This window comes from Stegostoma tigrinum, chromosome 21 (genome assembly GCF_030684315.1).
Source record: "Stegostoma tigrinum isolate sSteTig4 chromosome 21, sSteTig4.hap1, whole genome shotgun sequence".
NCBI classification, from domain to species: Eukaryota; Metazoa; Chordata; class Chondrichthyes; order Orectolobiformes; family Stegostomatidae; genus Stegostoma; species Stegostoma tigrinum.
Genome location: NC_081374.1, coordinates 56446984 through 56591162, shown reverse-complemented (window position 1 = coordinate 56591162; position 144179 = coordinate 56446984). Strand labels below are relative to the sequence as shown.

At 46.1% G+C, this 144179-nt stretch overlaps 1 protein-coding gene and 1 long non-coding RNA gene across 2 annotated transcripts; both read right to left on the bottom strand.

Annotated features, from left to right (window-relative positions):
* Positions 1–40389: 40389 nt before the first annotated feature.
* LOC132210836 (utrophin-like) lies at positions 40390–79933 on the bottom strand. Its single transcript, XM_059653287.1, has 6 exons — positions 79715–79933; positions 78256–78392; positions 57258–57458; positions 55145–55327; positions 41987–42098; positions 40390–40401 (listed from the first exon to the last, which is right to left on the bottom strand). The coding sequence occupies exons 1-6, from the start codon at positions 79727–79729 to the stop codon at positions 40390–40392; spliced, it is 660 nt and encodes a 219-aa protein (XP_059509270.1). The 5' UTR covers positions 79730–79933.
* Positions 79934–92554: 12621 nt separating this feature from the next.
* On the bottom strand, positions 92555–131707 carry LOC132210821 (uncharacterized). The gene is made up of 3 exons (XR_009446997.1): positions 131551–131707; positions 96183–96252; positions 92555–93727 (listed from the first exon to the last, which is right to left on the bottom strand). It is a non-coding gene; the product is annotated as an uncharacterized LOC132210821 (long non-coding RNA).
* Between the last annotated feature and the right edge of the window lie 12472 nt (positions 131708–144179).

Below are 144179 nucleotides of genomic sequence, written 5' to 3'. Positions count from 1 at the left end.
GGAAAAATGTTTTTACCAAGAGGGTGCAGGGATCACTGCCAGTAAGGGTGGCTGAGGCAGAAACCCTCGTAAGATTTACGAAATAAAGGTGGATACTTGCTACGCCAAGGCATACAAGGCAAATGGTACAAATGCCGTAAAATGGGATTAGAATAGTTCGGTGGCTGTTTTTCACAGGCACAGTGCCAAAGGTTCCTTTCCTGAGCTAGAGGCCTCTATGAGACAATAACCAATTCATGAGCATAATAGGTAGTTCATAACATCAATAACTTTGGTTAAAGATATTGGCTGAGAAATTCAAATTCGATTGCCTAACATGGCCATTTCTGGGAAATAGCTCAGAATGACTCCCGAAGTGAGCAGTGAATAAAGAAAAGGATTTAATCTAATTACCATTAGATACTGTTTCAACAAATCTCCTGTGCTGTGTTAAAAACCTGCCTGCCCTGCCCAAAATCCACAAGCCTGCCTGCCTGGGTCGACCCATTGTCTCAGCCCGTTGTTGCCCCACCAAACTCATCTACACCTATCTGGACTCCATTTTCTCCCCCTTGGTCCAGGAACTCCCCACCTACGTCTATGACACCACCCACGCCCTCCACCTCCTCCAGGACTTCCAATCCCCTGGCCCCCAACACCTCATTTTCACCATGGACGTCCAGTCCCTATACACCTGTATTCCGCATGCAGATGGCCTCAAAGCCCTCCGCTTCTTCCTGTCCCGCAGGCCCGACCAGTCCCCCTCCACCGACAGCCTCATCCGCCTAGCCAAACTTGTCCTCACCCTCAACAACTTCTCTTTCGATTCCTCCCACTTCCTACAGACAAAGGAGGTGGCCATGGGTACCTGCCTGGGCCCAAGCTATGGCTGCCTCTTTGTAGGTGACATGGAACAGTCCCTCGTCCGCACCTACACAGACCCCAAACCCCACCTCTTCCTCTGTTACATTGATGACTGTATCGGCACCGCCACTTGCTCCTCAGGGCAGCTCGAACAGTTCATCCACTTCACCAACACCTTCCACCCCAACCTTAAGTTCACCTGGGCCATCTCCAACACATCCCTCACCTTCCTGGACCTCTCAGTCTCCATCTCAGGTAACCAGCTAGAAATTGATGTCCATTTCAAGCCCACCGACTCCCACAGCTACCTAGAATACACCTCCTCCCACCCACCCTCCTGCAAAAATTCCATCCCCTATTCCCAATTCCTCCGCCTCCGCCGCATCTGCTCCCACAATAAGACATTCCACTCCCGCACATCCCAGATGTCCAAGTTCTTCAAGGAGCGCAACTTTCCCCCCACAGTGATCGAGAACGCCCGTGACCGCGTCTCCCGTATTTCCCGCAACACATCCCTCACACCCCGCCCCCGCCACAACCGCCCAAAGAGGATACCCCTCGTTCTCACACACCACCCCACCAACCTCCGGATACAACGCATCATCCTCCAACACTTCCGCCATCTACAATCCGACCCCGCCACCCAAGACATTTTTCCATCCCCACCCCTGTCTGCCTTCCGGAGAGACCACTCTCTCCATGACTCCCTTGTTCGCTCCACACTGCCCTCCAACCCCACCACACCCGGCACCTTCCCCTGCAACCGCAGGAAATGCTACACTTGCCCCCACACCACCTCCCTCACCCCTATCCCAGGCCCCAAGATGACATTCCACATTAAGCAGAGGTTCACCTGCACATCTGCCAATGTGGTATACTGCATCCACTGTACCCGGTGTGGCTTCCTCTACATTGGGGAAACCAAGCGGAGGCTTGGGGACCGCTTTGCAGAACACCTCCGCTCAGTTCGCAACAAACAACTGCACCTCCCAGTCGCAAACCATTTCCACTCCCCCTCCCATTCTTTAGATGACATGTCCATCATGGGCCTCCTGCAGTGCCACAATGATGCCACCTGAAGGTTGCAAGAACAGCAACTCATATTCTGCTTGGGAACCCTGCAGCCCAATGGTATCAATGTGGACTTCACAAGCTTCAAAATCTCCCCTTCTCCCAATGCATCCCAAAACCAGCACAGTTCTTCCCCTCTCCACAGTGCATCCCAAAACCAGCCCAACTTGTCTCCGCTTCCCTAACCCGTTCTTCCTCTCACCTATCCCTTCCTCCCAGGTCAAGCAGCACCTCCATTTCCTACCTACTACCTCATCCCGCCTTCTCGACCTCTCCGTCTTCTCTGGACTGACCTACCCACCTACTACCTCCCCACCTATACTCTCCTCTCCACCTATCATCTTTTCTCTCCATCTTCGATCCGCCTCCCCTTCTCTCCCTATTTATTTCAGAACCCTCTCCCCATCCCCCTCTCTGATGAAGGGTCTAGGCCCGAAACGTCAGCTTTTGTGCTCCTGAGATGCTGCTTGGCCTGCTGTGCTCATCCAGCTTCACACTTTGTTATCTTGAATTATCCATGTAATGGATTATAAAGTAATTTGAATGAAAGATAGAGCATAACCCAGGAATATGGGTATAAATTACATAGTTGAGATTATGTTACGAATACTGAGATTCGTAAAGCTTTCCCTGGACAAAGAATTCACTAAGCATGTTGGTCACAAATCTGTAAATAGTTTTTTAAGCCACTCAACTCAGAATCACACTGTGTGCTGAACTAAATCTTGTCACATTTTTGACACACGCAATACAATTAATCAAAAGATATTGCTTTCAGCAGAAACACACACGGCTGTAAAAATTGCACAGCTCTTAATAAAAGTCAGTCAACTCACTGTATCTCCTTGAACATAATGAAAACTTGACTGAAATCAACTGCATAGAGCTAATTATAAGCCGAACTCTGGCAGCTCCCGTTCATATGACAGCACCACACAATTAATAAAACAGCTCCACAAAGTGTTCACAATCAAAAGACTGAGATAAGTACTGAATGACCTGGGTAACTGGAGGTCGAGTCTAGAATTTTAACTCATTGTACGAGTCAAGGTTGCGCTTGGTTATATAAATTAATGTTATGATTGGAATAGCGTAGTTTCTCTAACTGTGTGTGACTGAAATTAATCAGAGCTAACATTTCGGGTCCAGTGACTGTTCCTCAGAACTGGACCCGAAACTGGACAATAACCGGCTTGCTGTTGCTCATTTTGGGTTCCATCAGGGCCAACGTAGCTTCTAACTTTAATACAATCTCGGTCCAAACAGAGACAAAAGAATAGTTTTCCAAAGGTGACAGAAAAGTAACTCACCTTGACATCAAAAAGCCTTCCGAAAACTGAAGTCAATTGGGAATCAGGTGGGAAATGGCCGACTAGTTGGAGATATAGACAGCAAAAGGCAGGATTGGTTGTGGTTGCCGGAGATCCATCAGCTCAGTACCAGGTCATCGCTGCAAAGTTCCTCAGTCTGACCAGCTTCAGCTGCTTTATCAATGAACGTAACTCCTTCACAAAGTCAGAAGTGGGTATAGGCACTGATTACTGCAGTCCATGTCCATATGCAGCAAGGCCTGGGCAAAGTTTAGGCTAGGGCTGACAAGTGGTACGAATTATGCATTACAAAAAAGTGTCAGGCAATGACAATCTCCAGTAAGGGAGAATCTAAATCTCTTTACTTGACAAAAACAGAAGTTGCTGGAAAAGATCAACAGGCCTGACAGCATCTGTGAAGAGAAATTGGAATTAACATCTAAGGTCCGGTGACCCTTCCTGAGATATATATTTGAAAGTGCTGAATTTAGAGGCCTACAGAGACACAGCTGGGTAGCTCTTTCAGGAGCCAGTACAGACAGAGTGGGCCAAATGGCCACCTTCTATCCTGTAAAATTCTATGATTCTTCAGTTCAGAAATATTAGAATTTGATTGTGATGCAGGATAATGGAGTCGAAGTTGATCACCAAAAAAAAATCGCTGAGCTCACATTTTTCCGCACTTCAGTTAAAGAATAATTTACCAAAAAATCTCACTCAAATTTTACTAGTTACTTGCGCAATTTTCCTGAAAGGCTGTTACCTTGCTGGAGATGTACCCAACAGTTCCTCCATACTCATCTGTTTTTCAGCTATACTCTACAACAGTGGGTGGCAGTCGCTACATTAATTCAACACAGCACATAACTCTCAACCAAAATGTCTTTGCTGAGGACTTTCTGGCCCAAAATCTTTTCAGCATACACAAATCAAACTTGTGTTAGAATGCCTACAGTGTGGAATCAGGCCTTTTTCTGATCCAAGCCCAGACATAGGTTCAATTGATCAACTGTCAAATTGAGGATCAATGTGGTGATCGGTGACACGACACCATTGTCAAAAAGCAGAGGAACTGTGAGAAAGTCACCTCATTTACCCCGCTTTTGGCTGAGAGTCTTGTTCTGCAGGGTTTGTTCTTTTTACTGATATCTCCCACCCACGATACTGCAGAATAACTGTTCATCTTGACTATCCTGCCACCTTATTGGTGACAAGTGTATGCATGTCTGCACCTGAATGTAGAATGGTTTAAGTTTACATGTTCATCATTAATAATCCACTTTGTCACTTGTTAAAGAATACATTTAAAATAATAAATGTACTTTTTCCCCCATTAATTGATGAAGCCTGGAGAAAATTTCTTTTATCCTCAATAACGGTAACAGTCAGACATTAACAATCCTTGAGGTTACACTCGTCATATTTACAATTATTTATGGAATAGTGGGGTTCAATCTCTAGTAGGCTCTTCCAATATAGATTGTGACAAATCCAAAAAAAATTTACGTCCCACGAAAATGCTGCTCAAAACAGGCTCATAATGATAAAATCAAATATATATCAAGTGTTTTCACTGAATGTACTTAAGAACAAAATTTACCTTCATTCTCTCAGGGAATCGAGGGACTCAGGGAGCAAGCAGGAAAGCAAATTTGAAGCCCAAGATGAGCCACAATTGTAGTGAATGAGGAAGCAGGCACAGTGGGCTGCACAGTCTTCTCCTGCCCTTGGTTCTTATATTCCTTTACAGTATTATTAGATTGGATCCAAAGCCAAATTGAAACTAAGCACAGCTGGATCCTAGCTGAACCTGTTAAAACGAGTGGAAGGGATGCACTGTCTTTAAGTTTTTCACAAAGCCTTTCTTTATTGTTCACAGGAGTGCATCAAAATATTCTGGACAGCTTTTAGTGAAAGAGCATTCCAACTAATATCAAATAGGCAATCAGTATCAAACACCAACAAATCTTAAAAGAAAGGCAGTCAACCTTTAGCAGAATATTGCTGGCCTACTTTATAAAGTACATTGTTGCATACAACATGGATACAAAGTTCCAAAGTTCTTGTCTTGACTAAATCAAGCTTTGCACAGCTTCATTTACTGTTCAGGTTTCATACAAAGTTCCGCTAAATCCTTTCACCATGTATATTTCGTAATCAAACAACAAACTAAAAGGAATTTGTGATTAGTTGCAAATAATTAGTAGCGTGTTATGAAAGTAAAGAGTCAAAATTCATAGTTTCAATGTGCAAGAGTCCACAACACAAATAACCCACAACTCTACAATCTGTGAAATATCAATTGGAATGCAAGCTGATTAAAAAAGCTCAAAGGCAACAGAAATGAGAATTAATGCTATTGGTGAAACTCCAAAGGTTAACATATCACACTGCATGCACCTTTGTATACATGGGAAGGTAATAAATGAGATTTGATTTGACATATTACCGTCACATGTAGACAGACACAGTGAAAAGTATTGTTTTACATGCTAACCAAACTAGGTTGATACGGCATCAGGAAAGCCAGTGCCAGACATGAGACTGCTGAGTGAGAGAGTTTATTTCAGGGGATAATGTTTGGTGTAGGAACCAGAGGAATGTACCTGCATGAGTAACGGGCATGGTCAATGTGAGGTCAGGTCGAATGACATATAAAGATCAAGTAGATGCAACAGCCCTGAACGAGAATGTCACCAAGACTGCTGCAAACTCGCAAACAGTGCAGGGGCACAACGTGCCCAGCTCCTCGACAGCCTTTCCAATAGTTTGGGAACATGTGTGTTCGACTTCTCCGTCAAGATTCTCGGAATCTGAGATGGTCACTGCCTCGACGCCTTTTCCGCTTGCAGAATAAAACTGATTTCTTGCGAAATACTCTCGGTGCAAGAGGCAGGCTACTGCACATTACACTCTGCCCGTATCCGAGACAGGATTAGAGGAACCTGACCCGACGCTAGAACATCCAGAAACCACAAAAGAAAAAGAACCAGCCTGTGTCCTTGAACTCAGAAGGGGAGGAATATATTGAATGTAATGAGGTCAGCCAGATGGACAGCACAGAATGAGTTTCCTGAATGGGGCTTAATCTGGTCCAGTCAGGAAGCCCTGGCTGATTGATAAGAACTGGAGTGTCGGACATCCTGCTCACTCTGAAAGAGTCGGTTGAGTGTCAAGGACTCTCAGTTTGTAAATAAAAGGTGACTTGGTGACAGGATACCAGCTCTGCGGAATTATTTCAGGTCCCTCTTAAAAACAAAATTTTTGATCCCTTCCACTGCGACAAATTAAAAATTCTGAGTGAAAACCCAAGAGGACAGCGGATGCTGTAAATCAGAAATAAAAGCAGAAGTTGCTGGAAAAGCTCAGCAGGCCTGGCAGCATCTGTGAAGGAAAATCAGAGTTACCATTTCAGTGACCTTTCCTCAGTTCTGAACAAGTACATTCATCATATGAATGCTGCAAACTCGCAAACAGTGCGGAAGCATGACATGCCCAGCTTCTCGACAGACTTCCGATAATTTTGAGCATCTTGCTAAATCTCCTCTACACCCTCTCTAAAGCTTCCACATCTCTCCTATAATGAGGCGACAAAAGCTGAACATAAAAATACAAGTGTGGAGTAACCAGAGTTTCAGAGAGCTGCAGCATAACCTAATGGCTCTTAAAATCAATTCTCCTGTCAATGAAAGCCAACACACCATATGCCTTCTTAAAAACCCTCTCAACTTGGGTAGCAACTTGGTGGGAGCTTTGGATATGGACCCCAAGATCCCTCTGTTTCTCCATACTTCCATTAACCCTGTAATCTACATTGAATTTGAACTTACAAAATAAATCAGTTCACACTTTTCTGGTTTGAATTCCATCTGCCAGTTCTTTGCCCAGCTCTGCATCCTGTTGCAACCTGCAACAGCCCTCCACACTATCCACAACTCCAACAACCTTTGTGTCATTGGCAAACTTAGTAACCCACCCTCCCACTTCCTCTTCCAAATCGTTTATAAAGATCACAATCAGCAGGCGTCCCAGAACAGATCCCTGCGGAACACCACGAGTCACCGAGTTCCAAGCTGAATACTTTCCATCTACTACCAACCTGTCTTCTATTGGGCAGCCAGCTATGTATGCAGACAGGCAAATTTCCCTGAATCTCATGCCTCCTTACTTTCTGATTGAGCCTACCATGTTGAAGCTTATCAAATGTCTTGCTAAAATCCATAGACACCACATCCATGGTCTACCTTCATCGATGTATTTTGTCACATCCTCAAAGAATTCAATAAGGCTTGTGAGGCCTGACCTACCCCTCTGAAAGCCATGCTATTTCGAATCAAACTGTGCTTTTCCAAATAATCATAAATACTATACTATTCATATTGGGATATACCCATATCACATGGACTGCAGTGACTTATTCTCACCTTCTCAAAGGCAATTAGAATTGGACAATGGACACACTCCATGAATGATTTAAGGAAAAAAAAACTCCGTGTCTGTCATTTTTGTTCCACTGACACAGTCATCCTCTTCTTTCCACCCTCTACCCAGTTAGAAATTTTAGGTTGAAGCTCCAAACCAGGACTTGAGCACAAAATGATGGCAATGTTGAGGGAATGCTGCAATGCTGACGTACCTACTCTTGGCATTCTTTCCGAAGCCTGAATTCAATGGAAGTCAGCAATAAAAAAGTTAGCCAGAACGTGTCCATTAAACCATTCTCAATTGCCATTTGGTTCACTAATGCCCGACACAGAAGGAAACCTGGCCTAGGATACACGTGATTCCAGTCTTCGCATTCATAAAATCACAGAATCATATGGTACAGAACAAACCCTTCAGTCTCGGCCATGCATCATAGTTTACGCTTAACTGCCTTCTAAGCAATTTGGCATGAGCAATAAACAGTCACCTAGCCAGCAACACAAGGCCCATTTAGAAAAAGTACTGATAATATTGGCTTCCAAGAGTTACTGACGTCGACACCATCAAGAAGCTGAAATAACATAAATATAGTGATGCAAAAATTGACTCAGCGGCACCTAACTAAGCTCCTTGATAATGAGCAGAGACTCAGAACCTCCAAGCTGGTAAGCTCAATGTCATTACTAATCAAAGCAAAGGATGCAGAGGTACATGCTGTTAATCTTAGTTGTGTGTCACTGGTCAAGTTCAAAAAGGGGGCCACAATGATGATTAAGAGCGTCTAAGTTGGCGGTTGGTTGGCTGACTGTCATAAGCCAAGCTCATTATGTGCTGAGGATACAGAATGACTTGTATGAAAATAAATTAATTTTAAAAATTATATTTCCTCATTAGAAGTACAGGATAGTTTTAATAGCCCTGAAGGGAACATTATAAAGAGTCACTTTAGGCTTCATGTTTGTTTTGCTTCTGTCCTACAGGGGTTATGCGTGTAATTTTCATCAAAAATGATTAGCTGCTCTAGGCCGGCCCAGATTAAAATTCTAGCAGTTTGGTAGTGGCTTGACCACTCGACCATAAATATAGCATAAAGACCCAGTCATTCCTTGGCAGTTTTATTAACTCCAATACCGTTTGTTATTCGAAAGGCTGTCAAAACATATCAGAAAGAATCCTTCAAAGGAATCAGCTGAGAATACAATACTGCAAAGATAATTTTCTCTTCAAGTTGTCAAATCATTTTATTTTTAAGGGTGGACAACTATCGTGGACAAACAAGAGACACAAAATTCTACAGGTGGGGGTGGAGTAGTGATATCATCGGACTATTAATCCAGACCCACAAGCTAATGTCCTTGGGACTTGGCTTCAAATCTCACTATGACAGACGATATAACATATTTACTCTCTCCTAATGTCCCCTTAACTCCTCAATACCTTGTACCTAAACATTGGAAATTAATTCCCTTTATACAATTACAGGAATAAAAATAATTTACATTTTCGATAGTCAAATATCAAACTTCTAGTTAGATATATGTCACAACCAACTCATACCTGACCTGATCAGAATTATAAAACTTTCAATGAATGTTTAAAACAAAACCAGTGTTATGACAGTGGATCAGAGCTTCAAAATACAAACAGGCCTCTTTTCACTTCGCATTTCAAAATTACTCACTTTTGAAAGAAAAACAGGACTGCTACAGAAAGTATAAACTGTAAATGTGAACTCACTGAAAAGATCCTACAAGAAGCCCACGTAATGCTGTAAAGAATCACAGAAATTTCAAACAGGGACAGACCTCCTAAAAAGACAGACCGAGGGGCTGACTGCACCCCTGTCAGCAAACAGCCACCTTTTTCAGGCATATCTGTGTTAGCCTCCAGAAATGTATGAAAAAGAGGTTAAAAAGTGAATGCAACAATGAGCCTGTCACTATTAGCAGAAAATGTCCTGGTATATGGCCCAGAGTGCTGAGGGACACAGCTTTGAGAATAGCGATTTTTAACAGCCCTATCCTACCAGAAAAAACATAGAATCACCCCTTCTTCCTCCACATGCTGTCAGTGAGTTCAAAAGTAATCACAAAGGAATTTTGATTACAAAATCAACATCAAAACTGTCAGCTCAACTATCAAGGTCAACGCTACTGGCCCAATCCAATCACAGCTGCTACATCTTTGCACTTGCTCCTCACAAATAATTCAGAGGCTCATCTGCATTTTGCTTTTACTTTTATCCAGTTGCACTCATCGCTTACTTTTATAAGTTTAGTAGTTTAATTATGTATTTTTTTATTTTGAAGAAACTGAAAAATGTTTGGGAGGAAACAAATGCTAGGAAAGTCAAGGAAAACTGTCTCAACTCCCCTAGTCAATTTTCATCATGGGATATCACATCCCTGGAATTATTGTAAATTGCTTCTGCTCTGCATCCAACATATTCACAACATTCCCATAGTATTGGAGGTTTTCATCTGCCATGGTGGCATAAACCTATTTAGAAGTAACCTTGCCAGAATCTTCCTGGAAAAGGTAAATCTGACGAGCAGCAATTCTAACATGTGAAGCTGTAAAGGCAACAATACACATTTTCAGCTCAGACAGCAGAAGGGAAGTTCTCCAGGGAAAGAGAAAAAAATAGCAAAGAAATAAACTGTAATAATGGCTGAGAGACAGTGGGCAAGTGGCAAATACAGTGAACTAAAAATCCAGAGACCCAGGCTGATGCTCTGGAGAATGTAGGTTCATGTTCAAACACTGCAGCTGGTCAAATTTACAATTCATTAAAAAAATACCCAGAACTAAAAGTTATTTCCAGTAACGCTATCATGAAACTATCAACAATTGTTGGTAAAAATCCATCTGATCCACTCATGTCTTTTTGGGGAGAATTTGATCATCCTTACCCCATCTGATCTACATGTGGCTGCAGAGCCACAGCAATGTAGGTAGCTCTGAACCACCCTCCCAGCCATCCACTCAGTTCAACAGCAATTAGTGAAGGACAACAAATGATACCTTCACCGGTGATAGCCACATCCCTTGCAAGAATGGAACATGTTATAATGAAATGGAAGGACTTGATCAATGTAGTGTGAAATTATCAACAGATGAATGGATAGAATTGGATACAGAATGCAGTTCATCAATATGATGAGATGGTGCAAAACAGAGGATATTGCTTTCAGGATTCCTGTCATTAAGGCAAACTCGAAGACTCAGCAAGCAGTTAGGGCACTCATTAATGTATGAGCAGAAACTAAATAGCCATGAAAACCAACATAAAAGTACAAACAGCAGGCTCTTAAAATTTTTTGGAGATGTGCAAGGCAATATTAAATTATGCCCTGAAGTGGTTAAGTTCAGTTAATCCTATTATAAATAGCACTGAAACTCACTGTCAATTACACATTAGTCCAGAATTTTCGAGGCAATAGATAAAGTGAAGCAGAATACCAGTTTCCATGAGGAACAAACATAATTTGGAAGTTAAAGGGATGAAAGGAATTACTTTTCTGAACAACGTTCTGAACAAAGACAGGCAGAGGGCAGATTGAGAATATGAAACATTGAGGAGATGGTAAGTAAAGAAACAGGTTTGGAAGCAACAGTGTGGTAGAATTGTAGAAGTTCTCTGGCCTCATGCAACATCAGGAATGAATACATTTGATCTTTATAGAACAGAATGTCAGAGAAGGGGGGGCTCTCTTCCAAAATGGTCAAGCTTACAAAATGTAGGAAAAAGGCTGCCTTCCTCTTGGTGCTTCTCACTGGATGAACACTCGAGGAAAGTTGTGCTCATTGGTTGCGGACCTGTTGGTGGTTGCTTCGTTCATATCAGGCAGATTCTCCCACAGCGGGTGAAGGTGTGGTCACAGTCTTCACTGGGGGCAACTGAATCTATTCCTCTTCTTTGTTCTTTCATGCAAGTTCTGTGTTTGGATTCCTGATTGTGGCTACAAACTCATCTATCTGTCCCTCGAACGATCAAGTCTCCGATCACTCACGTCCTGTTTACCTTACCCTTTTCCGCCGTGCCCCAGAGCCAATTACACTTTACTTTAAACAAATTTTCAGTCCAAATCACGGTAAAAGGAAGCCATTTGGTCCATCATGTTTGAACTAGCTCTCCAAATACATATCACAAATTTGTGCCTTTTCCTTACCCTGCACATTATTTTTCTTTCATTAATCAACTAATGCTCTCTTGCATCTTTTGCTGAAACTGCCTCCTCCAGGTAATGCATTCTATAGACTGTGATAAAGCTATTTCTTACAGGGCAGTTACTTCTTTTGTCAATCACTGCAAACCTCTGCATCCAATTCTCAATTCTGTCACAAGGTAGGAAAGTCTTCCCGTCGTCTGCTCTGACCAGACCTCAAATGATTTTGCAAGATTCAACATAATCTCTTCTAAGTCTTAGCATCTTCGAGGAAAGCTGTCCCAATTCCTCTAATCAATTTTCATGAGATATCACATCACTGCAATCATTATTGTAATTTGGCCCTGCTCTGTCTCCAACATTTTCACAAAGTTCCCTCAGCATGGAAGGTTTCTGCACCCATTCAGAATGGTTCCTTCCATTTTATGTACTGTTTTTCCGACCGAACTTAACCACTTCACAATTTTCTGTATTACATTTAATGTACTACATCAACTGATGCCTCTCCTCACCTTGACCTCTAACTTGCAGCCTCTCTCCACTCCCAAACCTTTGGGTTGTGCCCTCTCCTGCTTCTCAATCTCTAAGTAACAGCCTCTTTTCCTTCCCTCCGTGACCTCAGGGATGCAGTCTCTGCCTCCTCACCTCCTGCTGCTATTCAACAATAAATAGAACACAGAACAGAGAACATTACAGCACAGTACAGGCCCTTTGGCCCTCGATGTTGTGTCGACCTATCATACCGATCTCAAGCCCATCTAACCAACACTATTCCATGTACGTCCATATGCTTATCCAATGACGACTTCAATGTACCTGAAGTTGGCAAATCTACTACCGTTGCAGACAAAGCGTTCCATTCCCTTACTACTCTCTGAGTAGAGGAACTACCTCTGACATCTGGCCTGTATCTTTCACCCCTCAATTTAAAACTATGCCCCATCGTGCTTGCCGTCACCACCCTATCTAACCCTCTGATTATTTTGTATGCTTCAATTAAGTCACCTCTCAGCCTTCTTCTATCTAATGAAAACAGCCTCAAGTCCCTCAGCCTTTCCTAAGATCTTCCCTCCATACCAGGCAACATCCTAGTAAATCTCCTCTGCACACTTTCCAAAGCTTCCACGTCCTTCTGATAATGCAGTGACCAGAACTGGACACAATTCTCCAAGTGCAGCCGCACCAGAGCTTTGTACCGCTTCACCATAACCTCTTGGTTCCGGAACTCGATCCCTCTATTATTAAAAGCTAAAACACTGTATGCCTTCTTAACAGCCCTCTCAACCTGGTTGGCAACTTTCAAGGATCTGTGTACATGGTACAATTTTATTCATTTCGTTAATCTAATATTTGATATTATAGCAGCACGAAGTAGAGCTGAAGACTAAAAATGGCAGGAGATCCCAGACCTGTGTTATGCTGCTCTTGCTCAATGTGGGAGCTCAAGGACGTGGCTGATGTCCGTGACTCCTTCACGGGCAGGAAGTGTGTCTAGCTGCAGCTCTCGTTAGGCCACATGATGGCTCTGGAGCTGTGGATGGACTCACTTTGGAGCATCCACGATAGAACATTCAGCAAATTGGTCATATCGCTAATGAGGATAGCTGAGGGAGAAAGGGAATGGGTGACCAAAAGGCAGAAAAAAAAGCAGGAAGGCAGTGGTGTCCCCTGTGGTCATCTCCCTCCAAAACAGGAAGGACAGGAAAAAGAGTGGAAGGGCTATAGCCACAGGGGATTCTATTGTAAGGGGAGGAGATAGGCGGTTCTATGGTCAAAAACATGCTATGTTGCCTCCCAGGTCCACCGGTCAGAGATGTGTCAGATCGACTGCAGGACATTCCAAAGGGGGAGGGTGAACAACCAGCTGTAATGGTGCATATAGGCATCAATGACATGGGTTAAAAAAAACACACAATGAGGTTCTACATGCAGAATTTAGGGAGTTAGGAGCCAAGTTAAAAGGTAGGACCTCAGGAGGTAGTAATCTCAGGATTGCTACCAGTGCCACATGCTAGTCAGAGTAGAAATGAAGAAATAGGCAGGACAAGTGAGTGGCTTGAGAGATGGTGCAGGAGGGAGGGGTTCAGATTTTTGGGACATTGGGACCGGTTCTGGGGGAGGCGGGACTATTACAAATTGGACCGTCTACACCGGGAGCCAATGTCCTCGGGGCTGCTTTTGCTAATGCTGTTGGGGAGGATTTAAACTAATGTGGCAGGGGGATGGGAGCCAAATGCACAGGTTAGTGGGCAGTAACAAGATAATAACTGCAGCCTGTAAGGAACTAGATAACGAAGTCAGTGTGACTAAGAGGAAGAGTAGACACAGAGCAGATGATGAATGCAGACGGACAGGTGGTCTGAGGTGCATTTGTTTCAATGCAAGAAGTGTGTAGTGCGCTATCAACGCAAGGTCGCTCAACTGTGGGGTCCTTACAAAAGTTATCTCAAAACTGAACAAGTTGAACTGCTGGGACCGGACAGATTTAGCAAATATCATGTGTGGCACAGCACAATTTTTGACAAAACAAATCTGAATTCTCAGAGATAATGGGAACTGCAGATGCTGGAGGGTTCCAAGATAATAAAATGTGAGGCTGGATGAACACAGCAGGCCAAGCAGCATCTCAGGAGCACAAAAGCTGACGTTTCGGGCCGAGACCCTTCAACAGAGAGGGGGATGGGGAGAGGGAACTGGGATAAATAGGGAGAGAGGGGGAGGCGGACCGAAGATGGAGAGTAAAGAAGATAGGTGGAGAGAGTATAGGTGGGGAGGTAGGGAGGGGATAGGTCAGTCCAGGGAAGACGGACAGGTCAAGGAGGTGGGATGAGGTTAGTAGGTAGATGGGGGTGCGGCTTGGCGTGGGAGGAAGGGATGGGTGAGAGGAAGAACAGGTTAGGGAGGCAGAGACAGGTTGGACTGGTTTTGGGATGCAGTGGGTGGGGGGGAAGAGCTGGGCTGGTTGTGTGGTGCAGTGGGGGGAGGGGACGAACTGGGCTGGTTTAGGGATGCAGTAGGGGAAGGGGAGATTTTGAAACTGGTGAAGTCCACATTGATACCATTAGGCTGCAGGGTTCCCAGGCGGAATATGAGTTGCTGTTCCTGCAACCTTCGGGTGGCATCAATGTGGCACTGCAGGAGGCCCATGATGGACATGTCATCTAGAGAATGGGAGGGGGAGTGGAAATGGTTTGCGACTGGGAGGTGCAGTTGTTTGTTGCGAACTGAGCGGAGGTGTTCTGCTGAATTCTCAGATAAAGATGCATGAAAACTGATGCTATCATAAATCATGAACTATATTCAGAATTTTCATAAAGCTCAATGATAAACTGAATTCATCAAGAACTACTGTAATATTTATATTTTATTATATACAATCTGATTTAAGTATTTCACAAACAATGAAAGTGCATATTTTTCACATTTTTCATTTCAGTGGTTCAGCCAGTTATTTTCTAACCATCTTTATCAGGCCGGAAAGCCATAACTAGTGGAGTGCTACAGGGATCAGTCCCAAGACGACAATTATTTACTATCTACGTTCATAACTTAGAGGAGGGGACAAGGCATAAATCCATCCAAATTTGCTGATGCTACAAAAATAGAGTAAGGGAATGTTGTCATGAGGACATAAAGAATCTGCAAGGGGATAGACAGGTCAAGCAAGTCGGAAAAAAGTTGGCAGAGAGAGTTTTCTGTAGGAAAGTACACTTTGGTAGGAAGAATCAAAAGATAGACTCTTACTTAAATAGAGGGGGACTCTAAAAAAATGCAGGGTAGGGGACTTGGATGCTCTCGTCCATGAAACACATAACAGCATGCAGGTGACTGATTGCTTTATCGCTGTCACATGTACTGAGATACTGTGAAAAGTGTTGATTTGCATGCTGGAGAGGCAAATCATACCGTACAAAGTGCAGAATACAGTGTTTACAGCCACAGAGAAGATGCTGAGAGAGAGAGATCAGAATTAACATTTGAGAGGTCCGTTCAATAGTCACAACAGGAAAGAGGCTGTTCTTAAATCTATTTGTACGCTTATTCAAACTAATATCCTCTGCCCGACAGAAGAGGATGGAAGAAAGTATAACCAGAGTGAGGGGGTATTTTGATTATGTTGGTTGCTTTCCCAAGGCAGTGGGAAGTGTAGATGGAGTCAATGGATGGAAGGCTAGTTTGCGTGATGGATTGGGCTGTGCTCATGATTCTCTTTAGCTTCTTGCAGTCTTGGGAACAGCAACTGCCATACCACACAGAGATGCATCCAGATAGGATGCATCTACAAAATTAGGTAGGGTCCTCATGGACATGCTGAATTTCCTTAGCCTCCTTGACCATCATGTTGACATGGGTAGACCAGGACACATTGTTGGTGAGCAACATTCCCAGGAGCTTCACACTATCAACCATCTCCACCTCAGCACCATTGCTGCAGACAGAAGCTTCCTGAAATCAATATCCAGCTCCTTCATTCTGCAATGTTGATGGACAGATTGTTATCTTTCCATCATGCCAGCAAGCACTCAATTGTTTTTCCTGTAATCTCACTTATTGTTGTTTGAGGTCCGACCTACAATGGAAGCATCATCAGCAAACTTGTAAACGGAGTTGGGGCCACACAGTCATGATTCCATAAGGAGTATAGAGTAGGGGCAGCTCTGCTGGGCACCGGTGTTGAGGCTTACGGTGGAGGAAGTGTTGTCATCTATCCTTACTGATTGTGGTCTCTGGGTCAGGAAGTCGAGAATCCTGTTACAGAGAGGGATGCTGAGGCGTAGGTCTCAGAGTTTAGAGAGGAGATTGTTTGGAATTACAGTGTGGAAGGTGGTGCTCTGATCAATAAGTAACAGCCTGATGTAGGTATCCTTGTTATCCAGACATTCCAGGGATGACTGTCAGGCCAGGGAGACGGTATCAGCTGGAGACCTGTTGCAGTGGTAGGTGAATTGCAAAGGATCAAAGCACTTTGGTAGGTTGGAGTTGATGTGAGCCATGACGATGGTGATGCAAGTAATTAAGAAGGCAAATGGAATTTTGGCCTTTATTGGAAGGAGGTTTTAGTTCAAAAATGGGCAAGTTTTTTTGCAACTGATCAGGCTATCGAGGAGGTCACACTTGGAGAAATACAAGAAAGGATACACAGCCATGGGAAGCAGTTCAAAAGAGATTCACTGGGCTGATTCGTCGGATCATGATTTATCAAGAATGGTTACACAGGAGGTCTTTATTCATTCAAGTTTAGAAGAATGAGGGGTGATCTTACTGAAACACAAAATTTTGAGGGGGCTTGACAGGCTAGATGTGAAGACAATGTTTCCATTAGTGTGGAAATCTCAAACTCAGCAACATAGTTACAGAAGAAGGGAACATTTATTGAAACCGGAGATGCAAAGGAATTTCTTCTCTCAGCAGGTAGCGATTGTTTAGAATACAAGAGAATTGTGAAAGGGACATCACTGAAAGTATTTAAACAAGGTGGTCGATAAGATTTTTGAAATAGAGAAGTTGAGGGCTCTGAGAAGCTGGTATGGAGGAGGAGTTGAGTCCTGGGCAGGTCAGCCATGTTCTTATAGGATGGTGAGGCAGGGTCGAGAGGTAGAACATCCAGATCCTGGTGCTATTTCTTATGTTTTTGTCTGCTTTCTAGAACTGATAAGGAGTTTTATTGTGCTAAATGGCCAAGCAAGCTACTGACACAGAACAAGACTGAAATAATTTGCTCAATAAAACATTTCATGAGGCTTTATGGGATAAAGAATATTTTCATGTACTACTTTGCTGACATCAATCAAAATCTGCTCAGTTGAAAGAAATACATTCAGTTCACACAATTTTATGTCATTCTTTCCTTCAATGTATCAAGTATATCTTTGTTGTAATTCATTAAAGTTTGTCTTTCTCAGGGACTTAAAATATGAAACAATACATAATACTGAAGTGTACAGCAGTGAGCACAATGGTCCAATTCCAAATTCTTTTAGATGGATCGGGAAAAATATCTGCGACCTGCAGCTTCATCATGAATATATTCAAATTGTTCCAGTCCTGAACCATTTCAGACTGTAGTTCGGATGCTCACATCTCTCACTATTTGGATTTTGTTTTGCGATTACATTCTAAAGTGCAGACTACAGACCAGAACATTGTATTTTTGGAAAAGAAATATTATAAAACTAAATAACTTCATGAACCATGATAATAAAATATTAATTGCTTGCTTAAATTGAAAGGGTTCTTTATCTTGCTCATATATTTGAAGCCAAATTATTTGTACATGCTTTCTACAACAGATTGGCGAGTTTAGAAAATGTTTTCACTGTTACTTGTATAAATTTCAACCTCATATTTAAGTCATCAAGCTGGTGAGAAATCTTTGGAGAGAAAGAGACATCAAGTGGAGATAACTGACTGGCCAGATCATTTAATATTTTGACTTCTTGTTTGACTGGGGCAATTTCTTCTTTAAAAACCTAATGGAGAGGAAGCGTATAAAATCTGAGAAATATCCTGAAATTAATGATTAAATGTAAAGAAGAAATTAAATTAAAACTAACATCCTAATATTAAATACAAAATACAAAAGCATCTGCTGAAAATGACATTCAATTAATAAAGATCTCGAGTTAAAAGTAACAGTGATGATGAAACTATCATAAATTGTTGTAACAGAAAACTGAATTCACTAAACTATTCTTCAGGGAAGGGAATCTGCCTTCCTCAGCAATTCTGGTATATGACTTCAAATTCACTGGGATATGGCTGACTCTCTACTGACTTCCAAAATGGCCCACCAAGCCATTCCTGGATGGGAAATGAATGTTAGCCTTGCCAGCAGTGCTCTCATCCTGTGAAAGAATGCTTTAAAAAAAAGTGGATTTAATAAATGTAGAAGTAAGTAACAAAACAGGACAAAACAACTCAAAAAGGCTTTGAAGGATAATACTACTAAGTCCTGTTCTTCTTCCTTACTTTATGCTATCTGTATGCAGAACTGCATTTGAAATTACAATTTGACACCTGCCTGATGCACATCACACATAAAGACATCCTGAGGCATCCCAAAACTCAATCTGTTAACCAGTTCCAATTCAAGCCATTAGGAAATCAACCTCTGGATGTCGGGTATGCGTTGCCTGAACAAGCATAAACTCTTCCCTTTTTATATATACCACCAAGCAAATAGCAGACAATTAGGTTTAATGCAGAGATAATGGGAACTGCAGATGCTGGAGATTCCAAGATAATAAAATGTGAGGCTGGATGAACACAGCAGGCCAAGCAGCATCTCAGGAGCACAAAAGCTGACGTTTCGGGCCTAGACCCTTCATCAGATGCAGAAATGGTTTTAGGTTTTGGTTGGGAAAATCAGGGCAGAACTTATACACTTAATGGTGAGGTCCTCAGCAGTGTCGCCAAACAAACTTGGGGAGCAGGTTCAGAGTTCCTTGAAAGTGGAGTTGCAGGTAGAGAAGAAGGTGTTTAATATGCTTGCTTTTCTTGGTCACAGCACTAAATATAGAAGTTGGGAAGTCATGTTGCAGCTACAAAGGACATTGGTTAGGCCATTTTTGGAATACTGCATTCAATTCAGGTTTCCTTGCTATAGGAAAGTTGTCGTGAAATTTGAAAGGGTTCAGAAAAGATTTACAAGAACATTGCCAGGGTTGAAGGGTTTGACTGTAGGGAGAGGCTGCTTTCTCTCAAGTACCTGCTTCAAAATCTTCCCACCCCCAGCCTCATCTCATATCCAGCCCGACTGATCCAGACTGATCACAAGGTAACAATGTGACCACCTCTGAATGGCACTTCTCACAAGACATTCAAAAAAAGTCGCTCAGCCACATCATTTCTTTTTCTGGCAACAGAAGTTTTAATTGCAAGAAATTACAAAGAATTAACGAAAAGAAAAGCATGCTGCTGTTCGACTCTTCAGAAATATGACAAATCCCAAATTTCCAGTTAAATCTTGGTAAAAATGGAGTGACGAAAATCATCTGCACACAGAGTGCGAGCAGCAGCGGAGGCAAGACGGACCCGGAAGACTGCAGCTAAGGTAAAGCAGTTTATTTTTAAAATTACTTACCGGTAGCGGGCAGCGGTGTTTTTCCTCTTTCAGAGAAGGAGCGGGAGCAGCAGAGGAAGTGACGAGGACCAGAGGGGCAGCCGGGAAGGAAAGCAGTGACCATATATATCAGCAAGGCGTGTTAGGGAAATGGAGCTGGAGCTGGATGAACTACGGATCATTCGGGAGGCAGAGGGGGTAATTGAGAGGAGTTACCGGGAGTTGGTCACTCCTAAGGCTCAGGACGAGGATAGATGGGTTACAGTTAGGGGGAGGAAAGGGGACAGACAGACAGTGCAGAGATCCCCTGTGGGCATTCCCCTCAGCAATAAGTATACCATTTTGGATACTGCTGGGGGGGATGACCTACCAGAGGAAAGCCATAGTAGTCAGTTCTCTGGCACTGAGCCTGACACTGTGGCAAAGAAGGGAAGGGGGCAGAATAGAAAAGTACTCGTGGTAGGGGACTCGATAGTTAGGGGAATCGACAGGAGATTTTGTGGGCAAGATCGGGATTCCCGGAAGGTATGTTGCCTCCCTGGTGCCAGGGTCCGGGACGTCTCCGATCGGGTGTATAAGGTTCTAAAACGGGAGGGTGAACAGCCAGAAATCGTGTTACATATTGGCACAAATGATATAGCCAGAAATAGGTTTGAGGATATAAAAAGTGATTTCAGGGAGTTAGGATGGAAGCTGCAGAGCAGGACGAACAGAGTAGCGTTCTCTGGTTTACTACCGGTGCCACGAGATAGCGAGGTGAGGAACAGGGAGCGGGCGCAGCTGAACACGTGGCTACGCAGCTGGTGTAGGAGGGAGGGCTTCAGATATGTTGATAATTGGGATGCCTTCTGGGGAAGGTGGGACCTGTACAAGAAGGACGGGTTGCATCTGAACTGGAAGGGGACCAATGTCCTGGGTGGAAGGTTTGCTCGAGTAGTTCGAGAGGGTTTAAACCTGAGCTGTATACCAGAGGTGAGCGTTGATGCAGGTGAGGCAGTAACAGGAGGTAGACCAGCTAGTGGGAAGGATTTTCCTGGGAAGGAACCAAGGGATCGGTTAAAGTGTGTTTGCTTTAATGCAAGGAGTATCAGGAATAAAAGTGATGAACTTAGAGCATGGATCAGTACCTGGTGCTATGATGTTGTGGCCATAACAGAGACATGGGTTTCTCATGGGCAGGAATGGTTGCTGGATCTTCCAGGGTTCAGAACATTTAAAAAGAATAGGGAGGGGGGAAAAAGAGGAGGGGGTGTAGCACTACTAATCAGAGAGGGTATCACAGCTACAGAAGCTTCCTTTGTCGAGGAAGATCTGCCTACTGAGTCAGTATGGGTGGAAATTAGGAACAGCAAGGGAGTAGTCACCTCGTTAGGGGTTTACTACAGGCCCCCCAATAGCAGCAGGGAGATTGAAGAAAGCATAGGTCGACAGATTTTGGAAAAGTGCGCACGCAGTAGGGTTGTTGTAATGGGTGACTTTAACTTTCCTAATATTGATTGGAACCTCCTTCGAGCAGAAGATTTGAATGGAGTTGTTTTTGTAAGGTGTGTTCAGGAGGGTTTCCTACCGCAGTACGTTGACAGGCCGACGAGGGGAGAGGCCATTCTAGACTTGGTGCTCGGAAACGAGCCGGGGCAGGTATCAGATCTTGTGGTGGGAGAGCATTTTGGTGATAGTGACCATAACTGCCTCACGTTCTACATAGCTATGGAGAAGGAGAGGATTAGGCAAAATGGGAGGATATTTAATTGGGGAAGAGGAAACTATGATGTGATTAGACATGAGTTAGGAAGCATGGACTGGGAGCAGTTGTTCCATGGTAAGGGAACTATAGACATGTGGAGATGGTTTAAGGAACAGTTGTTGGGAGTGATGAGTAAATATGTCCCTCTGAGACAGGCAAGAAGGGGTAAGATTAAGGAACCTTGGATGACGAGAGCGGTGGAGCTTCTAGTGAAAAGGAAGAAGGTAGCTTACATAAGGTGGAGGTCAAGTTCAGCTAGAGAGGATTACATGCAGGCAAGGAAGGAGCTCAAAAATGGTCTGAGGAGAGCCAGGAGGAGGCACGAGAAAGGCTTGGCAGAAGGAATCCGGGAAAACACAAAGGCATTTTACACTTACGTGAGGAATAAGAGAATGATCAAAGAAAGAGTAGGGCCGATCAGGGATAGCATAGGGAACTTGTGTGTGGAGCCTGAGGAGGTAGGGGAAGCCCTAAATGAGTTTTTTGCTTCTGTCTTTACGAAAGAAACGAACTTTGTAGTGAATGAAACCTTTGAAGAGCAGGTGTGCATGCTGGAATGGATAGAGATAGACGAAGCTGATGTGCTGAAAATTTTGTCAAACATTAAGATTGACAAGTCGCCAGGCCCGGATCAGATTTGTCCTCGGCTGCTTTGGGAAGCGAGAAATGCAATTGCTTCGCCACTTGCGAAGATCTTTGCATCCTCGCTCTCCACTGGAGTCGTACCTGAGGACTGGAGAGAGGCAAATGTAATTCCTCTCTTCAAGAAAGGAAATAGGGAAATCCCCGGCAATTATAGACCGGTAAGTCTCACGTCTGTCGTCTGCAAGGTGTTAGAAAGGATTCTGAGGGATAAGATTTATGACCATCTGGAAGAGCATGGCTTGATCAAATACAGTCAACACGGCTTTGAGAGGGGTAGGTCATGCCTTACAAACCTTATCGAGTTTTTTGAGGATGTGACTAGAAAGGTTGATGAGGGTCGAGCTGTGGATGTGGTGTATATGGACTTCAGTAAGGCATTTGATAAGGTTCCCCATGGTAGGCTCATTCAGAAGGTCAGGAGGAATGGGATACAGGGGAACTTAGCTGCTTGGATACAGAATTGGCTGGCCAACAGAAGACAGCGAGTGGTAGTAGAAGGAAAAGATTCTGCCTGGAAGTCAGTGGTGAGTGGAGTTCCACAGGGCTCTGTCCTTGGGCCTCTACTGTTTGTAATTTTTATTAGTGACTTGGACGAGGGAATTGAAGGATGGGTCAGCAAGTTTGCAGACGACACAAAGGTCGGAGGTGTCGTTGACAGTGTAGAGGGCTGTTGTAGGCTGCAGCGGGACATTGACAGGATGCAGAGATGGGCTGAGAGGTGGCAGATGGAGTTCAACCTGGATAAATGCGAGGTGATGCATTTTGGAAGGTTGAATTTGAAAGCTGAGTACAGGATTAAGGATAGGATTCTTGGCAGCGTGGAGGAACAGAGGGATCTTGGTGTGCAGATACATAGATCCCTTAAAATGGCCACCCAAGTGGACAGGGTTGTTAAGAAAGCATATGGTGTTTTGGCTTTCATTAACAGGGGGATTGAGTTTAAGAGTCGTGAGATCTTGTTGCAGCTCTATAAAACTTTGGTTAGACCGCACTTGGAATACTGCGTCCAGTTCTGGGCGCCCTATTATAGGAAAGATGTGGATGCTTTGGAGAGGGTTCCGAGGAGGTTTACCAGGATGCTGCCTGGACTGGAGGGCTTATCTTATGAAGAGAGGTTGACTGAGCTCGGTCTCTTTTCATTGGAGAAAAGGAGGAGGAGAGGGGACCTAATTGAGGTATACAAGATAATGAGAGGCATAGATAGAGTTGATAGCCAGAGACTATTTCCCAGGGCAGAAATGGCTAGCACGAGGGGTCATAGTTTTAAGCTGGTTGGTGGAAAGTATAGAGGGGATGTCAGAGGCAGGTTCTTTACGCAGAGAGTTGTGAGAGCATGGAATGCGTTGCCAGCAGCAGTTGTGGAAGCAAGGTCATTGGGGTCATTTAAGAGACTGCTGGACATGTATATGGTCACAGAAATTTGAGGGTGCATACATGAGGATCAATGGTCGGCACAACATTGTGGGCTGAAGGGCCTGTTCTGTGCTGTACTGTTCTATGTTCTATGTTCTACAACGGGGTGGCCTGTTCTTGAATCCATAGTATTTATGTAGCCGATCTTGTTCAGTTTCTGGTTAATAGTAACACCTCTGATGTTGACAGTGGGGGATGCAGCGATGGTAACAGCAATAAATATCAAGAGATGATGGCTAAATTCTCCCTTGTTGGAGATGGCCATTGCTTGGCACTTGTGTGGTGCAAATATTACCGAGCACTTATCAGCCTAAGCCTGGATAATATACTGGTCTTGCTGCATTTAAACATGGACTGCTTTATTATCTAAGGAGATGGTAATGGTACTGAACATTGTGGAGTCATCAGTGAACATCCCCACTTCTGACTTTATAGAGAGAAGCTGAAGCAGCACAGATGTTTGGGCCTTGGATGCTGCCCTGACGAACGCTGAAAGAGATGTTCTGGAGGTGAAATGACTATGTCTAACAATCACAAACGTTTTCCTTTGTGCTTGGTATGACTCTAATTAACAAAGACCTTTTCCCTGCCTTACAAGAATCTAAGTCCACCTTAAAATATTCAATGACCCCAACTCTGTCATCTTATGAGGCAGCTAGTTCCAATGTCATACAACTATCAGAGAAAAAATGCTCTGCTCATCTGTCCTGAAGTGGCAAGTCCAAATTTTGCATAAGTGTCCCGAGTTCAGCGCTCGCCAAAGTTTAGGAAAAATCTTTCTACATATTCCTCATGAAGACCATTCGGAATCATATATACTTCAAGGAAATCACCTCCTTACTCTTCTCAACCTCAGCAAAAACAAGCCCAGTCTATCTAAGACAACAAAGTGTGGAGCTGGATGAACACAGCAGTCCAAGCAGCATCCCTGGAGCACAAAAGCTGATGTTTCGGGTCTAGACCCTTCAGCCTCTCTGATGAAGGGTCGAGGCCCGAAACGTGAGATTTTGTGCTCCTAAGATGCTGCTTGGCCTGCTGTGTTCATCCAGCTCGACATATTGTTCTCTCGCATTCTCCAGCATCTGCAGTTACCATTATCTCTCCAAAATAAAGGCTGATGTCTTTCAAAACCCAATGTCAGATTTTGCAGACAGTCCTTACCATGGAAAAATACTAAATATGTATAAAGAAGAAAACTGGAGGTGAAACCATTCAAACAATTTTCATTGGCACAACAAATGTTCAAACTGTAAAAGCAGGTTAAGCACCTGTATATGAGGAAACTGTACTCTAACTTTGACCAGACACTTAGAGCTAACAAATGCGACAAATATCCATTTCTTTCTGGATTACCAATTTTGCTGTTGGGAAAATAGGCCTAGACTTAGCAATGTAAATTCAAACAAGATAGCAACCTCTCAGATCTCAACACTCACAGTCGTAGAGTTCTGTTTTCACAGGTTGGAGTATAATAGCATCAAGTACAATACACCAAATCTTCTTTGGTACCTTTTCCTTCCATAAAACTGTTTTTAGTCGATGCGCACAGAATTCATTTTATACACGTTGAAAAGTTCAAGAGGCCAGTTCCAGCACTTGGACTTGCATCTTCTTCATCATCACAACAGAACAAAATAAAGACCCACTCTTTCGAAGTCACGTTTTCCATTTTTAGTGACAAGGTGAAGTGCAAGAACTGCTCACTTGATGTTAAAATCTCTTAACTATGTACCTATATATTTCAATCCTGTGAAATATGTGGAATGAGTTCGAGAAAAGGATTAATTTTGTTGCTCTGGGAGAGAGCTGGTACAGATAAAATAGGTTGAATGGCCTCCTCCCATGCTAAAAATGTCCATAACTATTCTTGGCCGTGCTAAATTAAAGTGGGCATCCTTTCATTATGACTGTGAGACGCAGCATGTTACGATAGATGGCACAATGGAGAAATCCTTTGTTATTAATGAATTTGTCGGCACTAGGCATCCTTCCGAAGTCAAATGTTTGACATGTACCTGTTGCACTGACTCGGTTCCAAACACTTATAATGTGGAGGTGCTGGTGTTGGACTAGGATAGACAAAGTCAGAAGCCACATGGCATCAGGTTATAATCTGACAGGTTTATTTGAAATCACACAAGATTTGAAGTGCAGTCCCTTCATCACATGCGGTCAGAGAGGAAAACACACAGACACACAATTTATAAGGAGAGAGATCAAAAGATCATACAACTGGTGTGAGTGGAGTGTCAGATAATAAGTCTTCATCCAGGACGTTTGTTTATTTGCAGATATTTTGTTCAAGAAGCACACAACTTGCAGTTACAGTCAGTGTGGTATCTTATAAATTCTTGCTTTTGAAATAAAGTTTAAAACTCTACGACAGATTCTGAACACAAGCCTCTAAACTACAAGTCAGAGTCTGACCTGAGATGTCACCTTGTACATTCCTGTTGCGCTGCCTGATTATCATGACAACACAGCACTGACATTGACTTTATAAACACTCTCCTTGCCTTTAACACTCTTGGTCGCCTGGAAAGAGTTATTATCTGACACTCCACTCAGGCCAATTCTATGATCTTTTGATCTCTCTGCTTATAAGCTGTGTGTCTGTGTGGTCACCTCACGAACTGCACCTGATGAAGGGGCTGAACTCCAATAGCTTGTGTGAATTGAAATGAACCTGTTGGACTATAAGCTGGTGTCATGTGACTTCTGACTTCACACAGTTGTAGGATATGTTTTCAATCCTACCATGACTTGACAATAAGCCAACTTCTTAAAATTTATAAAATGAGAAGTATGTCTAACCTTGAGCCTTTAAAAAAGGAAATATTACAACCATAGTATTCCCCATGGTAGGCTCATTCAGAAGGTCAGGAGGAATGGGATACAAGGGAACTTAGCTGCTGGGATACAGAATTGGCTGGCCAACAGAAGACAGCGAGTGGTAGTAGAAGGAAAATATTCTGCCTGGAAGTCAGTCGTGAGTGGGGTTCCACAGGGCTCTGTCCTTGGGCCTCTACTGTTTGTAATTTTTATTAATGACTTGGATGAGGGGATCGAAGGATGGGTCAGCAAGTTTGCAGACGACACAAAGGTCGGAGGTGTCGTTGACAGTATTGAGGGCTGTTGTAGGCTGCAGCGGGACATTGACAGGATGCAGAGATGGGCTGAGAGGTGGCAGATGGAGTTCAACCTGGATAAATGCGAGGTGATGCATTTTGGAAGGTTGAATTTGAAAGCTGAGTACAGGATTAAGGATAGGATTCTTGGCAGAGTGGAGGAACAGAGGGATCTTGGTGTGCAGATACAGAGATCCCTTAAAACGGCCGTCCAAGTGGACAGGGTTGTTAAGAAAGCATATGGTGTTTTGGCTTTCATTAACAGGGGGATTGAGTTTAAGAGTCGTGAGATCTTGTTGCAGCTCTGTAAAACTTTGGTTAGACCGCACTTGGAATAGTGCATCCAGTTCTGGTCGCCCTATTATAGGAAAGATGTGGATGCTTTGGAGAGGGTTCCGAGGAGGTTTACCAGGGTCCTGGCTGGACTGGAGGGCTTATCTTATGAAGAGAGGTTGACTGAGCTCGGTCTCTTTTCATTGGAGAAAAGGAGGAGGAGAGGGGACCTAATTGAGGTATACAAGATAATGAGAGGCATAGATAGAGTTGATAGCCAGAGACTATTTCCCAGGGCAGAAATGGCTAGCACGAGGGGTCATAGTTTTAAGCTGGTTGGTGGAAAGTATAGACGGGATGTCAGAGGCGGGTTCTTTACACAGAGAGTTGTGAGAGCATGGAATGCGTTGCCAGCAGCAGTTGTGGAAGCAAGGTCATTGGGGTCATTTAAGAGACTGCTGGACATGCATATGGTCACAGAAATGTGAGGGTGCATACGTGAGGATCAATGGTCGGCACAACATTGTGGGCTGAAGGGCCTGTGCTGTGCTGTGCTGTACTGTTCTATGTTCTATGTTCATTGTACAGTCTGGCAGTAAAGACAGAACGAATGATTTAATCGACTGTGTTTGACACCTCACAATTAATCCCCCTGATGGAAGAAAGGTTGGCTGTGTTCTCTTTCTTCAGGAACATCCAGCTAATACCACCTTACTACTGCTTGTTTTATTCATCTGGTGTTCCATCTAATTCCTTTCAGTCTTGGTCAAACCTTCATGTAATTTATTTAAATTTTCAAGAAAATAAATTTAACTTTATATTCCACAATTTTAACATTTCCTTTGAAGGTTTGAATGGTTCACTTAGTACACTGCACATGTTGTGTTCATAATTGGAGAAGATGGTGGAAAAATCAAGATATATTGACAAGTAAACAAATGGCTAACTTCTGAGATAATGCGAACTGCAGATGCTGGAGATTCCAAGATAATAAAATGTGAGGCTGGATGAACACAGCAGGCCAAGCAGCATCTCAGGAGCACAAAAGCTGACGTTTCGGGCCTAGACCCTTCATCAGAGCAAAGGGTCTAGGCCCGAAACGTCAGCTTTTGTGCTCCTGAGATGCTGCTTGGCCTGCTGTGTTCATCCAGCCTCACATTTTATTAAATGGCTAACTTCTGCTTTCTTGTCAGTAAAGCCTTTTGAACAGAACATAAAGTTGCGCAACTACGTAGAGATAACAATTTAAAAGTGGGAAGACCACTGTTTGTGGTCCCCACACCAATCTCTATTCACTTCCTACGGACTGCATTACTCCTCCTTGGCAACAATGTTATGTTACACTTGTCTCAGCACAACCTTGGCATCTTGTTTATCCCACGATGAACGTCCGACCACACATTCATGCAATCCCTAAAGCTGTCTCTTTACATCTTTTTAATACTGCCTACCTGTCTCTTGTCTTGACTCATTAGCAGTGAAACCTTCATCTGGAACTACTTCACTTCTGGACCTGACAACTCCAATGCATTGCCTGTTTGAGTCCCACATTTGCCCATTGAAAGCTTGATGTCGTCTAAATCTCCACTGCCCGAGTCTCATCTTGAACCAAATCCTATTCTCTGTACTTTCTACCTGACTGATAGTATTAACAGTAATTTTATTAAATTCTCATTTTTGTTTCCAAATCGTTCCTTGGCTCTGCCAATCGCTATTTTCGTAATCTCCACCAGTCCAACCATAATTCAGGATATCTGCACTCGTCTAATTATGTCCTCTTGCCCACTCTTGATTTCAAACGGCCCACTACTGGTTGCCAAACATTTAATTGTGTAGGCTTCAAACCCAAGAAGAGACTTCCTACACCTTCAGCGAGCAAACTCACATCCAGAACCTCAACCTGAGCAACAAATCTTCGCAAAACTCTCTAACTTCCGACACCTCTTAGCCTCTGTACATTTCCTCTTTTAAGGCACTTTTTAAAAGAATCCTCTTTGATCAAGCTCTTGATCATCAGAACTAACAACTTAATAAGGCTCAGTTGTATTCTGGGATCGTTAATACTCCTTTCAGATGTCTTCAAAGTTTCTCTCCAATAAAGAGATTACATAAGTGGTTGAAGTCATTGCCAAGCAGAGGGGGACGAATTGGGGAGTTATTTCAAAGAGCTATGATATGCCAGGAGACCTCCTTCCACACGCCAACTCTGATTCTACAAAAGCAAAAATGAGTTTCAGACTTGGGAAGATCCTTCAAAAATGTCACAAGTAACCAGCTTTTGGGCAGAGTCGAGCTGCTGAGATGATAGACCAGGATTTAGGGGTACCAGTAGTGATAATATGCTGAACACAATCAAATTTTGAGGTTGTGGAATGATGCGGTCTTCAGCATTTTTGACACTTTGACCATTTTCCTTCCTTTCCACAGAACAAGTCAAATAGCAGCAGCACAATGTTGCATGGCCGCTCAAGCCTGCTCCACCGTTGATGATGATTGTGGCTGGTCTTCCACATCAATTAAACTATTGCTCATATCTCATCCGCTTTTCAAAACATCGATTTATTCACGTGTAGCATCCCTCTCGCTAACTTCATGAGAATTCATTCCAATCACTGAACTCCTAACGCTGACCCACCCCAGGTCAAAAAATTCAGCTGAGATCAGGAACTGATCTCGCCTGTATGGCTGAGCTGGCTTTTAAAAAGTTTGCCAGTGAGGTAGTCCCAGTGAGAAACATTCATTCAAAAAAATAGAATTGCATGGATTGCTCTCCAATCCTAAACTCTATTCAAATTCAGTTGGCTGAACGGTTGGTTTGTGATGCAGAGTGATGCCCTGCAGAGAGGGCTCAATTGCCACACCAGTGACCTTACCACAAAGGGTCTTCGCCTCAACCGCTCTACTTGCCTGAGGCATGGTGATCTTCAGGTTAAATCATAACCAGTTGTGTCTCTCTAAGGAGTGGCCAAATGGCGTGGTAAGGCTTTACCTTTAATCCTGATAACATGGCAACAAGCAGATAACTCAGCTGATGTCACTGACTAATAGAATCCTCAATTATACTAATATTACCGATGTGATATCATCAGAAGGCATGCTCAACGAAGTTTTAATTTGCAAATTAAGTTAACAACCATTCAATCAATATTACTTCACTACTCATATTACTGATCGTCTCGATACAACATTGTGGTTACATCTGTTCATAAGTGAAGTGTAATGTAATTGCACTTACTGTGGTTTTATCAATGTGATCCTGCAATGAGTCAATAAGCAGTTCACCCACAGGTTGTCAATCAGTGCGGACCCCTTCAGCTGTTATCACATGAGCCTCAAGATCATCCAGAGCTTTCTGCAGTTCTTGAAGTTTCTCCAACACCTTTTCCACCTGTTTCTGCCAGTTGCTCGCATGGGTTTTCAATTGCTCCCAAGTTTCCTTCACTTCTATTGACTGTTTGCGGACAGCTTTGGCAATTCTCTGGGCTCTCTCTTCCGGGGTAGGTTCTGGAAATATGAAGCGCAAATAATTTATCAACTATTCATGACTTTGATCTATAGAACTTAAGTGTTCTTTCTAAACCCCTTTCCTCTAAAAGGTCTCTCTGGACTTTCTCCTGAAATTGGGAATAGAAAGTATAAGACTAAAGATTTTATGACAGGCACATCAATGATAAATTCTCTAATTAGCTAGCAGGTCGCGGAGCCATTAACAGGGAATCACGGAGAGCCAATGCCAAGCCGAATAAAATTCTGCAGATATTTGAAATTTATGACTCCCAAGGAAACTTTAAAAAAGGAGAAGGATTCGAGTGACTAAATGGGTAAAATTCTCAACAAAAGATACGAACAATCCTTTCAGGATCTCTTTCGTAGCTATGAAACAAACATCCAACATAAACCAACTTTCATCTTTCAGGGCTGGCAAGTTAGAATGATAAACCCAAAGTCTACCCTGCATAGTTCTCTCTAGAACTCACTTAATGAGGTTCTTAAGAGATATAGACACAACAAAGTGTGCAGCTGGATGAACACAGCAGGCCAAGCAGCATCTTAGGTGCACAAAGGCTGACATGTTGGACCGAGACCTTTCATCAGAAAAGGGGGAGGGGAGAGGGTTCTGAAATAAATAGGGAGAGGAGGGAGGTGGATCGAAGATAGATAGAGGAGAAGATAGGTGGAGAGGAGACAGACAAGTTAAAGAGGTGGGGATGGAGCCAGCAGAGGTGAGTGTAGGTGGGGAGGTAGGGAGGGGAGAGGTCAGTCCGGGGAGAACGAACAGGTCTCCGGGGCGGGAAGAGGTTAGGAAGTAGGAGATGGGGGTGGGGCTTGAGGTGGCAGGGTGGGCTGGTTTTGGGATGCGGGAGGGGGAGGGGAGATTTCAAAGCTTGTGAAGTCGACATTGATTCCACGGAGACGCAGGGTTCCCAAGCGCAATACGAGGTGCTGCTCCTGCAACCTTCAGGTGGCATCGTTGTGGCACTGCAGGAGGCCCAGGATGGACATCCTATCTGAGGATTGGGAGAGTCAAAACAGTTCACGACTGGCAGGTGCAGTTCTTTAGTGCATTGAGCATAGGTGATTTGCAAAGCAGTCCCCAAACCTCCATTTGGTTTTCCCGATGTAGAGGGGGCCACAAAGGGATCAGCGGATACAGTATACCACATTAGCAGATGTGCAGGTAAACATCTGTTTGATGTGGAAATTCTTTCTGGGGTCTGGGATGGGGGTGAGGGGGGAGGTATTGGGACAAGTGAATTTTAAACATTATGATGACAATATTTGTGGATATATAGGGAAAAGTGTTGGGTGTAGGGGGTGCTGGAGGCGAGTGTGGAGCGGATAAGGGAGTCACCTAAGTGTGGAGGGAAAAATGTCTTTGGTGTGGGGTCGGATTGCAGATGGCAGAAGTGTCAGCGGACGATGCATGGAATCCGGAGGTTGGTGTGGTGGTAGGTGAGGGTGAGGAGGACACTGTTTTGGTAGTTATTATGGGGAGCGGGTATGAGGGATGAGTTGTGGGAAATGCGGGTGACACGGTTGAGGGCGTTTTTGACTATTGAGGAGGGGGATGTTGTGGTTCTTGAACAACCCTCAACAATTTCTCTTTCAATTCCTCCCACTTCCTACAGACAAAGCGGGTGGCCAGTGTACCCACCTGGGCCCAAGCTATGCCTGCCGCTTTGTAGGTTACATGGAACGCTCCCTCTTCCGTACCTACACTGGCCCTCAACCCCACGTCTTCCTCCGTTACATTGATGACTGTATCGGCACTGCCTCGTGCTCCCACAAGGGGCTCTAACATCCACTTCAGCAACACCTTCCTCCCGAACTTTAAGTTCACCTGGACAATCTCTGATACCTCTCTCTCCTTCCTGGACCTCTCTATTTCCAACCACCAAGAAACAAATATCCATTTCAAGTCCACCAACTCCCACCAAATTCCCGCAACAATTCATCCACTTTCCCCATTCCTTTGACTCTGCATCTGCTCCCAGGATGAGGTATTCTACTCTCGTATATCTCAGATGTCCTCATTTTTCAAGGACCACAACTTCCCCCGCTCAGTGGTTGATAACGCCCTCGACCGTGTCTCCAGCATTTCCTGCAACAAATCCGTCTCACCCCACCCCACAACAACAACCAAAACAAAGTCTTCCTCGTCCTCACGTACCACCCCACCAACCTCCGGATCCAACGCATCAGTTCCTTCGAAACTTTGATATTCTCTGGGAGGCTACGGAGGAGGTGGTGGAGCCTTTGGCCTTCATCTTTGAGTCCTCATTGTCTACAGGTTTAGTACCAGAGGAATGGAAGGTTGCAAATGTTGTGCCTTTGTTCAAGAAGGGCAGTAGAGATGACCCAGGTAATTATAAACCATTGAGCATTACATCTGTTGTCGGAAATGTTTTGGAAAGGGTTATAAGAGATAGGTATTATAATCATCGAGCAAGCACCAATTTGATTGGAGATAGTCAACATGGATTTGTCAAGGGCAAGTCATGTCTCACAAACCTCACTGAGTCATTTTAGAAGCTGACGAAGCATGTGGATGAGGGTCGGGCAGTTGACGTGGTGGACATGGACTTCAGTAAAGCCTTTGATAAGGTTCTACATGGTAGGCTACTGGAGAAAACATGGAGACATGGGATTGAGGGAGATTTAGCAGGTTGGATTAGAAACTGGCTTTCACTAAGAAGGCAACCAGTCGTGGTTGATGGAAAATATTCAGCCTGGAGTCTGATTACTAGTGGTGTGTCTCAAGGATCTGTTTTGGGACCACTGCTGTTTGTCATTTTCACAAATGACTTGGACGGAGGCATTGGTAGATGGGTTACTAAGTTTGCAGATGACACTAAAGTCGGTGGAGTGGTGGACAATGTGGAAGAATGTTGCAGGTTGCATGGAAACTTGGATGAACTGCAGAATTGGGCTGAAAGGTGGCAAATGGAGTACAATGTGGATAAATGTGAGGTGATTCACTTTGGGAGGAATAATAGGAAGGCAGAATATTGGGTCAATGGAAAGATTCTTGGTAGTGTTGCTGTGCAGAGGGATCTTGGTGTTCATGTACGTAGATCCCTGAAAATTGCCACCCAGTTTGATCGTGCTGTTAAGGCGGCTTACGATGTATTAGGTTTTATTGGTCGAGGGATTGAGTTCCAGAGCAGTGATGTCATGCTGCATCTGTCCAAAAAGCTAGTGCGGTCTCACTTGGAATACTGTGTACAGTTCTGGTCACCCCATTCCAGGAAGGATGTGGAAACATTGGAAAGGTGCAGAGGAGATTTACCAGGATGTTGCCTGGTCTGGAGTGAAGGACTTCTGAAGAAAGGCTGAGGGACTTGGGTCTGTTCTCGTTGGAGAGAAGATGGTTCAGAGGGGATTGAATAGAGACATACAAGATGATCAGTGGATTAGATAGGGTGGACAGTGAGGGTCTTTATCCGAGGATGATGATGTCAGCTTGTATGAGGGGGCACAGCTAAACATTGAGGGGTGATAGATTTGAGATAGATGTCAGAGGCAGGTTCTTTACTCAGAGTGGTAAGGACGTGGAACCCCCTGCCTGCCAATGTAGTTAGCTCAGCCACATTAGGGGCATTTAAACAGTCCTTGGATATGGATGATAATGGGATCATGTAGGGGGATGGGCTTAGATTAGTTCACCGGTCCGCCCAGATCGTTGCAATGAGCAAAAAAGCACACCATTGTCTCTACTTCCCAGGAGGCTAAGGTAATTCTGTGCGTCCACAAGGACAACTTTCACTGATGTACCACAGAAAGCATCCTATCTGGATGCATATCACAGCACGGTTCCTTCAGCTAAACAATCACAAGTTATTATGGCTCCTGCCTTTCTTCTTCAAGGCAGAATTGGTTCTGCTTTGTCATAACTATATTGGGAGAAAATCCATGCTCAGTGCAAGTTAATTCTTCCAACAATTGAGATACCATGGAATACTGAGCAATGAGTTGGTGTGAGAGAGAGAGAGAGAGAGAGAGAGACTAAGACAGAGAGGTTGGTCGGGAGGCGGGGGGGTGGAGGGAGACAGGGACAGAGAGAGAGATGGGCGATGAGGGAGAGAGAGAGACAGTCAGACAGACAGAATGGGCGACAGAATGTGAGCGTGTGAGTGCCTGCATCAGACAGTGTGAGAGATGTTGCTGAGGTGGAGATAGTTGAGAGTGACGATCACCAACGATCTCTCCTGGTCCACCCAGATCGTTGCAATGAGTGAAAACAGCACACCAATGCCTCTATTTCCCCAACAGCAGCTTCTTCACCGCTGCTATTGGACATCTGACAAAGGAAGTCAGGAAACATATCAAAGAAAAAGAGACAGCCTATAAAATGGCCAAGAGCACTGGGAAATCAGAAGATTGGGAAGGCCACAAAAACAGACAGAGGATAACAAAGAGAGCAATCAGGAAGCAGAAGATCATATATGAAGGTAGGCAAGCTAGTAATATTAGAAATGACAGTCAAAGCTTTTTTCAATACATAAGAAGCAAACGAGAGGCAAAAGATGATATTGGGCCGCTCCAGATTGATTCTGGAAGGCTATTGATGGGAGAAAAGGAAATAGCTGAAGACCTTAATAAGTACTTTGCGTCAGTCTTCACAATGGAAGACATGAGTAGTATGCCAACAATTAGGGAGAGCCGGGGGCAGAGTTGAGTACAGTAGGCATTACAAAAGAGCAAGTGCTAGAAGAGCTCAAGGGTCTAAAAACTGATAAATCTCCTGGCCCCGATGGGCTACATCCTAGAGTTCGGTGGGAGGTGGCTGAGGAAATCGCAGAGGCTTTGGTCGTGATCTTTCAAAAGTCACTGGAGTCAGGGAAAGTCCCAGATGATTGGAAAATTTCTGTTGTAACTCCCTTGTTTAAGAAAGGATCAAGGCAAAAGATGGAAAATTACAGGCCGATTAGCCTAATCTTGGTTGTTGGTAAAATTCTAGAATCCATTGTCAAGGATGAGATTTCTAAATTCCTGGAAGTGCAGGGTCAGATTAAAACAAGTCAGCATGGATTTAGTCAGGGGAGGTCATGCCTATTCGAATTCTTTGAAGAGGTGACAAGTATGTTAGACCAAGGAAACTCAGTAAATGTTGTCCATCTAGACTTCCAAAAGGCCTTTGATACAGTGCCTCACGGGAGGCTGCTGAGCAAGGTGAGGGCCCATGGTGTTCGAGGTGAGGTACTGGGTTGGATTGAGGATTGGCTGTCTGACAGAAGGCAGAGAGTTGGGATAAAAGGCTCTTTTTCGGAATGGGAACCGGTGACGAGTGCTGTCCCGCAGGGTTCAGTTTTGGGGCCACAGCTGTTCGCCTTATATGTTACTGATCTGGATGAAGGGACTGGGGGCATTCTGGCGAAGTTTGCCGAAGATACGAAGATAGGTGGACAGACAGGTCCTACTGAGGAGGTGGGGAAGCTGCAGAAAGATGTAGACAGTTTAGGAGAGTGGTCCACGAAATGGCTGATGAAATTCAATGTGAGTAAATGTGAGGTTTTGCACTTTGGTAAAAAGAATACAGGCATGGACTATTTTCTAAATGGTGAGAAAATTTGCAAATCAGAAGTGCAAAGGGATCTGGGAGTGTTGGTCCAGGATTCTCTACAAGTTAACTTGAAGGTCGAGTCCGTAATTAAGAAAGCGAATGTAATGTTGGCGTTTATCTCAAGAGAGTTGGAATATAAAAGCAGCCATGTGCTTCTGAGGCTTTATAAGGCTCTAGTTAGGCCCCATTTAGAAAACTGTGTCCAATTTTGAGCCCAACACCTCAGGAAGGACATACTAGCCCTGGAGCGTGTCCAGCGGAGGTTCACACGGATGATCCCTGGAATGCTAGGTTTAATGTATGATGAACGGCTAAGGATCCTGGGATTGTCCTCATTAGAGTTCAGAAGGTTGAGGGGCGATCTAATAGAAACTTACAAGATAATGTATGGTTTAGAAGGGGTGGACGCTCGGAAGTTGTTTCCGTTAGGCGGGGAGACTAGGACACGTGGGCACAGCCTTAAAATTAGAGGGGGTAAATTTAAAACTGAAATGAGACGACATTTCTTCAGCCAGAGAGTGGTGGGCTTGTGGAATTCATTGCCGCAGAGTGCAGTGGAGGCCGGGACGTGAGATGCCTTCAAGGCAGAGATCAACAAATTCTTGATCTCAAAAGGAATCAAGGGCTATAGGGAGAGTGCAGCGAAGTGGTGTTGAAATGACCATCAGGCATGATTTAAATGGTGGAGTGGACCGGATGGGCCGAATGGCCTTACTTCCACTCCTCTGTCTTAAGGTCTTATGGACAGGTACATGGATGGGCAGGGAGCAAATGGACACAGACCCTTAGAAAATAGGTGACAGGTTAGACAGAGGATCTCGATCGGCGCAGGCTTGGAGGGCCGAAGGGCCTGTTCCTGTGCTGTAATTTTCTTTCTTCTCTTTATTTGTACTCTTGCCTCTCTCTTACGTTTATAGCTGAAAAAAAACTCCTGCAATTTTTTTTTAATATTACCCTCATTAATATTGCCCTCATATTTCATCATCTTCCCCCTTATTGCCTTTTTAGTTGTCCTCTGCTAGTTTTCGAAAGGCTTCCCAATCCTCTGGCTTCCCACTCACCTACACCACATTTTATCCTTTTTCTTTTGCTTTCATCCTGTCCCTGACTTATCTTGTTAGTCGTGGTTGCTGATCTTTTCCTGATCTCAACTCCACTCTCCTGCCAGCTCCCCATGGCCCTTGATCCCTATTTTTCATCAGAAACATATTTATTTCTTTCCTGGATCGGTCGATTGGTGCTGCCTCCATTGCATTCAGAGGCAATGAATTCCACAGATTCACAACCCTCTCCTCATCTCCATTTTGAACATTCCATCTCTCACTCAACAGCCACAGCTTCTTGTTTGAGACTGTTCCACAATGCAGAACATGTGCTCAATGCCCATCTTTTCAATCCCCTTTACTATTTTATATACCTCAATCAGAACCACCCCCTCACTCTTTCGAACGCCAGCAAGTACAAGCGCAAGCTACTCAGCCACTTCTCATATGACAGCCCTTTCATCCCTGGAATCAATCAGTTAAACCTCCTCCGAACTGCCTCCAGTACAAACGTATCCATCCTCAGTGAGGGGATCTAAACTGGACACAACACTCTGGTCTCACCAACACCCAATGTATGAGGAAAAACACTTTGTTACTTTAATGATCCAGTCCTTTTGTGACAAATGCCAGAGTTCCATCTGCCTTTCTTATGCTATGCTATAACTGCATACCCACTTTCGGCTATTCATGCACAAAGGCAGCCAGATAACAGACTTTGAATCTTCCTTCCATTTAAATAATAATTCGCCCTTTTTTCCCCTGGGCAAAACAGGCAAGCCTTGTGCTTATCCACATAAACCACCTGCCAGATTCTGGTCCATTCTCCTCGCCTGTCAATGTTCCGCTCTGTATGTTCTATTTCACATCACAGGCTGTTGTCCCACCTATTTCAGAATCATCCATGCATTCTGTTATGTTACATTTTGTCTCTGCTTACATATCATTTGTATAGGTTACAAATAGTTGAGGTCAGAGAACTGAACCCGCAGCACCCCACTAGTGACAATTCACCATCCAGGCAAAGACTCATTTATCCTGACACTCAGCTTTCTGTCAGTTAGCCAGGCCTTTATTCAAACCAATATTCTACCCTTCATCCCCTTGGATCTAACGTTCTGGTTCACATTTTTATGCAGCAACTGGTCAAATTCTTTCTGGAAATCTCAATATGCCACATCCCTCGGATCCCTGTACAAGATCCTCAATTCTGCCACCTCATCAGTTCCTGACTTCATTACAGCTTTTGTTCAAACATGGTCGAAAGAGTTGAATTCCGGAGGTGAGCTAAGGATGGCTACATTTGACCGAGTGTGGCATCAAGGAGCGCTACCAAAACTGGAGCTGATGGGAATCCAGCAGAAACTCACCACTGGTTCGAATAATATCTGCACAGAGGACGATATTTTTTCCATTCTTTCATGGGAAAGAGGGCATTGCGGGTTAGACCAGCTTTTATTGCCCATCTCAAATTGCATAACTGATATCTGGAGTTCCATGTAGGCCACACCAGGCGACGCAGTTTCCTTCCCGAAAGAACATCAGTGAATCAGATGGGTTTTTCCAACAATTGACAATGGATTTACGGTCATCATTAGACTCTTAATTCCAGATTTTCATTGAATTCAAATTCCATTATGTGCCATCGTGGAATTTGAACCAAGTCCTCAGCACATTACCTGAGTGTTTGGATTATTAGTCCAGTCATAATACCATTAGGTCATCGCCTCTCCTAAAGGGAGGCATTTTGGTTGTTGGAGGTCACCTGCAGGAGGTCCTGAGAGTACAGTCCTAAGCCTAACCATCTTCAGCTGCCTTATCAATGACCTTCTCTCCATCATAAGCTCAGAAGTGGGGATGTTCACCAGAGATAGCAGAATATTCAGCATTATTCACCACTCCTCAGATAGTGAACCTGTCCATGTCCAAATGCAACAAGGCCAGAACGATGTCTAGGCTTGGGCTGCTAAGTGGCAAGTCGCATTTATACTTTACAAATACTAGGTAATGACCATCTCCAGTAAGAGAAAATCCATAAATTGTCCCTCGACATTCAATGGTGTAACCATCACTGAATTGTCCGCTATCAAAATCCCAGGTTTTACCAGTGAACAGAAATTCAACTGGACTTCCTATTTAAATGCAGTGGCTACAAGAGCAGGCCCAAAGTTCGGATTACTGCATCAAGTAACTCACCTCCTGATTCCCCAGGCCTGTCTACCAGCTACAGGAACAAGTCAGAAGAATGGTGGAATACTCCCCACTTGCCTAGATGGGTGCAGATGCAAAAGCACTCAACAAGTTCAACACCATCCAGGAAAAAGCAACCTACTCCCTCCAGTGCTCAAAAGCAGCAGTGTGTACCATCTATGAGATGCACTGAGAAATCTGCAAAAGATCCTGAGATAGGACTTTCCAAACCTATGACAAATTTCAGCTACAAGGGCAAGGGTAACAGATATATGAGAACAGCACCACCTACAACACCCTGTCTAAGCCACTCACCATCTCAACTTGGAAATATATTGCTGTTCTTTCACTATCACTGGGTCAAAGTCCTGGAAATTCGCCCCTGACTGACTGAGTCTACCTACAGCACATGGACTACAATGATTCAACAATGACAAGGGTAATTAAGGATGGGAAGTAAATGCTGGCCCAGTTAGTGATGCCAGTGGCCCAGAAACAAATAACAATTAAGTATCACCTATCTCTTCTTAAGTCCAGTTTCTCATGTAGCACCATTCTGATTAATCTATAAAACCTGGTCTTTCTATAGCAATGCTCAAAGCTACACACAGTACTCAGTTGTGATCAAATCATAGTCTGCACAATATTAAGAACCATCACTGGCTGATAAGTATGATTGCCCAGCTAGGAAATTCCATATCACAGGTCCTGAGCTCTGTGCGGGTTGATTAGCCTGAACTGGAGCCACATATCTGACCACACGTTTAGGAGGTCTTTCGGAGTGGTGGAAGTGGTCTCGGCCTTGAGAACATTGGCATTCCTTTCTCCAGTTCCTTTCCCACACTTCAACTTCTTGTCTGGTGTTCATGAAGAATTATGTGCCTTCATACAGGAGATTCCCCCAAGTTGGTTTCTTCTGAATGGGGATATCCATACTTTGACCTCCAAGTACTACTTCTTGAAGGAACATTTCAAGGTCTTTTAAATGCTTCCTTTGACTTCTTCTTGTTCAGATGCCTTCCTTGAGTTGGCAAAAATTTACTTTGGTAGTCATAACTTAGGCATCCCAAGTACATGGCAATCCCAATGAGGTTTGTTTCAAATCATCATGGCGTCAATGCTGATGCTGGGAGGTTTTTCCTCCTCGCTGATGTGGAGAATCCATGATAAAACTGTGCTGAACGGGTCTTGAAGTGGCAGCTCTATGTTATCCAGGTTTCACAGTCATATAGAAGAGGCTGAACGATGCATGCCTTGAACTCAAGGATCTTGCGATCAGCACAGATGTCACAATTGAGCATTCTCATCCTTAGGAGTCCAAAGGTGCCACTCGCAGATTGGACGTAATGTTAGAATCTCTGTATCGATGTCAGCCTTAAAAGAGAGAGAGCGTCCCATCTAAGGGAAATGTTCTACATTTGGGAGGATTTCTCTATTAATTTTGATGAAAAGATGGATCACAACATGACAGATTGGTAAAGGATTTGAGTCATCTTGAGGTTCGAACACAGAACATAACAGCGCAGTACAGGCCCTTTCGGCCTTGATGTTGTGAAACCAACCTGAAGCCCAACAAACCTACACTATTCCATTATCATCAATATGTTTATCCAACAACCATTTAAATGCCCTAAAAGTTGGCAAGTCTACTACTGTTGCAGGCAGGGCATTCCACGCCCTTACTACTCTCTGAGTAAAGAACCTACCTCTGACCACTGTCCTATATCTATCACCCCTCAATTTGAAGCTGTGTCCAGCCCGTGTCAAACATGGCCATCCGAGCCAAAAGATTCTCACTGTCCACCCTATCTAATGCTCTGATCATCTTGTACGGTTCCATTAAGTCGCCTCTTAATTTTCTTCTCTCTAACGAAAACAGCCTCAAGTCCCTCAGCCTTTCCTCAAAACGCCTTCCCTCCATACCAGGCAACATCATGATAAATCTCCTCTGCACCTTTTCCAATGCTTCCACATCCTTCCTGTGATGCGGTGACCAGAACTGTAGGTAATACTCCAAGTGCAGCTGCACCAGAGTTTTGTACAGCTGCAACATGCCCTCATGGCTCTGAAACTCAATCCCTCTACGAATAAAAGCTAACACACCGTATGCCTTCTTAACAACCCGATCAACCTGGGTGGCAAATTTAATGTTGAGGCTAATTCTTCAGTATACTTCTGCAAAGGCCTTAAGGGAGATTTGAAGACTTCTGAGAGCGGAAATGACATTGTGAACCACATACTGAAGTTCCATATGCGAGGTCAGTGTCATTTTCTTCTTCGATTTCAACTGGTTGAGGTTAAAAGGTTTTCCATCAATCCTGTCCAGGCCACTGGGAAGCTTGTTCTTCACGAGATTAAGAATGGCGGTGACAAAGCTGGAGAAAAGGGTGGGCGTGATGACACATTCTTCCTTGAGCCTCAACTTGACCTCAAAGAGCTTCTGCACAATATTGCATTTCTGGTATTGAAGCCTGATTTAAGCTGTTGGCCTTTTATCATTTTAGCAAACTACTTCAACTTTGAGGGAAGATTGTATTTAAATGGTTAAATCCCTAAGTTTCCACTGATTGGAACAATTCTATCAAGTGGAATAATATATTACTCACCGGAGTGCAGTACTCCACCATGGGGCAATGTAACTTGTGTCCCTTTGATGTGCGCCCCGAAAAGAAACAGCTTTGGCAGATGTCAGAATTGAAGTGCTTGAGACTGCGGTACCTATAAAGAAAGAACAAGAAGTAAGAGAAATGTTCATTTTTGTTTAGATATTTTCAACCTTTGAAGGAATGCAAGTTAAGTAGTTAAATTACATATTTCTTTTTATTTTGAAGAAACGGTAAATTGTTTGGGGAGAAACAAATGCTAGGAAAGTCGGGGAAAACTGTCACAACTCCCCCAGTCAATTTTCATAATGAAATATCTCATCCCTGGAATCATTCCTGTAATTTGGTCCTGCTCTGTCTCCAACATTTTCACAAAGTTCCCTTCACATGGAAGGTTTTCATCTGCCATGGTGGCATAAACCTATTCAGAAGTAACCTTGCCAGAATCTTCCCAGCAATGGAAAGGCTGGTGATCCCATGGTTCTTTGAGCAATCTGACATTTCTCCTTCAGTTTTGTACAAGATATGGCATCTTAAAGATTCTGTGAAATCCTGCCCTGTTCCTCATAGTCCATGAAAAGCTAACAGATCTTGGCCTTCAGAGTTAGGCCACCATTCCTCAAGCTTCAGATGGAATTCAATTGACTCCGGGTCGCTGTTGCTCTTTACTTAGTTACGGCAGTCATAGTTTCATCCACAGTTGGGGTCTCACTTCTTAGACAGGGAGTTGTTTGGTCAGATCAATGGCAGTAACATGCACCTTTTCCAAGATGGTCAATCGTAGAAATGTAGGAGAATAGTTAACCAAAAAGGTTCAATTACCCCTTAGAAATCCTGTCCAAATATGCATTTTAATTTACTAATTATGGACAAGAAGTTTTATCGATCATTTAGCAACACCACAGCAATCACTTTCATAGGATGCACACACACTGATTACAGGACTAATAAAAAGGCCTTTCTGTAAATTCCCAATAATTGCAAATTACAGAAGCAACCGCAAGTCGAGTTACAATCCGTTCTGAGCCACAGTGTCTGTGATCAATGCAACTGTGAACAAAATACCATAAACATGCAGCATTCACCTCTCACAAAAATTAAGGTAAAGAAGTTGATACTTAATTTATCCTAATTACTTCTCTGGTCCATAAATTTGTTGGGATTTTTGACGATTTCAGTTATCATTTACTGACAGAGTTTCCAATAGAACATCTAAAGTTAAAGCTTTCTTTAAAAACTAATTCCCACTAACTTTCTGCTGGTTTGCACATCTCACCTGAAACCTACGATTGGGTACTCTTTGCAGATGTTACACTTAGCCTGATGTTTTGCAGTTTCAGCAGCTGCCACACGGTGTCGAACAGGCAGCCACACCATGGACTGAGGCTCCAATCTCATCCACTCGACAAAGCGTTCAACATCAATCTCTGGTTTGTTCTGGCCCTGGAGGGAAATAAAAGATCAGCTGCATGATTAATTATGTCAAGCTTACGTCCGCTATCCTCAGTGATATGGTATCTCATACACTATCACTGGGGTTTCTGACATTGTTTTTTGTCATTAATCTAATAAAAACATTGACTACTTATCAACATGATAGCCTTGGATTAGTGGTGGTACATGTTGGCCTCTGGAACCAATTCAAACCAAAAATGAGCACAAAAATCATACTGGCAAGTGGACCCGCTTGACCTTATGAATTGGTGCAGAGCACACTTACATGTTGGAAGCAACTGCGGATACTTGGTTCAATGTTGCAGCCTCCAAATGAAGCTACCTCACCCAGCTGCCAAGGGATCTGGACTGCATCGTAAAGCAAAAGACTCAGGCTTCGTTGGTCACATAAATCTGTGGGTTCAGCGACTTGTTTGAAGAGATCTGCCAAAGTTATCCAGAAGAAAAATATTGATATTCCTCAACTTAAGGGAGGTAGTTGAGAGTTCAATACATCCAATACATCTTCCTCAATTGCCTTGTTTTGTAAATTATGTTAAAAGATTATTTTATGATCTTGATTGGCTATTTGCAAACAACTGTGGAAACAAAAACTTCTGTTTGTTTACAACAATGGACAATGTATGTTGTATGATTCTCCAAGGAAGTCATTTTGTCAATTTCTTTCTTGATTGTAAATCTCAAAACTCTCTGATATCTCCTCATTCATTTCACAGAGGTAATCTTTGTGTGGACCTGGAAAACATGGGCACTGTCCTCAATGAATATTTTGCGTCAATCTTTACAACGGAGAAGGACACTGCAAGTATAGATATCAGGGCAGAGGACCTCGGAACATCAGAGGTTAAGACATAGGGAGATGCAGCTGGTTTAGCAACTTTAAAAGTGGATACATCTGCAGGCCGAACTGAAACGTATACCAGTTAGCGAGGGAAGTGAGGGAGGAGATATCTGGGCCCCTGGCAGCAATTTTCAAACCCTTGTCAATCACACGTGAAGTCATGAAGGACTATTAACATTGTCCCACTATTATCAAACGGACAAAGAAACAGACCAGGAAATTAAAGACCAGTCAGAATAATCTCAGCACTGGAGAAGCTACAAAGAGGCATTCTTAGGGGTAGAATGTACTTGCATGAATTAATCAGGGATAGTCAGTATGGATTTGTTAAGATGAGGTCACATTTCAGAAATTTGATCCAAATTTGAGGAGATGTTGGAAGATTGATGAACTTCTGCATTTGATGTTGACTTAGTAAAGTCCCCCTTGGCAGACTGATCAAGAAAGCAACAGTCAACGGGATCAAAGGCAAAGAGGCACACTGGAGCCAAAACTGGCTGAGGCAGAGAGCACAGGGTGATTGATGGTAGAGGGATGTCTATTTGACAGGATGTTTGCTTTCAGTGGGGTTGTGCAGGGCTTGCCACAAGGACCCTTGAAGTTTGTCATGTATATTCTTCATTTGGGCTTAAACACAATTTGTATGACCGTGTCACTAGCAAATCACTAATTCAGTGAGGAGGATATCGGTGGAATGGTCATGTAAATAACAGCCATGGAATCAAAGGCAAATTGGCAAATTGGCAAATTGGTTGACAGACAGGAAGAATAAACTTCAGGAGGAGATCAACAGACTGGTCAGCGGGACACAGCAATTGGAACTCAACCAGGAAAAGTGTGAGCTAACGAACTCGGGAGGGCTAACAAGGCAAGGGATCACACTATGAAGGGTGTGATCCTGGAGATTACTGAAAAAACCAAGATGCTGCCTGGGCTGGGGGTTCTCATGGAATCATAGAGTACAGAAGAGGTCCTACAGCCCACTAAGGCTGTACCTCTAAAAATACACTGCGACATTTTTACACACTAGACCATTCTCAAAAATATTATGACATTACAAGTGCTCATCCAAGTACTTTTCAAAGGTTGTACGGTTTCCTGTTTCAACTTCCCTCCCAGGCAATGCATTCCAGACCTTTACCACACTCTGGATGAAAATGATTTTCCGCAAAGCTCCTCTAAATTTCCCGTCTTTCTCTTTAAAATTGTGCCCTGTTGTTATTGATGCTTTAACTAAGGGGAACAATGCTTTCTACTCAACCTATCTATACCTCTCATAATCTTCTATGCCTCTATCAGGACCTCCACTCACCTCGCCAAACGTTCTCTGCTTCACAGAAAATAATCTGAATTTTTCCAGCCTTTCTTCACAGCTAAAATGCTCCAACACATGCAACATCCTTTTCATTCCCTCCAGTACAATCACATCCTTCCTAATGGGTGGTGACCAAAACTCCACACGTGACTCCAGCTGTGGCCTAACCAAACTTTTAAACAGCTCCAAAGTGACCTCCCCACTCTTACAATCTATGCCACGACTGATAAAGGGAGATGTCCTATATGTCTTTGTAACAACCCTTATTAGCCTGACCTGACTCCTTCAGGAATTTATGAACAAGTACCCCAGGATCCCTTTTCTCCTCTAAGCTTCCCAGTGTCCTGCTATGCATTAGATTTAGATTTAGGTTTTATTATCACATGTATTCAATACAGGGTACAAGAGTACAATGTCACCTCAGACGGTGCCATCTCAGGTACAAAGTACCTCGGTACGAAATTTTAGATGCAGATGTAGAAAATTTATCCATCCTTCTTTACTCAGAGTCGTAGGGGAGTGGAATGCAATGCTGGAGAGGGTAGTGGAGTCAGCCTCATTAGGGGCATTTAATCGGCTATTAGTCAAGCACATGAATGACAGTATAAGGTAGGAGTGGAGGTTAGATAGACCTTAGGATGACGGTAAAAGTTCGGTACAACATCGTGGGCCGAAGGGCCTGTACTGTGCTGTACCGTTCCATGTTCTATGTTAGAAAAATAAATGAATAAGTTAACAAGTTCAGCACGACAGTCTTCTTAATATAACAGTAGAAAAATAAAAACAAAAGTTTAAAAAGTCAAACATTACAGTCCTTTCTGAAGCCACGAGTTTGCAGACACATTGAACGAGGGCTCCACAGTGACGGCTCGTATTCCCCTGTGCTGGGCTCAGGCCCGCCCATCCTTGCCAGTGGACTTCACTGCTGACGGCCGTTGCTGTCCTCCATCGGGCATGACAGGCTTTGCCACATGAAGTACTCTCTTATCTTATTCCTTCTTCAGGCTATATCAATTTGCCACTGACCTGCCCAACTGACCGATGCCAAGAGTGGAGCAGACAAGGGGACCTGGTAAAGGTGTTTAAGATTTTGAAGGGCATAGAAAGGATAACTGGAAGTTGCTTTTTCCATTCGTAGACAGGGGAGGGGAGTTGAGGAGAACCTATTTACCCCAGTGTGGTGGGAGTCCTGAGTTCACTGACTGAAAGTGTGACTGATTCAGAAAGTGTCTGAATATTTAAGCAGTATTTAGATGTTCACTTGTGTTGCCGTAGGCTCCAGGGCTATGGGCCAAACAGTCAAAAAGGAAATCAATGCCATGTGAGTTCAATGTAGACAGATCTTTGTTGAGTAGTGCAGGAACTACAGACCACACGGCCTCCTCCTGTGCAACAAACATCCATGAGTCTATAATTACACAGCTTTTCTTGGAGGCATTTCTCCACTTGACTGATTCTTTGTAAAAGCAAGGCTAACAAAATAAATCCTTTTTATTAAAAGCTTCCATCTCACTGAGCAAGCTTCAGGCCAATTTGATAATCTGCTCTCAAAGATCTGCTCATATTTTGATAGTTGGGACAAATTCTACTGTCAGGGCTGACACAATCTACAACATTCTAAATCAATCAACAATATTCCAGAAAGATGATCATTTGCCTATCCGACCGATTTTAACTGATGCTTTAAAAAAAGAGAAATAAATCTGGATCTGTCAAAAACTAATCAGTTCTTCCTTTGACCATACCCATACGTACCAGCTTTCAATGAAATATGCCCATTAGTTTGTGAGATACATTGTTGACAAACAGCACAACAAATGGGCAAAAACATAACCTCACACTAAGTGTTACCACTGCTGCAACTGAGCACTTGAGTCATACCACAGTTCTGAATATTTTTCCCAGTATTCTAATGATGAAAACATGATTGGGAACAAAAACAGCTGCTAAGGTTAGTGTCTTTGAGAAACAATAGCATCATACATATGTAGCGCATCATTTATCTTGCAGGAATGCACTGTGCAGATTCTGCACAGACCAAGTTATGACTTAACATTCATAGTGGTAATGACTAATTACAGAAATATACTAATACAGCAAACCTTTTGTTAAACAGCACCCGTGGTACCAGGAATGTGCTGAGTAATCAAAAATTCCAGTTGATCAATAGGTGCACACGCACAAAAAAACACACACTCAATAATCGGAACATAATGCACAGGATATATGCATCACTGTTCTCCTTCATTTACAGTATAAATACCTTCAGTAATGAAGCAACTTTGCCTTAACTAAAACTTACTGGCAGGGAGCCTTCTCACTTGCACCCTCACCAGACATCACAGAGATTATGAGAATACAGTAAACATCTGGTGTATAATTTTTGTCAGTTTATTGAGTGTGCTAGTTTGTTAAACAAAGTTTACATACAGTTAAATCTACAGTTTACATGTGTATCAGCAATGATAGATTTAGTACTGACACTTGTATTTTTCCTCTAGATGATCCTTGAAGAGTCACGTCAAGCCAATTTTCAAAGAAAGCACTCTGATTCTTCCACTCATACCCCTGGAAAAGGAAGTTGCAGAATGTCATGACTGACTTTACTTATTTGAATACAGCATAACATACATAGAACATCGAACAGTACAGGCCCTTCAGCCCACAATGTTCTGCCGAACTTTTACCCTAAACCTCAGGTCTATCTAACCTCCACCCCTATCTTAAACTACCATCCATATGCCTGTCTAATAGTCACTTAAATGCCCCTAATGAGGACGACTCCGCGACCCACTCGAGCTGAAACAAAGATCTCTTTGAATTGTCATTTGTCAGACATGTATTGAATCAAAAAACAAATTTCTCACTTCCATAGATTTCTACAGCATCTTAATATGATTTGTGAAGATTATACTCCACCCTTTCATTTAATAAATACAACTTTAAACAAAATGCCACTATATAGAACTTGTATGTTGGTATTTGTGCATATGCCATTTCAGTTTGTGTGATCTGTTTCGATGCAACGAGTGATAAACACTTTGATTAAAATGGTTGAGAGCAGTATATGTGAGATTTAATACCATGTTTAATCTACAGATAGTCCATCTGCAGGTAGTTATTCATGAGACTCAACTGACATCATGTCTCAGGGGAGCTTGTGATCTCTGGGTTATGCACTGTTTGACCATTGCCGACTGGTCACTAGTTGAGTGGAAAGAGAACTACTAGCTGCTATCCATTTTCAACAAGTGATCACGATAATCTACCTGTGTTTCAACGTCCCATCAACATTCAAGAATTATTGCTCGAAGAGGCTTCTGTGTAACAAATAGGAGCGGAATCAAGATCAGCCATGTTGTTTTCCCTATCTGAACAAGCTGCCAACACCATACATAAAGGGACCGTCTTAATCATTCTTATACAATTAACTTTTACAATAGACAACAGGGGCAGGATAAGGCCATTCGGCCCTTCGAGCCAGCACCACTATTCATTATAATCATGGCTGATCATCCACAATCAGTATCCTGTCCCTGCCTTATCTCCATAATACTTGATTCCACTATCTTTAAAAGCTGTACCTATCTCTTCTTGAAAGTGTCCAGAGACTTGCCCTCCACTGCCTTCTGGGGCAGAGCATTCCATATATCCACCACTCTCTGGGTGAAGAAGTTTTTCCTCAACTCTGTTCTAAATGCCCTATCCCTTATTTTTATACTGTGTCCTCTGGTTCTGGACTCAATCATCAGCAGAAACATGGTTCCTGCCTCCAGAGTGTCTAATCCTTTCATAATCTTATACGTCTCAATCAGACCCCTTCTCATCCTTCTAAGCCATGTCCCGGTACAGCTGCAGATGGACCTCTTTGCTCCGATACTCAATTCCTCTTGAAGGCCAGCATGCCATTGGCTTTCTTCACTGCCTGCTGTACCTGCATGCTTGCGTTCATTGACTGATGTACAAGAACACCTGCATCTCGTTGTACTTCCCCTTGACCTAACTTGACTCCATTTCGATAGTAATCTGCCTTCTTGTTCTTGTCGCCAAAGTGGATAACCACACATTTATCCACATTCAACAGCATCTGTCATGCATCCGTCCACTCACCTAGCCTGTCGAAGTCACCCTGTATTCTCATAACATCCTCCTCATATTTCACACTGCCACCCAGCTATGTGTCATTGGCAAATTTGCTAACATTACTTTTCATGCCTTCATCTATATCATTAATGTATATTGTAAACAGCTGCTGTCCCAGCACCGAACCTTGTGGTACCCCACTGGTCACCACCTGCCATTCTGAAAGGGACCCGTTTATCACTAGTCTTTGCTTCCTGTCAGACAGCCAGTTTACAACCAAAGTCAGTATTTTGCCCACAATACCATGTGCCCGAATTTTGCTCACTAATCTCCTAAGTGGGACTTTATCAAAGGCTTTCTGAAAGTCCAGGTAGACTACATCCACGAGTTTTCCCTCGTCCATTTTCATAGTTACGTTCCCAAAAAATTCCAGAAGATAAGTCAAGCACAATTTCCCCTTCGTAAATCCATGCTGACTCTGACCTATCCTGTTGCTGCTGTCCAAATGAATCGCAATTTAATTTTATAATTCTTTCCCACCACTGACGTCTGGCTAACCGGTCGATAATTTCCATTTTCTCTCTCCCTCCTTTCTTGAAAAGTGGGACAACATTAGCCACCCTCCAATCCGCAGGAACTGATCCTGAATCTAGAGAACATTGGAAAATGATTACCAATGTGTTCACAATTTCTAGAGCCACCTCCTTAAGTACCCTGGGATGCAGACCATCAGGACGTATCAGCCTTCAGACCCAACAGTCTATCCAACACCATTTCTTGCCTAATATAAATATCCTTCAGTTCATCCATTACCCTAGGTCCTTCAGCCACGATTACATCTGGGAGATTGCTTGTGTCTTGCCTAGTGAAGACAGATCCAAAGTACCTATTCAACTCTTCTGCCATTTCCTTGTTCCCATTAAATAAATTCACTCGTTTCTGTCTTCAAGGGCTCAATTTTAGTCTTAACCATTTTTTTTCCACACACCTAAAAAAAACTTTGACTATCCTCCTTTATATTTTTCGCCAGTTTTCCTTCGTACCTCATTTTATTCTCTGCGTATTGCCTTTTTAGTTATCTTCTGTTGCTCTTGAAAAGCTTCCCAGTCCTCCGGCTTCCCGCTAATCTTCGCTCGGTTATACTACTTCTCTTTTATCTTTATAGAGTCCTTAACTTCTCTCATCAGCCACGGCCATCCCTGCCTCCCCTTAGGATCTTTTTTCCTCCTTGGAATGAACTGATCCTGCATCTTTTGCATTATATCCAGAAATACCTGCCATTGTTGTTTCACTGCCATCCCGGCGAGGGTATTGAACCATTGAACTTTAGCCAGCTCCTCCCTCATAGCTCCCGAGTTCCTACAATACTGACACTTCCAATTCTCCCTTCTCCCTCTCAAATTGCAGATCAAAAATTATTGTATTATGGTCACTACCTCCTCATGGCTCCTTTACTTCGAGGTCCCTGATCAAATCCGGTTGGTTGCACAACACCAGATCCAGAATGGCCTCCTCCCTGGTACGCTCCATACTGACTCTACATCTCCTGATTCTATGTCTCCACTCGCAAGGGACTGGAGATTTTATATTTCTTCACATTCATAATTTCATATTTTTTCACTATTTTTATTATTACTTCATTTCATATTTCTTTACTTCTGACTATTTTAAATACAACAGGTTTTCTTATGCTACATCAGTGACGACATTTCAAAGGTAGTTTAGCTGCCTATAAAGTACTTTTTATGCCTGAGACCATAAAATGTGCTACATAAATGCAGTTCTTTCTTTTATTAACTGCTGTAGTTGTGTGTTTCTTTGCCAATGGAGGATTGGCTACAATTACGCAGAGTAACATAAGTGAAATACACTTCCATGACAAAATTCCAAACCATGGTTACTCAATTAGAATAACAAAATATTGGCTGTTTGCAACCGAACACTGTAGATGAGCGAGCGTCACTTAGTCAGTAAAGTACCAAATAAATATGTTCCCGACATGGAGAATACAAATGAAAACTACGGTAATGCTCACAGGAAATTGGACAATGTTCTATTTTATGATCACAGCAATGCCATATCATCAACACATGCTTTAATAGATAATAAGTCACTCTGCGATATTTATTCATTTGTTTTTCATTCTCAAGATCATCTTGGCAAATCCTGTGAACCGGGACCACTTAGTTAGGACTTAATTCGCATTTTTTTCCACCTATAATATCCATGGTTTATCCATCTCCACTCTATGTTTGTCTGCAGGAAGATGAGTTGACAGGGGGTTTACAGTTTTAATTCATACAGATATATGTCCAATGTTTGTAAACATCTGTCTGTAGCTAGAATCTATGCTGTTGTAATAAATAGGTATTCTTGTTAAGAACAGAAAAGTGAAAACTGCCGGGTTAGAAAGTTCCAGCTACGCGCTTACCTGATGGAAATGCATTGACTGTGATATTAATATATATAATTGTTAAATGAGAATACTGACGAATTTTGCTTATTGTTTCTGTGATGATCTAAACAATCCATTTGTCAACACTATAAAGTAGATATTGTTATTGTAAACACCCCTGAAAATGCAAAGAAAATTTCAAGAGGGGCCAAATAAGTAGTGTTGGGGAACAAAGAAATGGCAGAGGAACTGAACAAGTATTTTGCATCAGTCTTGAGGTTGGAAGGCACCAGTAGTAGAGCTTTAAGGGAGTCTGAAGCAGAAGTGAGTGCAGTGGCCATCACTAAGGAGAAGGTACAGGGGAAGCTGAAGGGTCTGTGTGGAATTTGTACATTCTCTCCATGTCTGCATGTGTCTCCGCCAGGTGCTCTGATTTCCATCCACAGTCCAAAGATGTGCAGGCAAGGTGGATCAGCCGTGGCAAATGTGAGCTTGCCGGGAAACAGTACAGGGCTGGGTCTTGGTGGGATGTTCTTTGCGGAGGTGGTGCAGACCCAATGGCCTCTTTCCGCTCTGTAGGAATTCTATAATTCAGAGAAGATGGTAAATTACATGGACCAGATGGACTGTCCCCCAGAGTTCTGAAGGAGATAAGTGAGAAGACCATTGGTGATCTTTCAGGAATTACTGGAGTCAGGGTGGGTCCCAAAGGAGTGCAAAATGGCAAATAAAACACCCCTGTTTAAAATGGAGGGAGGCAAAAGATGAGAAATTACAGACCTGTTAGCCTGGCGCTGGTCATTGGGTCAGATTTCAGAGTCTATTATTAAGGATGAGACCAGACAATGCTTGGAAGTACATGGCAATACTTGGAAATACATGGTAAATTGGGCTGAGAAAACACAACTTTGTCAAGGGAAGGTCTCTGTTAGTTTCTTTGGGAATGTAACCAGTGAGTCAAAACCAAAGAGAGCCATTGAACTTTATCTATTTGGAATTCCAGAAAGCCTTTGACAAGGTGACACACAGGAGTCTTCAAAATAAAAAATGAGCTTATGGTGTTCGGGAGTAGGTACTGGCATGGACAGAGGATCGGCTAACTGGCAGAATGCAGAGAGTGGCAATAAAAGGGTCTTTTTCAGGATGGCAGCCAGCAACTACAGGAGTTCCGCACTCATCAGAGATCAGACTACAGCCATTCACGTTATACATTAGCAATCTCGACAAAGGAACTGATGGTATTGTTGTCCACAGGGCGTTGTTGCTAAGTCTGCAGATGACATTTCGATAGGTGGAGAGGCAAGTAGTGTTGAGGAAGTGGGGAGGTCACAGAGAGTCTGTAGAGATGGGCAAGTACAGGCATAGACTATTTTCTAAATGGGGAAAGGCTTCAGAAATCTGAACCACAAAGATGCCCCAGTTCAGGATTCTTTTAACATGCAGGTTCAGTTGGCAGTTGGGAAGGCAAATGCAATATCAGCATTCATTTCAAGACGGCAAAAATATAAGAGCAGAGATGTATTGCTGAGGCTGTGTAAGGCTCTGGTTATCTTGCATTTGGAATATTAAGAGCAGTTTTTGGCCATCTATCTAAAGATGGATGTGCTGGCCTTTGTCAGGGTCTAGAGGAGGTTCTCAAACATAATCCTGGGGATGAAGGCACTGTCACGTGAGGAGTGGCTGAGAACTCTGGGTCTGTACTCGATGGAGTTTAGAAGGACGAAGGGGGTCACACTGAAGGTCAGTCAGGACTGGATAGAGTGGACATGGAGATGATGTTTCCACGAGTAGGAGAGACCAGGACCTGAGGGCACAGCCTCAGAGTCAAAGGGACCACCTTTCAGGATGGAGGTGAGGAGGAATTTCTTCAGTCAGAAAGTTGTGAATCTGTGGAACTCATTGATGCAGAAAGCTGTGGAGGCCAAGTCAGAGTTGATTTCAGGCATAGATAGATATGTTCTTGCTTAGTGAGGACACAGGAGGTTGAGAATGACAGATCCCACTCAATGGGCTGAATGGTCTAAATCTGTTCTGAAATCTGAAGGTCGAAAACACTGGAATGTTAGTTCAGTGTTATTTTTATTGCACTGCAAGGACAGTATCTCTCCAAAAGACCTAACAAATTTTCCCACTCTGTTGTTGCAAACATATTCATTAACTAGCAACAATGCTCCTATAGTGCCTCCCTCAGCCGACGCTAGTTAGTTCTACACTCATCGTAACTGCACGTGTTTGCCACCACTGAAACATCCCGGTATTACTGGCACTAGTGCCATGTTTAAAGGCTATTGTGAACCAGTAAAATACCCAGAATCCAGAACTGCCTTGTACAGTTCATAGCAATTGTCCCAGACAGGGCAGGAAAGGGGAAATTAGCACCTTATTTACAGTTAGGGACCTGGAGGTCCTGGTGGATGGATTGGTGCAGTGGAGGACTGTCCTCTTTCCCAAGCACAAGCACAGGAGGCCACAACACAATATTCAGCCAGACTCATCTGAGGCTGTCCAGTGTCAATGCAGTCTCAACCACCAAAAGAACCATACAGCAGTGCTGCAGGATCAGTGACCTCTGCTCCAATGGAAGAGGATCCTCATTGGTCTGTGCTACCTCACATTCACACTCTCTCTAATTCTGCACCACCCTTCAGCACAGCTCATGTAATACCATTCTCACCAAAGCATTCAATGTCTGTCTTCGCTTGCTCTCGTCTACTTGAGGCCCCAAGGCTATTATTCCTGTATGTTCTCTGTGCCTCTTGCTCTCACCCAGGAGACCTCACCTCCCTTCCCAAACATACATGAGCACTAACAAATGCACCAGCTCATTTCATCTCACTCAATTCCTCCCTTTGTTTCATTCCAGGAAAAACAGCCCACAGTAGGGCAGAAAGAGCTAACACAGGTAGTGAGGTGTCTAATGTTTGACTTCTCACAACCTATGACGACAGTGTCCTGACCATGGTCATTCTGAGCAGCCAACTAATGGCATCCAAGCCCCTCGAGTGATATCAGACAATGCCCTGGAGTTACCTAGATCTGCTGCCTGAAAGTGCCTCGCTTGACTGGAGACCATTCCCCTCGGAACCTGAAGCATGACCATGTGGTTGGAGACAATGCAATGCCTTCTGTGCTTCTGCAGCTGGCACAGACTGCAGGTGTGAGATCAACATATCACGGTGCTGAACGGCAACACATCCACTCCTTTGATTGATGACTGCTAACAAGCATGACAAGCTGTCTGGCTTGGTCTCGATGCTAAAAAGTTAATCAACATAGTAGCGTTATGAGTCTGTTAGATGTGGCGGAGGGGCAAACCTTAAGAAGACAAGGCAAATGAAGACAAGGCAGAGGAGCTGTTAGCATTCATGCAGGGACACAATGAGAGTTGAGAGCTCAAGCAAGGTGTCCTGATGTGTAACATGGCCCAATACATGAATGGGTGCCTGTCCCTGCATCCAAAAGTGCCCTGGCAGTAGCACTGCAATGAGGGGGGCTGCTGCAATCCAGAATGCAGCAATGAAGTACAGAAGAGTACTGAAAGCAGATCTGTGATGTGCCATGATGTTCTGAGGCTGGAACATGTCACATGTCAAAACTGTGGACATGGGGTGATCCTGATGGGTGTGGCTGCAGATGCTGCGGACTAGTGCCCAAGTTGGAGGTGCAGAGGAGCATCGAGCAATGTGGAAGCACCACACACCCACTCAGAATTTCATGTCGTTAATTCGGAGCATCCAGTTTCTGTCTGGCAGGTAGAAAAAGGGAATAAGTACTAATGAGGTGGTACTGGGAAATAGTGCATGTTGTTCAGTGCTCCCTAGCGAGAATTTCAGCTCAATATCTACAATTTCCCTGGAAAAGGCAACATTTTGGTTTTGACATCCTGAAGCAGCTTGAGCTGCTATCAATATGAAGGGTACGCACCTAATGAAGAATGTCAAAATTGACAGTCGCAATAACAATTTAATATTGGAACAGATCTCATGCAGACAAAGCTCAATTTTATATTAATGGTAAATTCAAGGTGATTGGGGTGGATAGGAGGACACCGAAAGTTTAACCCTGGACGTCCATTGCCAAGTCCTAGAATTGTATCCAGCCTGGACTGAAAGAAAATAAAATTCTCTCCGCTTGCAAGGATTCCCCAATATACTGTCACAGTCCTAATACATTTCCAAGTGAAGTGCATAACATTATTCCTAAATGGAGTTTACTAAACAATCTGACTGAGATAAGCTGAACGACAATTAGTCTGGAAAATACCACAATGGCACAGTTAATGCTCTTCAAGATACTGGCTAGGTTAAAAAGTCTCAGTTATGAGATAGACTGGTATGCTGGGTTTGTTTTCCTTGGAGCAGAGGAGGCTGAGGTTGGGGTTGGGATCTGATTGAGGCAAAGAAAATTATGACAGGCACGGGCAGAATACATTGTGAGAATCCTTTCTCCATGGCACATGTGTCTAAGACCAGATGGCACAAGTTTACGGTGAGGATTAAATGCTTTGGAGGAAGTCTGAGGAAAAGCTTTTTCATCTAAAAAGTGGTAGACGTATGGAGCACGCTGCCTGAGAGGGTAGTTGAGGCAGGTATTCTCAACATTTAAAAAGCATCTGGGATGAGCATTTAAAATGCTCGGTCAAGTAGGCTGTGGAACAAGTGCAGATAAATGAGATTAGTGCAGCTTGGTGTATGTTGGGAGGCATAGACACGGTGTTTCTATGCTGTATGACTCTACGAGATTGAGGGTCACATAAAAATTTATTCTACATCGGGCCGTTTATTCCTTGACATTAACTGGATGATGTTCATATTGTGTACTTTATACACGTCTTTCTCCAGCACTAACATTTGTCACCGTGAAGAGCATTACAATCAGAGTGTCGAGATGTCTACATGATCCTGTACAGATCTGACCAAATGGATTCCAAAGTATATCAGTTTCAATTTTACGATTTAAAACAAAAATCGTTAAAACTTTCAACTACTTTATCTGTTTAAGTGAAATGAAATTAGAACATACTGAAACCTTATGTCAACAATACCAGGATTGATTTTAATCAGTCGACAATCTTCATATTCACTGAACGGATCATATACATATCAAAATCCAATCCGTCGGATGCAGTTTAAATGCACCTTAGGAGAATCTAAACATACTACATTAAAGTGTAAATCATACATACGTATCAAATACGTTCAGCAGCCAGTTCAGACACATGTCGACACAGAGTGGCACATTGACCAAGTCCTTGTGGTTTTGTTCCAAAACATCATAAATGGACGTTAAACAGTTGATTACTTCAGTCACATTCAGAAGTTGCTCGGTTTGTGTCAATTTGTGTTGATCAAAGACGCGTTGCGCTGTGTGCACTCCAACAGATCCACTACAAAGGAGGAAGAAAACTAACTTTGATTACAGTTTTAACTTATTGAGCTATCAAATAAAATTAATTCCTGTATTTGGCCTAGAAATAAATACAATGATTCACAAAAGTACTCTGGAATGAAGGAAACAGGCCATTTCCTTCTCAAATGCACGATGTCAAATCTAACTAGGGAACCGTCAGTGATAATGTATGGTTTAGAAGGGGTGGACACTAGGAAGTTGTTTCCGTTAGGCGGGGAGACTAGGACCCGTGGGCACAGCCTTAAAATTAGAGGGGGTAAATTTAAAACTGAAATGAGACGACACGTCTTCAGCCAGAGTGGTGGGCTTGTGAATTCATTGCCGCAGATTGCAGTGGAGGCCAGGACGTTGGATGCCTTCCAGGCAGAGATCGACAAATTCTTGATCCCAAAAGGAATCAAGGGCGAGGGGGAGAGTGCAGGGAAGTGGTGTTGAAATGCCCATCAGCCATGATTTAAATTGCAGAGTGGACTTGATGGGCCGAATGGCCTCACTTCCACTCCTATGTCTTATGGTCTTATGATGCTGGTCATATTCTGTCGTTTGGTTCAGTAATTTCTGCAGAACAATGGTGGAGGAACAGTAGCTTTGTATGTTATGAAGCCCTCCTTTATATTTATGAAGCAGGACTCAGTACAATTTAAACTAAAACATCCATCTCTTTCAACCGACGTGCATTCTCACTACATCCAAATCCAAAGTACAAACTAATTGGCTCTTTACTCGTTTCAAATAGTGGATCTTACAACCCCTATTTCACTGCTGGTAATCAGCATTCATTTAAATCACACTAGGTTGCAGCTATGAAGTGTGTTAATCACACATTCTTGTTCATTTTAAAAAGGCGCTCTGTTACCTCGGTTTTGAACTAGATTTCTCTTATAATTTTGCTCTTTTGTCATACACATGGTATGTTCTACAGCGTCTACCAAAAACAATTAGTAGTTAAACAAGTATCAATTCAATTTTAGTTCACATGATGCCAACAAAATCTGGCAAACATGGTCAAAACATGGAATGCCAATCGAACCACTCCAAATACAACAGAACCTCCATAAATAAAATCTAATGGCAATATGAGGAATGAAGCTCCCAGAGATATGCATTCATCTGAGTGAAATCGTTGATTTTCTCGGCTTCTAACCCTTTCACAGGCAGAGAGATCCTGGCCCATGAACCTTCACTGCTTGAAAAAAATTCCCCTCGACATCGCCCTACATCTTTTCCCCAAAACATGAATGCATTCCCTTCTCCTTGTAACATCATCCACCAGCCATGGGAACACAGCCTCTCCACGTTTATCTTATCCCAACCAATCATAATCCTTTATGTCTCCATTAACTACTTATTAATCCCCTGTACTCCAATGAAAATAGCGTTAGCTAAATTTGTTGATAAAATGTCACAATCCTAAAACAGGTTGGGTAAATTTCATCATTATTACTCAATATTACCAAAATTATTACTCTTGAAGTTTAGTCCCAGATTTGGGTGTATCATTCCAGTCCTATTTCAAGGTTCAGGATAACTTCTTTGTTTTAGCACTGCATGAGCTACATTATAAAGCCCCATCCCACAGATACGAAGGTGGGAAGAAACACATAAAATCTGGAGGGCACTGTGTGTACATGTGTGGAAGTTCTGGGGAACTGTCAAGCAGCCTGCCTATCCTTTGACCTCCTGAGACTAATTGATGGCAATTTAAGGGATCCCCTCTATTGCGTAAGGAGATAGATGTCAATCAGGAAGGCAGTCAGCTTTACATGCACAATCCAGCCTCGAAAAACTGAGTTGGTAGGGGATCCTCATCCACAGGCCCCTTGGCCTGATCCAAGGCACTTCACGCCCTTAAACTCTCATCCAACGTTTCAACAACCCCGAACAACCCTCGACCACTCCGCACCTCTAGTCCGGGACCTGCCATCCAGCCATCAGCAACTTCAGACTCTTCTGGGCTCTAAGTGGCCAGGAGTTCTACAAGGTAGAACTTCCATCCAAGAGGGCGCCCCATGTCCTGCCTCCAGCCATTTAATGCTGCAGGGCAGCTGTGAAGAGCATGGGCAGGGTCCCATTTGGCATTTCAACTGGGAGACACCTGAGCAGGAGTGGGGGCAACAGCACCATGTCGAGTACTATTCACCAGACCAAAACTTCCATATCCTCAGCATTCTCTCCAATGTTCTGCCAATTCAACAGTCAGTGCCCAAGGTTAGTGGGAAACCAGAAATAAGGAAAGATTTCAAAGCCGAGAAATAGAAAAGAAACCGACAATAAGAGCTTATTTAAACAAATGAAAAGGAAGGAAGAGGTCAAAGTGAACGCAGATCCCTTAAAGAATGGAGGCTGCAAAAATAATAATGGGGAATCAGGAAATGGCAAATGAGACAAATAAATACTTTATGTCAGTCTTCACAGCAAAAGGCACAAATACCATCTCAAAAATATTTAGTGAACAAAGAGCAAAAAGCAGACAAGAAATATCACCAGAGAAAAGGTGCTCGGGAAACTAATGGGGTTAAAGGTCGATAGGTATCTGGGACCTGATGTACTCTGTGCTAGTATATTAAAAGATGTAGCTAGTGCGGCCTTACTTGAAATACTGCGTGCAGTTCAGGTCGCCCCATTACAGGAAGGACGTGGAAGCATTGGAAAAGGTTCAGAGGAGATTTACCAGGATGTTGCCTGGTCTGGAGTGAAGGTCTTATGAAGAAAGGCTGAGGGACTTGGGTCTGTTCTCATTGGAGAGAAGAAGGTTAAGAGGGGATTTAATAGAGACATACAAGATGATCAGTGGATTAGATCGGGTGGGCAGTGGGAGTCTTTTTCCGAGAATGATGACTTCAGCTTGTACAAAGGGGCACAGCTTCACATTCAGGGATAATAGATTTGAGACAGATGTCAGAGGCAGGTTCTTTACTCAGAGAGTGGTAAGGGCGTGGATCGCCCTGCTGGCCAATGTGGTTCACTCAGCCACATTCGGGGCATTTAAACAGTCCTTGGGTAAGCAGATGAGTGCTGATGGGCTGGTGTCGCGGGGTGGGCTTATATTAGTTCACTGGTCTGTGCAACAACAAAGCCTGAAGGGCCTGTTCTGCGCTGTATCGTTCTATGTTCTAACCCCCCACCAGCACTCATCTTCACTGGTTTCATCCTCGCCGCTTCGAACTGTCTGTCTCCTCTCGAACTATCTTCTCAGCTATCCATCTTCAATCCGCCTCCCCCTCTCTCCATATTTATTTCAGAATCCCTTCCCCTGCCCCATTTCTGAAGAAGGGTCCAGATTCCAAACATCAGCCGTCCTGTTCCTCTAATGCTGCTTGGCCTGCTGCACTCATCCAGCTCTACACCTTGTTTCTTCAGATTATCCAGCATCTGCAGTTCCTACTATCTCTGAAGAGATTTTCTTTCTCTTCTCCCACAGCAGTCTTGGAAACAACTCATATGGGCGTGGGGATTTGTTCACTTTTAAACCAGCCAATAATTTCAATTTCACCCTGCATCTTCCTGCTTTATAGACATCAATGCTCCTCCTTGAAGGGAGGACAGATGGGAGGTACTTGTCGACTGTATCGATGCTCTTCAGTTCTGAACACAGATTGCCCCATCACCCTTCGTACACCCCGGTTTCTAATTGGCCCTACTCTTTCCCTGGTTATTCTCCTGCTTGATATGCCTGCAGAATATCTTGATATTCTTTCCAATCTTGGCCACCACCGTTTCTTCACACTTCATTTTTATACGTCACTAGTCATCCATTCATTTGCTCCCTTTGCACTTGTCATAAACATGTCCTGAACATTCCTCAAGATCCAGGGTTCTCCAGGCTTGTTGATCATAAATTTCACCCAAAACGGAACATAGCTGGCCTTTACTCTCCCAGTTCCTTTTCTGCTGTAGATTCGCCCTCAACCAACTTCCCAAAATATTACACCCAGATCCTGCCTTGTTTCAGTCAAATATGCCTTACCCCAAACCAAAAACATTTTTTTTTAAACAGATCTCCTCTCCCACGTTGAAAATTCTGTTGTCATGGTCACTATCACTAAAGCACTTAGCCACTGTCACCTTGAACACTGCCTTTGTGTCCCAGAAGTAGGTCCAGCATTGCACCGTCCCTTACAAGCTCGTCTACATGGTGATGTTAAATAATCTCTCAAATGTATTTAAAGAATTATTTCCCAAGTCAAACTTTTATGTTATCTCAATTAATGTTGTGCAGTTGAAATCCCCGAATATAATCTTTATATTATTATTTTCTCACCCCTCAGTGAATTACCTGCTCTTCAATTGCCCACTGCTTGGAGGCCGACAGCTTAAATTCCTCACCACATTAGCAAACCCTTGTGCAAGGATTTTGGTTCCTTTCTGCTTCAGCTGCAGACCAGCCAACTTGCAGAGGATATACCATCCCCACAAATTGTCCTTCAGATCCATGTGTCTAAATCCCTCCCCAAACACAAACACTTGAGCCAAGCATTCATCTGTTTTCTTCCCCTTTTTCTTGCCTTCTCAGCATGTGGCACCAGGAATAATCCAGAGATTGCAACTTTAGAGGTTCTGCTATTTAATCCACTGCCTAGCTCTCGGAACACTTGATGCAAGACCTAATCACTCATCTTACCAAAGTGTACATCGAGCTGCGTCTTACAGTCCTCCTCCTTCAGGATATTTTTAATGACATTGTTGATCTGGTTAACACACCATAATGGAGTCACATCAATGACTGTGAAAAATCTGGTCTACCCAGATCGTCGCAATGGGCAAAAAAGCACACCAATGTCTCTACTTCCCAGGAGGCTAAGGCAATTCAAATATAAAGGGCAACTTTCATTGATGTACCAGAGAAAGCATCCTATCTGGATGCATATCATAGCATGGTTTGGCAACTGTTCTTCCTAAGAAAACAACAGACTCCAGAGTCATGAACACAGCACAGTGCATCATGCAAATCAGCCTTCCACTCATTCATTCCACCTATACTTCCTGCTGCCTCGGGAAAGCAACTGAAATTATCAAAGGTCTTTCTCACCCGCCAATTACACTCTCTTCTACCCTTTTCTGAAGGGAAGGTGTCAAAAACTTTGTATTCATGTGTGAACAGATCCCAGAAAAGCTTCTTCACCACTGTTATTGGACATCTGAATAGAACTCTTAAAATTTTAAATCTAATTTTGATCTTGCTCTCTGTGCATCTTCTCTGTTGCTGTCATTATGTTCCATTTCACTAATGCACCTTGTATGGTATGATCTGTCTATACTGCATGCATCACAGAACTTTTCACTGTACCTAGGCATATGTAACAATGAATACTCTAATCAAATTGACTGTGTGCAAGAGAGAGGTGAACATATGATTGTGTTCAAGAGTGCAAAGACAGTGCACGAAAGTGTGAGTGTGCGCAGGACAGAATGTGTGCGCCAGTGACTGTGCTCAAGAGCGTGTAAACGAGAGTCAGCACAAAAGCGAGTGTAACAGCATGCATGAGGCAGTGAGAGTGTCTGTGAGAGCGAGTGAGCTTGAGAGCAAGTGAATTTGTAACCCCAAGTGTGTGAGGGAGAGTTTTGTGTGTGTGTGTCTGTGTGTAGTTGAGTGTATGAACATTGGCAAAAGATCCTGCGAACAGGGCATGCAAGTGTGCCACGGAATGTGTGCAAGACCATGCATGATTGTATGACAGTATGGAGTATGAATGAGTGAGAACGTGACTCTGTGTGTGTGTGTCTGTCCGTGTGTGTCTGCCCGCGTGTGTCTGTCCGTGGTCAGTGTGTGTGGATAGTATGTTTGTGCATGAGGGATAGGATATGCATGTGCAACATAGTGTGACTGTGAACTTCTGTTTGTGCCTGAGTGAAGTGTTGGGGGAGAATAGGGAGAGGAGAGATCGAGAGAGCGTATGTGAGAGAGATGAGATGAGGAGAGGAATAAGAAATGATGAGTGGTCAATACCTGGAGGTAAAAAAGAACAGTGTGAGAGTGTTAATAGAAGCCGCTGGATAGAATATGGAGGCTAAAATAGTATCAGAGATAATGGGAACTGCAGATGCTGGAGAATTCCAAGATAATAAAATGTGAGGCTGGATGAACACAGCAGGCCAAGCAGCATCTCAGGAGCACAAAAGCTGACGTTTCGGGCCTAGACCCTTCATGAAAGGTCTAGGCCCGAAACGTCAGCTTTTGTGCTCCTGAGATGCTGCTTGGCCTGCTGTGTTCATCCAGCCTCACATTTTATTATCTTATAATATGGAGGCTATTGTTTTACTGATGGTACTGAATGAAAAGCAAGTGACACCTCTACTTGTTAGGGGACAGGAGATGTGCATTCGAGAAGGAGATACAGTCAAGCCTTGTTAGAGACAGCAGACACATTGAAAATGCACAGAAACTGAAATTAAAGCTTTCTTGTCAATGTGTCAAGAGGTGAGACAAATATGACGGGCTAATATTGTACCTTTGTGCTCAGTAAAATCATAGAATCATGAATCAGAGAATCCTTACAGTGTGGAAACAGGTCCGTCAGTCCAACACAACCACACTGCCCCTCAAAGCATCCCACCAAGACCCATCCACCCATAACTCACCGAACCTACACATCACTGAACACCTTGGGAAATTTAGCATGGCCAATCCACCGACCTTGCACGTCTTTTGACTGTGGGAGGAAACTGGAGCACCCAGAGAAAACCCATGCGGACACATGAAGAATGTGCAAACTCCACACAGATAGTCAAAGGGTGGAATTGAACCCAAGTTGCTGGTGCCGTGAGGCGGCAGCGTCAAACAGAGCCCCTGTGCTCTTTATTATGCCAATTAAGCTGCAAGCATTATTTTTAAAGGAAGGAAACGTACCATCGTCACAGGATGCCAGTGCTTTCAATTTTCTATCAGCTTTGAGAACTTTATCCATGTCTGTCTTGACAAGGGCAAGGTGATGGCAATGGTGTGAACAGCAATTTGATTCACTCTAAATCAACTATAACACTAATTTTCAAAACTTTGAAAACTCAATGTCCTGTTTTTCGAAGATGTCTGCATGTTCCATGGAAAATCATGTATTTTCCACTGCCTACCAGGCTAATCATTTCTTCACTATGATCTCCGTCTCTCTCTCTCTCTCTCTCTCTCTCTGTGTCTTGCCCTCTTTGATTTCTGGAATTCCCGCCCTCCCTACCCTCAGCTACCTGTGCTCATATGCTCGAGGCTTCTCCAATTTTCTGATGTTCATGCTAAAGCTTTAAGATCCCCGCACTGAACGTCAGCAAATTTTTCCAGAAGCCTCAAATGACTGCTGCCCAGTGGCTCTTACATCCATTTTCATCACTATGAAGTGCTTTGAGAGGTTGGTCATGGGTCACATCAACTCCACCCTCCCACATTACCTTGATCCACTGCAATTCACCTACTGATGCAGCAGATCCATCGTCGATGTCCTCTCTTTGGCTTTACACACATCTCTGGAACGTCCAGATAACAAGGGCATCTACATCAAGCTCCTACTTATTGACCACATCTCCACCTTCAATACCCTAATGCCAAACAAACACATCTCCAAGATTTTGAGTAGGATTAATTTCTTATATTTTTATGCCAATTATATGACTGAATTAATTAAGTCGATTTAATTTTCAAACAAGTCTAGGTTTCTTTGTATTTCACCAGAGTCCAAATGTAAATTTATTCACATGCAAATTACATGAATGGCTTCAACATACAAATAAGTTCAGAGCTGATACACATTGTCATATAGGTTATGACACTCAGAAAACTTGATGTAGCAAAGACACCTAACATGTGCTGTCTCTATGATAACAAGGTGTCGAGCTGAATGAGCACAGCAGGCTGAGCAGCATCAGAGGAGTAGGAAAGCTGACGTTTTTGGTCCAGATCTTTTGTCAGGAATTGGACACAAAAGAATCTGAGATAACAGGTGTAGAGCTGGATGATGAGAGATAATGGGAACTGCAGATGCTGGAGAATTCCAAGATAATAAAATGTGAGGCTGGATGAACACAGCAGGCCAAGCAGCATCTCAGGAGCCTGAGATGCTGCTTGGCCTGCTGTGTTAATCCAGCCTCACATTTTATTATCTTAGAGCTGGATGATGCGGCTTGGCTTGTTGTGTTCATAAGACCATAAGACAGAGGAGTGGAAGTAAGGCCATTTGGCCCATCAAGTCCACTCTGGCATCTGAATCATGGCTGATGGGCATTTCAACTCCACTTCCCTGTACTCTCCCCATAGCCCTTGATTCATCCAGCTCTACACTTTGTTATCTCAGACTCCCCAGCATCGGCAGTTCCCACTACCTGTGTGGTCCTCCTCTACGTCAGGGAAACCAAGCGGAGGCTTGGTTCACACTAAACAACTGCACGTCCCAGTCGCCAACCATTTTAACTACCCCTCCCAATCCTCAGATGGACTGTCCATCCTGGGCCTCCTGCAGTGCCACAACGATGGCACCCAAAGGTTGCAGGAACAGTACCACTTATTTTGCTTGGGAACCCTGCAGCCTAATGGTATCAGTGTGGATTTCACAAGCTTCAAAATTTCCCCTCCCCACCTACATCCCAAAACCAGCCCAGCTCATCCTCACCTCCCTAACCTGTACTTCCTCCCACCTATCCACTCTCCCACCTCAAGCCCTACCCCCATCTCCAACCTACCAGCCTCATCCCACCCCCTTAGCCTGTTTGTCCTCCCTGGACTGACCGATCCCCTCCCTAACTCCCCACGTACACTCATCTTGACTGGCTCCATCCACCGCCTCTTTAACCTGTCTGTCTCCTCTCCACCTATCTTCTCCTTTATCCAGAGATAATGGGAACTGCAGATGCTGGAGAATCCAAGATAACAAAGTGTGAAGCTGGATGAACACAGCAGGCCAAGCAGCATCTCAGGAGCACAAAAGCTGACGTTTCGGGCCTAGACCGTTCATCAGAGAGGGTGTTGGGGAGAGGGCTCCGAAATAAATAGGGAGAGAGACGGGGAAGCGGACCGAAGATGGAGACAAAAGAAGATAGGTGGAGAGGAGAGTATCGGTGGGAAGGTCGGGAGAGGATAGGTCAGTCCAGGGAGGACGGACAGGTCAAGCAAACGGGATGAGGTTAGTCAGGAGGAAATGGAAGTGCGGCTTGAGGTGGGAGGAGGAGATAGGTGAGAGGAAGAACAGGTTAGGGAGGCGGGACAAGCTGGGCTGGTTTTGGGATGCAGTGGGGGGAGGGGATGAGTTGGGCTCGTTTTGGGATGCAGTCGGGGAGGGGAGATTTTGAAGCTTGGGAACTTCACATCGATACGATTGGGCTGCAGGGTTCCCAAGCGGAATATGAGTTGCTGTTCCTGCACTCTTTGGGTGGCACCATTGTGGCACTGCAGGAGGCCCACGATGGACAGGTCGTCTGAGGAATGGGAGGGGGAGTTAAAATGGTTCGCGACTGGGAGGTGCTGTTCTTTATTGCAAACCGAGCGGAGGTGTTCTGCAACGCAAACATGAGATTTTTTCCTTCTAGCTTGCACTCACTGGAGCACTGCAGCAAGCCTGAGACAGAGATTTTGGCCAGGGATCATGATGGAGTGCTCAAGTGACAGGCAATTGGAAACCTGGGGCCATTTTTATGGACAGAATATAGGTGTTCTGCCAAGTGGTTGGTCAGTCTGTGTTTCGTCTCCCCGATGCAGAGGGAGACCATATTGTGAGCAGTGAATACAGTAGACTAGATTGAGTGAAGTGTGGGTAAATCGCTGCTTCTCCTGGAAGCCTTGGATAGTGAAGCGGGAGGAAGTAAATGGACAGATATTATGCCTTCTGTGGTGGCATGGAAAGTGCTGTCGGGTAATGGGGAGGTGTTGCGAATGGATAAAGAGTGGACTGAGGTGTCCTGACGGAATGGTCTCTGCGGAAGGCTGACAAGAGAGGGGAGGGGAATATTTGCCTGGTGGTGGAATCTTGTTGGAAATCGTGGCTGATGTTCTTCTAGATGTGGATATTGATGGGTTGGGCTTTGAGGACCAGTGCACATCATCAGGGGTGAGGCCAAAGTGTAGGAGATGGGTTGGACACAGCTGAGAGCTCTGTCAACCACAAACGCAAGGAATACTCAGTTGAGGAAGAATGCAGACATTTCAGAATCCCTCCAACAGAAGACGAAATCATGAGAACAAGTGGATCTGTCGGGACAGTCCTGTTTGAAGATTATGGGAACTAAGACTACGTTGTTTGTCATAAAGGCTATGGTTGAGTGATCATATTCAAACTGAAGAGACCAAGAATGTGAGATTGGAGAATGGGTGGAGAACCATGCCTCGAGAATCCCTCTGCGGGTCTATGCTTGGCTTGGGCTACTATGGTTACCTTGTCCCAGTTTCGTATGAGAGGCGTGATCCTCCACCCATAATGCAGCCAACAAACAGATACAATTGGACCCCCACATACAAAAGCATACAGATCAAAACCCGAAATGACAGTACTCATGGTAACAGACCGGACAGTATAAATTCCAGACAGAGTAGAGTAACATTGTTTCGCTGGAGGCTTTACTGATGATGTCACACATCATGGTGACGAAACGTCTCAATGAAAACAAGCCAGCTCGGCGAGCAAGTCAACAACCTCAATCAGAGAGCTGGCTGTTTTGAACTACCTTGTTCAAGTGTATCATTTTGGATCTTGAATGTTAAATCTCGCTCCAACACAGGGACGGAGGATTGCTGTTAACAGCTGCATTATAACTAGTTCATATTGAATCATTGTTTTGACCAGTCCAGAGATGTGCAGGTTAGGTGGATTGGGAATGCTGAATTACCCACAGTGCCCACATACGTGTAGGTTAGGTATATTAGCCATGGGAAATGCAGGCTGACAGGGATAGAGTAGGGAATGGGGATGGGTCTGGGTGGGATGCTCTTTGCAAGGTTGCTGCGGACTTGTTGAACTGAATGGCCTGTTTCCACATCAGGGATTCTATAAAACCAGGTTTTACTAAATTAGTGAGAGAGTGAGTTTATCAATTGCTAAATGCAAGAAGTCAGAAGGCACCACAAATACACACAAGTTAGAAACAAGAAATTAGCTCAAAAAACATAACCGTTAAGAGGGATACGGATAGTTCAGCCTTTGGATTGTTTGTGAAGAATAGAAAGTGGGATGTTGTGGCCACTAAGTTGGGCGATCCCCGGAATGCTTATATGAATTCAGCAGTTAATTTTGAGATTCTTGTTGAAATTCTTTTGACCTTGTTTCCTTTTTGACATTGCCCTGGTTTGCAGAGCTCAGAGCAAGAGATTGTCTTTTCTTCTAACCTGCAGCATAGGCCTATGAAATGGCTGTCCTAGAACTGTGACCTCCACAACTCCATAGACCACACGAGCAGAGTCGCCCAGGAATACACACGATCTGACATTCAAGAACTATTGAGATAACAATACTCAGTGTGGGATTGGAAAAGACAGCATGTACAAACAGAAAACAGCTGTAAATACTGTCAAGAGGTGAAATAAAGTTATAGAGCTAAATTAGTGGCTCTTTGCTTCCATGCTCATTGTATTCAGAACAAAATCAACAAATTAATAGCACACATACAGGTTGGCGGGCATGATTTGAGAGCTATTACAAAGACATGGTTATAAGGAGATCAACACTGGAGGTAAATGTGCAGGGCGACGTGACATTCCAAAAAGACAGGCAGGAGGGAAACTGACTGTCAGCGATGAAATTACTGTGAGAACAAGAAACGATCTTCGATCGGAAGACGTAGAATCCAATTGTATTTATTTGTTAACGGGAGGAGGACATCACTAGCTACGCAGTGTTTGTTGTCCATCCCTAATTGCCCAGGGGTCAGTTCAGAGTCAATCATATGGCTGTGGGTCTGCAGTCACATGTAGGCCAGACCATGTAAGGATGGCAGTTTCCTTTTCTAAAGGACATCAGTGAACCAGGTGGGTTTTTCTGACATTTGGCAATGGATTCATGGTCATCATGAGATTCTACATTCATGATTTTCTTTTATATTCAATTCAAATTCCACCACCTGCTGTGCTGGGATTTGAACACAGGTCCCCAGAATGTGATCTAAGTCTCTGAATTAACAGTCCAGTAATAATACCACTCGGCCATTTCCTCCCCAATCTTGGAACAAGAAAACCTGTAGCTGACTCCCACATGGGGAAAAACACTGAACCAGGAGCTTCTTCAAACGAGGTGATCGCCTCTTCTTACATTTTAAGATAGCTATGAATTATCAGGACCTTGGGGGAAGCTACTAAATTGGGGGAAGGAGTATCAGGTAGGAGCAGAGCAGTATTAATTGGGAGGAGCTTTTATTTTACATGTCGACATTTGATACGTGGGAGTTATTTAAAGACCTAGTGATCAGCGTTCAGATCTGGCCTATTCCAGGGAAGGAGGAATGACAAGGATGGCAATCTAAGGACATATGGACATAAGAAATAAAGCAGGAGTAGGTCATCTGTCTCTTCCAGCTCGCTCCGCCATTCAATAAGGTCATCACTGATCTTTTTGCGGACTCAGCTCCACTTACCCTCTCATTCACCAAAATCCTCAATTCCTTTCCTGTTCAAAGATCTATCTGTCTTGGCCTTTAAAACATTCAACCAGGGAACCTCAACTGTTTCACTGGGCAGAGAATTCCACAGATTCACAACCCTTTGGATGAAGAAGCTCATCCTCAACTCAGTCTTCAATCTGTTCACCCTTATTTTGAGGCTGTGCCCCGGAGTTGTACTTTCACCCATCAGTGGAACCAACTTCAGTGCTCCTTTCCTGTGTATTTCTTTCGTAATTTTAAAAGTTGCTATTAGAACACCCCTCATTCTTCGAAGTTTCAGTGAGTGCAATCGTAGTCTCCTCAAACTCTCCCCATACAGCAACATTTTCAATTCTAGAATCAATCTTGTGAAGCTCCTTTGCACCCCCTCCAGTGCCAGTACATCCTTTCTCCAGTGAGGAGACTAAAACGGTACAAACTACTCTACATCAAGCCTCACCAGCACCCTATACAACTGGAGCATCCCCTCCCGATTTTTAAACTGCATCACTCGAGCAATAAAGGACACTATTCCATTTGTTGCCTCAATTACCAGCTGCGTCTGCAAACGTTTTGTGCTTCATACACAAGGCTGCCCAGCTCCCTCTGCATAGCAGCATGCTACAATTTTTCACCATTTAAGTAATACTCCATTTTGCCCGAATTGCCACCAAAATGGATAGCCTCACATTTTCCATCATTGCACTCCATCTGCTAGACCCTTGTCCATTCACTTACACTTTCTGTGTCCTTCTGCAGACGTTCATTATCCTCTTCACACTTAACACTAAAATGTGTGGTAGAGTAATCTGTGAACTGTAATAGAACATATAACAACACAGCGCAGAACAGGCCCTTCGGCCCTCCACGTTGCGCCGAGCTGTGAACTAATCTAAGCCCATTCCCCTGCACTACCCCATCGTCAACCATATGCTTATCCAAGGGCTGTTTAAATGCCCCTCATGTGGCTGAGTTAACAACATTGGCAGGCAGAGCATTCCACGCCCTTAACACTCTCTTAGTAAAGAACCTGCCTCTGACATCTGTCTTAAAACCATCACCCCTCAATGTGTAGCTGCACCCCCTTGTACAAGCTGAAGTCATCATCCTCGGAAGAAGACTCTCACTGTCCACCCTATCTAAACCACTGATCATCTTATATTATCTCTATTAAACTCCCTCTTAGCCTCCTTCTCTCCAATGAGAACAGACCCAAGATCCTCAGCCTTTCTTCACAAGACCTTCGCTCCAGACCAGGCAACATCCTGGTAAACCTCCTCTGCACCTGTTCCAACGATTCCGAGGCCGCACTAGTGTTTGTAAGTTGCAGCATGACATCACGTCTCCGGAACTCAATCCTTCTACCATTACAACCTAACACACCATCAGACTCCTGAACAGCACCATCTACCTGGGTAGCAATTTTCAGGAATCTATGCACATGGACACCAAGATCCCTCTGCTCACCTACACTGTCAAGAATCTTTCCCTTGACTCGGTGTTCTGCCTTCCTATTAGTCCTCCCAAAGTGAATCACCTCACATTTATCCGTATTAATCTCCATTTGCCAACTTTAGGGACAATTCTGCAGTTTATCCAATTCTCCCTACAACATGCAACATTCTTCCACAATGTCCACCACTCCACCAACTTTAGTGTCATATGCAAACTTACTAACCCATCCACCAATGCCTGCGTCCAAGTCATTTACACAAATGACAAACAGCAGTGGTCTCACAACAAATCCTTGAGACACACCACTAGTAATCAGACTCCAGGCTGAATATTCTCCATCAACCAGCACTCGTTGCCTTCTTACCGAAAGCCAGTTTCTAATCCAAATGGCTAAATCTCCCTCAATCCTGTGCCTCTGTATTTTCTCCAATAGCCTACCACAGGGAAACTTATCAAAGGCTTTACTGAAGTCCATGTACACCACGCCAACTGCCCGACCGTCATCCACATGTTTGGTCACCTTCTCAAAAAATTCAATGAAGTTTCTGAGACACGACCTGCCCTTGACGTATCCATGTTGACTATCTCCAATCACATTGTTACTTGCTAGATGATTATAAATCCTATCTCTTATAATCCTTTCCAAAATTTTTCCTCCAACACACCCAAGGCTCACAGGTCTATAATTGCCTGGGTCATTCCTACTACCCCTCTTGAACAAGGGCACAACATTTGCAATCCTCCACTCCTCTGGTACGAAACCTGTAGACAATGAGGACTCCAAGATCAAGGCCAAAGGCTCCACCACCTCCTCCCTCGCTTCCCAGGCAATCCTCGGAAAAATCCCATCAGGCCCAGGGGTTTTATCTACCTTCACACCTTGTCGAATTGATAACACTTCCTCCTTACTAACCTTAACCCTTTCAATTCTAGTGCCTCTAACTCAGTCACCTCCTCTACAATATTCTCCTGTCCCTCAGTGAAAACAGATGAGAAATATTCATTTAGCACCTCTCCAATCTCCACAGCGTCCACACACAACTTCCCACTTCTGTCTTGGACTGGCCCTATGCCTACCCCAGACATCCTCTTATTCCTCACATACCTATCGAAAGCTTTCGGGTTCTCCTTTATTTACCTGCCAATGTCTGCTCATGCACCCTCCTTGCTCTTCTTAACTCTCTCTTTAAATCCTTCCCAGCTAATCTGTAGCTCTCCATCACCTCATCTGAACCATCTGGTCTCATCATCACATCAGCCTCCCTCTTCTGCTTAACTAGAGATACAAGTTTTTTTTAGTTAACCACAGTTCCCTTAGCTTATCGCTTCCTCCCTGCCTGACAGGGACGTGCCTATCAAGAACACGCAATATCTGTTCCTTAAACCAGCTCCACAATTCAATTGTCCCCATCCCCTGCATTTTGCTAACCCATTCTATGCCTCCTAAGTCTTGACTCATCACCTTATAAGGGAGGAATGGAGAAGCCGATAGTGAAGAGGACGATCAGAGGTTACAGCAGAACATAGATAGACTGGAGAGTTGGGAAGATAAATGGCAGATGGAGTTCAATCCAGGCAAACGCGAGGTGATGCATTTTGGAAGATCACATTCAAGGACAAACTATACAGTAAATGGGGAAAATTGATGAACAGAGAGATCTGGGCGTTCAGGTCCATTGTTCCCTGAAGGTGACAATACAGGTCAATAGCGTGGTCAAGGCGGCATATGGCATTGGACGGGGTATTGAGTACAAGAGTTGGCAGGTCATGTTGCAGTTGTATCGGACTTTGGTTCGGCCACATTTACAGTACTGTGTCCATTACCAAAAGGACGTGAACGCTTTGGACAGGGTACAGAGGAGGTTCACCAGGATGTTGCCTGGTAAGGAGGGTGCTAGCTACAAAGAGAGGTTGAGTAGATTAGGATTATTTTCATGAGAAAGATGGAGATTGGGGGGGACCTGATTGAGGTCGACAAAATCATGAGGGTATAGACAGGGTGAAGAGCAAAAAGCTTTTGCCACCCAGAGCGGAGGACTCAATTACTAGGGGTCATGAGTTTATAGTGAGAGGAGGAAAATTTAGGGGAGATATGCATGGAAAGTTCTTTACAGAGAGGTTGGTGGGCACCTGGAACGCATTGCCAGTGGAGGTGGGCGACGCAGACACATTAGCATCTTTTAAGATATATTTGGACAGGTACACGGACGGGCAGGGAGCAAATGGACACAGAACGTGAGCAAACAGGTGAGAGGTTAGACAGAGGATCTTGATCGGCGCAGGCTTGGAGGGCAAAAGGGCCTGTTCGTGTGCTGAAATTTGCTTTGTTGTTTTGACTGACTGGAGGGAAGGAGGAATGGATCGCTGGAGGGAGGGAGGGAGGGAGGGAGGAATGGATGGATGAATGGACGGGGCAAGGAGCAGGAGGACGGGGTGGGGGGGGTGGGGGAAGGAGAAGGAGGACGGGGGTGGGGAAGGAGGAGGAGGACGGGGGAGGAGAGAGAAGGAGGGCGGCGGCCGGGCGGGGGGGGGAAGGAGGAGGAGGAGGGCCGGGGTCGGGGGGGAAGGAGGAGGAGGAGGACCGGGGAGGGGGGGGGAGGAGGAGGAGGAGGACCGGGGGGGGGGGGGAGGAGGAGGAGGACCGGGGAGGGGGGGGGAAGGAGAAGGACGACGGTGGAGGGGGGAAGGAGGAGGACGACGGTGGGGGGGGGGGGGGAAGGAGGAGGACGACGGTGGGGGAGGGAGAAGGAGGAGGACGACGACGGTGGGGGGGGAAGGAGGAGGACGACGACGGTGGGGGGGGGGAAGGAGGAGGACGACGGTGGGGGGGGGGAGGAGGAGGACGACGGTGGGGGGGGGGGAGGAGGAGGACGACGGGGGAAGAAGGAGAAGTAGGACGGTGGGGAAGGGGAAGGAGAAGGACGACGGTCGGGAAGGGGAAGGAGAAGGAGGACGGTGGGGAAGGGGAAGGAGAAGGAGGACGGTGGGGAAGGAGGAGGAGGAGCGGGGAGTGGGGGGGGAGGAGTTGAACACAGCAGACATCCTGACATCAGCTTCCCTGGCCTCTGATGCTGCATGTCCTGCTGTGTTCATGCTCACGAACACCTCGTTACCTCCCATTCTCCTTCGTTTGTGTTTTCTTGCTCTTCCTCCCTCCCTCTGATTCTCACCCCCTCTCTCACCTCTGCTGGCCCTAATTTCACTCCCTTGTCATGCTCCTTTATTTCCATCTTTCTGTCCCTTTTCTCTCTCCCACCACAAATTCACTCTCTCTCACTCTGGCTTTATGAACAGGGGGAGAGAGTACAAGAGGAAAGGAAACCAAAGCACACAGCGCCTTCGGCTGAGAGGGAAATTAAGAACTGCCAGAGATTTTCCAAACCGTGACACAGGAGTTGCCTCTCTCCCTCTCTCTCGACAGTCTCTGTCACTGCCTCACCCAACCCCACACCCATTCGCGTCCCATGGTGACTCTCCACAAACCCACCTCCGGGTAGAAATGCAAACACAAGTTGCTGGAAATGCTCAGCATCTGTGAAGAAAAAGTACCGAGGTAGCATTTTGGGTGCGATGACCCTTTGTCTCCGAGCTCCGGCTAGAAATGCTCCAGCCTCTGGGACAGGGTCCCCTTGTAGTCGGAGAGCTGCGGGTCGATCTCGGCTGTTCGCTTGGCGCAGGGCATCAAGAGCTCCCCTCAGCCCCAGGAAGGGATATGTTCACCCCCTAACCTTATACTGACAGTGGTTGTGTTCTTCCCTCATCCCCGGGAGCCCCTCTTGCCTTCTCACCTGGTCGTCGGAGTGCTATTTGGCTACGGAGGGCGGTGCGATAAAGAGCCCACTTCCCACAGCCGCGGGGGAAGGGGGCATCCCTTCACTCCTCAACCTCCTCCCATCTCATCTTGTGGCAGTGGCTGTTCGGCTGCAGAAAGCAGCGCTGCCCATGACCCCAAACCTCCCGACAACACCCCTCTCCGAACCCAACCCCCACCACGACCCTTTTGCAGTAGCTGTAGGCCACTCAGTCACAGGGCTGTGCGATAGTGACTCTCCCCATGTCCCCTCGCTTCCAGGACGGCTCTCCTCCAACGCCTACCCCATCCCATCCCGCTCCTTCCCTTTACCTTGTAGTCGGAGAGCTGTAGGCAGTTCTGCTACGGAAACCCGCGCAGGGCTGTATAATAGACACCCTCCCAATGTCCCCAGCCTTCCCCTCACCCGGGGAGGGGTATTCTCACCCCCAAAACATACATTCCCAACCCCTCGCTTTGTGATAGGAGCGGCGCAGGGTGTGAAACAGGGATCGTGCTCATGTCCCCAGTCCTCCCTTCACCCCAAACCCCGCTGTGACCTTGCAGTCGGAGATTGTTGTCGGCTGCTCAGCCACGGAAGGCGTCGCGTAACGCGGCCAGGTACTCGGGGAGCGCAGGCTCGGTGCCAGGCAGCTGTTCAGGCAGGTAGCTGTGCCCAGGAGCCGGGCAAAGAGGCCTTCTCCCACCTCAGATCCCCGCTCTTGGCAAAGGCGGCGCAGGGCCGAGCCAATGAGCAGCGAGCGCTTCAGCAGCCCGGATGCCTGCTCCTAGCCCGGTGGTCATGCTGGAGGCCGCTGGAGAACAGGGGGTTGTAGGGGTCCAGGAGCGTGGTGCGATGATCCCCGCTGCCGAAACCCTGGGTCCTCAGCCCCTCCCGGGAAAAGGGATCCAGACAGCGGACTCGTCGCCGAGGGAGAGGGGGGAAAAAGGCGTGAGTAGGAACACGAGAGGAAGGGGATTGACTGCGAGGGAGAAAGAGACAGAGTGTGTGTGTGAGAGAGAGGGGATTAGAAATGCAGTCTGATTGTGGATGGGTTGGGTTTAAACAGAGATTTTTAAACTTTGTTCGAACGAAACCCAGAACGCTGCCTGCTGAGCGAGTGGAGAGGCTCGGACAGAGAGGAAGAGAGACACAGGGAAAGATAGGGGGGCGGGGGAGAGGGGGCAGAGAGAGGTCACAGGGAGAGACGGAGAGACAGGGGAGAGAGAACGGCAGAAGCACACACAGAGGGAGGCAGAGACAAGAGGAGAGACAGAGGGGCGCACACACACACAGACCAAAGAGACAGAGAAGTGCACAGCGAAGTGGCAGAGACAAGACGACAGAGAGAGAGATACAGAGACATAGAGTGAGGCACACACAGAGAGATGGAGGGACAGAGATTGTGTGTGTGGGGCAGGGGGTGGGTTTGGAGAAAATGGGAGAGAGAGAGAAAGAGGCAGAGTCGTAGAGTTGTACAGCAGTGAAACAGACCCTTCAGTCCAACTACTCCATGCCGACCGGGGGGCCGGGGCCCGTGGGCGGGACAGGGCTGCGGGGGGCCGGGGCCCGTGGGCGGGACAGGGCTGCGGGGGGCCGGGGCCCGTGGGCGGGACAGGGCTGCGGGGGGGGCCGGGGCCCGTGGGCGGGACAGGGCCGCGGGGGGCCGTCCCTCTGAGGGGGACAGGGCTGCGGGGGCGGGTCAGGACTGCGGGGGCAAATCGCCGTGAGCGGGTCAGGACTGCGGGGGCAAATCGCCGTGAGCGGGCCAGTGCTGCGGGGGCAGGTCCCCGTGAGCAGGACTGTACTGCGGGGGCCGGTCCCCCTGAGCGGGATAGGGCTGCAGGGGGCCCGTCCCCGTGAGCAGGACAGGGCTGCAGGGGGCAAATCGCAGTGAGCGGGACAGGGCTGCGGGGGCCGGTTGCCGCCAGCGGGAGAGGGCTGCGGAGGCAAATCGCCGTGAGTGGGAGAGGGCTGCGGGGGCCGGTCCCTGTGAGCGTCTCAGAAATGCAGGGGCAAGTTGATCCGGTGAATTCAAGTATGAAATTACACGAAAGACAGCAATGAATTTAAAGCATCAAGAGGAAAGAGATTTGGAATCCAGCATTCGTTCATGGGGATGGAGCAGCGCTTGGAATATTGCCTTCAGTTCTGGTCGCTTCATTACAGGGAGGATGTGGAAGCTTTAGAGAGGGTGCAGAGGAGATTTAGCAGGATGCTGCATGGAATGGACGGCAGGTCTTATGAGGAAGGGTTGAGGGGGCGAAGACTTTTTTCATTGGAGCAAAGAAGAATGAGAGGTGACTTGATAGAGGTACACAAGATGATGAGAGGCATAGCTGGAGTGGATAGTCAGAGATTTTTTCCCAGAGCAGAAATGACTATCACGAGGGGGAGAAATTTTAAGGTGACTGGAGGAAGGAACAGGGGAGATGTCAGACCTAAGTTCTTTACACAGAGAGTGGCGGGTGTGTGGAATGCGCTGCTGGCAGTGGTAATGGAGTCAGATACATTTAGAGGCTTTTAAGCGACTCTTGGATAGGCACATGAAGGACAGTAAAATGAAGGGTATGCAGGGTAGTTTGATCTTAATGGGATAATAGGACGGCACAACATCGTGGGCCGAAGGGCCTGTACTGTTCTTTGTTCTATGTTCAGCCAAAGGTTCTTTTCAGGAGAGAGTAATTGATTGTAGTTTTTAAAGACAGAACTGGAGGACAGAGAAAGATATCAAGGAAGGTTGCACGTTAGTGACAGTATCAACAAGTCCTCAGCAAATGTACTCTCTGAGGAACTACACTGTTTTGAAGGCGAGAGGACCAATGATATCAGTTAAGCCCCCCTTGTTTTTGTATTGTGTACTTCTGACATATGCGCAAATGGACAACCTCACTCTCCTGCAAAGCTGCAGAATGAATAATGCTGCAATATTTGTCAACTCCCAAATGGGCACTGATACATTAGTAAATCGCACATCAATAAACTTACGTCTCAAGGTTCTCGCCTTCTAGAACTGTTTGTACTGGTAAATAACCCAAGCGAGGATGTTTGGCAAAGTATTTCTTTGATCTGAACTTATTTTTCAGCACCTTGCTAAAATCACGCACATCTTCACCTGATGTTGTCTAAAAATGTAAAATAAATCAAATTCAGTTAAGAATTAATAATGAACCAATCTACTCAACTCACTCTATAATCCATGCTATCGCTGCTAAATGTCTTTGAGGATGTAAAATTAAAGAGTCTGCAATTCTGAGGGATAAAGTCGCTATCTTTCTGTAAGATTATGATAAAGGTTAGATATGTCTGAATGTGAGTTTCGAACAATTAAGCTTGAGTTTCATAGAGTCATACAGCATGAAAAAAGATCCTTTGGTCCAACCAGTCTATGCTGATCACAATCCCAAACTCAACTAGTTCCACCTGCCTGTGCTTGGCCGATATCTCTCCAAACATTTCTATCATCTTTCTATCTTCTAGCTACAACATCACCTGAACAGAATTCTCCATCTTGTGGTCAAATACTAAAACTATACAATTAAGTAATTTCAAATGATTCACATTAGTGGCCTTTCTGGTTGAATTGCTAATTATTTTAACAACAGTGCATTTTTTGTCCAATTATGCCATGTATAATTACTGATCCAAAATTCATCTCATTGGGTTTCATTTTTTTGGTTTTTTGTATTGAGTCAAAGATGAGATCAATACAGGGGGGGAGAAGGGCGCGGGACGAGGGGGGGAGAAGGGCGCGGGACGAGGGGGGGAGAAGGGCGCCGCACGAGGGGGGGAGAAGGGCGCGGCACGAGGGGGGGAGAAGGGCGCCGCACGAGGGGGGGAGAAGGGCGCCGCACGAGGGGGGGAGAAGGGCGCCGCACGAGGGGGGGAGAAGGGCGCCGCACGAGGGGGGGAGAAGGGAGCAGGACGAGGGGGGGAGAAGGGAGCAGGACGAGGGGGGGAGAAGGGAGCAGGACGAGGGGGGGAGAAGGGAGCAGGACGAGGGGGGGGGAAGGGAGCAGGACGGGGGGGGGGAAGGGAGCAGGACGGGGGGGGGGGAAGGGAGCAGGACGAGGCGGGGGGGAAGGAGCAGGACGAGGTGGGGGCGTAAGGAGGAAGGGAAATGAACACAGCAGACACGCTGACATCACCTCGACACCCAGAATATTCAGACCCTAGATAAGCGTTTCTCCCTGCGACTCCTGAAACAGAGACTCGCAGCCATGCGCCGGCACCTCCACACACTGCAATCCAGCCTGCCCCAGCTCAGAGCCTCCTCTCCCAGACCTGCAAAGGACCCCTGCTGTTTTTTATCCGCCGCAGGTTCCACAGACTGAACACCCAGTTCCACTCAGCTTTACTGGACACCAAAAATCGTAAGTACAACCAACTCACGGGCCCCTGCCACCCACAAGAGGATTCCTGCGCCTCCCAAATCCCGAGTCTGTACCTGCCCCGCCGCCATTGACCATGAAGACACGGCCGGAGACCCCACCGATGACGTCACATCCGCCTCCGCCGGCGACACCACTTCCGGAACCGCTGCTGCACTCACCACCTCCACTTCCAGGTACAACACCTCACACACCACCCTCACCGCAGCTGCTGCCGCCTCCCCCGATACACCAACCGCCGACGGAACCCCGCCCACGGCCGACGGAACCCCGCCCACGGCCGACGACCTCATCGCTCCGCCCACAGCCTCCACAGCCAGCAACCCCAGAGGAGACAGCCACACTGAGCCCTGCCACATGTTCACCGTCTCCCCAGACCACCCACTGACTGAGGACGAACGGTCAGTCCTCAGTAGGGGGCTCACCTTTGTCCCCGTACAACCACAAATCAACCAATACCAGTCACGATTGGACATAGAGCAGTTTTTCCGCCATCTTCGCATCCACGCCTACTTCTTCAACCGGGAGCCTAAAACTCCCTCCACTGACCCCTTCACCCTCTTCCAACACAAGTCCTCCTCCTGGACACCACCCCCAGGCCTCCTAACCTCCCTCGACCTCTTCATCTCCAACTGCCGTCGAGACATTAACCGCCTCAACCTCTCCACCCCTCTCACCCACTCCAACATCTCCCCTGAAGAACGGGCAGCCCTCCGCTCCAACCCCAACCTCACCATCAAACCCGCAGACAACGGTGGCGTAGTGGTAGTATGGCGCACTGACCTCTACATCGACGAGGCCGGACGCCAACGCTCCGACACCACCTCCTACTGCCCCCTCGCTCATCACCCCACACCCGAGCACCAAACCATCATCTCCAACACCATTCATGACCTCATCACCTCTGGGGACCTCCCACCCACAGCCTCCAACCTCATTGTTCCCCAACCCCGCATGGCCCGTTTCTATCTCCTTCCCAAAATCCACAAACCTGCCTGCCCTGGTCGACCCATCGTCTCAGCCTGTTCCTGCCCCACCGAACTCATCTCCACCTATCTGGACTCCATTTTCTCCCCTTTGGTCCAGGAACTCCCTACCTACGTCCGTGACACCACCCACGCCCTCCACCTCCTCCAGGATGTCAAATTCCCTGGCCCCCAACACCTCATCTTCACCATGGACGTCCAGTCCCTATACACCTGCATTCTGCATGCAGATGGCCTCCAGGCCCTCCGCTTCTTCCTGTCCCGCAGGCCCGACCAGTCCCCATCCCCCGACACCCTCATCGGCCTAGCCGAACTCGTCCTCACCCTCAACAACTTCTCTTTTGACTCCTCCCACTTCCTACAGACTAAGGGGGTGGCCATGGGCAGCCGCATGGGCCCCAGCTATGCCTGCCTCTTTGTAGGTTACGTGGAACAGTCCCTCTTCCGCACCTACACAGGACCCAAACCCCACCTCTTCCTCCGGTACACTGATGACTGTATCGGCGCCGCCTCTTGCTCCCCAGAGGAGCTCGAACAGTTCATCCACTTCACCAACACTTTCCACCCCAACCTTCAGTTCACCTGGGCCATCTCCAGCACATCCCTCACCTTCCTGGACCTCTCAGTCTCCATCTCAGGCAACCAGCTTGTAACTGATGTCCATTTCAAGCCCACCGACTCCCACAGCTACCTAGAATACACCTCCTCCCACCCACCCTCCTGCAAAAATTCCATCCCATATTCCCAATTCCTCCGCCTCCGCCGCATCTGCTCCCACAATAAGACATTCCACTCCCGCACATCCCAGATGTCCAAGTTCTTCAAGGAGCGCAACTTTCCCCCCACAGTGATCGAGAACGCCCGTGACCGCGTCTCCCGTATTTCCCGCAACACATCCCTCACACCCCGCCCCCGCCACAACCGCCCAAAGAGGATACCCCTCGTTCTCACACACCACCCCACCAACCTCCGGATACAACGCATCATCCTCCAACACTTCCGCCATCTACAATCCGACCCCGCCACCCAAGACATTTTTCCATCCCCACCCCTGTCTGCCTTCCGGAGAGACCACTCTCTCCATGACTCCCTTGTTCGCTCCACACTGCCCTCCAACCCCACCACACCCGGCACCTTCCCCTGCAACCGCAGGAAATGCTACACTTGCCCCCACACCACCTCCCTCACCCCTATCCCAGGCCCCAAGATGACATTCCACATTAAGCAGAGGTTCACCTGCACATCTGCCAATGTGGTATACTGCATCCACTGTACCCGGTGTGGCTTCCTCTACATTGGGGAAACCAAGCGGAGGCTTGGGGACCGCTTTGCAGAACACCTCCGCTCAGTTCGCAACAAACAACTGCACCTCCCAGTCGCAAACCATTTCCACTCCCCCTCCCATTCTTTAGATGACATGTCCATCATGGGCCTCCTGCAGTGCCACAATGATACCAGCCACCCGAAGGTTGCAGGAACAGCAACTCATATTCCGCCTGGGAACCCTGCAGCCTAATGGTATCAATGTGGACTTCACCAGTTTCAAAATCTCCCCTTCCCCCACCGCATCCCTAAACCAGCCCAGTTCTTCCCCTCCCCCCACTGCACCACACAACCAGCCCAGCTCTTCCCCTCCACCCACTGCATCCCAAAACCAGTCCAACCTGTCTCTGCCTCCCTAACCTGTTCTTCCTCTCACCCATCCCTTCCTCCCACCCCAAGCCGCACCCCCATCTATCTACTAACCTTATCCCACCTCCTTGACCTGTCCGTCTTCCCGGGACTGACCTATCCCCTCCCTACCTCCCACCCTATACTCTCTCCACCTATCTTCTTTTCTCTCCATCTTCGGTCCGCCTCCCCCTCTCTCCCTATTTATTCCAGAACCCTCACCCCGTCCCCCTCTCTGATGAAGGGTCTAGGCCCGAAACGTCAGCTTTTGTGCTCCTGAGATGCTGCTTGGTCTGCTGTGTTCATCCAGCCTCACATTTTATTATCTTGGATTCTCCAGCATCTGCAGTTCCCATCATCTCTGACATCAGCTTCCCTGAGCCTCTGATGCTGCTTGTCCTGCTGTGTTCATCCACATCAACACCTTGTTACCCCCCATTCTCCTTTGTTTGTGTTTTCTTGCTCTTCCTCCCTCCCTCTGATTCTCTCCCCCTCTCTCACCTCTGCTGGCTCTAATTTCACTCCCTTGTCATGTTCCCTTATTTCCATCTTTCTGTCCCTTCTCTCTCTCTCTCCGCCCACAAACTCACTCTGGCTTTATTCACAGGGGGAGAGAGTACAAGAGCAAAGGAAACCAAAGCACGCAGCGCCTTCGGCTGAGAGAGAAATGAAGAAATGCCGGAGATTTTCCAAACCCTGACGCAGGGGTTGCCTCTCTCTCTCTCGACAGTCTCTGTGACTGCCCCATCAAACCCCACACCCATTCCCGTCCCATGGTGTCTCTCCACAAACCCACCTCCGGGTGGAAATGCAAACACAAGTTGCTGGAAATGCTCAGCATCTGTGAAGAAAAAGTCCCGAGGTAGCGTTTTGGGTGCGATGACCCTTTCCCTCAGAGCTCCAGCTAGAAATGCTCCAGCCTCTGAGACAGGGTCCCCTTGAGGTCGGAGAGCTGCGGCTCCATCTTGGCTGTTCGCTTGGCGCAGGGCATCAGGAGCTCCCCTCAGCCCCAGGAAGGGGTATGATCACCCCCTAACCTTATACTGACAGTGGTTGTGTCCTTTCCTCATCCCCGGGAGCCCCTCCTGTCTTCTCACCTTGTCGCCGGGGTGCTATTCGACTACGGAGGGCTGTGCGATAAAGATCCTACTTCCCACAGCGGCAGGGGGAGGTGGCATCCCTTCGCTCCTAAAACACCCCCTCCCATCCAATCTTGTGGCGATGGCTGTTCGGCTGCAGAAAGCGGCGCTGCCCGTGACCCCAAACCTCCCTACAACACCCCTCTCCTAATCCGACACTTTTGCAGTAGCTGTAGGCCACTCAGTCACTGGGCTGTACAATAGTGACTCTCCCCATGTCCAATCACTTCCAGGACGGCAATCCTCCAACCCCGACCCCATCCCATCCGCCTCCTTCCCTTTACCATGTAGTACGAGAGCTGCAGGCTGGTCGGCTACGGAAACCCGCGCAAGGCTGGATAATAGACACCCTCCCAATGTCCCCAGCCTTCCCCTCACCCGGGGAGGGGAATTCTCACCCCCAAAACATCCATTCCCAACCCCTCGCTTTGGGATAGGAGCGGCGCAGGATGTGAAACAGGGACCGTGCTCATGTCCCCAACCCTCCCTTCACCCCAAACCACCACCCCCAGCTTACCTTGCAGTAGGAGATAGTTGTCGGCTGCTCAGCTACGGAAGGCGTCGCGGACCTGCGGCCGGGTGCTCGGGGAGCGCGGGCTCAGTGCCAGGCAGCTGTGCTCAGGCGCCGGGCGAAGAGGCCTTCTCCCCCCTCGGATCCCCGCTCCCGGCACAGGGCCGAGCCACTGAGCAGCGAGCGCTCCAGCAGCCCGGATGCCTGCTCCCAGCCCGGTGGTCATGCTGGAGGCCGCTGGAGAACAGGAGGTTGTAGGGGTACGGGAGCGTGGTGCGATGATCCCCGTTGCCGAACAGCTGGGTCCTCAGAACCCTCCCGGGAAAAGGGATCCAGACAGCGGACTCGTCGCCGAGGGAGGGGGGGGGAAGGCGTGAGTCGGAACAGGAGAGGAAGGGGATTGACTGAGAGGGAGAAAGAGACAGACTCTCTGTGTGTGTGTGTGTGTGTGTGTGAGTGAGAGAGAGAGGGGATTAGAAATGCAGTCTGATTGCGGATGGGTTGGGTTTAAATAGAGATTTTTAAACTTCGTTCAAAAAACTCACAACGCTCCCTGCTGAGCGGGTGGAGAGGCTCGGATAGAGAGGAAGAGAGAGACAGAGGGGCGGGGGAGAGGGGACAGAGAGAGGTTCACAGGGAGAGACGGAGAGACAAGGAGACAGGGGAGAGAGAACGGCAGGAGCACACACAGACGGAGCCAGATACAAGACGAGAGATAGAGAGGGGCGCACACAGAGACCAAAGAGACAGAGTGAAAGCGGAGAGAGACAGAAGTGCACAGCGAGGTGGCAGAGACAAGACGACAGAGAGAGACAGAGACATAGAGTGAGGCACACACAGAGAGATGGAGAGACAGAGATTGTGTGTGTGTGGCGGGGGGTGGGTTTGGAGAAAATGGGAGAGAGAGAGACAGAGTCGTCGAGTTGTACAGCAGGGAAACAGACTCTTCAGTCCAACTCCTCCAGGCCGACCAGATACCATAACTGACTAGTTCTGTTTGCCAGCCTGGAGCCCATATCCCTCCAGCCCCTTCCTATTCATGTGTCCCTGCAGGTGACTTCTAAATACTGTGAGTATAACAGCCTCTGTCACTCCTCTGGCAGTTCATGCCACACACAGACTACACTCGGGAGAACACGTTGGCGCCAAATCCATCTCGCATCCTCTGAGAAAAGGAACCGGAAATGACATCACCAACCCAAGGAAACCGGAACACTTAAAGAGAAGGCGGGACCTAACTCCGGATGCTCACTGATGATTTTACCTGGAATGGTGCCGAAACGTCTGCAAACTAACCTTCCAGCTCAGTGAGCAATCTTACATCCAGAACCTCAACCCTGAGCTACAAATCTTCTCAAAACTCGATAATGCTTTGCCACTTGATTAACAGATGCATCCTATTTTTTGAAAAAAATAAACTTTTTTTGCTGGATGTATGACTGACTGACCAGTGTTTATTGTCCTTCCTTAACTGAGCCTTGGGAGCTCTGCAGACCAATGGTATCAACGTGGATTTCACAAGCTCCAAAATCTCCCCTTCCACCACTGCATCCCAAAACCAGCCCAGCTCGTCCCCTAATCTGTTCTTCCTCTTACCGATTCCCTTCCTCCCAGCTCAAGCCAAACCCCCATTCCCTACCGACTAACCTCTTCCCGCCCCCTTGACCTGTCCGTCCTCCCCAGACTGACCTATCCCCTCCCTACCTCCACACCCACACTCACCTCTACTGGCTTCATGTCCGCCCCTTTTACTTAAGACCAGAAGACATCGGAGTGGAAGTAGGGCCATTCGGCCCATCAAGTCCACTCCACCATTTAAATCATGGCTCAGGGGCATTTCAACTCCACTTCCCTGAACTCTCCCCGTTGCCCTTGATTCCTCGTGAGATCAAGAATTTGTCAATCTCTGCCTTGAAGGCATCCAACGTCCTGGCCCCGACTGCACTCCGTGGCAATGATTTCCACAAGCCCGCCACTCTCTGGCTTTACAAATGTCATCTCATTTCCATTTGAAATTTACCCCCTCTAATTTTAAGGCTGTGCCCATGGGTCCTCGTCTCTCGGCCTCACGGAAACAACTTCCTAGCGTCCACCCCTTCCGAGGCAGACATTATGTTGTAAGTTTCTATTAGATCTCCCCTCACCCTTCGAAACTCTGATGAGTACAATCCCAGGATCCTTAGCCGTTCATCGTATGTCAAACCTACCACTTCAGGGATATTCCGTGTGAATCTCCGCTGGACACGCTCCAGGGCTAGTATGTCCTTTCTGAGGTGTGGGGCTCAAAATTGGACACGGTATTCTAAATGGAGCTTAACTAGAGCTTTATAAAGCCTCAGAAGCACATCGCTGCTTTTATATTCCAACCCTCTTGCGATAAAGGACAACATTACATTCACTTTCTTAATTACGGACTCTACCTGCAAGTTAACCTTTAGAGAATCCTGGACCAACACTTCTAGATTCCTTTGTACTTGAGCTTTACGAATTTTCTCACCATTTAGAAAATAGTCCATGCCTGTATTCTTCTTACCAAAGTGCAAAACCCCACATTTACTCACATTGAATTTCATCAGTCATTTCCTGGACCACTCTCCTAAACTGTCTAACTCTTTCTGCCGCCCCTCCACCTCCTCAGTACTACCTGCCTGTCCACCTATCTTCGTATCATCGGAAAACTTCGCCAGAATGACCCCAGTCCCTTCATCCAGATCATCAATACGTAAGGTGAACAGCTGCGGCCCCGACACCGAAACCTGCGACACCAATCGTCACTGGTTGCCATTCCGAAAAACAGCCTTTTATCCCAACTCTCTGCCTTCTATCAGACAGCCAATCCTCAATCCAAGCCAGTAGCTCATCTCAAACACCATGGGCCCTCACCTTGCTCAGCAGCCTCCTGTGAGACACTTATGAAAGGCCTTTTGGAAGTCTAGATAGACATTTACTGGGTTTCCCCGGTCTAACATACTTGTTACCTCTTCAAAGAATTCTAACAGGTTTGGCAGGCATGACCTCCCCTTACTAAATCCATGCTGACTTGTTCTAATCTGACCCTGCACTTCCAGGAATTTCAAAATCTCATCCTTGACAATGATTCAAGAATTTTATCAACTACCGAGGTCAGGTTAATTGGCCTGTAATTTTCCATCTTTTGCCTTGATCCTTTCTTAAACAAGGGGGTTACAACAGCAATTTTCTAATCATCTGGGACTTTTGAAAGATCACATCCAAAGCCTCTGCTATTTCCTCAGCCACCTTCCTCAGAACTCTACAATGTAGCCCATCGGGGCCAGGAGATTTAGCAATTTTTAGACTTTTTAGCTTTTCCAGCACTTGCTCTTTTCTAATGCCTACCATACTCAACTTTGCCCCCTGACTCTCCCTAATTGTTGGCATACTACTCATGTCTTCCACTGTGAAGACTGACACAAAGTACTTATTAAGTCCTTCAGCTACTTCCTTATCTCCCATCACTAGCCTTCCAGCATCAATTTGGAGCGGCCCAGTGTCTACTTTTGCCTCATGTTTGTTTCTTATGTATTGAAAGAAGCTTTCACTGTGATTTCTAATATGACTAGCTAGCCTTCCTTCATATTTGCTCCTCTCCTTCCTTATTGCTCGTCTGTCTCCTCTGCACCTATCTTCCCCTCTGTCCATCTTCAATCTGCCTTCCCCCTCTCCCTGAAAATTTATGTTCAGGGAGATCTGGGTGTTCAGGTCCATTGTTCCATGAAGTTGGCAATGCAGGTCAACAGAGTGGTTAAGAAGGCATATGGTGTGCTTTCCTTCATCGGACGGGGTATCGAGTACAAGTGTTGGCAGGTCATTTTGCAGTTGTATAAGACTTTGGTTCGGCCACACTTGGAGTACTCCGTACAGTTCTGGCCACCTCATTACCAAAAGAATGTGGATGCTTTGGAGAGGGTGCAGAGGAGGTTAACCAGGATGTTGCCTGGTATGGAGGGTGCTAGCTATGAAGAGAGGTTGAGTAGATTCGGATTATTTTCATGAGAAAGACGGAGATTGAGGGGGGAACCTGATTGAGGGCTACAAAATCATGAGGGATACAGACAAGGTGGATAGCAAGAAGCTTTTTCCCCCCAGAGTTATTGACTCAATTACAAGGGGTCATGAGTTCAAACCGAGAGGAGGAAAGTTTCAAGGAGATATGCAAGGGAAGTTCCTGAGGAAGAGGGTGGTGGGTGCCTGGAATGCGTTGCCAGCAGAGCTTGAAGACGCAGACACGATAGGGTCTTTTGAGATGTACCTGGACAGGTACATAGATGGGCAGGGAGCAAAGACCCTGACAGAATAGACGACAGGTTTAGACAGAGGATCTCGATTGGCGTAGGATTCGAGGGTCGAAGGGCCTGTTCCTGGGCTGTAATTTTCTTTGTTCTTGGATCAGATAAGAAGGAAAAGGGAGGTGTATAACAGTTATCAAGGGAATAAATCAACAGAGTCCCTGTAGACACACTAATGTCAACCAGGCCAACATCCCCAGCACTGAGGCACTGACCATCCTCGATCAGCCACAATGGGCTGGACACTTCATCTGTATGACTGACACGAGACTCCCCGCATGTTCTAATCCCAGCTTCAAAACAGCAGGCGAGACCCAGATGTGCAGAGGAAGCACTCAGTGATAAACTCAAGGCCTCAACGGTGAAGTGCAACATTCCTGCAGACACCGAGAATCACCGGCCGAAGACGGTCCGACGCCTGAGGAGCACCTGGGAAGGCATCAACACCTCGAGGCTTGATTTGGAAGCAGCGGAAGCCATGCAGCTACATCAACAACCCCCTCACCCCTTCCCAAGACCGCCTTCTGCCCCAAGTGCAACAGAGCCTACGGTAGCTGCATCGGTCTGGACAGCCACCCGGAGATTCAGCCTGAGAGTGGGAGACTGTCATCCGCGAGAAACCACCATGATGATGATGTATGGTGTGCAGGGGGATCTTGTCATAGCAATTAAGAGAACAAATAGAGGGCAACAGAACGCTGGTGACCAGGATTAGGATCAGGGAGAATCTCAAAATCTTCTACAAGTGTCTCAGAGCGAAAGAGAAAATCCAGGGAAAACCAGGTCTCATGAGGGATGAAGAGGCAAATGTATGGTTTGAACTGGACAGCAATTGTCAGGTGTTAAACAAGAAATTCACATCACCTTTTACATGTGAGAAGGAGCATTTCGGCACACAATTCCTGAGCAGAATTAACAGAGACTGGGGACATGTAAGGTGATCCGGTGAATTTAAAATCAGAAGAATTACCTGGAGAACAAGTAACATAGTTCCGCTTATCAAAATGCATGACAAACATAAAGCAGAGTATTACAGTCTGGAGAGTATCACATCAGTAGATAGGAAAATATTGGAGAATATTCTGAACGGCAGGCTTAATTTCCTTGGAAAGAAGCGGGGTTTGATCAGCAACGGTCAGCATAGCTTTGTCAGAGGGAGGTCATGCCTCACAAACCTAGATGATCCTTTCAAAGAGGTGACGGAGTGTGTAGATGGGAATTGATGCAGTGAAAACAGATTTCAGCAAAGACTTGGACAGGGTCTCACATGGGAGCCTGGCAAAGAAGGTAAAAGCTCGTGGGGTCCAGGAAAATACAGCATGTTCAATCCAAAGTTATACATTGGTCAAATGGGCAGGTCAGTGGTAGATGGAGTGTTAACACTGATAAGTGTATGGTAATGCAATTTGGAAGAACTAACATGGCAAGGAATCTTTCAATGGATGCCAGGACACCAGGAAGGTCACAGCAATGGTGTTATCTTGGGGTGCTTGTGCACAGATTGCTGAACATGGCATGGCAGCTTAAAGGGACAGTTAGGAAAGCAAATGGCTGAAGAGCTGTGCAGGAGTTTGGTTAGGCCCCAGCTGAAGGACTGAGTGCAGTTCTGCTCTCGCTTTAAATTGAAGGGTGAAAGAATAGCTTTAAATTGAGGGGTGAAAGACATAGGACAGATGTCAGAGGTGGTTTCTTTACTCAGAGAGTAGTCAGGGAATGGAACGCTTTGCCTGCAACGGTAGTAGATTCGCCAACTTTCGGTACATTTAAGTCGTCATTGGATAAGCATATGGACGTACATGGAATAGTGTAGGTCAGATGGGCTTCAGATCGGTATGACGGGTCGGCACAACATCGAGGGCCGAACGGCCTGTACTGCGCTGTAATGTTCTATGTTCTAATGGTCTCTTCATTATCGAAAAGAGGTGATTGCATTTGAGCATGTGTGGAGGACATTCATCAGGATGTTCTGAGGGGGTGAAGCATTTTAACTCGATGGAGAGTCTGGATAAGTTTGAGATAACAAGAACTGTCAATGCTGGAGTCTGAGATAACACAGCGTGGAGCTGGAGGAACACTGCAGGCCAGGCAGCATCACTGTTTTATCTGGATAAGGTTGGCTTGTTTTCTTCCGAAGAGAGAAGGTTGAAGAAGGTCCTGAAAAAATGGTCTGCATTCTGATGGGTCTAGGCGAGGGAAGCAGAACGACCATTCATGGGGTGGGAGGTCGGGGGGCCAGGGGGAAGGAATTTCAGGAAAGAAAAGACACCCAGAAGGTGCTGGGTGTTTGGAATTCATTGTCTGGGACTTTAGTTGAGGTGGTGGATAATCTTTTCACATTAAAGAAAAAGGGTTGGTACAGCACTTAAAATGAAATAACATTCAAGGCAACGGGCCTATTGCTAAAACATGAGCCGAATGTGAACTTAGTGTGGCTTCAGTGGTTACAGACACAATGGAATGAAGTGCTTGTCCAATTCACACGGATGATCCCTGGAATGGTAGGCTTAACCTATGATGAATGGCTAAGGATCCTGGGATTGTACTCACTACAGTTTTGAAGGTTGAGGGGAGAACTAATAAAAACTTCCAAGATAATGTATGGTTTAGAAGAGGTGGACGCTAGGAGGTTGTTTCCGTTAGGAGGGGAGACGAGGACCCGTGGGCACAGACTTAAAATTCGAGGGGGTCAATTTAAAACTGAAATCAGACGACATTTCTTCAGGCAGAAAGTGGTGGGCTTGTGGAATTCATTGCCGCAGAGTGCAGTGGAGGCCGGGATGTTGGACGCCTTCAAGGCAGAGATCGACAAATTCTTGATCTCAAAAGGAATCAAGGGCTACGCGGAGAGTGCAGGGAAGTGGTGTTGAAATGCCCATCAGCCATGATTTAAATGGCGGAGTGGACTTGATGGGCCGAATGGCCTTACCTCCACTCCTATGTCTCATGGCCTGATGGTCTAATTCTGAAGTATTCTCTTATTCTATGATTCTGGAGCAGGGGACAGTGAGTGGACAGCACAGGACAGTTCACCTAACTTCTCCTTTACCAATCTTCTATCTGCCTCCCCACTTCTCCCTATTTTTTTCAGAATCCCCTTCTCCCCCAACCATATTTGAAGAAGGGTGTCGACCCGAAACGTCAGCTTTCTTGCTTCTCTGATGCTGCTCGGCCCGCTGTGTTCATCCAGTTCTACTCCTTGTTCTCTCAGATTCTCCAGAATTGGCAAGTTCCTACTATCTCTCGAGGAAACTGACTTGTTTTTGCACCCAAACTGTGGTGAGAATGTGGAACGCACCGACTGTGTGGGTGGTAGAGGCAGAAACCATGATAACACTTAACAAGTTTTTGATTGGTCATTTGCGATACCAAGGCATACAAGGCTCTGGGTCGAGTGCTGGGAAATGTGATTAGAATAGTAAGGGACTTGCATCTTGTGAGGGCACATACAATTTGCTGAAGGGTCTGTTCCATTGCCACGGCACTCTATTATGCTGTCCCTCAATGATCCTATGACAAGTAAGTGAAGGTTTGCAGAAAGAGATAGTTTTCAAGGACAATGCCTAAAGGAAAACTGATGCACAGGCAAAGTGCATGTAAGAATTTAACCAAGGATTAACACCATTCAAGAACTGGTATTTGTGCCAATGCACCAAACCTGCAGATGAAAATGCAGTGTCCAGTTTGATTGCAAACAGCAACAACCACCAGTTAGTAACATGATCAATGGAAATATCTGAATGCCTGTTGTTGTGATCTCAAGCATTTACCTGCGTCGAGTGAAATCCACCACCATAGTTCTGTTGCATCGTTAGCCACCTCACAATCGGTGTTGCATAGTCAAAATCATTCCTTGACAATGCTTGAAGCAAGGCATAAGCAGTGGTTTCCACAGTCATCGCAAAAGCCCATGCTGCTTCAATTAGATACGGCTTCTCGTCCTCCAACAATGGAGGCTTTCCAGTTACCAACATCACAATCTGTCATTTGAGAAAGGGATTAGCTGAGAATAAAGTTTACATCATATAGATTTTTGTTTGCATTTCAACAACACAACAATGGTTTTGCTGGTCAAGATCCAGCATTATCTCACCACTGATGTCTATAACATTCTCCATACTTCCCGCTCAGTGATGGGTCCTTTTGTTTGGGAAAAATAGGCACCTTCGAATGCAAATGAATCAAGATGAGCTTTAGTTTCTCATCAGGCAACATGGAGTTACTACAAGATGTTATGAGCAAAAGGTGAAGGAGCAGATGAAACGATTCATAGCATCAGTCTGGATGATCTTCTTGCGCTCATCCTGAGGAGGCATCACAGATCTCAACTTACACGCAATTCAAATTATTTCACGCAATGACAAGACTGAATGTTCTGGATACTGTAAATGCCATGGCACCTGGCAGCATCCCACAAACTGTATTGGAACAATGTGCCCCAACGTCACCACACCAACAGTAAATGTTTTCCAGTACATTTTTAAACACTTGCAACACTCACATTTCAGAGAAAGATGACCTATCACGCAATCGGCAGACAAATTGTCCTGACCAATTCTGACCTCAATGTATTCTCAATCATCAGCAAAGTAATGCAACATCTGGATGACAGTGCTGTCAAATAGTTGCACACTGAGGCTCAGTTCACTTTTCGTCATGCCACACTTCTCGCAACCTCATTCAGGATTTACCACAAATATGATCAGAGATCCTGAGCTTGAAAAGGAAGGAAACTGCAATCTGTCATTTCCACCAAGGCAACTTCTGATTGAATGTGGTGTTCAGCAGAGTTATAGGAAGTTGAGTCAGTGGCATTCACTGGATACCTGCACTGGTTGAAGTCATGTCTTCACTTGAACCAAAGTGGAGACATGAATGTTCATTGAATATTGTCCAGGTGTCCAGCAGAATTCATGACTTTTCCAACAGTGAAGTCAACGATGAGAAAATACAGTGAGACTTGGACAATTATCAGGCTTGGCCTGACAAAGGATAAGTAACATTTGCACCATACAAGTGCTAAGCAGCAATCAGCTCCAACAAGAGAGAATATGACCATATCACAAAATTCCATGTCCTTACCATCATCCTTACATTTTTTTTAAATGTGCAAGTGTTATCCAAGCCATGCAAGGCTATGGGCCAGGTGTTGGAAATGAGGTTAGAACAATTCAGTGCTTGTCTTTGACTGTCACAGAATCCGTGAGCTTCAGAATTTATTTCTCCTGTACTGTAGACCACTGAGGTGCTTGGCTATCCACTTCATCAAGGTTAACACTGATCTAAAACCAAACTGGAACGGTTATATAATCAGCAGTAGCCAGGTCCGTTGTACAAACCGCCCTGCTGTGGGACAGGGTCAGGTAAATCCAAGTGAGTGATCGTGGTTGGAGACTCATTCGTTGGGGGCATAGTTTCTGTAGCCACATTTGAGATACCAGGGCTGTGTGTTGCCTCCCTGGTGCCAAGGTCAAGGAAATCTCTGAGTGGTTGCAACAAATTCTTAACGGGGAGGGTGAGCAGCCAGAGGCCATTCTGCACATTGGTACCAATGACGTAGGTAGAAAGAGGGATGTGATCCTGTGGACTGTGTACAAGGAGTTAGCAAAGAGGCTGAAAGGCAGGACCTAGAGGGTAATAATTTATGGGTTGCCACGAGTGCCACATGTTAGTGAGTTAAGTCAGAGAAAGATAGGTGAGAGATGAATGCATTGGTTAAGGAGCTGGTACTGGGGGCAGGCTTTCAGGTTCATGGATAATGGCGACCGCTTCTTGGGCAAGGGGTGACCTGTGTAAGAGGGATGGGTTGCACCTAAACTGAACGGGAACAAATACCCTCACAGGGAGGTTTGCTAGTGCTACTTGGGAGGATTTAAAGACTGGCAGGCAGCTGGGAACCAGAGCAGCAGGTCAGCAAGTAGATGAATTGATGGCAGGTACATGCTGGGACCAATAAATCAGAAAAGAATGGCAGTCAGAGACAGGTACATGAACATGATGGCACGAACAAGCTGAAATATGTTTATTTCAGTGCAAGGAGTATTATAGGTAAGGCAGATGAGCTTAGAGCCTGGATCAGTACATGGGACTCTGATGTTGAGGCCATTACAGAGGCTTGGTTGAGACAGAGACAGGACTGGCTGCTCAATGTTCCAGGGTTTCATTGCTTCAGACAAGATAGAGGGGAAGATAAAAGAAGGAGGTGCACTCCTAACCTGTGGGAAATGTTACATCTGCACCTCGAAAGGACATTCTGGAGGGCTTGCCCACTGAGGCAACAGAGGTAGCATTGAAAAATAAGATAGACACAATCACTCTGATCAGATTAAACTAATAGCCTGCTCCCCTGTTGCCACTGACACACTGAGGAACAAATATGGAGGCAGCTTTTGAAACGATGCAATAACTCAGAGTTGTCACAGTCAGTGAATTTAACCTCCCCGGTATTGACTGGGACTCCCTTACAACAAGAGTTTAAATGAGGCTGAATTTGTTAAGACTATCCAAGAGAGTTTCTTGACACAGTGTGTGGATAGAAGATGGGCCATACTGGACTTTGTCCTGGTCAGGTAACTGGTGAGAAGGGTGGGAAAGCATTTTGGAAATAGTGATCACAACTCCTTCAATTTTAAGATTGCTATGAAGAAGGATAAGTCAGGACCTTGGGGGAAGAGTAAATTATATCAATTTTAGGTAGGAGCTGGGGTGTGTTAATTGGGAGGAGCTGTCACATTTGCCATATGGGAATTGTTTAAAGGCCTGCTTATGAGTTTAGGATCAGGAAGGAGGAAGGACAAGGATGGCAAGGTAAAAGACCCTTGGATAATTGGGGAGGTTGTGAAGTTCGTCAAAAGGGAAAAACAAAAATATGTCAGGTTTATGAAGCTAAAATCGAACAGGGCCGACATAAAGAAAGCAGAAAAAGAAAGGCTATGAAATGACCTTGGCAAGGAGGGTTGAAGGAAATCCCAAGGCATTCTGTGCATACATCTAAAACAAGGGGATAAATAGCAAGAAGGTACGACCATTCAGGATAAAGGAGGGAACTTGTGTTTGGAAGCAGAGGATGTGGGCAAGATCCTAAATGAGTACTGTGCATCACTATTCACTCAGGCGAAGGGTATGGAGGATAGTGGGATTTGTGTGGAGCATGCGAAAATGATAACAGCATTTTGAAATCAAGAAAGAGCATTAAGGTGGATAAGTCCTCAGGACCCAGTGGTATCTACTCAAGGTTTTTGAGCGAGGTGAGAGAGGAGATTGTCGGGGCATTCAGCAAGATCTTTGTATCCTTGGTAGCCACTGGAGGGGTACTGGAGGATTAGCAAGTTGCTAAATGTTCTTCTTCTGTTCAAGAAGGGAAATAGGGTCAATCCAGGAAACTCGGCTAGCGAGTTTCTCATCGTTCATTGGGAAGCTATTGGAGAGAATTCTTAGGGATTGTATTTATCTGTATTTGGAACAGCATGGCCTAATTAGGGACAGTCAGCATGGCTTTGTGCAGGGCAGGTCACGTCTTACTAACTTGACTGAATTTTTTGAGGAGGTGACGAATGTGATCAATGAAGGTAGAGCAGTGGATATTGTTTTCATGGATTTCAGCAATACTTTCAACAAGGTGCCTCATGGTCGGATCATCCAGAAAATTAAGATGCACCGAGTCCATGGTGGCTTGGATGCTTGGATTCACAACTGGCTTGCCCAGAGAAGACAGAGGCAAGTGGTGGAAAGGTGCTTTTCAGGCTGTAGATCCAGGAGGATTGGTGTTCCGCAGGGATCTGTGCTGGGACCTCTGCCGTTTGTGGTCTATACAAAATGACTGAGGTGAAAATATAGATGGATGGGTTAGCAAGTTTGCAGACAATAGAATGATTGGTAGAATCGTGATGAGTGTAGACGTCATAAAAGGATACAGATCAGTTGCAGAAACGGCAAGTGGATTTTAATCCATTAAATGTGAGATGCTCCACTTTGGGAAATCAACTATAATGGAAAAATATACAGTTAATGGCACCCCTCAGTGCAGAATTGTTAAGGTGGGGATGCAGGTGCACTCAATCTGTTCATTGAGAACTGTCGATGTGATATCACCTCAATTTCTCTGTTCCCCGCACCAAACCCAACCTACGTCCTGCCCAACTGACTGCCCTCCACGCACTCATATCTCACCCTGACTTTGTTATTAAGCCTGCCGATAAGGTGCTGCTGCTGTGGTCTGGTGAGCTGAAGTCTACCTTGCAGAGGCTGAGCGCCAGCTCTCAGATACTTCCTCCAACTTCTCCTGGACCATGACCGCACCGGGCCATTGTATCTACTACAGTAACTGATCTTGGTCTATCCGGTGATCTTCCCCCTCTGTTTCCAAGCTGAAAGGCCACAGCTCCCCACAGGTTGCTCCTACGCCCCCTAAAAATCCACAAATGAGAGTGTCCTGGCAGATCCATTGTTTCAGCCTGTTCCTGCCCCACAGAACTCATCTCTTCCGACCTTGACTCAATCTTCTGTCCCCTGGTCCAAGCCCTGCCCACGTACATCCAGAAATACTCTGACATCTTATGCAGGTTTAAAAACATCAGTTTGCCGGTTCCAGCTGCGTTCTCTTTACCATGAACGTGTAATTCCTTTACACATCCATTCCCCACCGGGAGGTTCTTCGGGCTGTCCTCTTCTTCCTGGAGCAAAGAGCTGAACATTCCCCTCCCACCACCACCCTCCTCCACTTGGTCAACCTCATCCTCACCCTCAACAACTTCTTTTTTAACTCCTCTCATTTTCTTCGGGTAAGAGGAGCAGCTCCGGGCACCTGCATGGGCCCGAGTTATACCTGTCTCTTCACGGGGTACGTGGAACATTCCCACCCACAACACTTTCTCCGATACATCAATGATATCATCCGACTGCTTCTCTCTCTTGTCTGAAATTGGAAAACTTCATCAACTACGCCTCCAATTTCCATCCTGCCCTCACTTTCACCTGCTCTATCTCTGACTCCACCCTTCCCTTCCTCAACATTTCTGCTTCCATTCCTGGGGGTAGGCTTCGCACTAATATCCATTACAAACTCTCTGACTCTCACAGCTACCTGGTCTATATATCCTCACACCCCACTTTCTGTAAAGACTCCAACCTCTTCTCTCACTTCCTCCATCTCCATCGAATATGTTCTCATGAGGCCAACATCAACAAGGGAGCCTCCAAAATGTCCACCTTCTTCCTCAACTGAGGATTCCCCGGCTCCGCGGTCAACAAGGCCCTCAACTGTGTCCAACCCAGCTCCCGCACTTTTGCCCTCACCTTTTCTCTTCCCTCCCAAGACAACAATAAGCTTCCACTTGACCTTACCTATCAACCCACATGCCCACATCCATACAAACATCAGGCACCATTTCCACCACCACCAGCAGGATGCCGCCACCAGACACATATTCCCCTCCTCTCCCTTATCCGCCTTTACCGGAGGACCCGGAGGAAATGCAAGCAGACACGGGGAGAACGTGCAAACTTCGCACAGACGATTGCCCGAGGCTGCAATGCGAACCACTGAGCCACCGTGCTGCCCAGAATCTTGGTGGTGTGGATGAGCAGAGAGATCTCGGTGTCCATGTGTGTAGATCCCTGAAAATTGCCACGCAGATTGATAGGCTTGTTCAAAAGGCGTACGACGTGTTAGGTTTTATTGGTACAGAGATTGAGTTTCGGAGCCATGAGGTCATGTTGCAGCTGTACAAAACACTGGTGCAGCCGCGCTTGGAGTATTGCGTACAGTTCTGATCGCCACATTATCGAAGGATTTGGAGGGGGTTTCTTAGGATCTTGTCTGGTGTGGAAGGAAGGTCTTATGAGGAAAAGCTTCGAGACTTGAGGCTGTTTTTGTCAAAAGAAGGTGAAGAGGCAATTGAATGGAGACATACAAGATAATCAGAGGATTAGATAGGGTGGACAGCGACAGCCTTTTTCCTCGATGGTGATGGCGAGCACGAGTGGAGAAAGGTTTAAATTGAGGTGAGATAGATATGGGACACATGTCAGAGGGAGTTTCTTTATTCAGAGAGTAGTATGGGTGTGGAATGCCCTGCCTGCAACAGGAGTAGATTGCCAAGTTTAAGGGCATTTAAATGAACATTGCTAAATATATGGATGGTAATGGAATAGTGTCGGTTAGATGGGCTTCAGGTTGGATTCACAGGTCGGCGCAACATCGAGGGCTGAAGGGCCTGTACTGCGCTGTAATGTTCTATGTCAAAATACTTCAGTGAATTCTGGTTACCCTGCCGTAGGAAGAATGCTGTTAAACTATACAGAGTGCAAAAATAATTACAAAAGGTCATTGCCGGGACTGGAGGGTTTGCGAGGAGTGGTGGATAGGCTCGGACTTTTTCCCTGGTGTATCGGAGACGAAGGGGTGACTTTCCAGAGGTGTAAAAAATCATGATGGGCATTGATAAGGGGAATAACCAAGGTCGGGGAGTCCAAAGCTAGAAGGGAGGAGGTTCAAATGTGAAAGGGGAAAGATTTAAAAGTGACCCGAGAGGCAACTTGTCCCACACAGAGGGTGGTGCGTGAATGCAATGAGCTGCCAACAGACGTGGTAGAGGCAGATAATATTACTGTATTTAAAAGACATTTGGACAGGTACACAATGAGGAAAGGTTTAGATGGATACCAAACGCAGGCAAATGAGGCCGGTTAAGTTTGGGACACCTGGTCAGTACAGATGATTGGGGCTGAAGGTCCTGATTCTGTGCTGTATGACTCTTTGAATCTATGACTGAAGAGCTAACTAGGTGTGTGGATGAGGGCAATGCATTTGATACAGTCTACTTGGGCTTCAGCAAAGCTTTTGACAAGATCCCCCATTTGAAGACTGTTAGAACAGGAAACAGTCCATGGGATCCAAGGACACGTGCACAGGAAATCATAACTCATGTAATTTGAATGAGTTTTTTAAAGTAGTAATGAAGAGCATTGATTAAGGCAGAAACATGGACGTATATGGGCTTCAGTAAGGCGTTCAAGAAGGTTCCTCACAGAGGTCCAGGAGGGAAGTTAAATCACACGGAGCACAGGGAGAGCTGGCCATAGAACATAGAACATAGAACATTACAGCACAGTACAGGCCCTTCGGCCCTCGATCTTGTGCCGACCTGTCATGCCGAACTCAAGCCCATCTAACCTGCACTGTTCCATGTACGTCCATATGCTTGTCCAATGACCACTTAAATGTACCGAAAGTTGGTGAATCTACTACCATTGCAGGCAAAGCGTTCCAATCCCTTACTACTCTCTGAGTAAAGAAACTACCTCTGACATCTGTCCTGTATCTTTCACCCCTCAATTTAAAGCCATGACCCCTCATGCTCACTGTCACCACCCTAAGAAAAAGGCTCTTCCTATCCACCCTATCTCACCCTCTGATTATTTTATATGTTTCAATTAAGTCACCTCTCAACCTTCTTCTCTCTAATGAAAACACCCTCAAGTCCCTCAGCCTTTCCTCGTAAGACCTTCCCTCCATACCAGGCAACATCCTCGTAAATCTCCTCTGCACCCTTTCCAAAGCTTCCACATCCTTCTTATAATGCGGTGACCAGAACTGTATACAATACTCCAAGTGCGGCCGCACCAGAGTTTTGTACAGCTTCACCATAACCTCTCGGTTCCAGAACTCGATCCCTCTATTAATCAAAGCTAAAACACTGTAGGCCTTCTTAACAGCCCTGTCAACCTGGGTGGCAACTTTCAAGGATCTGTGTTCATGGACACCGAGATCTCTCTGCTCATCTATACTACTAAGAATCTTACCATTAGCCCTGTACTTTGCCTTCTGGTTACTCCTGCCGAAGTGCATCACCTCACACTTGTCTGCATTAAACTCCATTTGCCACCTCTCAGCCCAGCTCTGCAGCTTATCTATGTCTCTCTGCAACCAATCCTTTGTCACTATCCACAACTCCACCTATCTTCGTGTCGTCTGCAAATTTACTAACTCATCCTTCTACGCCCTCATCCAGGTCATTTATAAAAATGACAAACAGCAGTGGACCCAACACCGACCCTTGCGGTACAACACCAGTAACTGGTCTCCAGGATGAACGTTTCCCATCAACTACCACCCTCTGTCTTCTTTCAGCAGGCCAATTTCTGATCCAAGCTGCTGTATCTCCCACAATTCCATTCCTCTGCATTTTGTACAATAGTCTGTTATGGGGAACCTTATCGAATGCCTTGCTGAAATCCATATACTCCACATCAACCAGTTTACTCTCATCTACCTGTTTGATCACCTTCTCAAAGAACTCAATAAGGTTTGTGAGGCACGACGTACCCTTCACAAAACTGTGCTGACTATCCCTAATCAATTTATTCTTTTCTAGATGATTGTAAATCCTATCCCTTAGAACCTTTTCCAACACTTTACCAACAACTGAGGTAAGGCTCACTGGCCGATAATTACCAGGGTTGTCTCTACTCCCCTTCTTGAACAGGAGAACCACAATTGCTATCCTCCAGTCATCTGGCACTATTCCTGCAGACAATGATGAGTTAAAGATCAATGCCAAAGGCTCGGCAATCTCCTCCCCGGATTCCCCGAGGATCCGAGGATAAATCCCATCCGGCCCAGGGGTCATAGCTATCTTCACCCTCTGTAGGATTTCAAATACCTCTTCCTTGTGAACCTCAATCCCACCTAGTCCAGTAGCCTGTATCTCTGCATTCTCCTCGACAACATTGTCGTTTTCTAGAGTGAATACTGTTGAAAAATATTCATTTAGCGCTTCCCCTATCTCATCTGACTCCACACACAACTTACCACTACTATCCTTAATTGGGCCTAATCTTACTTTTGTCATTCTTGTATTCCTTAAATACCGACAGAAAAGTTTACGGTTTACCCTGATCCTGTCCGCCAACAACTTCTCATGTCTCCTCCTGGCTCTTCTGAGATCTCTCTTTCGGTCTTTCCTGGCTACCTTGTAACCTTCAACCACCCCAACTGAGCATTCACATCTTATAGTAACAGAAGCCTTCTGCTTCCTCTTGACCAGAGATTCCACTTCCTTCGTAAACCATGGCTTCCGTGCTCTACAGCTTCCTCCCTGCCTGACAGGTACATACTTATCTAGAAAGCACAGGAGCTTTTCATTGAATAAGCTCCACATTTCTACTGTGCCCATCCCCTGCAGTTTCCTTCCCCATCCTATGCTCTCTAAATCTTGCCAAATCTCATCGTAATTGCTTTTCACCCAGATATAACTCTTGCCCAGTGGTGTACACCTATCCCTTTCCATCACTAAAGTAAACATAACAGAATTCTGATCGCTATCACCAAGGTGATCACCAACTTCGAAATCTAACACCTGGCCGGGCTCATGACCCAGTATCAAATCTGATGTGGTCACTGCACTCCAACTCCATTGGTCACTGCATCCCATTTCAGTCAGTCACTGCATCCCACTTCCCTCAGTCACTGCGTCGAATTTCACTCAGTCACTGCATTACATTTACCTCAGTCACTCCATCCCATTTCCAACAGTCACTGCATCTCCTTTCCCCGAGTCACTGCACATCATTTCCCTTGGTCACTGCATCCCATTTCACTCAGTCACTGCATCCCATTTCTCACGGACGCTGCATCCAATATCCGTCAGGTACTGCATCCCATTTCCAGAGTCACTGCATCCCATTTCCCTCAGTCAGTGAATCCCATTTCCCTCAGTCAGTGAATCCCATTTCACTCAGTCACTGCATCCCATTTCACTCAGTCACTGCATCCCATTTCACTCAGTCACTGCATTCAATTTCCATCAGTTACTGCATTCAATTTCCATCAGTCACTGCATCCCATTTCACTCAGTCACTGCATCCCATTTCCATCAGTCACTGCCTCCCTTTTCACTCAGTCACTGAATCCCATTTCACTCAGTCACTGCATCCCATTTCCAACAGTCACTGCATCTCCATTCCCCGAGTTACTGCATCTCCTTTCCCACAGTCACTGCATAACATTTCACACAGTCACGGCATCCCATTTCCATCAGTCACTGCATCGCATTTCACAGTCACTGCATCGCATTTCACACAGTCACTGCATCGCATTTCACTCAGACACTGCATCGCATTTCACACAGTCACTGCATCGCATTTCACTCAGACACTGCATCGCATTTCACTCAGACACTGCATCGCATTTCACTCAGACACTGCAACGCATTCCACTCAGTCACTGCATGGCATTACACTTAGTGATTGCATCGCATTCCAATCTGTCACTGCATCGCATTTCACTCTGTCACTGCATCCCATTTCACTCTGTCACCGCATCCCATTTCCCTCACTCACTGCATCCAATTTCACACAGTCACTGCATCCAATTTCACACAGTCACTGCATCCAATTTCCATGAGTCACTGCATCTCACTTCACTCATTCACTGCATCCCATTTCCATGACACACTGCATCGCACTTGACACAGTCACTGCAGCTCATTTCACTCTGTCACTGCATTCAATTTCCATGAGTCACTGCATCTCACTTCACTCATTCACTGCATCCCATTTCATTCAGTCACTGCATCCCATTTCCCGCAGTCACTGCATCCCATTTCACTCATTCACTGCATCCCATTTCATTCAGTCACTGCATCCCATTTCCCGCAGTCACTGCATCCCATTTCACGCAGTCACTGCATCCCATTTCACGCAGTCACTGCATTCAATTTCCATCAGTTACTGCACTCAATTTCCATCAGTCACTGAATCCCATTTCACTCAATCACTGCATCCCATTTCCAACAGTCACTGCATCTCCATTCCCCAAGTTACTACATCTCCTTTCCCACAGTCACTGCATAACATTTCACACAGTCAAGGCATCCCATTTCCATCAGTCACTGCATCGCATTTCACTCAGTCACTGCATCGCATTTCACACAGTCACTGCATCGCATTTCACACAGTCACTGCATCGCATTTCACACAGTCACTGCATCTCCTTTCCCTCAGTCACTGCATTTCATTTCACTCAGTCACTGCATCCCATTTCACTCAGTCACTGCATCCTATTTCACGCAGTGACTGCAACCTATTTCACGCAGTCACGGCATCCCATTTCACGCAGTCACTACATTCCATTTCACTCAGTCAGAGCATCCCATTTCACTCAGTCAGAGCATCCCATTTCACTCAGTCACTGCATCCCATTTAACTGAGACAGTGCATCCATTTCCCTTATTCACTGCACCCTATTCCCCACAGTCACCGCATACCATTTCCCTCAGTCACCGCTTCCCATGACCCTCACTCACTGCATCCCATTGCCCTCAGTCACTTCATCCCATTACCCTCAGTCACTGCATCCCATTACCCTCAGTCACTGCATCCCCTTTCTATCAGTCACTGCATCCCATTTCACTCAGTCACTGCATCCCATTTTACTCAGTCACTGCCTCCTACGTCACTCAGTCACTGCATCCCATTACACTCAGTCACTGCACCCCATTTCCCTCAGTCACTGCGTCCCAGTTCACTCAGTCAGTGCGTGCCATTACCCTCACTCACTGCATCCCATGACCCTCAGTCACTGCATTCAATTTCACTCAGTCACGGCATCCCATTTCCCTCTGTCACTGCATCCCATTTCACTCAGCCACTGCATCCCATTTCACTCAGCCACTGCATCCCATTTCATTCAGCCACGGCATCCCATTTGACTCAGTCACTACATCCTATTTAACGGAGACAGTGAATCCTATTCAGCTGACACAGTGCATCCATTCCCCTCAGTCACCGCATCCCATTTCACTCAGACACCGCATCCCATTTCCATCAGTCACCGCATCCCATGACCCTCACTCACAGCATCCAATTTCCATCAGTCACAGCTTCCCATTTCACTCAGTCACTGCATCCCATTTCACTCAGTCACTGCCTCCTACGTCACTCAGTCACTGCATCCCATTACCCTCAGTCACTGCATCAGATTACCCTCAGTCACTGCATCAGATTACCCTCAGTCACTGCATCCCGTTTCACTCAGTCACTGCATCCCGTTTCACTCAGTCACTGCATCCCGTTTCACTCAGTCACTGCATCCCGTTCCACTCAGTCACTGCATCCCGTTCCACTCAGTCACTGACTCCCACTTCACTCAGTCACTGACTCCCACTTCACTCAGTCACTGACTCCCATTTCAGTCAGTCACTCCCTCCCATTTCAGTCAGTCACTCCCTCCCATTTCAGTCACTCCCTCTCATTTCAGTTAGTCACTGCTTCCCATTTCCCTCAGTCACTGCATCCCATTTCCCACATTCACTGCATCCCATTAGCCTCAGTCACAGAAATCACATTTCACTCAGCCTCTGCTTCCCATTTTCCTCAGTCACTGCATCCCATTTCCCACATTCACTGCATCCCATTAGCCTCAGTCACAGAAATCACATTTCACTCAGCCACTGCATCCCATTTCACTCAGCCACTGCATCCCATTTCACTCAGCCAATGCATCTCTTTTCACTCAGCCATTGCATCCCATTTCACTCAGTCACGGCATCCCATTTGACTCAGTCACAGCATCCTATTTAAAGGAGACATTGAATCCTCTTCAACTGAGACAGTGCATCCATTTCCCTCAGTCACCGCACCCTATTCCCTGCAGACACCGCATTCCATTTCCTCAGTCACCGCATCCCATTTCACTCAGTCACCGCATCGCATTTCCTTCAGTCACTGCATCCCATGACCCTCACTCACTGCATCCTATGACCCTCAATCACTGCTTCCCATGACCCTCAGTCACAGCTTCCCATGACCCTCAGTCACAGCTTCCCATTTCACTCAGTCACTACATCCTATTTCACTCAGTCACTACATCCCATTTCACTCAGTCACTGCATCCCATTTCACTCAGTCACTGCATCCCATTACCCTCAATCACTGCATCACATTACCCTCAGTCACAGCATCCAATTTCCATCAGTCACAGCAGCCCATTTCTCTCAGTGACTGCATCCCATTTCACTCGGTCACTGCATCCCATTACACTCAGTCACTGCATCCCATTACACTCAGTCACAGCATCCCATTTCACTCAGTCACAGCATCCCATTTCACTCAGTCACTGCATCCCATTTCACTCAGTCACTGCCTCCCATTTCACTCAGTCACTGCCTCCCATTTCACTCAGTCACTGCCTCCCATTTCAGTCAGTCAATGCCTCCCACTTCGTTCAGTCACTCCCTCCCATTTCAGTAAGTCACTGCATCCCATTTCCCTTAGTCACTGCATCCCATTTCCGTAAGTCACTGCATCCCATTTCCCTAAGTCACTGCATCCCATTTCCGTAAGTCACGGCATCCCATTTCCCACATTCACTGCATCTCCTTTCCCTCAGTCACTGCATCCCATTTCACTCAGTCACTGCCTCCCATTTCACTCAGTCACTGCCTCCCATTTCAGTCAGTCACTGCCTCCCATTTCAGTCAGTCACTGCCTCCCTTTTCAGTCAGTCAATGCCTCCCACTTCGTTCAGTCACTCCCTCCCATTTCAGTCAGTCACTGCATCCCATTTCCCTCAGTCACTGCATCCCATTTCCCACATTCACTGCATCCCATGAGCCTCGGTCACAGAAATCACATTTCACTCAGCCACTGCATCCCATTTCACTCAGCCACTGCATCCCATTTCACTCAGCCAATGCATCTCTTTTCACTCAGCCATTGCATCCCATTTCACTCAGTCACGGCATCCCATTTGACTCAGTCACAGCATCCTATTTAAAGGAGACATTGAATCCTCTTCAACTGAGACAGTGCATCCATTTCCCTCAGTCACCGCACCCTATTCCCCACAGACACCGCATTCCATTTCCTCAGTCACCGCATCCCATTTCACTCAGTCACCGCATCGCATTTCCTTCAGTCACTGCATCCCATGACCCTCACTCACTGCATCCTATGACCCTCAATCACTGCTTCCCATGACCCTCAGTCACAGCTTCCCATGACCCTCAGTCACAGCTTCCCATTTTACTCAGTCACTACATCCTATTTCACTCAGTCACTACATCCCATTTCACTCAGTCACTGCATCCCATTTCACTCAGTCACTGCATCCCATTACCCTCAATCACTGCATCACATTACCCTCAGTCACAGCATCCAATTTCCATCAGTCACAGCAGCCCATTTCTCTCAGTGACTGCATCCCATTTCACTCGGTCACTGCATCCCATTACACTCAGTCACTGCATCCCATTACACTCAGTCACAGCATCCCATTTCACTCAGTCACTGCATCCCATTTCACTCAGTCACTGCCTCCCATTTCACTCAGTCACTGCCTCCCATTTCACTCAGTCACTGCCTCCTATTTCAGTCAGTCAATGCCTCCCACTTCGTTCAGTCACTCCCTCCCATTTCAGTAAGTCACTGCATCCCATTTCCCTAAGTCACTGCATCCCATTTCCGTAAGTCACTGCATCCCATTTCCCTAAGTCACTGCATCCCATTTCCGTAAGTCACGGCATCCCATTTCCCACATTCACTGCATCTCCTTTCCCTCAGTCACTGCATCCCATTTCACTCAGTCACTGCCTCCCATTTCACTCAGTCACTGCCTCCCATTTCAGTCAGTCACTGCCTCCCATTTCAGTCAGTCACTGCCTCCCTTTTCAGTCAGTCAATGCCTCCCACTTCGTTCAGTCACTCCCTCCCATTTCAGTCAGTCACTGCATCCCATTTCCCTAAGTCACGGCATCCCATTTCCCACATTCACTGCATCTCCTTTCCCTCAGTCACAGCACCCCATTTCACTCAGTCACTGCATCCCATTACCCTCAGTCACTGCATCCCATTTCCCATAGTCACTGCAGCTCCTTCCGCCATTAACTGCATCGCATTTAACTCAGTCACTGCCTCCCACTTCACTCAGTCACGGCCTCCCATTTCACTCAGTCACGGCCTCCCATTTCACTCAGTCACGGCCTCCCATTTCACTCAGTCACTGCCTCCCATTTCACTCAGTCACTGCCTCCCATTTCACTCAGTCACTCCCATTTTAGTCAGTCACTGCATCCCATTTCCCTCAGTCACTGCATCCCATTTGCCATATTCACTGAATCTCCTTTCCTTCAGTCACTGCATCCCATTTAACCGAGACAGTGAATACGATTCAGCTGAGACAGTGCATCCGTTTCCGTCAGTCACCGCCCCCCATTCCCCACAGTCACCGCATTCCATTTCCCTCAGTCATCGCATCCCATTTCCCTCAGTCACCGTATACCATTTCCCTCAGTCACCTAATACCATTTCCCTCAGTCACTGCATCCCATTTCACTCAGTCACTGCATCCCATTACCATCAGTCACTGCATCCCATTTCACTCAGTCACTGCATCGCATTTCACTCAGTCACTGCATCACTTTTCACTCAGTCACAGCCTCCCACTTCACGCAGTCACAGCCACCCACTTCACTCAGTCACTGCCTCCCAATTCACTCAGTCACTCTGTCCCATTTCAGTCAGTCACTACCTCCAATTTCAGTCAGTCACTGCATCCTATTTTACTCGGTCACTGCATCCCATTTCACTCAGTCACTACCTCCCATTTCACTCAGTCACTGCATCCTATTTCCCTCAGTCACTGCGTCCCATTTCTCTCAGTCACTGCGTCCCATTTCACGCAGTCACTGCATCCCATTTGACTCAGTCACTACATCCTATTTAACTGAGACAGTGAATCCTATTCAACTGAGACAGTGCATCCATTTCCCTTAGTCACCGCACCCTATTCCCCACAGTCACTGCATACCATTTCCCTCAGTCACCGCTTCCCATGGCCCTCACTCACTGCATCACATGACCCTCAGTCACTGCTTCCCATGAACCTCAGTCACTGCATCACATTACCCTCAGTCACAGCATCCCATTTCCATCAGTCACAGCATCCCATTTCACTCAGGGACTGCATCCCATTTCACTCAGGGACTGCATCCCATTTCACCTAGTCACTTCCTCCGACTTCACTCAGTCACTCCCTCGCATTTCACTCAGTCACTCCCTCGCATTTCAGTCAGTCACTCCCTACCATTTCAGTCAGTCACTCCCTACCATTTCAGTCAGTCACTCCCTACCATTTCAGTCAGTCACTCCCTACCATTTCAGTCAGTCACTGCATCTCATTTCCCTCAGTCACTGCATAGCATTTCCCCACTGTCACTGCATCACATTTCTGTCAGTCACTGCATCACATTTCTGTCAGTCACTGCATCCCATTACCATCCGTCACTGCATCCCATTTCACTCAGTCACTGCATCCCATTTCACACAGTGACTGCACCCATTTCACACAGTGACTGCACCCATTTCGCACAGTGACTGCACCCATTTCACACAGTCACTGCATCTCCTTTTCCTCAGACACTGCATCCTATTTCCCTCAGTATCTGCGTCACATTTCCGACAGAAACTGCATCACATTTCACTCAGTCTCAGCACCCCATTTCACTCAGTCACTGCCTCCCAATTCATGCAGTCACTCCGTCCCATTTCACTCACTCAGTGCGTACCATTTCCCTCAGTCACTGCATCCCATTTCTATCAGTCGCGACATCCCATTTCCCTCAGTCACTGCATCCCATTACCATCAGTCACTGCATCCCATTCACTCAGTCACTGCATCCCATTTCACTCAGTCACTGCATCCCATTTCACTCAGTCACTGCTTCCCATTTCACTCAGTCACTGCATCACATTACCCTGAGTCACAGCATCCCATTTCACTCAGTGACTGCATCACATTTCACACAGTGACTGCATCCCATTTCACTCAATCACTGCCTCCCATTTCCCACAGTCACTGCAACCCATTTCCCACAGTCACTGCAACCCATTTCCCACAGTCACTGCGTCTCCTTTCCATCAGTCACAGCATCCCATTTCCCTCAGTCAGAGCATCGCATTTAACTCAGTCACTTCATCCCATTTAACTGAGACAGTGAATCTCATTGAACTGAGACGGTGCATCCCATTACCCTCAGTCACAGCATTCCATTTCCCTCAGTTACTGCATCTCATTTCCATCAGTCAATGCATCCCATTTCACTCAGCCACTGCATCCCATTTCACTCAGCCACTGCATCCCATTTCACTCAGCCACTGCATCCCATTTCACACAGTCACTGCATCACATTTCACTCAGTCACTGCATCACATTGCACTCAGTGACTGCATCGCATTTCACGCAGTCACTGCATCCCAATTCCCTCAGTCACTGCATCCCATGTCCGTGTGTCACTGCATCCCATGTCCGTGTGTCACTGCATCCCATGTCCCTCAGTCACTGCATCCCATGTCCCTCAGTCACTGCATCACATTTCACTCAGTCACTGCATCACATTGCACTCAGTCACTGCATCACATTGCACTCAGTCACTGCATTACATTGCACTCAGTGACTGCATCGCATTTCACTCAGTCACTGCATCCCATTTCACGCAGTCACTGCATCCCAATTCCATCAGTCATTGCATCCCATGTCCGTGTGTCACTGCATCCCATGTCTCTCAGTCACTGCATCTCATGTCCCTCAGTCACTGCATCCCATGTCCCTCAGTCACTGCATCCCATTTCCCTCAGTCAGTGCATCACATTTCCTTCAGACACTGCAGCTCATGTCACTCTGTCACTGCATCCAATTTCCATCAGTCACTGCATCCCATTTCACCCAGTCACTGCATCCCATTGCACTCACTGATGCATCCCATTTCACTCAGTCACTGCATCACATTGCACTCAGTGACTGCATCGCATTTCACGCAGTCACTGCATCCCAATTCCCTCAGTCACTGCATCCCATGTCCATGTGTCACTGCATCCCATGTCCGTGTGTCAGTGCATCCCATGTCCCTCAGTCACTGCATCCCATGTCCCTCAGTGACTGCATCACATTTCACTCAGTCACTGCATCACATTGCACTCAGTCACTGCATCACATTGCACTCAGTCACTGCATCACATTGCACTCAGTCACTGCATCACATTTCACTCAGTCACTGCATCCCATTTCACGCAGTCACTGCATCCCAATTCCATCAGTCATTGCATCCCATGTCCGTGTGTCACTGCATCCCATGTCCGTGTGTCACTGCATCCCATGTCTCTCAGTCACTGCATCTCACGTCCCTCAGTCACTGCATCCCATGTCCCTCAGTCACTGCATCCCATTTCCCTCAGTCACTGCATCACATTTCCTTCAGACACTGCAGCTCATGTCACTCTGTCACTGCATCCAATTTCCATCAGTCACTGCATCCCATTTCACTCAGTGACTGCATCACAGTTCACTCAGTGATGCATCCCATTTCACTCAGTCACTGCATCACATTGCACTCAGTGACTGCATCGCATTTCACGCAGTCACTGCATCCCATATCACCCAGTCACTGCATCCGATTGCACTCACTGATGCATCCCATTTCACTCAGTCACTGCATCACATTGCACTCAGTGACTGCATCGCATTTCACGCAGTCAATGCATCCCAATTTCCTCAGTCACTGCATCCCATGTCCATGTGTCACTGCATCCCATGTCCATGTGTCACTGTATCCCATGTCCCACAGTCACTGCATCCCATGTCCCTCAGTGACTGCATCACATTTCACTCAGTCACTGCATTACATTGCACTCAGTAACTGCATCGCATTTCACTCAGTCACTGCATCCCATTTCACTCAGTCACTGCATCCCAATTCCATCAGTCACTGCATCCCATGTCCGTGTGTCACTGCATCCCATGTCCGTGTGTCACTGCATCCCATGTCCCTCAGTCACTGCATGCCATGTCCCTCAGTCACTGCATCCCATGTCCCTCAGTCACTGCATCCCATGTCACTCAGTCACTGCGTCCCTTTTCGGTCAGGCACTGTATCCCATTTCCCTCAGTCACTGCACCCCATGCCTGCTCGGGCACTGATTCCCTATTAACTCAGAAACTCCTTCCCAGTACCTCTGTCACTGCAGCTCATGTCACTCTGTCACTGCATCGCATTTCCATCAGACAGTGCATCTCATTTCACTCAGTCACTGCGTCCCATGTCCCTCAGTCACTGCATCCCATTTCACTCAGTGACTGAATCACATTTCACTCAGTCAGTGCATCCCATTTCCCTCAGTCACTGCATCCCATGTCCCTCAGTCAGTGCATCCCATTTCCCTCAGTCACTACATCCCAATTCCCTCAGTCACTGAATCCCATGTCCGTGCGTCACTGCATCCCATGTCCGTGTGTCACTGCATCCCATGTCCGTGTGTCACTGCATCCCATTTCCCTCAGTCACGGCATCCCATGTCCCTCAGTCACTGCTTCCCATGTCCCTCAGTCACTGCTTCCCATGTCCCTCAGTCACCGCATCCCATTTCACTCAATCACTGCATCCCATTTCACTCAGTCACTGCATCTCCTTCACCATAGTCACTGCATCCCATTTTCATCTCTCACTGTTCCCAGTATCTCACAGACGCTGCATTCAATTTCCCACACTCACTGCATCCCATTTCCCATCGTGGCAGCATCTCCTTTCCCTCAGTCTCTGCATCGCATTTCACTCAGTGATTGCATCCCATTTCCCTCAGTCACTGCTTCCCATGTCCCTCAGTCACTGCATCCCATTTCACTCAGTGACTGAATCACATTTCACTCAGTCAGTGCATCCCATTTCCCTCAGTCACTGCATCCCAATTCCCTCAGTCACTGAATCCCATGTCCGTGCGTCACTGCATCCCATGTCCGTGTGTCAATGCATCCCATGTCTCTCAGTCACTGCATCTCATGTCCTTCAGTCACGGCATCTCATGTCCCTCAGTCACTGCATCCCATGTCCCTCAGTCACTGCATCCCATTTCACTCAGTCAGTGCGGCCCTTTTCGGTCAGGCACTGTATCCCATTTCCCTCAGTCACTGCACCCAAAGCCCGCTCGGGCACTGATTCCCTATTAACTCAGTCACTCCTTCCCAGTACCTCTGTCACTGCAGCTCATGTCACTCTGTCACTGCATCGCATTTCCATCAGACAGTGCATCTCATTTCGCTCAGTCACCGCATCCCATTTCCCTCAGTCACGGCATCCCATTTCCCTCAGTCACTGCATCCCATGTCCCTCAGTCACTGCTTCCCATGTCCCTCAGTCACTGCTTCCCATTTCACTCAGTCACTGCATCCCATTTCACTCAATCATTGCATCCCATTTCACTCAGTCACTGTATCCCATTTCCTTCAGTCACTGCCTCTCCTTCACCACAGTCACTGCATCCCATTTCACGCAGTCACTGAATCGTATTTTACTCAGTCAATGCATCCCATTTCACTCAATCACTGCATCTCCTTCACCAAAGTCACTGCATCCCGTTTCCATCAGTCACTGTTTCCCTGATCTCACAGACGCTGCATTCAATTTCCCACACTCACTGCATCCCATTTCCCATCGTCACAGCATCTCCTTTCCCTCAGTCTCTGCATCGCAATTCACTCAGTGATTGCATCCCATTTCCCTCAGTCACTGCATCCCATTTCCCTCAGTCACTGCATCCCATTTCCGTCAGTCACTGCCTGCCATTTCCCTCAGTCACTGCATCCCATTGCACTCACTGATGCATCCCATTTCAAGCAGTCACTGCATCACATTTCCATCAGTCACTGCATCCCATTGCACTCACTGATGCATCCCATTTCAAGCAGTCACTGCATCACATTTCCATCAGTCAGTGTTTCCCGTATCTCACAGACGATGAATTCAATTTCCCACACTGACTGCATCCCATTTCCCTCAGTCACTGCATCCCATTTCCCTCAGTCACTGCATCCAATTTCCATCAGTCACTGCATCCCATTTCACCCAGTCACTGCATCCCATTGCACTCACTGATGCATCCCATTTCAAGCAGTCACTGCATCACATTTCACTCAGTCACTGCATCACATTGCACTCAGTGACTGCATCGCATTTCACGCAGTCACTGCATCCCAATTCCCTCAGTCACTGCATCCCATGTCCGTGTGTCACTGCATCCCATGTCCGTGTGTCACTGCATCCCATGTCCGTGCGTCACTGCATCCCATGTCCCTCAGTCACTGCATCCCATGTCACTCAGTCACTGCATCCCATGTCACTCAGTCACTGCGTCCCTTTTCGGTCAGGCACTGTATCCCATTTCCCTCAGTCACTGCACCCCATGCCCGCTCGGGCACTGATTCCCTATTAACTCAGAAACTCCTTCCCAGTACCTCTGTCACTGCAGCTCATGTCACTCTGTCACTGCATCGCATTTCCATCAGACAGTGCATCTCATTTCACTCAGTCACTGCGTCCCATGTCCCTCAGTCACTGCATCCCATTTCCGTCAGTCACTGCATCCCATGTCCCTCAGTCACTGCTTCCTATGTCCCTCAGTCACTGCATCCCATTTCACTCAGTCACAGCATCCCATTTCACTCAATCACTGCATCCCATTTCACTCAGTCACTGCATCTCCTTCACCACAGTCACTGCATCCCATTTCACGCAGTCACTGAATCGTATTTTACTCAGTCACTGCATCCCATTTCACTCAATCACTGCATCTCCTTCACCATAGTCACTGCATCCCGTTTCCATCAGTCACTGTTTCCCTTATCTCACAGACGCTGCATTCAATTTCCCACACTCACTGCATCCCATTTCCCATCGTCACAGCATCTCCTTTCCCTCAGTCTCTGCATCGCAATTCACTCAGTGATTGCATCCCATTTCCCTCAGTCACTGCATCCCATTTCCCTCAGTCACTGCATCCCATGTCCGTGTGTCACTGCATCCCATGTCCGTGTGTCACTGCATCCCATGTCCCTCAGTCACTGCATCCCATGTCCCTCAGTCACTGCTTCCCATTTCACTCAGTCACTGCATCTCATTTCACTCAGTCACTGCATCTCATTTCACTCAGTCACTGCATCCCATTTCACTCAGCCACTTCATCCTATTTCACTCAGTGACTGCATCACAGTTCACTCAGTGACTGAATCACAGTACACTCAGTGAGTGCATCATATTTCACTCAGTGACGGAATCACATTTCACTCAGTGACGGAATCACGTTTCACTGAGTCACTGCGTCGCATTTCACGCAGTCACTGCATCCCTTTCCCCTCAGTCACTGCATCCCATTTCACTCTGTCACTGCATCCCATTTCACTCTGTCACTGCATCCCTTTTCACTCAGTCACTGCATCCCATTTCACTCAGTCACTGCATCCCATTTCACTCTGTCACTGCATCCACTTTCACTCTGTCACTGCATCAGAGTTCACTCTGTCACTGCATCCCATTTCACGCAGTCACTGCATCCCATTTCACACAGTCACTGCATCCCATTTCACACAGTCACTGCATCCCATTTCACACAGTCACTGCATCACATTTCAGTCAGTCAGTGCATCCCATTTCACTCAGTCGCTGCATCCCCTTCACCACAGTCAGTGCATCCCATTTCCATCAGTCATTGATTTCGTATCTCACAGACAGTGCATTCTATGCTTCTCATTTCACTTCGTCACTGCAGCTCATGTCGCTCTGTCACTGCATCCAATTTCCATCAGTCAGTGCATCGCATTTCACTCAGTCAATGCATCTCATTTCCGTCAGTTACTGCATCATATTTCCATCAAACAAGGCATCTCATTTCACTCAGTCACTGCATCGCATTTCACTCAGTCAGTGCTTACCATTTCACTTAGTCACTGCATGTCATTTCACACAGTCACTGCAACCCATTTCCCTCAGTCACTGCATCCCATTTCACTCAGTCACTGCATCCCATTTCACTCAGTCACTGCATCACATTTCACTCAGTCACTGCATCTCCTTCACCATAGTCACTGCATCCCATTTTCATCTCTCACTGTTCCCAGTATCTCACAGACGCTGCATTCAATTTCCCACACTCACTGCATCCCATTTCCCATCGTGGCAGCATCTCCTTTCCCTCAGTCTCTGCATCGCATTTCACTCAGTGATTGCATCCCATTTCCCTCAGTCACTGCTTCCCATGTCCCTCAGTCACTGCATCCCATTTCACTCAGTGACTGAATCACATTTCACTCAGTCAGTGCATCCCATTTCCCTCAGTCACTGCATCCCAATTCCCTCAGTCACTGAATCCCATGTCCGTGCGTCACTGCATCCCATGTCCGTGTGTCACTGCATCCCATGTCTCTCAGTCACTGCATCCCATTTCCGTCAGTCACTGCATCCCATTTCCCTCAGTCACTGCATCACATTTCCTTCAGACACTGCAGCTCATGTCACTCTGTCACTGCATCCAATTTCCATCAGTCACTGCATCCCATTTCACCCAGTCACTGCATCCCATTGCACTCACTGATGCATCCCATTTCAAGCAGTCACTGCATCACATTTCCATCAGTCACTGTTTCCCGTATCCAACAGACGATGAATTCAATTTCCCACACTCACTGCATCCCATTTCCCTCAGTCACTGCATCCCATTTCCCTCAGTCACTGCATCACATTTCCTTCAGACACTGCAGCTCATGTCACTCTGTCACTGCATCCAATTTCCATCAGTCACTGCATCCCATTTCACGTAGTCACTGCATCCCATTTCAGTCAGTCACTGCATCCCATTTCACTCAGTCACTGCATCTCCTTCACCACAGTCACTGCATCCCATTTTCATCACTCACTGTTCTCCGTATCTCACAGACGCTGCTTTCAATTTCCCACACTCACTGCATCCCATTTCCCACAGTCACAGCATCTCCTTTCCCTCAGTCTCTGCATCGCATTTCACTCAGTGATTGCATCCTACTTCCCAAAAATACTGAATCCCTTTTCCCTCAGTCACAGCATCTCATTTCACTCAGTCACTGCATCCCATTACCCTCAGTTACTGCATCCCATTTCACTCAGTCACTGCATCCCATTTCACTCAGTCACTGCATCCCATTACCCTCAGTCACTGCATCCCATTACCTTCAGTCGCAGGATCCCATTTCCAACAGAAACTGCATACCATTTCCTTCACTCAGTGCATCCCAGTTCACTCAGTCTCGGCATCTCATTTCCCTCAGTCACTGCATCACATTTCCCTCAGTCACTGCATCCCATGTCCCTCAGTCACTGCATCTCACGTCCCTCATTCACTGCATCCCACGTCCCTCAGTCACTGCATCCCATTACGCTCAGTCACTGCATCCCATTTCCCTCAGTCAGTGCATCCCATGTCCCTCATTCACTGCATCCCACGTCCCTCAGTCACTGCATCCCATTTCACTCAGTCACTGCATCCCATTTCCCTCAGTCACTGCATCCCATGTCCCTTAGTCAATGCATCCCATGTCCCACAGTCACTGCATGTCAATTCACTCAGTCACTGCATCCCTATTCACACAGTCACTGCATCCCAGTTCACACAGTCACTGCATCCCAGTTCACACAGCCACTGCATCCCAGTTCACACAGCCACTGCATCCCAGTTCACACAGCCAGTGCATCCCATTTCACACAGCCACTGCATCCCGTTTCACTCAATGCTTCACTTTACACTCAGTCAGGGCATCCCATTTCCATCTGTCACTGCGTCCCATTTCCTCAGTCACTGCATCTCCTTTCCACAGTCACGGCAATCCCATTTCACTCAGTCACTGCATCCCATTGCCCTCAGTCACTGCATCCGATTGTCCTCAGTCACTGCATCCCATTGTCCTCATTCACTGCATCCGATTCCCCTCAGTCACTGCATCCCATTTCACTCAGTCACTGCATCCCATTTCACTCAGTCACTGCATCCCATTACCCTCAGTCACTGCATGCCATTACCCTCAGTCACTGCATCCCATTACCTTCAGTCGCAGGATCCCATTTCCAACAGACACTGCATACCATTTCCATCAGTCACTGCATCCCAGTTCACTCAGTCTCGGCATCTCATTTCTCTCAGTCTCGGCATCTCATTTCCCTCAGCCACTGCATCCCATTTCCCTCAGTCACTGCATCCCATTTCCCTCAGTCACTGCATCCCATTTCCCTCAGTCACTGCGTCCCATTTCCATCAATCACTGCATCCCATTTCCCAGTCACTGCATCCCATTCCACTCAGCCACTGCATCACAGTTCACTCAGTGACTGAATCATAGTTCACTCAGTGACTGAATCACAGTTCACTCAGTCACTGCATCCAATGGTCCTCAGTCACTGCATCCCATTTCCATCAGTCACTGCATCCCATTTCCCACAGTCACTGCATCTCCGTTCCTCAATCACTGCATGTCATTTCACTCAGTGTCTGCAGCCCATTTCACCTCAGTCACTGCATCCCATTACCATCAGTCACTGCATCCCATTACCCTCAGTCACTGCATCCCATTACCTTCAGTCGCAGGATCCCATTTCCAACAGACACTGCATACCATTTCCATCAGTCACTGCATCCCAGTTCACTCAGTCTCGGCATCTCATTTCTCTCAGTCACTGCATCCCATTTCCCTCAGTCACTGCATCCCATTTCCCTCAGTCACTGCATCCCATTTCCCTCAGTCACTGCGTCCCATTTCCATCAATCACTGCATCCCATTTCCCAGTCACTGCATCCCATTCCACTCAGCCACTGCATCACAGTTCACTCAGTGACTGAATCATAGTTCACTCAGTGACTGAATCACAGTTCACTCAGTCACTGCATCCAATGGTCCTCAGTCACTGCATCCCATTTCCATCAGTCACTGCATCCCATTTCCCACAGTCACTGCATCTCCGTTCCTCAATCACTGCATGTCATTTCACTCAGTGTCTGCAGCCCATTTCACCTCAGTCACTGCATCCCATTACCATCAGTCACTACATCCCATTACCCTCAGTCACTGCATCCCAGTACGCTCAGTCACAGCATCCCATTTTCCTCAGACACTGCATCCCATTTCCCTCAGACAGTGCATCTGATTTCCATCAGTCACTGCATCCCATTTCCATCAGTCATTGCATCCCATTAACCACAGTCACTGCATCGCGTTAACCTCAGTCACTGCATCACATTACCCTCAGACAGAGCATCCTATTTCCCACATTCACTGCATCTCCTTTCCCTCAGTCAATGCTTCACATTCCACTGAGTCACTGCATCCCATTCCACAGTGTCACAGCATCCCATTTCACTCAGTGACTGCAACCCATTACCCTCAGTCACTGCATCCCATTTCCATCAGTCACTGCGTCCCATTCATCTCAGTCACTGAATCCCAGTTCCCTCATTCACTGCATCCCATTTATCTCAGTCACTGAATTCCATTTCCCTCAGACACTGCTTCCCATTCCCCACAGTCACTGAATCCCATTTCCATCAGTCACTGCATCCCATTACCCTCAGTCACTGCATCCCAGTACGCTCAGTCACAGCATCCCATTTTCCTCAGTCACTGCATCCCATTTCCCTCAGTCACTGCATCACATTACCCTCAGTCACTGCATCCCATTACCCTCAGTCACTGCATCCCACTTCACTCAGTCACTGCATCCCATTTCACTCAGTCACTGCATCACATTACCCTCAGTCAATGCATCCCATTGTCCTCAGTCACTGCATCCCATTACCCTCAGTCACTGCATCCCACTTCACTCAGTCACTGCATCCCATTTCACTCAGTCACTGCATCCCATTAACTTCAGTCGCAGGATCCCATTTCAAACAGACACTGCATCTCATTTCCCTCAGTCACTGGATCCCATTACGCTCAGTCACAGCAGCCCATTACCCTCAGTCACTGCATCCCATTTCACTCAGTCACTGCATCCCATTACCCTCAGTCACTGCATCCCATTACCCTCAGTCACTGCATCCCATTACCTTCAGTCGCAGGATCCCATTTCCAACAGAAACTGCATACCATTTCCTTCACTCAGTGCATCCCAGTTCACTCAGTCTCGGCATCTCATTTCCCTCAGTCACTGCATCACATTTCCCTCAGTCACTGCATCCCATGTCCCTCAGTCACTGCATCTCACGTCCCTCATTCACTGCATCCCACGTCCCTCAGTCACTGCATCCCATTACGCTCAGTCACTGCATCCCATTTCCCTCAGTCAGTGCATCCCATGTCCCTCATTCACTGCATCCCACGTCCCTCAGTCACTGCATCCCATTTCACTCAGTCACTGCATCCCATTTCCCTCAGTCACTGCATCCCATGTCCCTTAGTCAATGCATCCCATGTCCCACAGTCACTGCATGTCAATTCACTCAGTCACTGCATCCCTATTCACACAGTCACTGCATCCCAGTTCACACAGTCACTGCATCCCAGTTCACACAGCCACTGCATCCCAGTTCACACAGCCACTGCATCCCAGTTCACACAGCCAGTGCATCCCATTTCACACAGCCACTGCATCCCGTTTCACTCAATGCTTCACTTTACACTCAGTCAGGGCATCCCATTTCCATCTGTCACTGCGTCCCATTTCCTCAGTCACTGCATCTCCTTTCCACAGTCACGGCAATCCCATTTCACTCAGTCACTGCATCCCATTGCCCTCAGTCACTGCATCCGATTGTCCTCAGTCACTGCATCCCATTGTCCTCATTCACTGCATCCGATTCCCCTCAGTCACTGCATCCCATTTCACTCAGTCACTGCATCCCATTTCACTCAGTCACTGCATCCCATTACCCTCAGTCACTGCATGCCATTACCCTCAGTCACTGCATCCCATTACCTTCAGTCGCAGGATCCCATTTCCAACAGACACTGCATACCATTTCCATCAGTCACTGCATCCCAGTTCACTCAGTCTCGGCATCTCATTTCTCTCAGTCTCGGCATCTCATTTCCCTCAGCCACTGCATCCCATTTCCCTCAGTCACTGCATCCCATTTCCCTCAGTCACTGCATCCCATTTCCCTCAGTCACTGCGTCCCATTTCCATCAATCACTGCATCCCATTTCCCAGTCACTGCATCCCATTCCACTCAGCCACTGCATCACAGTTCACTCAGTGACTGAATCATAGTTCACTCAGTGACTGAATCACAGTTCACTCAGTCACTGCATCCAATGGTCCTCAGTCACTGCATCCCATTTCCATCAGTCACTGCATCCCATTTCCCACAGTCACTGCATCTCCGTTCCTCAATCACTGCATGTCATTTCACTCAGTGTCTGCAGCCCATTTCACCTCAGTCACTGCATCCCATTACCATCAGTCACTGCATCCCATTACCCTCAGTCACTGCATCCCATTACCTTCAGTCGCAGGATCCCATTTCCAACAGACACTGCATACCATTTCCATCAGTCACTGCATCCCAGTTCACTCAGTCTCGGCATCTCATTTCTCTCAGTCACTGCATCCCATTTCCCTCAGTCACTGCATCCCATTTCCCTCAGTCACTGCGTCCCATTTCCATCAATCACTGCATCCCATTTCCCAGTCACTGCATCCCATTCCACTCAGCCACTGCATCACAGTTCACTCAGTGACTGAATCATAGTTCACTCAGTGACTGAATCACAGTTCACTCAGTCACTGCATCCAATGGTCCTCAGTCACTGCATCCCATTTCCATCAGTCACTGCATCCCATTTCCCACAGTCACTGCATCTCCGTTCCTCAATCACTGCATGTCATTTCACTCAGTGTCTGCAGCCCATTTCACCTCAGTCACTGCATCCCATTACCATCAGTCACTACATCCCATTACCCTCAGTCACTGCATCCCAGTACGCTCAGTCACAGCATCCCATTTTCCTCAGACACTGCATCCCATTTCCCTCAGACAGTGCATCTGATTTCCATCAGTCACTGCATCCCATTTCCATCAGTCATTGCATCCCATTAACCACAGTCACTGCATCGCGTTAACCTCAGTCACTGCATCACATTACCCTCAGACAGAGCATCCTATTTCCCACATTCACTGCATCTCCTTTCCCTCAGTCAATGCTTCACATTCCACTGAGTCACTGCATCCCATTCCACAGTGTCACAGCATCCCATTTCACTCAGTGACTGCAACCCATTACCCTCAGTCACTGCATCCCATTTCCATCAGTCACTGCGTCCCATTCATCTCAGTCACTGAATCCCAGTTCCCTCATTCACTGCATCCCATTTATCTCAGTCACTGAATTCCATTTCCCTCAGACACTGCTTCCCATTCCCCACAGTCACTGAATCCCATTTCCATCAGTCACTGCATCCCATTACCCTCAGTCACTGCATCCCAGTACGCTCAGTCACAGCATCCCATTTTCCTCAGTCACTGCATCCCATTTCCCTCAGTCACTGCATCACATTACCCTCAGTCACTGCATCCCATTACCCTCAGTCACTGCATCCCACTTCACTCAGTCACTGCATCCCATTTCACTCAGTCACTGCATCACATTACCCTCAGTCAATGCATCCCATTGTCCTCAGTCACTGCATCCCATTACCCTCAGTCACTGCATCCCACTTCACTCAGTCACTGCATCCCATTTCACTCAGTCACTGCATCCCATTAACTTCAGTCGCAGGATCCCATTTCAAACAGACACTGCATCTCATTTCCCTCAGTCACTGGATCCCATTACGCTCAGTCACAGCAGCCCATTTCACTCAGTCACAGCAGCCCATTTCACTCAGTCACTGCATCCCATTTCAAGCAGTCACTGCATCCCATTTCAAGCAGTCACTGCATCCCATTTCATTCAGCCTCTGCATCACATTTAACTCAGTCACTGCATCTCACTTCACTCAATCACTGCAGGCCATTTCACTCATTGACTGCATCCTATTTCACTCTGACACCGCGTCCCGTTTCCCTCAGTCACTGCATCCCATTACCGTCCGTCACTCCATCCAATTACTGTCAGTCACTGCATCCCATTTTGATCAGTCACTGCATCCCATTACACTCAGTCACTGCATCCATTTGACACAGTCACTGCATCCCATTTCCCTCAGTCACTGCATCCCATTTCCACCAATTACTGCATCCCATTTCCCTCAGACACTGCATCCCATTCCCCACAGTCACTGAATCCCATTTCCCACATTCACTGCATCCCATTTCCATCAGTCACTGCATCCCATTTATCTCAGTCACTGCATCCCATTTATCTCAGTCACTGCATCCCATTCCCCACAGTCACGGCATCCCATTCACTTGAGTCACAGCATCCCATTTCAAACAGAAACTGCATCTCCTTTCCCTCAGTCACTGCATCCCTATTCACACAGTCACTGCATCCCAGTTCACACAGCCACTGCATCCCAGTTCACACAGCCAGTGCATCCCATTTCACACAGCCACTGCATCCCGTTTCACTCAATGCTTCACTTTACACTCAGTCAGGGCATCCCATTTCCATCTGTCACTGCGTCCCATTTCCTCAGTCACTGCATCTCCTTTCCACAGTCACGGCAATCCCATTTCACTCAGTCACTGCATCCCATTGCCCTCAGTCACTGCATCCGATTGTCCTCAGTCACTGCATCCCATTGTCCTCATTCACTGCATCCGATTCCCCTCAGTCACTGCATCCCATTTCACTCAGTCACTGCATCCCATTACCCTCAGTCACTGCATCCCATTTCACTCAGTCACTGCATCCCATTACCCTCAGTCACTGCATCCCATTACCCTCAGTCACTGCATCCCATTACCTTCAGTCGCAGGATCCCATTTCCAACAGACACTGCATACCATTTCCATCAGTCACTGCATCCCAGTTCACTCAGTCTTGGCATCTCATTTCTCTCAGTCACTGCATCCCATTTCCCTCAGTCACTGCATCCCATTTCCCTCAGTCACTGCATCCCATTTCCCTCAGTCACTGCATCCCATTTCCCTCAGTCACTGCGTCCCATTTCCATCAATCACTGCATCCCATTTCCCAGTCACTGCATCCCATTCCACTCAGCCACTGCATCACAGTTCACTCAGTGACTGAATCATAGTTCACTCAGTGACTGAATCACAGTTCACTCAGTCACTGCATCCAATGGTCCTCAGTCACTGCATCCCATTTCCATCAGTCACTGCATCCCATTTCCCACAGTCACTGCATCTCCGTTCCTCAATCACTGCATGTCATTTCACTCAGTGTCTGCAGCCCATTTCACCTCAGTCACTGCATCCCATTACCATCGGTCACTGCATCCCATTACCCTCAGTCACTGCATCCCATTACCTTCAGTCGCAGGATCCCATTTCCAACAGACACTGCATACCATTTCCATCAGTCACTGCATCCCAGTTCACTCAGTCTCGGCATCTCATTTCTCTCAGTCACTGCATCCCATTTCCCTCAGTCACTGCATCCCATTTCCCTCAGTCACTGCATCCCATTTCCCTCAGTCACTGCGTCCCATTTCCATCAATCACTGCATCCCATTTCCCAGTCACTGCATCCCATTCCACTCAGCCACTGCATCACAGTTCACTCAGTGACTGAATCATAGTTCACTCAGTGACTGAATCACAGTTCACTCAGTCACTGCATCCAATGGTCCTCAGTCACTGCATCCCATTTCCATCAGTCACTGCATCCCATTTCCCACAGTCACTGCATCTCCGTTCCTCAATCACTGCATGTCATTTCACTCAGTGTCTGCAGCCCATTTCACCTCAGTCACTGCATCCCATTACCATCAGTCACTACATCCCATTACCCTCAGTCACTGCATCCCAGTACGCTCAGTCACAGCATCCCATTTTCCTCAGACACTGCATCCCATTTCCCTCAGACAGTGCATCTGATTTCCATCAGTCACTGCATCCCATTTCCCTCAGTCATTGCATCCCATTAACCACAGTCACTGCATCGCGTTAACCTCAGTCACTGCATCACATTACCCTCAGACAGAGCATCCTATTTCCCACATTCACTGCATCTCCTTTCCCTCAGTCAATGCTTCACATTCCACTGAGTCACTGCATCCCATTCCACAGTGTCACAGCATCCCATTTCACTCAGTGACTGCAACCCATTACCCTCAGTCACTGCATCCCATTTCCATCAGTCACTGCGTCCCATTCATCTCAGTCACTGAATTCCATTTCCCTCAGACACTGCTTCCCATTCCCCACAGTCACTGAATCCCATTTCCATCAGTCACTGCATCCCATTTATCTCAATCACTGCATCCCATTCCCCACAGTCACTGCATCCCATTCCCCACAGTCACTGCATCCCATTTCCCTCAGTCACTGCATCACATTACCCTCAGTCACTGCATCCCATTACCCTCAGTCACTGCATCCCACTTCACTCAGTCACTGCATCCCATTTCACTCAGTCACTGCATCACATTACCCTCAGTCAATGCATCCCATTGTCCTCAGTCACTGCATCCCATTACCCTCAGTCACTGCATCCCACTTCACTCAGTCACTGCATCCCATTTCACTCAGTCACTGCATCCCATTAACTTCAGTCGCAGGATCCCATTTCAAACAGACACTGCATCTCATTTCCCTCAGTCACTGGATCCCATTACGCTCAGTCACAGCAGCCCATTTCACTCAGTCACAGCAGCCCATTTCACTCAGTCACTGCATCCCATTTCAAGCAGTCACTGCATCCCATTTCAAGCAGTCACTGCATCCCATTTCATTCAGCCTCTGCATCACATTTAACTCAGTCACTGCATCTCACTTCACTCAATCACTGCAGGCCATTTCACTCATTGACTGCATCCTATTTCACTCTGACACCGCGTCCCGTTTCCCTCAGTCACTGCATCCCATTACCGTCCGTCACTCCATCCAATTACTGTCAGTCACTGCATCCCATTTTGATCAGTCACTGCATCCCATTACACTCAGTCACTGCATCCATTTGACACAGTCACTGCATCCCATTTCCCTCAGTCACTGCATCCCATTTCCACCAATTACTGCATCCCATTTCCCTCAGACACTGCATCCCATTCCCCACAGTCACTGAATCCCATTTCCCACATTCACTGCATCCCATTTCCATCAGTCACTGCATCCCATTTATCTCAGTCACTGCATCCCATTTATCTCAGTCACTGCATCCCATTCCCCACAGTCACGGCATCCCATTCACTTGAGTCACAGCATCCCATTTCAAACAGACACTGCATCTCCTTTCCCTCAGTCACTGCATCCCTATTCACACAGTCACTGCATCCCAGTTCACACAGCCACTGCATCCCAGTTCACACAGCCAGTGCATCCCATTTCACACAGCCACTGCATCCCGTTTCACTCAATGCTTCACTTTACACTCAGTCAGGGCATCCCATTTCCATCTGTCACTGCGTCCCATTTCCTCAGTCACTGCATCTCCTTTCCACAGTCACGGCAATCCCATTTCACTCAGTCACTGCATCCCATTGCCCTCAGTCACTGCATCCGATTGTCCTCATTCACTGCATCCGATTCCCCTCAGTCACTGCATCCCATTTCACTCAGTCACTGCATCCCATTACCCTCAGTCACTGCATCCCATTTCACTCAGTCACTGCATCCCATTACCCTCAGTCACTGCATCCCATTACCCTCAGTCACTGCATCCCATTACCTTCAGTCGCAGGATCCCATTTCCAACAGACACTGCATACCATTTCCATCAGTCACTGCATCCCAGTTCACTCAGTCTCGGCATCTCATTTCTCTCAGTCACTGCATCCCATTTCCCTCAGTCACTGCATCCCATTTCCCTCAGTCACTGCGTCCCATTTCCATCAATCACTGCATCCCATTTCCCAGTCACTGCATCCCATTCCACTCAGCCACTGCATCACAGTTCACTCAGTGACTGAATCATAGTTCACTCAGTGACTGAATCACAGTTCACTCAGTCACTGCATCCAATGGTCCTCAGTCACTGCATCCCATTTCCATCAGTCACTGCATCCCATTTCCCACAGTCACTGCATCTCCGTTCCTCAATCACTGCATGTCATTTCACTCAGTGTCTGCAGCCCATTTCACCTCAGTCACTGCATCCCATTACCATCAGTCACTGCATCCCATTACCCTCAGTCACTGCATCCCATTACCTTCAGTCGCAGGATCCCATTTCCAACAGACACTGCATACCATTTCCATCAGTCACTGCATCCCAGTTCACTCAGTCTCGGCATCTCATTTCTCTCAGTCACTGCATCCCATTTCCCTCAGTCACTGCATCCCATTTCCCTCAGTCACTGCGTCCCATTTCCATCAATCACTGCATCCCATTTCCCAGTCACTGCATCCCATTCCACTCAGCCACTGCATCACAGTTCACTCAGTGACTGAATCATAGTTCACTCAGTGACTGAATCACAGTTCACTCAGTCACTGCATCCAATGGTCCTCAGTCACTGCATCCCATTTCCATCAGTCACTGCATCCCATTTCCCACAGTCACTGCATCTCCGTTCCTCAATCACTGCATGTCATTTCACTCAGTGTCTGCAGCCCATTTCACCTCAGTCACTGCATCCCATTACCATCAGTCACGACATCCCATTACCCTCAGTCACTGCATCCCAGTACGCTCAGTCACAGCATCCCATTTTCCTCAGACACTGCATCCCATTTCCCTCAGACAGTGCATCTGATTTCCATCAGTCACTGCATCCCATTTCCCTCAGTCATTGCATCCCATTAACCACAGTCACTGCATCGCGTTAACCTCAGTCACTGCATCACATTACCCTCAGACAGAGCATCCTATTTCCCACATTCACTGCATCTCCTTTCCCTCAGTCAATGCTTCACATTCCACTGAGTCACTGCATCCCATTCCACAGTGTCACAGCATCCCATTTCACTCAGTGACTGCAACCCATTACCCTCAGTCACTGCATCCCATTTCCATCAGTCACTGCGTCCCATTCATCTCAGTCACTGAATCCCAGTTCCCTCATTCACTGCATCCCATTTATCTCAGTCACTGAATTCCATTTCCCTCAGACACTGCTTCCCATTCCCCACAGTCACTGAATCCCATTTCCATCAGTCACTGCATCCCATTTATCTCAATCACTGCATCCCATTCCCCACAGTCACTGCATCCCATTCCCCACAGTCACTGCATCCCACTTCACTCAGTCACTGCATCCCATTTCACTCAGTCACTGCATCACATTACCCTCAGTCAATGCATCCCATTGTCCTCAGTCACTGCATCCCATTACCCTCAGTCACTGCATCCCACTTCACTCAGTCACTGCATCCCATTTCACTCAGTCACTGCATCCCATTTCACTCAGTCACTGCATCCCATTAACTTCAGTCGCAGGATCCCATTTCAAACAGACACTGCATCTCATTTCCCTCAGTCACTGGATCCCATTACGCTCAGTCACAGCAGCCCATTTCACTCAGTCACAGCAGCCCATTTCACTCAGTCACTGCATCCCATTTCAAGCAGTCACTGCATCCCATTTCAAGCAGTCACTGCATCCCATTTCATTCAGCCTCTGCATCACATTTAACTCAGTCACTGCATCCCACTTCACTCACTCACTGCAGGCCATTTCACTCATTGACTGCATCCTATTTCACTCTGACACCGCGTCCCGTTTCCCTCAGTCACTGCATCCCATTACCGTCCGTCACTCCATCCAATTACTGTCAGTCACTGCATCCCATTTTGATCAGTCACTGCATCCCATTACACTCAGTCACTGCATCCATTTGACACAGTCACTGCATCCCATTTCCCTCAGTCACTGCATCCCATTTCCACCAATTACTGCATCCCATTTATCTCAGTCACTGAATTCCATTTCCCTCAGTCACTGCATCACATTACCCTCAGTCACTGCATCCCATTACCCTCAGTCACTGCATCCCACTTCACTCAGTCACTGCATCCCATTTCACTCAGTCACTGCATCACATTACCCTCAGTCAATGCATCCCATTACCCTCAGTCACTGCATCCCATTACCCTCAGTCACTGCATCCCACTTCACTCAGTCACTGCATCCCATTTCACTCAGTCACTGCATCCCATTTCACTCAGTCACTGCATCCCATTAACTTCAGTCGCAGGATCCCATTTCAAACAGACACTGCATCTCATTTCCCTCAGTCACTGGATCCCATTACGCTCAGTCACAGCAACCCATTTCACTCAGTCACAGCAGCCCATTTCACTCAGTCACTGCATCCCATTTCAAGCAGTCACTGCATCCCATTTCAAGCAGTCACTGCATCCCACTTCACTCAATCACTGCAGGCCATTTCACTCATTGACTGCATCCTATTTCACTCTGACACCGCGTCCCGTTTCCCTCAGTCACTGCATCCCATTACCGTCCGTCACTCCATCCAATTACTGTCAGTCACTGCATCCCATTTTGATCAGTCACTGCATCCCATTACACTCAGTCACTGCATCCATTTGACACAGTCACTGCATCCCATTTCCCTCAGTCACTGCATCCCATTTCCACCAATTACTGCATCCCATTTATCTCAGTCACTGAATTCCATTTCCCTCAGACACTGCATCCCATTCCCCACAGTCACTGAATCCCATTTCCCACATTCACTGCATCCCATTTCCATCAGTCACTGCATCCCATTTATCTCAGTCACTGCATCCCATTTATCTCAGTCACTGCATCCCATTCCCGACAGTCACGGCATCCCATTCACTTGAGTCACAGCATCCCATTTCAAACAGACACTGCATCTCCTTTCCCTCAGTCACTGCATCCCTATTCACACAGTCACTGCATCCCAGTTCACACAGCCACTGCATCCCAGTTCACACAGCCAGTGCATCCCATTTCACACAGCCACTGCATCCCAGTTCACACAGCCACTGCATCCCAGTTCACACAGCCACTGCATCCCAGTTCACACAGCCAGTGCATCCCATTTCACACAGCCACTGCATCCCGTTTCACTCAATGCTTCACTTTACACTCAGTCAGGGCATCCCATTTCCATCTGTCACTGTGTCCCATTTCCTCAGTCACTGCATCTCCTTTCCACAGTCACGGCAATCCCATTTCACTCAGTCACTGCATCCCATTGCCCTCAGTCACTGCATCCGATTGTCCTCAGTCACTGCATCCCATTGTCCTCATTCACTGCATCCGATTCCCCTCAGTCACTGCATCCCATTACCCTCAGTCACTGCATCCCATTACCCTCAGTCACTGCATCCCATTACCCTCAGTCACTGCATCCCATTACCTTCAGTCACAGGATCCCATTTCCAACAGACACTGCATACCATTTCCATCAGTCACTGCATCCCAGTTCACTCAGTCTCGGCATCTCATTTCTCTCAGTCACTGCATCCCATTTCCCTCAGTCACTGCATCCCATTTCCCTCAGTCACTGCATCCCATTACCCTCAGTCACTGCGTCCCATTTCCATCAATCACTGCATCCCATTTCCCAGTCACTGCATCCCATTTCCCTCAGTCACTGCATCCCATTTCACTCAGTCACTGCATCACATCACCCTCAGTCACTGCATCCCATTGTCCTCAGTCACTGCATCCCATTACCCTCAGTCACTGCATCCCATTACCCTCAGTCACTGCATCCCATTACCCTCAGTCACTGCATCCCACTTCACTCAGTCACTGCATCCTATTTCACTCAGTCACTGCATCCAATTTCACTGAGTCACTGCATCCCGTTTCACTGAGTCACTGAATCACATTTGTTGTTCTCACTTGAATGCAATGGTCATGAATCTCCTCCAATGGTTGGTCATGTATTTCCAATGCAAAATTTTACCAAGTTTTGATTTTCAATTTTGATTACATGTGTCTCCTCTATTCTATAGGACGCTGCAATAAACTCAAATTTGACGAATCATAAATTAACCACCATTACCTACAGAGTTAATTTCATCAAACAGATCCAATTAGAATTGTCACATTCCCAAATCCTGATTCACGTTTTTCTAATTATGGGCCACGTGGTTAAGAAAAAAGACACTTAGAATCACAGAGATGTACAGTCGGGAAACAGATCCTTTGGCCCAATTTGTCTATGTTGACCAGATATCCTAAATTAATTTAGTCCCATTTGCCAGCATTTGGCCCATATTCCTCTCAACCCAGCCTATTCATATACCCATCCACATGCCTTTTAAATGTACAAGCCTCCATCACTTCCTCTGGCAGCTCACTCCATACATGCACCACTATGAAAAAAATCCGGTCCATTTTAAATCTTCCCTCTCTCATTTTTAACCTATTCCCTCCAGTTTTGGCTTCCAGCAATCCGGGGAAAAGATCTTGGCTGTTCGCTCTATCCACGTCCCTCGTAATTGTATAAACTTCTATATGGTCAGCCCTGAACTCCAAAGTTCCAAGAAATAGCTGCCTGTTCAATCCCACGGTATACCTCCTACCTCCGATGCTGGTAACATCCTTTTAGAGCTTCTCTGAACCCTTTCAAGTTTGCAACATACAACAATACAGCGCAGAACAGGCCCTTCGGCCCTCAATGTTGCGCCGACATCCTTCCTCTCGCAAGGAGACCAAAATCGATTGCAGTATTCCAAAAGCAGCCGAACCAACGTCCTACATGGCTGCTAAGTGATCTCCCAACTCCTATACTCAATGCACTGACCGATAAAGGCGAGCACACCAAATGTCTCCTTCATATCCTTTCTACCGGTGGCTGTACTTTGATGGAACTACGAAACTGCACTCCAGCGTGCTGCCCTGATTTGCCTTTCCAAAATGTAGCACCTCACATTTGTCTAAAATCAACACCACCTGCCATTCCTCAGTTTATTGGCCCTTGTCAATGTCCCATTGTATTCTGAGGTGACCTTCTTGGCTGGCTACTACACCTTCAATCATTGGGAAACTTACTAACCACACCTTCTATTTTCATGTCCAAATCATTGCATCACTTCAACTCCCCCTCCCACTCCCTGAATGACATGTCCATCCTGGGCCTCTTCCAGTGTCACAACCAAACCACCCAGAAACTGGAGGAGCAGCACCTCATATTCCGCCTCGGGAGCTTCCAACTCAACAGCCTCAATGTGGACTTGGCCACCCTCAAAATCTCCCCACCCGCCAACCTCATCCCAAGACTAGTTCCTCCCCTCATCCCCGCCTCCATGACCTGTCCGCCTTCTCTCCCACCTATCCACTCCTCCCACCTCACTGACCAACTCCCACCACTGCTTGGAATTATTCTTCTTTTCACACTTCATCAGCTCAATGTTATTTCTAAAATCTATTTTCCAATTGTTGGAAAAAGTGAGAAAAAGAGAAGTAAAAGAAGTTACATTCTTACCACTCGTGAAATCTCTGAATATTCTTCTGTTGAAAGGCCGCCAAGGAACGATGCAATTCTTTTGTCACAAACGCTGTGAGGGAGACATCTTTTTCGGTTCCACTAACTCCACCCTAAGGAAGACAAACCCACGTAACATACCTAGTGACTTAAAGCATACTCTATTGTTGCCCAAGGTGGAGAGCTGGATGAACACAGCAGGTCAAGCAGCATCAGAGAAGCAAGAAAGCTGATGTTTCGGGACGAGACCCTGCTTCAGAAAATTGGCGCTGGAGAATCTGAGATAACAAGGTGTAGAGCCGAATGATACTGCTTGGCCTGCTGTGTTCATCCAGCTTTACACCTTCTTATCTCAGATTCTCCAGCATCTGCAGTTCCTACTACCTCTATTGTAGCCCTTTCACTTTACTGAACTAATATGAGCCAGTAGTTTTGTTTAGGCTCGTGTAATCTTACGGTTATTGGCCTGTACAAAATCCTGAATTAATTTTGATCGACTGACGGGAGGAGAGATGAATTTTATAGAAATTTTTGTTTTCTACCAATTTGCAGAGGGCATCGTGGGCGATTGAAGGACAGTGTTATTATCCTCCAGGTCTGTGGACTGCATCATTACCAACTTGCCCATTTGCATACACATACAATATTCATTATGTACCAATGAAACATAATAAACCAATACTGCGTACTAAAAACAACCCTCACATATCAATGGAAATTTAAATATTTATCATAGAGTTTGAAGGATTGAATTCAATGATAAAAAGCAAAAACCAGTGAAGATGAGTGCAGTTGGTCAGCACTTTTGCCACTAAGTGGAGGTTGGCAGTTTGAGGCCACCCAGGAACAAACAAGCTCTGTCTAACTCCAAGGGCAGCACGGTGGCTCAGTGGTTAGCACTGCTGACTCACAGCGCCAGGGACCCAGGTTCGATCCCACCGTTGGACGATTTTCTATGCGGAGTTTGTACATTCTGCCCAAGCCTGCACGGGTTCCTGCTGGGTGCTCTGGTTTCCTCCCACAGTCCAAAGATGTGCAGGCTAGGTGTATGGGCCATGCCAAACTTGCCCATTGTGTTTAGGGATGTGTAGATTAGGTGTGTTAGTCATGGGAAATGTAGGGTTACTGAGGAAAGGGTTGGGGGATGAGTCAGGGTGAGATGCTCTTTGGAAGGTGGCTGTGGACCTCTTGGGTCAAAAGGGGCTTGTTTCCACACCGTAGGGATTCTATGATATGGAAGTATCTTTTGAAGTGGACATTCATGGGTATGCTGTAATAGAGACCTTGAAATACTGCACAACAAATATTTGGAACTAGACTGTCAATTCAGACATAGCATCAAAAAAGGTCATGGAAGTTGTCACCGATATAAAGCAGGATTGATGAAAATCCAGCAGGAAATGGTGACAAAAGGCACAGTATCTTTTATTCATCTCCAGTTATTTTGTCCAAGGCACTGGATGCTGGCAGGATTGAAACATTTAAGAAATGCTTCACAAATCACATATAAGGACCTGCACATCTTTGAACAATGGGAGGAAACTGCAGCACCTGGCAGAAACCCCTCGCAGACGCGGGGAGGACGTGTCAATTCCACACAGATATTTACCCAAGACTGGAATCTCAATTGGCTCCCCAGTGCATGAGCAGCTCTAACCACTGAGCAACTACCTTGCCCAGAAGGGCTTTTATAAGCGCATACATTATTTCCATTAAGACAGATCCAATCCTCTATGTCCAATCAAAATAACATATTGTAGATATCATGACAACAATCATAAATGATTTTGAACAAGTAAATCAAAAAACTTGAAATAGTTTCCAAGCCTAAACACGAGATATGGTGCAGTTAAGATGAATAGTGCAACAACAAAAAGGCCATATTTTATGTGACAATCGGTAACACTTGAAAACTTGCAACAATTCGTCGCCAGTAGTGCTCTGAAGTGGCGTGATGGTGCACTCCTTCAGACACTGGAATGAAACACCAAAGATCACAAATTCTCCTTCAATACCGTGTTGTAACAGTGACGGCATCAACCTGTGTTTATGGGCCTGACTGGAAACCCACACAACATGCATAAACAAAAAAATAATCTCAGGTGATAGGAGAAAAAAATGTATGTATGCAACGTCTTTGAAAAGCAATTATTTGTCGCGGCTGCAAGCCCATAAGAAATCTCATTTCGCAGATTATATTCATTTGTACTGCAGGTCATGCCAGTCAGAATCAGTTTTCGTTTCATGACAGATAACTAAAATGTCCATTACAATGAACTTTGGTTGATCAGAAGATTTTAAGTAAGGACTATGTCTTGTGTGAGCTGACGGCATTGGGGGATGGAGAAGGTACATGCACTGCTGGCATCTTGACACCATTGAATGAGCAAGCGTGGACGCAAAGGTTGTAACAGGTAACAATTGCACAGGCAATATCTTTTGAGCTCCTTCCGAGCAGGCCTGTAATACTCTAAAGCTGTGCCAGACCCTCACTTCCTCCACCTTACGTACGCTGCCTTTTCTTTTTGACAAGAAGCACCTCTGTACCCGTCATCCAAGGCTCCTTAATCTTACCCCTTCTTACCGGTCTCAGAGGAACAAATTTATACATCACTCGCAACAACTGCTCCTTGAACAGCCTCCACATGTCTGCTGCGCCCTTGCTGTGGAACAATTGCTCCCAATCTGTACTTCCCAACTCCTGTCTGATAGCATCATAGTTTCCTTGACCCCAGTGAAATATCTTCCCCTGGTAACTGCTCCTTTCCCTTTCCATGGCTATGGTAAATGGGAGGGTCTTGCGGTCACTGTCGCCAAAGTCTTCTCCCACCACGAGATCTGACACCTGTCCTGGCTCATCGCCGAGCACCAAATCCAAAATGGCCTCCCGCCTCATCGGCCTGTCCACATACTGAGTCAGGAAACCCTCCTGAACACACCTGACAAAAACGGCTCCATCCAAACCATCTGCACTCAGGAAGTTTCAATCTATATTGGGAAAGTTGAAGTCACCCATAACAACAACCCTGATACGTTTGCACTTTTCAACAATCTGCCGGCCAATGAGTTCTTCGATCTCCCAACTGCTATTTGGGGTCTGTAGAAAACCCCCAGTGAAGTGACTGCTGCCTTGCTGTTCCGAACTTCCACCCACACTGACTCAGTCAACAAACCTTCCTTGGCAACCTCAGCCCATACCACCTCAGTAGATGAGTCCTCAAAGGTTCTTTCAGCCGCCGTTATGCTGTCCTTGACCAACAAAGCCACACCTCCCCCTCTTTTTCCACCTTCCCAGACCTTAATGAAAGATCTAAACCCGAGAACCTGCAACATCCATTCCTGACCCTGCTCTATCCATGCCTCCGAAATGGCCACAACATCGAAGTCCCAGGTACCTATCCAAGCTGCAAGCTCACCTACATTATTCCGGATACTCCCGGCATTAAAGTCGTCAAACTTCAATCCAGCTTGCTGTCTGCCAGCACACTTCTGTGACAGTGAGGTCCTGACCATGTCCTCCCTACGCTCATCCTCCTGTGTACGAGGACTACACCTCAGTTTCCCATCCCCCTTCTGAGCTCGTTTAAATCCACCCGAATGGCACTAGCCAATTTCCCACCCAGGATATTCGTGCCCCTCTCATTCAAGTGGAGACCGTCCTGTTTGTACAGGTACCACCTTCCCCAGAATGAGCCCCAATTATCCATGTACCTGAAGCCCTCCCACCTGCACCATCCCTGCAGCCACGTCTTCAGCTGAAATCTCTCCCTGTTCTTTGCCTCGTTATCATGTGGTACGGGTGACAAACCAGAGATGACCACTCTGTTTGTTCTAGCTCTCGGCTTCCACCCTAGCTCCCTCAAATCCTGCCTGACATCCCTATCCCTCTTTCTACATATGCCGTTGGTGCCTATGTGGACCACGACTTGGGGCTGGTCACCCTCTCCCCTCGTGACCCGAAAGAGACGATCCGAGACATCACAGACCCTGGCACCTGGTAGGCAACACACCAATCGTGAGTCTCTTTCGTTCCCGGCAAATCTTCTATCAGTCCCTCTCACTATTGAGTCCCCAATGACTATCACTCTCTTCCTATCCCCGCTTCCCTTCTGTGCAAGAGGGACAGACTCTGTGCCAGAGACCTGCACCCTACTGCATACCCCTGGTAAGTCGTCCCCCGGAACAGTATCCAAAACGGTATAGTTGTTTTTCAGGGGAGCGACCGCAGGGGATTTCAGGGGAAGGTTAGTCAACACCGGGTAAACGTGCATTTTTGGCTGAAGAAACATGTGTTTCAATGTGAGCTAATGGAAGAAGCCATGGAGTCAAAGCTAAACATTTCGACAATAAGACAACCATTCTTCAAAGCAGCAGACGGCATGAAAAAGAAATGAGCTGCTTTAATATCCACTTAAAATTTATGTGGAATATCAGATGGAATTTTCTTATTGACTCGATTGTGCAATCATGTCGAGCTAAAAATGTTAACTGCATTAATTAATACTAATCAGAAACGGACTTTGTAGTAAATGGTTTGACGATTTTCTGTATCTGGAACATCCCTTTTCCTTCTCGAACGAAGATCGTACCAACCTATGGTACCAAACGGTGAGTCAAACGGATGGGACACGTAATCTTTAAATTTCTCATCAAAACAGTCCAATCGTATGGTTCTGTGCAATAAAAGAGAAAGAATAAACATGTTTCCAACAATTTTGCTGATGTTTATGAACAGAATGCTCAAATTCAAAAAGTTTGGGCTGGCATGTCTGCTTCCTCCAGCCTGTTTAAACTGTTCCATTCAATGTGAAATTTGTGATAAGTTTTAGCACACAGGTCTATGTGATCTGCGCCACCACCTTCTATTAGTCATACATGCTTTCCCCCTCTTCCTGTAATACATTCCTTGAAGTGTTCAATGAAATTTTGATTTTAAATCTTATCGTCATATTCTTTTGATTCTCAAGCATCAATGAATCTGATGTTGCCGCCATTCCATGCAGTGCACAGCACGTCAAACAGGAGTCTTACTCTTGCCATGAGCACTGAGGTAGTATGGGGTCACAACTGTCTCACAGTTCAGAATGAAATTCTACAGATAGGGCTATGAAGAGTCATGCAGTTAATTTTATTTGACATGCTATTTCTTTTCTTCACAAATATGCTGGATTTAAAGTGATCTTCACCCTCATTTAAAATGAATTCAACATCCAACCATCTGTAAAACTAGCATATCCAAATTTTAATTTGAGTTCAGTGTTACACAAAGATATGACTTTTTAAAAAATTATGTTCGAGTCAACATTAACATTTCATTCCCTGACAGCGGGTGAACTTACTTTTAAACTCCAATTTTCCTTCGGTATTAATGGAGAGGTGAGCCTTTTTGCAAGCACCAAAAGGCTGCACCAGTTTATGCTAAAACTTACGGAACTGTAAGTTTCACAAATATGTTCCTATTAAACACTAATTCCTATTGAAGCAGTATGAAGCTAAATTCATTCAACTGGACAGCAAAAACGGTCAAGATTTTAAAAGCAAGCAACTATTTTGAAGTCACTCTTCAAACTAAATTCCATCTTGGTGTGTGAGAGTCCATAGGTTCCTCACTCTCAACGAACCATTCAACTGTCATGCAATTACTGAAACACACAGACAAAAAACATCAATGTTAACAGTCACTAAGATTTTGAGAGTGATTTGGAATTCGTACTCAATACCCCCTGGGGAAAATCTGTTCCAATCTGGATAGTACTCACTTATCACCATCCCACCTACCTTCCCTACCACCTCCTCCCCCTCCACACTATTTGTTTCTGAGCTCCCTTCCACCCTCCATTTCTCAGGAAGGGTCCTGACCCAAAACCCCAACTTTCTTGAGCCTCTGATGCTGCCTGCCCTGCTGTGTTCCTCCAGCTCCACAATGTGTTATCTCAGACACCAACATTGGCAGTTCTTACTATCTGGATAACTCATTCTCACCTTGTCACAAGTGATTTTTCCTCATTATCTTTTCAGATGACGCATGTACATGTATATACATAAATATACATATTGCACTTTTATGCCTGAACCACTAACCTAGAGGATATTTTAAAAGAGTCTCTTCATATCTGCATGAAAGAGAAATCATCAAGGTCATAACTTTCATTTTAGAAATAACTCGAACATTCAAAGTACTCACAGTCAGTGTCCCATTTCCTTGACCAGTCAATTTGATGTGAATCTTTCTTCCAAGTGGAAACTATAACAGCAATTATATTTGAGAGTCAACCACTTCATTGCATCACCAATATTTCCTTGTCTGTTTGAAGCATAACATAATGAAATAATCATGGACAGATTGGCCAACAGTGTAATTTAATGTGTGTTATGGCAACTCAAAATCACAACCATTGAAGTGAGCTTTAAAAAGCTGCTGTCATACAACAGAGCACTTTTTGAGATGCAGTGATGAACATACTTCCTGAGATGCAAATAATATATGCCAAATTAATTCCAAAGAATACCTTTACAATTAAAAAGAAGCTAAAAATCTCTTTACATTGCGAAGCTTGTCAGATTGCTATTAGTCAATGGAAATCGTTCAGAACAATTATTTATTCCCAGATGAAAAGGAAGTGTATACATTTCATGACAACAAAATGTGAGGCTGGATGAACACAGCAGGCCAAGCAGCATCTCAGGAGCACTTTTGTGCTCCTGAGATGCTGCTTGGCCTGCTGTGTTCATCCAGCCTCACATTTTGTTGTCTTGGATTCTCCAGCATCTGCAGTTCCCATTATCTCGTATACATTTCATTTTCACATCTTATCCAAGAGAGAAAAAAAAACACCTTCATGAATGCATTGTCAAACAAGAAGACTCACAAAAAAAGTCATTTGGCCCATTGAATATTCCTCCATCATTCGGTGAGATCATGGTTGATCTCATTACATGTATCATGACACAGCATTTCCACCAAACCCTGCTTATAGCTAATACATGCTGATCCAAGTAACATCCTGGTAAATCTCTGTTTCTGGGCCATGCCTTGTCTTTCTAAATATTTTTTCAGTCATCAACAAATTTCGCCACAGCACATGCACCTCTTTCCTCCAAGTCATTAATAAACAAGCACAAGAGCTGTGGTTCCTTCAGCGCGACCTCATTTCTTACTGACAAGCCAACCCTGGCATCTCTGTCCATTTGTATCGGAGATAATAGGAACTGCAGATGCTTCAGAATCCAAGATAACAAAGTGTGGATCTGGATGAACACAGCAGGATGAACACACAGAAGTAGAAGGGTCTCGGCACAAAACGTCAGCTTTTACGCTCCTGAGATGCTGCTTGGCCTGCTGTGCTCATCCAGCTCCACACTTTCTTATCTCTGTCCATTTGCCTGTTCTTTCTATCGGACATGAATCATTGGCTATTTCGTTCCCAACACTTATCCCCTAACAACCACCTCTCTGTGATACCCAGAGTGATGTATCTGTCAATTTCAATCCGCACCACAAACTCATTCACTTTGTTTCATACACTCCCTGCAATTCAATACAAGATCTTCAGTCTGGCATTTACAGCCACCCTTCTTATCTGCTGCAGCTGAAGTGAGACTCCTGACCATTTCCATACTTTTTGTCCTATTACTTGCTCTGGAAACTTTGCTGAGCACTTACCAGCTTCTAACTTTTTCCACAATTTTCCATGCAACTGAGCTCACCCACTCCACACTTTTTATTTTAACGCCCTAGCCCCAGGCCTAGGTCTGTATTTTGCCAGGAGACTTATCCCAATATGATTCTCGTCGAGCCGAGAACACCAGAACAACTCCCTCCTTCCCCATACCGATGCCAATGTCCCATGAATTCAAACACATTTCTGCCATGCCACCATTTGAACAATGTACATCTATAATTATGTTCACACCGTGCCAAATTGCTCAGATAATAATCCAGAGATTATTACCATTCTGGTTCTGCTTTCTCACCTCAGCACCTCGGTGCTCATAATCCCTCAGGAGAACCTCTTTCCTCTTTCTTCCATATCAATGGTACCTGTGTGGACCATGATAGCTGGATTTCTACTCCTCCCACTTCAAGTTCCTTTGTAGCCGAGATGGAATATCCTGAACCTGGGCACCAGGCAGGCAACACTGCTTTCGAGACTCTCGATCCTGGTCACAACGAATAGTGTTCATTCCCCTAACTATACTACCTCTGATTATAACTAGATTTCACTTTTTATTCCCGCTTCAATGTCCCCCTGTACCACAGTGCTACAGTCAGTTTACTCATCTTCCCTGTACCCTGCACTCTCATCCACACACGAAGAAAGAATCTCAAACCTGTTAGATAAGATCAAAGGCCAAGGTTCCTTCTGCACTACATCCTGAATCCTTCCACCTGCCCTGTTCTTTGTCATTGGCCACTGACCAAGTTTCAGCGAGTTAATCTAAGGTGTGTGACTGCCTCCTGAAGCACAGCATTCCCCAGTAACTGTCCCCCACATGATTTGTTGATTGGTAAAAACTGACATTCCAGTTCATCAACCCTAAGCTGGAGTATGGGGCCTGACCACTCGCCCGTCATGTAGGTACAAATCATCATCTGGCCTGGCATCTCCATTTCAATTACTTCGATCTTAATTTGATTTGAAAACATTCTGGTCTTTTAGTTTGTAGCCTGGAAATATTTCTCCGATTTACTTTCAATCTGAAAGCTACCGATAATAGATTCTTAAACCAGGAGCGATCACCAACCAATGAAACTGGTTCACCCTCTCGGTCCCTGATTCTGGCTTCAATTCACCCTGTCTCAAAAAAAATGCTTACCAACTATCAGGCAAAAAAAGCAAGCAAATGGCACCTCTTACCCTCTGCACTGACTTACCGCATTGCCACCAAGTTCCCCAAAATATATATTCACTTGGTGCATTTCACTCGAGATGTCATGTCTCCTTCCAGAACGTGCAAAGCATCCTGATCCATAGCAATATACTACCTTCAAAACCTCAGCTCTTAGCTTATTACTTTTGAGTACATTCTCAATGCTTTCTCCAAGTCCAAACACAACACATTTACTGGTTTTCCTCTATTAATTCTCCTCCCAAAACTTCCTCCAAAAACCCAAACAAATTAGCCAGACATAATTTCTCTTTCATCAGGCTATGGTGATTCTGTTTGATTAGATTCTGATTTTCCAAATGTTCTGCTACTATTTTCTTCATAGTTGATTGCCACATATTACCAACAATAGATGTTAGGCTGGTTCGGTTGCAGTTATCTTCTTTTTGCCTCTCTCCTTTTTAAACAGGGATGTCACATCGGCAGTTTTCCAGCCCTCAGATGCTTCTCTGGAATCTAAACCTTTTTGGGAAATTACAATCAATGCATACACCGACTCTGAAGCTCATTGTTTAGAATATTAGAAAGTAAACCATCACGGCAAAGAGTCTAATCTGCTTTCACTCCATGAGATTGTCGACTGCTACTTCTCTCATGGTACTGATGGTGTGGTAGTGATGTGTTTAATTCCTCCCTGTTTTCTTTAGTAATAAGGGGATCCTTGAAGTATCTTCCACTGTAAAGACTACCCTTTTCTCATTATCACTGATAATGGGAACTGCAGATGCTGGAGAATCCAAGATAACAAAGTGTGAAGCTGGATGAACACAGCAGGCCAAGCAGCATCTCAGGAGCACAAAAGCTGACGTTTCAGGCCTAGACCCTTTTCTCATTATCATTGTTTCTTGATTTAAAAATTAACCTGGCCGTTACAGCCTAGCATATGATTAATGGCATTACCTCTAAAACCTTCTTGGCTAAAGTGTTCAATAAATTGCTACAACCTGAAAGAAGTAATTCTTCCCTGAATTAATGGGCAACCAATTTGAAAATGTGGCCTCTGGTCATAAAATCTTTCACAAATGGGAGTAATCTCTACGGATATACACTATCAAGCCTCTTAAGAATCTTACATGTTGAAAAAATAAGATTGTTTTCAATCTTATAAACGCCAATGAACGTAGTCCCTGCCTGCCCAACTTTCCTAAGCATAGCAATCCCCTACGCCATTTCCGAAATCAACCCAGTCAACATGAGGTGTACGGCCTCCGCAGCATTCGCTCTGTGGCCGTACATGACTTGTAAGTTACCATCTTGCTGCTACAACTCTACTTCTATTAACGATGCAGTCCTCTGTCCATCCGAACATACTACCCTTGAACACACGGGCTCTTTTCCTTCGAGACACCTTACGAGCTGTACCTTATCAAATGCTTTGTTGAAATCTCAATGTACGACATCAACTGGTGGTCCTTCATCAGTAATGTTTGTTTCCTTCTCAAAGCACTGTAGCAAGTTTGTCAAGTATTATTTCCCCGTTATGAAAGGATGTTCACTCTGTCAGATGTTATAGCACACTCAGTACCCTGTTATTTCATCTTTCATTGCCGGCATGAACATCTACCCAGGTTGACCTAAATTGGCAATACTTGCTTACTATTTTGTCAAAGTATCTTTGTAATAATGGTGTTATGTTCACCATCTTTCAATCCTCTGAGAATTTTCCACAATCGAAGGATTCTTGGAACATTATCATCAGTGCCTCCATTGTATCTGAAGCTGCGCTGTTCAACATGAGAGGATACAACTCATCACACCCCTTGGATATTTTCTCTACTGATTGGAGTCATGTTTGGAATTCTGTGCAGTGACATTCACTTTTAACAGTTTGCTAAATACTACCAGGAACAGAAATTGTCATCCAGCTGCAACTAAACTAAAGCTTTCAGCACAGAAGGAAGTGTTTCAATTCATTATGAACCTAATAACTCCTGAAAAGGGAAATACAATTTGCCTCAGTCCATAAATGTTCTTCCTCCAACATCCTGAGATGCATCATCTGTATTTCTTCAAATTTACCACAGATTCTGTTTCAATCATCCTTTCAGCAATACGCATGACAACAATTCGGCATTTTTAGTCCCCCTGTCGTCTCCGTTGCACATGTGCATTGTTAGATGATTATTTATTTGCGTGCCTGCTTTTTTGCTCGAATGGATAAAGGTAAATTTCTGTTCTTTTGTCATCAGAGCTATTGCCTCCTCACTCTCATCTTCCTTGTTTTATCCTGTGCTGGAATATTTAATTTGTTGACATATCTGAAATATGTTGTTGAATGGATTGGGTTTTGTAACATTGCATCCCCCATAGACCATCTACCGATGCTGTTGCTTGTTCTAACAGTTATTATCTCGCAGAGTGGAAAATGCAGTTTGAAAGCAATGGAACATTATCGATGAAGAAGTTGATGCATAAATTGCTGCGATCTTCTAAACTACAAACTCACCTTCAATTCTTTCTCGGTCAGAGCATTATGCCGGCGCAAATGAATCGTGTTCTCAATGGGACTTCCAAAACCATGGAATTGAATTTGCATGTTGATTTCTTCTTCCCTCTTCAGAAATGCAAAGTAGTATCGTGATGAAGCTTCCAAGGCGATGATTGTGTCCTTCAATGAACGGAAAAGTGACTTTTAGATTCATGGAAATATTTCACTCCTTCGATAGACATGAAAGGCAAACATTCTCCCTGCATATGACCCAGTCTCATTTTATCGTATCTTTCTCATTTTACATGCCACGGGATAATCATTGCAGTGTAACAGAAATGTTGATCATGGAAATTTATCACTGTTTTCATAAGTAATGGCAAATTTTCAACATCTTGCAATTGTATGAAGGCTCAGTCTCATCACACCTCGCCTGCTGCACAAAGACATTCTTACACTGCTTTCAATGTTAGGGCTGAAACAAAACACAATCATGACACAAATGCATCAACACACCACTTTCAACAGGATCTGATATCCTTGCCAGGCACTGGAGGGGTTGCGGAGACTGGTGAGTGGATAAAGTCATTCCTCTGATCAAGCAGGAAAACAGGGACTTTCCAGGAAACTACAGACTGGTGAGTGTCTCATGTCTCAAAAGTATGGGCTAATAAGGGACAGCCAGCATGGTATTATGCGAGGCAGGTTATGTCTTACCAAGTCAGTTGAAGTTTTCAAGGAGGTGACAAGGGTGATCAATTCGGGTAGAACAGTTGATAACATATACATGGATTTTACGAACGTTTTCAATAAGGTCCCTCATGGTATGCTCATCCAGAAGATTAAGATCCATGAGATCCGTGGTGACTTGGCCTGCCCATATAAGGCAGACGGTAGCGGTGGAAGGCGAACAAAGAGAACACAGTATAGGGCTGGAGGAACACAGCAGGCCAGGCAGCATCAACAATGTCAGCTTTCCTGTTCCTCTGATGCTGCCTGACCTGCTGCGTTCCTCCAGCTCCACACTTGGTTAACTCTGATTCCAGCATCTGCAGTTCTTGCCGTCTCAGTGGTGGAAAGCTGTTTTTCTGGCTGCAGTTCAGTGACGAGTGGTGTTCCGCATCGATGTGATTTCTGCTGTTTGTGATATGGTTTGTGATATAGGTTCACCTGCACATCTGCTAATGTGGTGTACTGCATCCACTGTACCCGGTGCGGCTTCCTCTACATTGGGGAAACCAAGCGGAGGCTTGGGGACCGCTTTGCAGAACACCTCCGCTCAGTTCGCAACAAACAACTGCACCTCCCAGTC

What these genes read in the sequence shown, in the direction of transcription:
- LOC132210836 (XM_059653287.1), bottom strand. An exon ending in GAAGGCGAGAACCTTGAGAC is followed by an intron (nt 57,459 to 78,255) that starts GTAAGTTTATTG and finishes CCTCCTTTGTAG; the next exon opens with TGGATCTGTTGGAGTGCACA. An exon ending in CTGCTGAACGTATTTGATAC is followed by an intron (nt 55,328 to 57,257) that starts GTATGTATGATT and finishes TTAACTTTTTAG; the next exon opens with CATCGAGACCAAGCCAGACA.